The sequence below is a fragment of the Oncorhynchus clarkii genome, chromosome 13 (genome assembly GCF_045791955.1).
Source record: "Oncorhynchus clarkii lewisi isolate Uvic-CL-2024 chromosome 13, UVic_Ocla_1.0, whole genome shotgun sequence".
Lineage (NCBI taxonomy): Eukaryota > Metazoa > Chordata > Actinopteri > Salmoniformes > Salmonidae > Oncorhynchus > Oncorhynchus clarkii.
The window spans coordinates 60,846,458-60,990,636 of NC_092159.1; the positions used below are offsets into that span (position 1 = coordinate 60,846,458).

The 144,179-nt window shown below is 44.6% G+C and overlaps 4 protein-coding genes, 1 long non-coding RNA gene and 1 other non-coding gene across 11 annotated transcripts in view; 4 read left to right on the forward strand and 2 right to left on the reverse strand.

The window, feature by feature from the left end:
• Positions 1-300: 300 nt before the first annotated feature.
• Positions 301-36,517, forward strand: LOC139365193 (testis-expressed protein 2-like). Its single transcript, XM_071102650.1, is given in 14 exon segments — positions 301-450; positions 1,870-1,985; positions 15,393-15,662; positions 15,664-17,056; positions 19,822-20,022; positions 21,428-21,782; positions 21,991-22,217; positions 23,985-24,140; positions 24,380-24,479; positions 28,897-29,017; positions 31,810-31,923; positions 32,417-32,626; positions 33,062-33,182; positions 34,116-36,517. Coding segments are annotated over 12 exon segments (3,399 nt in total). The 5' UTR covers positions 301-450; positions 1,870-1,985; positions 15,393-15,417; the 3' UTR covers positions 34,272-36,517.
• Positions 36,518-37,063: 546 nt separating this feature from the next.
• On the reverse strand, positions 37,064-38,372 carry LOC139424094 (uncharacterized). Its single transcript, XR_011635904.1, has 4 exons — positions 38,142-38,372; positions 37,942-38,055; positions 37,624-37,738; positions 37,064-37,438 (listed from the first exon to the last, which is right to left on the reverse strand). It is a non-coding gene; the product is annotated as an uncharacterized lncRNA (long non-coding RNA).
• Positions 37,145-37,286, reverse strand: LOC139365353 (small nucleolar RNA SNORA50). The gene has a single exon (XR_011626639.1). It is a non-coding gene; the product is annotated as a small nucleolar RNA SNORA50 (small nucleolar RNA).
• A 55-nt stretch (positions 38,373-38,427) lies between the features above and the next one.
• Positions 38,428-66,758, forward strand: LOC139365194 (serine/threonine-protein kinase/endoribonuclease IRE1-like). The gene is made up of 22 exons (XM_071102651.1): positions 38,428-38,794; positions 45,047-45,167; positions 48,782-48,815; positions 49,151-49,223; positions 49,667-49,739; positions 51,253-51,375; positions 52,827-52,928; positions 55,148-55,409; positions 56,662-56,740; positions 58,141-58,300; positions 58,594-58,709; positions 58,807-59,010; positions 60,462-60,705; positions 60,909-60,999; positions 61,301-61,490; positions 61,716-61,815; positions 62,199-62,398; positions 62,625-62,772; positions 63,453-63,580; positions 63,725-63,848; positions 64,569-64,636; positions 64,726-66,758. The coding sequence occupies exons 1-22, from the start codon at positions 38,714-38,716 to the stop codon at positions 65,341-65,343; spliced, it is 3,339 nt and encodes a 1,112-aa protein (XP_070958752.1). The 5' UTR covers positions 38,428-38,713; the 3' UTR covers positions 65,344-66,758.
• A 2,435-nt stretch (positions 66,759-69,193) lies between these two features.
• LOC139365197 (sterile alpha motif domain-containing protein 9-like) lies at positions 69,194-87,970 on the forward strand. Its single transcript, XM_071102660.1, has 4 exons — positions 69,194-69,378; positions 69,552-69,598; positions 82,496-82,552; positions 82,657-87,970. The coding sequence occupies exons 3-4, from the start codon at positions 82,549-82,551 to the stop codon at positions 87,282-87,284; spliced, it is 4,632 nt and encodes a 1,543-aa protein (XP_070958761.1). The 5' UTR covers positions 69,194-69,378; positions 69,552-69,598; positions 82,496-82,548; the 3' UTR covers positions 87,285-87,970.
• A 41,237-nt stretch (positions 87,971-129,207) lies between these two features.
• Positions 129,208-144,179, forward strand: part of LOC139365195 (serine/threonine-protein kinase/endoribonuclease IRE1-like) — a 20,018-nt gene continuing 5,046 nt past the window's right edge. Inside the window, exons 1-10 of one of the 6 annotated variants that reach the window (XM_071102652.1) lie at positions 129,208-129,257; positions 130,013-130,166; positions 133,621-133,891; positions 134,272-134,352; positions 138,075-138,137; positions 139,193-139,274; positions 139,399-139,603; positions 140,395-140,497; positions 140,866-141,059; positions 142,390-142,537. In XM_071102652.1, the coding sequence (XP_070958753.1) occupies positions 133,630-133,891; positions 134,272-134,352; positions 138,075-138,137; positions 139,193-139,274; positions 139,399-139,603; positions 140,395-140,497; positions 140,866-141,059; positions 142,390-142,537 (1,138 nt within the window). In that variant the 5' untranslated portion in view covers positions 129,208-129,257; positions 130,013-130,166; positions 133,621-133,629. Of the gene's footprint in view, positions 129,258-130,012; positions 130,167-133,620; positions 133,892-134,271; positions 134,353-138,074; positions 138,138-139,192; positions 139,275-139,398; positions 139,604-140,394; positions 140,498-140,865; positions 141,060-142,389; positions 142,538-144,179 lie in introns of those variants that run through there. The other 5 variants (XM_071102654.1, XM_071102656.1, XM_071102658.1 and 2 more) reach the window with 5 other exon arrangements.

Sequence of the window (144,179 nt, forward strand, 5' to 3'; positions counted from 1 at the left end):
CTATTCTGCTGCAATATCATTAAATATGCATATTATTTGATGTATGGGTTGTAATGACTTCAGTAATGTAAGGTAGGCCATATGGTGCTACCCATGGTCGTATAAAGACAGCGTTATACAATGTGGGTGTGTCATATGATCACCTATAATACCAAATACCTAGTCTCTAACATTTTAATCAATCCCAGAGCGTAGAGATCAGATGCCCGTTAGGCGTTCTGCCATCGGATCCGATTTGATTATTCTGCCCTTGGAAAACGGAGAATACTTTTTCTCGCTGTTTCTCACTGTATTGGCCTGTCACTGGGATTCACATTCAGCGCTCATCATCACGTATGTAGGCAGCTATACTATACGCAGATTGATTGTGGGAAATCCAGGATTAGTTACAGTGTGCATCAGCGGCAGCATCAAACACACCCGATGTGGATGAAATGAACCGTCAATACGGTAATATTGATATCGCCTATGATATTAGCCTAGATTCTAATATGCCTTTGCTTTCTCTTTCGGAGAGCATTTTTTTGTCAATGGCTGTATCCTCCAGTCCATTTAGCTGAGTGGGTCTACTATATTCGACACGGAAGAGAGCAGATAGAAGAAGCCTTTTACAGATGTGGACAGACAAAGGCAAAGTAGCGATGTGACTCCGACCTGTTTATAATGTCCGCTACAGAAGTTAACCTACAATGTTACAATGTAACGGTGCTGATACATTAAAACCATCTGAAATGGGAGCGGTAGGATATTGTAGCCTAGGCTGTAACGTTGCACATACAGTAGCGTATAGCCTAGCCTGTGTATCTGCATATGTATCCGCATGTCTTTGTTTATGCTACAGTGTTTATGTCATGGTTTCTTGTTATTAACAGACATATCATTTGCAGCATGCAGACCGCCTAGAGGTCGTTGTCTATATGCTCTGAGCTGTGAAGCAGTGATCGCAGGTCTCCATTTAGTAATATTCTGAAGTATTATTGGCTAGGTATCACAGAGATAGATGGTGAATCAGCTAGGTATCACAGAGATAGATGGTAAATCAGCTAGGTATCACAGAGATAGATGGTGAATCAGCTAGGTATCACAGAGATAGATGATGAATCAGCTAGGTATCACAGAGATAGATGATGAATCAGCTAGGTATCACAGAGATAGATGGTGAATCAGCTAGGTATCACAGAGATAGATGGTGAATCAGCTCGGTATCACAGAGATAGATGATGCATCAGCTAGGTATTACAGAGATAGATGATGAATCAGCTAGGTATCACAGAGGTATCACAGTTTCAATAATGAATAGGGAGACAGAGGAATTGAGGGACAGTGTGGGCTCATGTCTGCTGTATCTCATTGACATCAATTGTGCTATAATCCTGTCATTACACATACATCTGTATGTGTTTTTGTGGTAAAAGCATTGACATTGTAGCTACACTGGTAACTAGCTGAACACAGAGTTCAGTCACCATTCAATCTCTCCTTACCTGAACACCTCAGTCTCTGTTCTCTCTGCTCACACACTCTCGCTCTCTCTTTCTGGTGAACGGGGTTACTGAGGTATCAGGGGAGTTTGTCATTCATCCATGCGTTTGTGTTGGAAACAAGTTTGGCACATTAATATCTTATGAGTCCCAGTTCATTCACAGAACTGCAGTCTGTCTGCTGATTGAGAGAGTGAAGTGGCATTCAGGGTTTATCTGCTAATCAGAGTGCTACCGCTGTGCTGTGCTGTGCTATGCTGTGCTGTGCTGTGCTGTGCTGTGCTGTGCTGTGCTGTGTGTGTGTGTGTGTGTGACAGTAAGATAATGATATACCTTCTAGTGCTCCCCCTCACCACAACCGATGTCTCTCTCTCTCTCTCCCTTGCAGACCTCTAAAGCAGCAGCATGATCCATGGCCTGGCTGTGTGTGTGACTGTCAGTGAGGACAGACAGTGTTGCAGCCCAGGCCAGAGGCAGCAGATTGAATGCCACTGAAGTCTCAAGGTAAGCCTGAATATGAGCTCCTATTGATCGGGACCCTGCATGGGGACTGTATGGCCTGACCTCACAGAGAGGGAGGAGGGGGGATTGATCTAGCCTTGAACAGCCTCTCTCTGTCTCTTTATTTCTGTCTATCTCTTGTTTCCTCTGTTTCTTTTCTCTCTCTATTTATCACTCTCTCTGTCTTTTTCTCTGTCCATCAGTCCAAACCCTTTAAACCACTGTGCCTTTTCCTGGCATACATTAACCATGCTAAGAGGTTTGCATTATCTCACCGAATTACATAGAGGACACACTTTTATACTGTCACCTGGGAAGAGACATGGGTCTGTGTGTGTGTTCTGTGTGTGTGTGTGTTCTGTGTTCTGTGTGTGTGTTCTGTGTGTGTGTGTTCTGTGTGTGTGTTCTGCATGATCTGTGTTCTTTGTGTGTGTTCTGTGTGTGCATGTGTGTGTGAGCCTGCCTTAGAGAGACTGAAGCAGTATACTTTATAAAGGGCAGCACAGCATCTTGAATTCAGCATTACCAAACTCAATAAGAGCAATAAAAACTGACAGTATAAATCTCCTCTGGCTTTTAGTGTTTCTGTCAAACACTGAAGAGGATCCATTACTGCTGTCACTAGACATTTTACTGTAACTACACTGGTGTGTTGGTTAGCAGGTATAGTTTGCTAATAGAAACACATATCAACTCTCTCTGAGTGGGAGAGATGGTGTGTGTGTGGGGGATAGGGGGTGATGGTGTGGGGGATAGGGGGTGATGGTGTGTGGGATAGGGGGTGATGGTGTCAGGGATAGCGGGTGATGGTATGTGGGTTAGGGGGTGCTGGTGTGTGTGGGGGGGATAGGGGTGATGGTGTGTGGGACAGGGGTTAATGGTGTGTGGGATAGGGGGTGATGGTGTGGGGGATAGCGGGTGATGGTGTGTGTGTGGGGAATTGGGGATGAAGGTGTGGGGGATAGGGGGTGATGGTGTGTGGGATAGGGGGTGATGGTGTGTGGGATAGGGGGTGATGGTGTGAGGGATAGCGGGTGATGGTGTGTGTGTTTGGGGGATAGGGGGTGATGGTGTGTGGGATTGGGGGTGATGGTGTGGGATAGGGGGTGATGGTGTGTGGGGGGGATAGGGGTGATGGTTTGTGTGTGGGGGGGTATAGGGGGTGATGGTGTGTGTGGGCGGATAGGGGGTGATGGTGTGGGTGATAGGGGGTGATGGTGTTGGATAGGGGTGATTGTGTGATGGGGGGGGGGTAGGGGTGATGGTGATGGTGTGGGGGATAGGGGTTGATGGTGTGTGGGGGGGATAGGGGGTGATGGTGTGTGTATTGGGATAGGGGGTGATGGTGTGTGGGGGGGATAGGGGGTGATGGTGTGGGGGATATCTTGTGATGGTGGGGGCATAGGGGTGATGGTCTATGGGATAGGGGGTGATGGTGTGGGGGATAGGGGGGGGGGTGTGGGGGGCATAGGGGGTGATGGTCTGTGGGATAGGGGGTGATGGTGTGGGGGATAGGGGGTGGTGGTGTGTCTGGTGGGGATAGGGGGTGCTGGTGTGTGATGGTGTGTGGGGGGATAGGGGGTGATGGTGTGTGTGGGGGGGATAGGGGGTGATGTTGTGTGTGGGAGGGATGGGGGTGATGGTCTGTGGGGGGGATAGGAGGTGATGGTCTGTGGGGGGGATAGGGAGTGATGATGTGTGGGATAGGGGGTGATGGTGTGTGTGTGGGGGATAGGGGGTGATGGTGTGGGGGATAGAGGGTGGTGGTGTGTCTGGTGGGGATAGGGGGTGATGGTGTGTGGGGGGGAAAGGGGGTGATGGTGTGTGTGAGGGGGATTGGGGTGATGATGGTGTGTGTGTGTGGGGGATAGGGGGTGATGGTGATGGTGTGGGGGATAGCGGGTGATGGTGTGTGTGTGTAGGGATTGGGGGTTATGGTGTGGGGGATAGGGGATGATGGTGATGGTGTGGGGGATAGGGGGTGATGGTGATGGTGTGGGGGATGAGCGTGTGTTTGTGTGTGTGTGTGTGTGTGGGGTGTCTCTGTGTGTCTGTGTGTTTGCATGTACCTATGTTAATGCCCAATGCCTGGGGATGAGGTTAGCATCATGGCTACTTCTATCAACTATGTGCATTGAGATTTTCCGCTTTTCAGGTTGAGCTGTAGGGCTGTAGGTTCTCTCCAAGTCTGAATACATTCAGCTTGAGGCTGTCTGGCCAGCCATGTCTGACTGACTGTCTCAGCATTCAGCCTTAAAGAAACAAGTCACGACTGCTTCTTTTAACAACCAGTGTGTAGGATGGTATCTGGGTTCAGTACGCACATGGAGTCCTCTCCTGTGTGATTGATTGTGTGTGTGTGTGTGTGTGTGTGTGTGTGTGTGTGTGTGTGTGTGTGTGCGTTTGCTTATCGACTGGTTCTGTTAGCCTTACTGTGAGGCAGACTAATTTCAGCTACTTTCAATCTACAGAGGCCAGTGTTTCAATAACTACATAACATGATCCTGTCTTGTGTTGACTTCTGATTTGGTCCCTCATTGCTTTTGGAAGAATTGTTAAGTTAAATATTTAGTTACTTGTGTTTGACCAGGGTGGTACGTCCCTTTCTGTTGAGGCTCTCTCAGAGCAGGAAGTGTTCTCTTCCTGTTAGCAGATTCTGGAGATTCGCTCAAACACATACGCATACGTACACAGACTAAGTGTGGGTGGAGTCCTACTGACACACACACACACACACACACACAGACACACACACACAGACACACAGACACACACACACACACACACAGACACACAGACACACACACACACACACACACACAGACACAGACACAGACACACACACACTAGAGATACATTCACTATACACACACTATAGCTGCTACTAGGCCAGATGGAATTCAGGTCAGTTAATTGCAAGGTGAATTTGCTAGTCAGATAAAGCTATTTACCATGTTCCCTGTAATGTTTATGTGAATGCATTATATGTGTGTATGTGTATGTACAGTGCCTTGCGAAAGTATTCGGCCCCCTTGAACAAAACTTTTTTTTTGTGAAGAATCAACAACAAGTGGGACACAATCATGAAGTGGAACGACATTTATTGGATATTTCAAACTTTTTTAACAAATCAAAAACTGAAAAATTGGGCGTGCAAAATTATTCAGCCCCTTTACTTTCAGTGCAGCAAACTCTCTCCAGAAGTTCAGTGAGGATCTCTGAATGATCCAATGTTGACCTAAATGACTAATGATGATAAATACAATCCACCTGTGTGTAATCAAGTCTCCATATAAATGCACCTGCACTGTGATAGTCTCAGAGGTCCGTTAAGCGAGGGGAAATTACACAACCAGCTATGAGAGAACCCACACAGGGTTATGGTTGGGGATTATGGACTGTCCAGTGCACGCAGGTAGAGTATGCACCAGCATCAGGACCACAGCTGTGGTAAAGGGCTGTGGTCCTGATGCTGGTGCATACTCTACTTGCGTGCACTGGACAGTCCATAATCCCCAACCATAACCCTGTGTGGGTTCTCTCATAGCTGGTTGTGTAATTTCCCCTCGCTCAGTCAGCTCACCTCAACCTGGGCGGATGGGGACTGGAGGCTAGGGGAGACAGACGTGGTTGGGGTCGACAGATGTGGGGGCGGTGACAGACCCAGGAGGCATAGGATGGACTTTTTGGATTTAATAGGACCCTCTGAGAGATCTATAACTATTTATCTCCCCATTTATACATCTCTCCCCCAATTTCTCACCCTCTCCTTTTCCTGTATCCCTACTCCCTTGATATCCCTCTATCCATCCCTCTCTCTTGACATGCCTTCTTTCTAGGTGAAAGTATAAACTCTCGTCATTAAAATTTGAAGCAATATCCATTTGGTGAGATTACTTATTAAGAGTCTTGATTCTGTCTAGCTGATTGGTAGATATTATAATTTATATTTTCCTTATAAAGTGTGTCTGCAGTGGAGCGATTAAATTACTGAACAAAGGCTCAGTACTGGAGGAGCGGACTGGGCTGGGTCTATCAGTACTGGAGGAGCTGACTGGGCTGGGTCTATCAGTACTGGAGGAGCTGACTGGACTGGGGCTATCAGTACTGGAGGAGCTGACTGGGCTGGGTCTATCAGTACTGGAGGAGCTGACTGGGCTGGGTCTATCAGTACTGGAGGAGCTGACTGGGCTGGGGCTATCAGTACTGGAGGAGCTGACTGGGCTGGGGCTATCAGTATTGGGGGAGCTGACTGGGCTGGGTCTATCAGTACTGGAGGAGCTGACTGGAATGGGGCTATCAGTACTGGAGGAGCTGACTGGGTTGGGTCTATCAGTACTGGAGGAGCTGACTGGGCTGGGTATATCAGTACTGGAGGAGCTGACTGGGCTGGGTCTATCAGTACTGGAGGAGCTGACTGGGCTGGGTCTATCAGTACTGGAGGAGCTGACTGGGCTGGGGCTATCAGTACTGGAGGAGCTGACTGGGCTGGGGCTATCAGTACTGGAGGAGCTGACTGGGCTGGGGCTATCAGTACTGGAGGAGCTGACTGGGCTGGGGCTATCAGTACTGGAGGAACTGACTGGGCTGGGGCTATCAGTACTGGAGGAGCTGACTGGGCTGGGGCTATTAGTACTGGAGGAGCTGACTGGGCTGGGGCTATCAGTACTGGAGGAGCTGACTGGGCTGGGTCTATCAGTACTGGAGGAGCTGACTGGGCTGGGGCTATCAGTACTGGAGGAGCTGACTGGGCTGGTCTGGGGCTATCAGTATTGGAGGAGCTGACTGGGCTGGGTCTATCAGTACTGGAGGAACTGACTGGGCTGGGTCTATCAGTACTGGAGGAGCTGACTGGGCTGGGGCTATCAGTACTGGAGGAACTGACTGGGCTGGGTCTATCAGTACTGGAGGAGCTGACTGGGCTGGGGCTATCAGTAATGCTGGTTTTGTTTGAGAAAGAGGGAGGGATGCAGTCTGTGGTGTCTAATGCACCAGAGCTGAGGAAAGGGGAAGGGAAATACTATAACATCCACTCAGTAGAATTGAATCCCAACAGTCTTTGTTTGACCCTAGATTTCAGTTAGGTTTTAGCATGGCTAAACAAATCCCTCAAAGTGACATTCTTGCTTGTCGTAAATGTAGATATATATTCATATTAAGTGACAGTTATAGAAGAACGATGCCCTCATTCCAGATGTTGTATTTTACCTTCTCATCCGTCTCTCTGCCTTTCAATCTCTCTCTTTCTCTCGCCGTCACCTTCTCCCTCCATCAGCCACAGAGCATCTCTTCCATCTTCTGTTTTCTTCCCTCCCCCTCTCCCTCAGACCTATGGATTGTGTATATGTAAGGCTTACACACAGTGACTGCTGAAACTCCACAGGTAGCCCTCCTAGTATTCTTCAACACACTAATCCTCCAGTACATTCTATACTCCCTGAGGTGTATCTGTCAATGACATTACCACTTTCATATTTCTATGCATGCTAAAAGGCAAAGATGAAAACCAGTTGATCCCAGGTTGATACCGCTCAGCCATACACACCAAATCCACTATATCCCCAGCTTAGTCTAATGTCATCACATATGACTAAACAGCCATTCCACAACATTAGTATTACTTAAGTGAGGTTATGTGTGGATTTCTTCAGCTCCCTCTCAGAGACTGTCACAGGACTCTCCTCTCCTCTCCTCTCCTCTCCTCATTACCACTCCATAAGGAACTTGAAAATACTCCCCACAGAACTGTCTGTTTCTAACCAACAGTTGTTGCTAACAAACACTTGTTGAAGGTCAGATTCTGAGGAGGAGGAACCTGAGGATAATAGTAGAGATATAGATGGTAGAGTGGAGCTCTCTCACAGTTGACATGGCAACAGCTTGTCTTGATCCTGGAGAGGCTGGAGACGTTGACAGTAAGTTCTGCCTGTGAGATGGCAATGATGATGAATGGGAGACAGAACCGGATTGATCCGGCATGGCTGAGTGCTCTGTTCTGAGCAAGAGAGAGAGAGAGAGGGAGAAAGGTGGGGCAAGGGAGAGAAATATATATAGACAGAGAGTGGGGATGCAGTGAAATACACACCACTGACTCTCTAATTAGAGAAATAGAGGTTTTCTGGTGATTCATTTCACTTAGCAGGTGGCAGCAGAATGCACACTGTCTGTAGGCTGTTATGGGTTTTGAGTTCCACAGAGACTTACAGTAGTGAATGCATACATTTTCATTCACACACACACACACACACACACACACACACACACACACACACACACACACACACACACACACACACACACACACACGTATGTATGTGCCCGCTTGGCTACATACCTGCATGTGTCACCTTTTTACCTAGCCCTGTCATGGTAATGTACACCAGCATATTGAGCTGTGTGTTTGTGGATGATGTGTAACTCTGTGTCTTTGTGACAGAACAGACAGGCTCACTGGTGTGGAGCTCAATGCTAAGTAGTAATGGGTGGACTCAACAAACTCTCTCTCTCTCTCTTTATCTACCTCTCACTCTCTCTTAGTTTAATCTAGACTTCTTTACCTCAGACTAACCATACATACTGAATCTGCCTCTCTCTCTCCCTCTCTCTCTCCCTCTCATTATCTCACTCTCTCCTAGTTTAATCTAGCCTTCTTTACCTCAGACTAACCATACATACTGAATCTGTCTCTCTCTCTTAGTCTTAATCTAGCTTCCTCAATGTCTCAGACTAACCAGATTTCTCTCCTGTTTCCTCACTCTCTCGTCTGATCGTTTATTGGTTAAGAACGTTGGGCCATTAACCGAAAGGTTGCTGGTTTGAAACTCAGAGCCGACCACCCGCACCTTTCTGAGGGTTAAATATGGAAGACACATTTTGGTTGAATGCATCAATTGAATAGGTATCCCCTTTCCCCTAATCTAATGGAGTCTACCCTTCAAACTGTCTCAGAACAATCTAACATGTTGCTCACTAGAAAACACGACCGTAAACTATTTTCAGTAGCATGGTAACTTTTCTTTGGCAATGTATGTAAGTAGGCAATTATTTAACTGCCCCATCTCACCCCTGTTTCTCCTTCCATCTCTCTCCCCCATCTCTGTTCCCTCTCACTCCCCTCTCACTCCCCTCTCACTCCCGTCTGTCTGTCTGTCTGTCTGTCTGTCTGTCTGTCTGTCTGTCTGTCTGTCTGTCTGTCTGTCTGTGAGATGCAGAGGGCAAATCAGGTTTTAGCTCATTAAAGGGGCCTTGCTTTGATTAATTGGATGAGTGTGTTGTCTCCACCAGGTTTGCAGCTCTGAGCCCCTCTTATAGCCTAGCTGTCACAACCAAGAGCTTAGGGCTGCGTTTACAATCTCAACTTTGGAGTGTTTTCTCTCTCAACAGTTTTCAACCATTTTACATGAACATTTGAGTCGTTTAGCAGACGCTCTTATCCAGAGCAACTTACAGGAGCAATTAAGGTTACGTGCCTTGCTCATATTGCAACAAAAAAATATTTGATTGCTCCTATTCCATTGTAGCATTATAGCTGCTAAAGATCCCTGTAACCTGCATGGAACGTCCTCTGTTTTAGGATGTTTTCAATGTTGTCAATCGTTTTCCACAATGCCACTGTAGTGATAATAAGCAACAGTAGACCTGTGTGTTGTCAGATGCTCAGCACTAAGGCTCTGTATGGATCCTCTTCCTCTCCTGGTTGAGTTTCTGGCTGTCCTCCTATAGCTGTTGAATCCAGAAATCTGGTTCAATGGTTCAATGGGATCTTTCTGTATCCTGACGACTCACACTGAATTGCCCTGTTGCTCTGTCGTTCGCTACATACTTTAGTCTGAGACTGCCGTCATTGAAGTCGTTTGTGGTGACCAGGGGCACAAGGGGCGTTGTACAAAACAAAGTAATCAGCGACTGGATCGTCTCTAACCAATCAGAGTATCAAAAACAATGACAAATTTTCACCTCGCCACTTTACCCCTCGTGTGTTCTGGCCCAACCCATCGGTTTCTGGACCAATCATCAGACGGCCCCGAATGTGTTTACATTCGGTGAAGGGTCAGGGAGGTACTCATTGCGGAGAAGAAACTAACATCCGTGGGTGTGGCGTAGCGTTTGGTCGGAGCAAGGAGTCTGGGTAGCCCGGCAAATCGTTCTGCCCTTTTACCTCTCATCTTTCTGTAGTTTAACCTTTGATCACCAGGATGTCATCCTCACCCTCCCTCTCAGCCCTGATCTGTGGCCTGTACTCTCACTTCAAAAGCATTTGATTTCCTCTTCAAAGACTAGTCTCTGAAGGTCCCCTGTTTCCACTACAGGCCCTTGTGGCTCTCTATTTCCATATTTTTGATCCAACGTTTTATCGCCCTCTCGCTCCCTCCATCTCTTGTGCCTGCATTGCCATGACTTAAATATCACACACACACACACACACACACGCGCGCGCGCACACACACACACACACACACACACACACACACACACACACACACACACACACACACACACACACACACGTATGTATGTGCCCGCTTGGCTACATACCTGCATGTGTCACCTTTTTTTTTTTTGTGTGTGTGTGTGTGTGTGTGTGTGTGTGTGTGTGTGTCTAATATGGCTACCCAGATAATTATAGAATGGGCAAGAATAAAAAGCTAGAATAACTCAATATCAACGCCAGGCCTAAGTTAGGAAATCACTCACTGATTATTGTCTGTGGTTCAGCCGTGTTGGGAAAAACAATGACTGGCTTGTTACTGTATGATCTACCAGCCGGGGCTCACAGCACGACCCATTTTGCATTAATTACAGTGTGTTTGTGTGCAGTGTTTGTTTTCTGTAATATCCCTTCTGAATTCCTTTTTTGTTGAGGGATTTATTTATGTATTTATTTGCACGAAAGAAAACAAGTGATAGGCAACAACAACAACAACAACAATACAGATGAAAAACAGTGTGCGGATGTGCTTGGATGAAAACCACACCACAAAATAACTATTCAATGCATAAGTACACAAATAACATTAGTTTGTTACAACAGAACCTAGTAAACCTACTAATTATATATGTATAAATGAATTGATCAGTAATGTCAAAAAACAAAGCAACTGTTTTGTTTAAATGTGTGTGTGCATGTGAATGTGTGAGAGTTAGGCTTTATGGAGGAGATTACTGAGTAGTTTGGTTCATCAGACTGACCCCCAGTCTTTGAGGGATGGGGATATTTTGGCAATGTGAAGATGAGTGTGATATCTCTGTATCTGATAGAGAATTGACTATGTGAGGTGTGGCAGTGGAGGGGGGGTGAAGGTTATCACAGTGTCTTGTGTTGTATAGATGGATTTCAGAATGAACCTGGAAGAATCCATTGAAAGGTAAACTGTCTGGGAGTATTTGTTTATGAAAGTGCATAATTGCTGTACATTAATGTTGTAAATAGACAAGATATTGAGTTTCTTAAACAAAGGTGCAGATGGAGCCGGGGAATTAGAGGAGGTGGCTATTCTTGCAAATGTATTTTGTATAATGAGTAATTTGTCTAGTTAGGAGGCATATTTACTGGCCCAGACAATATTACAGTAAATGAGATATGGGTCATTTAAGCTATAGAGTTAGGAAGCAAGCCTGATGAACCAAACCACTAGTCTTTCTGATGAAAGCAGATTTCACTTCGCTACGGACATTTTGAATATGATCTTTACAGGACAACTTTTCATCAACTAGAACTCAGAAGAATCTAGTGGATGTGACTTGATCCATTTAATTCCCACCATTTGAGTTTCTGGCTTCTTTTTTATTTTATTTTGTATTTTTTTACAATATTTGTTATTCTTACTAGTGAACATAATAAAGTTAGATTGTTTAACATTTAAAGATAATTTGTTTATCTGGAACCATTCAGAAAATGTGTCCATGCCTAGGTTGGCTTCATTAATCAAAACTCTTATGTGATAAAAATCTACTTGGTATCCTCAGCAAAGAGAATGGGAGGTATGGTAGAAGACACAGCAGCAAGGTCATTGATATAGATTAGGAATAACAAAGGTCCAATTATCCAACCCTGTGTCACACCACAGGATATCTTGCCCCTGGTTGATGCACAGCCGTTTGCATGAACAAATTGTTCTCTATCATAAACAGGACTATAAAGCCAATTATGTATAATCCTGAAAACCGTAATAATGCAATTTAGAAAGTAACATTTCATGATCAACCGTGTCAAAATCTTTGGATGAATCTAAAAAGATGCAGAGAGCGTGTTCATTGTTGTCCAGGGCTGTACAGATTTTATCCACAAGTTACAAAGGAACTATATCTGTGGGGTAGTTTTTCAAAAACCATATTGATGCTCATGTAGAATATAGTGTTGATTTAAGTGCTTCAACATTCTCTTACACACCAATTTTTCTAGGATTTTAGAAAAACATGGTAGTACAGATATTGGCCAATAATTTGTGAAAGATATTGGATACCCAGATTTATAGAGGGTGGGATAACTTTGGCAATATTTAAATCTATAGGAACAAAACTAGTTTGCATAGATTTGGTGAAGATATGCATTAGAGGCTGAGTAATCAAGGAAGACACTGATTTCACCAAGAAGGCACCAATCTCATCATGACCTTCTACTGATATCTTTACCATTTAACTCCATCACCTCCATCACATCAGGAGGATCAAACTGAAGTGTCACGGTTGTCATAAGTATCGGACCAAGGCGCAGCATGGAATGCGTACATTTTCTTTTTAATGAATGAACAAAAACAAACAAACAAACAAACGAACCGCTATACAAACTAGTGCTGACAGGCAACTAAACATAGACAAGATCCCACAACTAACAATGGGGGAAATGGCTACCTAAATATGATCCCCAATCAGAGACAACGATAAACAGCTGTCTCTGATTGGGAACCATATCAGGCCAACATAGACATACAAAAACGCTAGATGACAAAAACCCTAGACATACAACAACTAGAGTACCCACCCTAGTCACACCCTGACCTAACCAAAATATATAGAAAAACAGACAATCTAAGGTCAGGGCGCGACATGAAGCAGAGAAGGGAAATGTCTCTTAATCAGTTTTCTCAATATTCTTTTACAGAGAGGAACCCACATACACAAAAAAGTTATTCAATTCTTATTTCCAACAATAAATTGAGATGGGATGGTTCTAGATGCCCTTTTCTCATTTAACAGTTGATTGATGATTTTCCCATTTGACTTTGTATTATTTAAGGATTCTTGGAATTAGTCAAATATATTTTGGGGGATATCCGAAGTAGGTGAGTAAATTAGTTCTTATACTTCTTGTAATTTGTCCATCGGGGAAGAAAGTGCCATTCCTATGAGCCCTTTTCATCTCCATGAGTTTAGGGTCCGGTTTGACTTGATCTGTCAGGAGTGTCTTGGCCTTGACTTCTGTGTCATGCCAAGTTTCAGTCTTTACGTCCTCAATTCCATCAATTCAAATGTTATTGTGCCTCGATTGGTTTTTGAGGTAGTATCCTTTGGAAGAGTGCTTGTCAAGTGTTATTTGTAAAATGGTGAGATCCTCAGACATGGTTTTGAATGCGGTCTGGCTGGGGACATTCACCTCCGACTGCGTAAATTCCAAACGGTGTATAAATTCCGTTACATCCTTAAACAGATCATTAACCCTTCTGTTGGTAGAATCCATAAAGAGTTGCAGGAAGGACTTCAAGTTATTGTCCTGCAGATGTGTTAGATCTTTCTAGAAGTATTTTTGTTGATCCAGTAGTTCATGGAGAGTAGTGCTTGATACGTACTCGTCTTCCGCATTGAGCTTTGCGGCGTTTTTCTGTATAGTATCAGCCATGCCACAAGCTTGTTGTGAGCTAAAAATGAGTTCGCAAACACAACCCACAACCCGCCTCCCGAAAACAAGCTCCGCCAATGAAATGACCTACACGCAACAGCAACTCACACTTGATCACACATGGACCAGTAGGATAAACAGAGAGAAAGAGGAGGACTTGATCACACATGCACCAGTAGGATAAACAGAGAGAAAGAGGAGGACTTGATCACACATGCACCAGTAGGATAAACAGAGAGAAAGAGGAGGACTTGATCACACATGCACCAGTAGGATAAACAGAGAGAAAGAGGAGGACTTGATCACACATGCACCAGTAGGATAAACAGAGAGAAAGAGGAGGACTTGATCACACATGGACCAGTAGAATAAACAGAGAGAAAGAGAAGGACTTGATCACACATGCACCAGTAGGATAAACAGAGAGAAAGAGGAGGACTTGATCACACATGCACCAGTAGGATAAACAGAGAGAAAGAGGAGGACTTGATCACACATGCACCAGTAGGATAAACAGAGAGAAAGAGGAGGACTTGATCACACATGGACCAGTAGGATAAACAGAGAGAAAGAGGAGGACATGATCACACATGGACCAGTAGGATAAACAGAGAGAAAGAGGAGGACTTGATCACTGAATGGATCCTGGCTGCACTTTACTCATCAAGTCAGTTAGTGCTGTGGATACAAGCAGTATGTGAAAACACCGGTCAGAGATGCTTGGGAGAGACAGCGGTAGGAGCATTCGTTTATCCACGGAGCGAGCAGTATGTGAAAACCCCGGTCAGAGATGCTTGGGAGAGACAGCGCTAGGAGCATTCGTTTATCCACGGAGCGAGCAGCGGGAACCAGCAAGCTTGGTGCCTCAATTAAAGCTGGAATCCTTAATTGAAACAATGACAAAGTGGACACCATAGCCTCTGTTTTGGTAAAAGAAAAATGAGGGATGAGCCTGGAGAAATGTAACCACTCTCAAATTCAAAGACAGAGCTGTGGATGCAAGGACAGTTGTTACCATGTTTTGAGGCTATATAGTTTTTGTTTACATATATATTGTTTACATATGATATATTGTTATATATATTGTTTACCCCTATGATGTAACTGGAATGATGAGATAGATGTTCTTCTTCTATGTTTCTGTTTTATTGTTTCACTGCCAAACTGTGTTGGATCTTGTCTATCCATCTTGTCTCATGAGGACCACAATAGAAATAAGTCCCAGACTTTATTATGTTATCCTCAATGATTTTATTCATGTGCAAGTATGGCTTTAAGTTTTATGTGTGCTTGTTTTTTAAAATGGTCGAATTAATAAACTAAACTACAAACTTCAGAGTAAAAAAAACATATATTTTTGGTTCTGATGGGGTACGACAGTTGAACTAAGCTCATGAGGCACTTATAAGTTATATTCCTCAAGAATCAATGGTCAAAAATTGATGTAGCAGCTAAGGATTCTAGCTTTAAACCAATATTTTTCTCTCTTTCTTTCTCACTCTCTCTCTCTGTCCCTGCCTCTTCCACACCACTCGTTCTCTCTCCCTCATCTCTCTCTCTCTCCCCCTCTCCAGGCTGTGAGCCCTGTGGAGTGTGGTCATGACCAGCCAGGGCAGCAACAGTAGCAGGAAGGACGGCCATGCTGCTGACAGTACCCCCTCCTCCTCCACGCCCCCCCGCCAGCCCCCAGGCCCCAAGCTGCAGGTGCAGCGCTCTCTCTCCCGGGACACCATCACCATCCACTTCTCCGCCCTGGGACAAGAGGAGGACGAGGAGCTGTATGGGTTTGGGGCGTCTGTGTCATCGTCCTCCGCAGGAGAGGAGTCAGAAGGGCTGGGTGGGATGGGGGGGGACTGAGGACCAGGGCATCGTGACGGCCTTGGAAGCCAGCGAGGAGCTACTGTTTGAGGCTGGAGGGATTGGGACCACCACTACCATTGCTGTGTCCTCTACCACTCTACCCCACAGCCCAGCCCTGCCCATCCTCCCCCCCTCCACGAACACCCCCCTCCAGTCCCCCCTCGCTTGCTCCTCCTGGCCCTCTGATCACACAAGACCCATGATCCCTCCCACCTCCTCCTCCACCACCTCCTCCCCGTCTCGCTCAGCAGCCCTGCCCTCCAAGCCTTTCCTCAGCCTCAGGTCCCTGTCCAATGAAATGATGGTTGCCCCTCCTTCTTCTGCCGGACGCCACCGCCACCACCTGATGAAGACGTTCGTCAAGTCTCTCTCCACGGACAACACCAGGCCCGACCACCAGGAGGCGCCATCACCACCATCTCTCTCCCAGCAGCGCCCACCTCCAGACTCCCGCGTCAACAATCTGCAGCTCTTCAAGCAGTTGGGCCAGCCGATGGGCTCCACCACGTCTGGGGGTGGTGACTCCAAGACGGCCCCCTCCTCACCCCTCACCTCCCCGGCCGACGGGAGGTGTTTCTTCAAGGTGCAAGAGATGGAGGCCAGGATCGAGGATACTAGGAGGCGTTTGTCGGAGGTCATGTGTGAGCCAATGCAGCTGTTCAGTAAGTTCATGGGCGACGAGGCCTCTGCTACCCACCGCTCCCTCTCCCTCAGCGCCACGGAGCTCACCAACCTGGCAGGCCTCAATGGGCACGCAGAGAGCAACAACAACTACAGCATCAAAGAGGAGGGGGGCAACTCTGAAGGAGAGGAGGAGGAAGAGGAGACCCCTACTGGTGAAGCCTCAGCAGACACTATCTTCTCCTCTCCTCCAGCCAAGTCCTCCAGGACCTCCAGGGTCTCCTCCCCTCCTCCTCTCCCCAGGTCCTCCTCCCTCGCCCTGGGTCACTGCTCCATGTCGGCCCTAGTCCGCCTGGAGGACGAGGAGTTCTGTGAGCTCTACAGTGAAGGCTTTGAGCTCTGTACTGACACTGAGACACCGGACGGGGAGCGGCCCGGGTCCCTGCAGATCCAAACGGGAAGCACGGGCATCTGCAGTGAAGCCGAGTCCGACGAAGAGGAGGAAGACTTACCAAACGTCCCCATCACTGGCCTCCTCTTCTTCACGTGTCTAGTCTACAGTTACCTGGTATTCCCCCTGCCACCCTATTTGTGTGCGGTGGTGCAGGGGGTGGCAGCAGGGTTCATGCTGGCTATACTGGTGGTGTGGCTGTCGGCTCCGGAGGTCTCCAGCTGCAGTGGGACCAGGCAGGGCAGACGAAGGGGGGAGCAGTGGAATGTGGCCCAGCTGGATATCAAAGAACCTGGAATCTTTAAGGTAGGTCACTGTGTTAGCAGTTTAGTACTAAGTATTTAGAAATTGAAATTAGTGCCAAAACAATTGGGAAAAAACTGTAAAGGGTGCATTAGTATAAGACTGGAACAAAAGCCTGCTCTACTCTCCAGAACCAGAGTTTGTGACTGAACACTGTCCTATGTTTCACAGCCTATCCCTGTATTTTTTTGTGTAAGGTTATGACAAAGAAAGCTTTCTACCCAAGAGGATAGATAATAGATTTATAAATGCAACAATAAAGATATTGTCATGGATAGGAATACTTTTCTGTTGTGCAACGACCAAGGTATATTTAAGGCAGATCACATAGAAAGGAGCCTGACATCTTAGATAGGCTGTGTCCTTCCCCCTAGTAGTACCTGTCACCACTGTGGACAGACAGCCTAACATCTTAGATAGGCTGTGTCCTTCCCCTAGTAGTACCTGTCACCACTGTGGACAGACAGCCTGACATCTTAGATAGGCTGTGTCCTTCCCCTAGTAGTACCTGTCACCACTGTGGACAGACAGCCTGACATCTTACATAGGCTGTGTCCTTCCCCTAGTAGTGCCTGTCATCACTGTGGACAGACAGCCTGACATCTTAGATAGGCTGTGTCCTTCCCCTAGTAGTACCTGTCATCACTGTGGACAGACAGCCTGACATCTTAGATAGGCTGTGTCCTTCCCCTAGTAGTGCCTGTCATCACTGTGGACAGACAGCCTGACATCTTAGATAGGCTGTGTCCTTCCCCTAGTAGTACCTGTCATCACTGTGGACAGACAGCCTGACATCTTAGATAGGCTGTGTCCTTCCCCTAGTAGTACCTGTCATCACTGTGGACAGACAGCCTGACATCTTAGATAGGCTGTGTCCTTCCCCTAGTAGTACCTGTCACCACTGTGGACAGACAGCCTGACATCTTAGATAGGCTGTGTCCTTCCCCTAGTAGTACCTGTCACCACTGTGGACAGACAGCCTGACATCTTAGATAGGCTGTGTCCTTCCCCTAGTAGTACCTGTCATCACTGTGGACAGACAGCCTGACATCTTAGATAGGCTGTGTCCTTCCCCTAGTAGTACCTGTCACCACTGTGGACAGACAGCCTGACATCTTAGATAGGCTGTGTCCTTCCCCTAGTAGTACCTGTCACCACTGTGGACAGACAGCCTGCAGCTTCTATTGAGTTAGCAAGCTGAGCACATGTTGCTGATAGCATCTACAAGATAAACAGCTGATACACGGCTGACTTTTCCCCAGTGGGACTCGGAGAGAGTAGGGAGGATCTACAAGGCTGCGTCCCACATGGCACCCTATTCCCTATGTATTGCACTACTTTTGACCAAGGCCCATAGGGTTCTTGGTTAAAAGTAGTGCACCATATAGGGATTAGGTTGCCATTTGAGATGCAAACCAATTATCCATATCGCGTCTCTGTTTGTCGTTAAAGTTCAGGAATAAAACCTGATGGCTGCTCACTTTATCAGATAGGACAGGAAGCCATTCAGTATATGTCTGTAGATATCCATCTTCTTCCCTCTCTTGAATGGCTAAACAGCATGGTTGCCAAGGTAACAATTCTCCTCCCTCCATGAATCCTATTATCCACACCAGTACTTTTCAGTAGGCTTGGGTTATTACACCATTAAACATTACACTGGCTTAAATATTGAGATGTACAACCTCTCCTGAATGCTCATGCAGGATTCACAATGGTGGCTTCCCAGTGGGATAGAGAAACATTGTCTGGATAAGAAACGTATCAAAGTCCGGTGTGGCACAGCATGGTGCTTGCAACACCAGGGTTGTGGGTTTGATTCCCATGGGGGACCAGTATGAAAATGTATGCCCTCACTACTGTAATAAGACTCTGGATAAAAGTGTCTGCTAAATGACGGATCTAACATCCTCATTGGGCTATCCAACAACATACTGAGGCTATATAGCGTTCCCTCCAGCTGCATTGGGGTTTGCCCTGAAACAACCTCACAGATTAAATGGTCTGTTGATTTGTCAAACGTTCTCCTTTTAGCCCAGTCAATGTGCTGGAAACTGAAGCAGAGGAGACACGCTTAGCGGTTGGCTAGCGGTTATGTAAGCGTGTGTTTGTGTGTACTTGTGCGTGTGTGTTTGAACCCGTGTGGGCACATGAGCTCCATATCCTCAGGCTACAGCTGTACTGGAGAGAGGCTCTCTGGTCACGTGGAACACAGCCCAACATAGCACCTGTGGAACCACATAATACAGCCAGCTAAAGGAGGGGTCATACGGGTCAGCTCTCACCCACAGTCACGCTATGATGTCATCATGCCCATGATGTAACTCATGATGTAACGTCTCCCCGTCTCTGAAGAGAACTGAACAGACCGTTGTTGTTGTTTAGATGAAGCCATGTTGTGATAATATCTCCACATATCAACATGATGTAACGTCTCCTCGTCTCTGAAGAGAACTGAACAGACCGTTGTTGTTGTTTAGATGAAGCCATGTTGTGATAATATCTCCACATATCAACATGCTCTGGATGATTCTCTCACTATGATGTTAGTATGGACCAGGACTGCTAAAAGTTGGAGACCGTGTGGTTATATGGTTGTATTGCAGCCGATCACACTCCCCAATTAGTGTGTGTGTTTGTGTGTGTGTGTGTGTGTGTGTGTGTGTGTGTGTGTGTGTGTGTGTGTGTGTGTGCGCGTGTCATTCGTGCATATTGTTGTTCCATGCGTCGGTCTGAGAGTTAACAGTGTGTATTGTTACCATTAACAGGGCTGGATGAACCAGATGTCCAGCTATGACCTAGAGATGTACCATGCCACTCTGACCCACTCTGTGTATGTACGTCTGGAGGGCTCCACCCTGCGCCTGTCCAAACCCAACCGCAACATCGCCCGGCGGGCCACGCACAACGAGCCCAAACCTGACGTCACCTACATCAGCCAGAAGATCTACGACCTCACCGACAGCAAGGTGTGTGTGTGTGTCTGTGTGTCTGTATATCTGACTGTCTGTCCGTCTGTCTGTGGAACGTGTTGTATGGTCGTTTGCGGATGGATGCCCCATTTTGTTTGTGTATGTCTAAGACAGAGAGAGGAAGGGAAAGGGAAATGCAAGGTGCAAGTGACGTCGTCCTACGTCATACTTCCGGGTCCTGTCCCCTAATCTCTGGAATGGGCTCGACGTTTATATCATCAAATCCGTGAAAACGCGGTCATTTAAGATACAGTTGAAGTCGGAAGTTTACATACACTTAGCTTGGAGTCATTAAAACTCGTTTTTCAATCACTCCACTAATTTCTTGTTAACAAACTATAGTTTTGGCAAGTCAGTTAGGATATCTAATTGTTTACAATTGTTTACAGACAGAATATTTCACTTATAATTCACTGTATCACAATTCCAGTGGGTCAGAAGTTTACATACACTAAGTTGACTGTGCCTTTAAACAGCTTGGAAAATTCCAGAAAATGATGTCATGGCTTTAGAAGCTTCTGATAGGCTAATTGACATCATTTGAGTCAATTAGAGGTGTACCTGTGGATGTATTTAAAGGTCTACCTTCAAACTCAGGACCTTGTGAAGATGCTGAAGGAAACAGCTACAAAAGTATCTATATCCACAGTGAAACGAGTCCTATATCGACAGCAAGGAAGAAGCCACTGCTCCAAAACCGCCATAAAAAAGCCAGACTATGGTTTGCAACTGCACATGGGGACAAAGATTGTACTTTTTGGAGAAATGTCCTCTGGTCTTATGAAACAAAAATAGAACTGTTTGGCCATAGTGACCATAGTTATGTTTGGAGGAAAAGGGGGAGGCTTGCAAGCAGAAGAACACCATCCCAACCGTGAAGCACGGGGGTGGCAGCATCATGTTGTGGGGGTGCTTTGCTGCAGGAGGGACTGGTGCACTTCACAAAATAGATGGCATTTCTAACATTTCACATTCTTAAAAAATGATCCTAACTGACCTAAGACAGGGCATTTTTACTAGGATTAAACGTCAGGAATTGTGAAAAACGTAGTTTAAATGTATTTGGCTGAGGTGTATGTAAACTTCCGACTGCATATAAAATTATATTTGTGTTTGTGGATGAATTTACCTTTTTAAGTTTGTGTGCTGAAGACCACTGTGATATGTTTTTTCCCATTCAAAACGCAAAACTACAAGGCTACTTCCTGAAAAACTACACGTCACTTTCGTACCATGTATGGTGCACATTTGTGTATGACTGCGTGTGTGTTTGGGCATACAGACATTGAAGTGGGCCTCCCTCACAAGTGATATAAATACCTGTATCTGTCCAGTCAGCCTAATATTTTTAGAACACCCCAAAAAGGTTCATGTAGCGTGTAACATCCAAATGTGTCCCCAGATCCACCTGGTGCCCCAGAGCCTGGCCAGGAAGCGCGTGTGGAACAAGAAGTACCCCATCTGTATTGAGCTGGCCAAGCAGGACGACTTCATGTCCAAGGTCCAGGCCCAGGGAGAGAGGGCTGAACCTGGGGAGGAGAAGCCGGCCGGGGTGGGGGAGAAGGGGGAGAAGCTGGAGGGTCCAGTTGGAGCTGGGGGTGGAGAGGAGCCTAGGAAACCCTCAGGGGAGCGGGATCTGACCCTGTTCCTGTTTGGAAGGACGGGTCGGGAGAAAGAAGAATGGTTCAGAAAGATTTTGGTGGCATCCAGACTTAAGTCTGAGGCTAATAAAACGTCCAGTGAGCATCCAGTGAGCGGTGAGGGAACATTCAGATGAACACACAGACAGCTGTACTTTTTGGGGACCAACAATTGATTCCCATTCAAAATCCTATTCTCCCTAACCTTAACCCTTACCCTAATTCTAAGAGGATTACAGACAGGGAGACGTTAGCTAGACATTAACGTATGTGAAATGATTTCCAATAGAATTTGAACCCAGGTGTGGTTGTCGTTGCCTAACAGACTGGCCTCACAGATTGGAGGCAGAGAGCAGGAGTAGCAGCCGTGGCAGCCTCATGGATGAGCCCAGTCAGAAGGACCCTTCCCTGGCCGGAGGGGTCAGGCAGAAGATGCTGCTGGACTACAACGTCTACATGGCCAAGTACATCACCCCCCTGCCCCCGCTGGACAGCCCCCCGGCCAGCAGCCCCTCCGACAGCCCAGAGGGCAGCCCTGGAGCCACCAAGAAGGTAGGGTTGATGGGGGAGACCACAGAGATCTTATTCATTCTATATGTAATTCTATGGAGGGGATCATGTTGACACAGGCTGATCAGATAGCCATGTAGACATGTAGTTAGTGTGGCCATGTAATAGCATGTAACTATACTGAACAATAAACAACTATACTAAGCAACATGCAACAATTTCAAAGAGTTACAGCTCAAATAAGGAAATTAGTCAATTGAAATAAATTCATTAGATCCTAATCTATGGATTTCACATGACTGGGAATACAGAACAGCAGGGGTTCAAACTTTAGAACCCAGTTCCTACATTTGAATAAAAAATGGATTTTATTTAACAAAACTATGCTACATTTTATCTCTGGGACCCTCAGGATGACAAATCAGAGCAAGATACTGAATGTAAGTACATTATTTACCTTCAGAGGTGAATGTATCAAACCAAGTGCCTTGATAGTTTTTTGTTGTTGTGCACTCTCCTCAAACAGTAGCATGGTATTTTGTTACTGTAATAGCTACTGTAAATTGGACAGTGCAGTTAGATTAACAAGAATTTAAGCTTTCTGGAAAGTTTGCTGTTACTTACAACGTCATTCTAGTCACATTCGCGCACATTAGTGAAGTTGTTGGATATTTAGCGGGAACTGGAACACACTACCGTGCACGTCGATCCAGAGCATCCCAAACATGCTCAATGGGTGAAATGAGTATGCAGACCATGGAAGAACTGGAACATTTTCAGCTTCAAGGAATTGTGTACAGAACCTTGCGACATGGGCAGTGCATTATCATGCTGAAACATGAGGTTATGGAGGCGGATGAATGGCACGACAATAGGCCTCAGGATTTCATCACATTATCTCTGTTCATTCAAATTGCCATCAATAAAATGAAATTGTTTGTTGTCCGTGGCTTATGCCTGCCCATACCATAACCCCACCGCCACCACGGGGTACCGCTTGCCCACACAACGCCATACACTGTCTGACATCTGCCCGGTACAGTTGATACCAAGATATATCCGTGAAGAGCACACTTCTCCAACATGCCAGTGACCATCGAAGGTGAGCATTTGCCCATTGAAGTCGGTGATGTAGTCAGACTGCAGTCAGGTCAAGACCCTGGTGAGGATGACTAGCATGCAGATGAGCTTCCCTGAGACGCTTTCTGACAGTTAGTGCAGAAATTCTTTGGTTGTGCAAACCCACAGTTTCATCAGCTGCGGTTGTGAGGCTGGTTGGACATACTGCCAAATTCTATAAAACGACGTTGGTAAAGAAATTAACATTCAATTTTCTGGTAACAGCTCTGGTGGATATTCCTGCAGTCAGCATGCCAATTGCACGCTCCCTGAAAACTTGAGACATCTGTGGCATTGTGTTGTGTGACAAAACTGCACATTTTAGAGCTGCCTTTTATTGTCCCCATTACAAGGTGCACCTGTGTAATGATCATGCTGTTTATCTTGGCAAAGGAGAAATACTCACTAACAAAGATGTAAACAAATTTGTGCACAACATTTGAGAGAAACAATCTTTCTGTGCATATGGAAAATTTCAGCTCATGAAACATAGGACCAACACTTTACATGTTGCATTTATATTTTTGTTCAGTATACATACAAACTTTAAGCAATGAGCAAGTATTCTCAATTCGTTTCACATATAATTGTATATACCCTGGACCTGACCTCTAAAATCAGTTGGATATAGAATATGTATGTTTACTACCTTTGTCTCACTACCTGTTACTCCCACGTTGTTCCTGTCAGTTACCCAGCAGCCCGTGCGAGCGGCCGGGGCGAGGGGCGGTGCCAGAGGCGTGGGTGAACGCCTTGATAGGCCGGGTGTTCTGGGACTTCCTGGGGGAGAAGTACTGGGCTGACATGGTCTCCAAAAAGATCCAGATGAAGCTCAGTAAGATCAGGGTGAGTACTGGCATCCTGTCTCCTCTGCCTCCACATACAGTCAGCGTGTATATTCTTCTTATCTGTCTTTGTCCCAGAGAGCTCTTTGTCGATAGTCCTTTTTTAATTACAAGCGTCTTGTCCTCCCGTCTTCCCCTCACTTACTTCTCAACACACCAGAGGGACATGAGATGTAACTCAGAGAAAACATGTGTAAGAAAGGAGACTGTCCTGAGGTGTAAATGTCCTGTGTTTTACAGCTGCCATACTTTATGAATGAGCTGGCTCTGACAGCGCTGGACATGGGCTTCTCCATTCCCAAGATCCTCCATGCCTCCAAGCCCTCTGTGGACCACCAAGGTAGGACACTCTCTCTCTCTCTCTCCCTGCTTTCTCTTCTCCCTCTCTCTTTTCTCCTCTCCCTCCTATCTCCTCTCTTCCCCCCTCCCTTCTGCCTTTTGTTTCAGTCTCCCCATACCCCTGCCTCTATTAACCAGAGGAATTAAACATTTGTCTCACTCTTCCATGCAGAACTGGTTTATCTTGGTGATATTTGTGGGTTTTCAAACATGAACTGTTCGTTTCAAGTCCTGCCACATCTCAATTGGGATTAGGTCTGAACTTTGACTAGGCCATTCCAAAACTTCAAATGTGTTGCTTTTTAGCCATTTTTATGTAGACTTGATTGTGTGTTTTGGATCATTGTCTTGCTGCATGACCCAGCTGCGCTTCAGCTCACAGACGGATGGCCTAACATTGTCCTGTAGAATTCTCTGATACAGAGCAGAATTCATGGTACCATCCCAGTACCACCACCATGCTCAACCGTTGGCATAAGGTTCTTACTGTGGAATGCAGTGTTTGGTTTTCGACAGGTATAATGGGACCCATGTCGTCCAACATGTTATACGTTTGACTCATCTGTCCTTAAAACAAAAACAATTAAATAAAAAGGATCATCCAGGTGCTTTTTGGCAAACTTGAGTCAACTTTTTGGATGAGATGTGTCCCATTATGTCTTGGCATTTGGTGTTGCATAACTTTGTTTATGAAATAAATCTATTAAGTAATTGTTGTGTTATTTGTTCACTCAGGTTTCCTTTATCTAATATCAGGTTTGGTTGAAGATCTGATAACATTCAGTATGAAAAATATGCAAAAGTAGAGAAAGTTAGAAAGGGGGGCAGATACTTTTTCACAACACTGTAGATGTTATTGATTAGGATCTAAAAGGCCAGACTAGATCAGCACTCCAACTGAGAATGTGAATACAGCCTCGTGAGGCTCGTGAGGAGAGTGGGAGGTCATATTTGTCACGCCCTGACCTTAGTTATCTTTGTTTTCTTTATTATTTGGTTAGGTCAGGGTGTGACGAGGGTGGTTTGTTTAGTTTTTGTATGTCTAGGGGTTTTTGTATGTCTAGGGGTTTTTGTATGTCTAGGGGTTTTTGTATGTCTAGGGGTTTTTGTATGTCTAGGGGTTTTTGTATGTCTAGGGGTTTTTGTATGTCTAGGGGTTTTTGTATGTCTAGGGGTTTTTGTATGTCTAGGGGTTTTTGTATGTCTAGGGGTTTTTGTATGTCTAGGGGTTTTTGTATGTCTAGGGGTTTTTGTATGTCTAGGGGTGTAGTCTAGGTGTTTTATATGTCTATGGTTGCCTAGATTGGTTCTCAATCAGAGGCAGCTGTTTATCGTTGTCTCTGATTGGGGACCGTATTTAAGTAGCCATATTCCTTGGGGATTTTGGTGGGATGTTTCTATGTGTAGTTTCCTGTCAGCACTCGGTTTATATAGCGTCATGGTCGGGTTGTTAGTTTAAGTGTTCTTCGTTTATTAAAAGAAGTATGTATTCGTATCACGCTGCGCCTTGGTCTCCTCGTTATGACGAACGTGACAATATTGATCCAGTCATTTAACTATATTCTGATGTAGGGGATACAGTTGGGAGTGTGTGGTTAAGTCTGTTTTCCATGTTTTACCTGAAAAACCTTTCATTGCTAAGCTTGAATGTCTCACTGTCTCGCTTAACGGTCCACTTCTCCGTAAAGGCCCAGTGAAGTCAAAATGTTTCCTTGGTTTTGTGTCATATTGTACAACAGCTGATGAAACTAACACTTTAATGGAGTTTTGGCTTACCTGGTGAAATCAACAGGCGGTATAAGTTTTAATAGACCAAAAACAAAGAGTTCTAAACCTCCCTGAGAATACCAGCTAGTTTTCAGTTTTCCCTCCCCATTCAGACCACTCCCAGACAGTCCTAGTAAAATGATTTCTTTTTTTGACAAAAAGCATTTATTTTTTGTGGACCATTTTAATTCTAAACAGTCACAGTAAGGTACTTGATATTTACCCAGAAATGATTTGATATTGAGATTTTAAAAAAGGCTGCATTGGGCCTTTAAAGGATTTGGGAAGCTTTCCATATTCAAGGTTAAGGGTTAAACTCCTAAGGCTCTACTGCAGCGTTACCCAAACTCATTCCTGGGGACCACAAGGGGTGCCTAGCACTACACAGCTGATTTCAAATCATCAAAGCTTGATGATGAGTTGATTATTTGAATCAGCTGTGTAGTGTTAGTGCAAAAACCAAAACGTGCACCCCTTCGGGTCCCCATGACTGAGTTTGGAAACACTGCTCTGCTGTCTTGCTACAGTAGAAGCATCCGGTAGCCTAGTGGTTAGGCAGTTAACCCGCCAACAACAACTGCTCCCTGGGCGCCGATGATGTCGATTAAGGTAGACCCCTACACCGCTCTGATTCAAAGGGGTATGATGATGTCGATTAAGGTAGACCCCTACACCGCTCTGATTCAAAGGGGTTGGGTTAAATGCGGAAGACACATTTCGGTTGAATGCATTCAGTTATACAACTGAATAGGTATCTCCTTTCTCATAAGCTCATCAGTCCAGAGAGTGATTTATTGCACACTGTCCTACACAACACAGTTCCCATGGGCTTTCCCCCCAGGCATTATCAGCTAAATGCTTGCACATAATGAGCCCTATGGGGATTACTGCTCAGCAGCCCTGTGCTCCTCTATTCCAGGAGGATGATGAAGCTGATATAAGTTAAGGGCTTTATAACCGTTATCATCTGAAGAGTTTCCAGAGATTTAGTCACAGAAATCCCTCCCCACTTTCATTGTGTGGCATAGAGTGTTTGGAGAGAGAGAGAGAGAGTCTGGAGAGAGAGAGAGATTAAGAGTAAACGTGTTGATATTTCCTCCCCGTATAGAGACGTGATATGACTGAAGAGCTTCATTTCACTAGTGCACACACACACACACACGTATACACCAAAAAACGCTGCTGGGTTCTGACCTTTCCCACCCAAAACCAGGAAGAAGCCTGGTGAGTTAGCCAGCTTCTGAGCCAATCAGAGGTGAGGCTGCCCTAGTGTTGACCTGTTGGTGTGTTTACTAGAGTATCCTTCCTCTCCCTACCAGTCAGACACAGCATGTGGCTTCACTGCAATTCGGAGTCCGACGAGTAACTTCTGGTTAGTCTACAAAAACAAATGCTAAGGTTGTACTTTAGAGACATGCAATGTTTAACTGAGTTTTACAATAGTACTAACACAGGGCCGAAGCAAACAATGCTGAATGAATTATCTTGAAATTGCATCAAACACTGGGTAGGTAACATAAGAAGTTAGTATTCAAGTTGTTGTTCATGTGTGCTCCCACCAGGGGCTGCTAGCGACCAGAGTGCCCCAAAGGCAGATGTGATGCTACTTAAGGCCGCTACAAACTTCACGCAAACAGAGCGACGGAGCTTCGCATACGTTACAACATTTTACCAGAGTGAGAGAGAGATCAGCAGCTACTCTTCCTGGGGTCTAAACAGTGTTAAAACAATTACATCACAGCAAAACACAACAGCCTACATCATCAATAACACAATACATCATACATTATTACTCTATTATACAACATTTACAATATAAAATACACTATACCACAATATGACAATATTGCATTGTGTGTGTGCGTAAGTGTCTCTTCACAGTCCACGTTGTGCTGTGAGTTGTTTTATCTGTTTTTTTTCAATCTGATTTTACGGCTCGATTGAGTTACTTGATGTGGAAGAGTTCCATGTTGTCATGGCTCTATGTAGTACTGTGCATTTCCCAGAGTCTGTTCTGTACTTGGGGACTGTGAAGAGACCCCTGGTGGCATTCCTTGTGGGGTATGCATGGGTGTCTGAGCTGTGTGTTAGCCGTTTGAACAGACAGTTTGGTGCATTCAACACACCTCTCCCAAAGAAAAGTAGGGATGCAGTCAATCTCTCCTCTACTTTGAGCCAGGAGAGACTGACATACAGGTTATTGATATTGTCCCTCCGTCTACATTTAAGGGCCAGCCGTGCTGCTCTATTCTGGGCCAACTGTAATTTGCCTATATTCTTCTTTGCTTTACTTGACCATATAACTGGGCAGAAGTCCAGGTGGGATAAAACTAAGGGAGCTCTTACTGCTCTTTGCCTCAGGCTCACAGTGGATGAGTGACTTATCCACTTACACATAGGACCAAGAGCTTTTATATACCGTCAGCATTAGCTATACATTTTTGTGCTTTTGTAGTACCTAACCGATATGGCTATGTAGTTTGTTGGCTGCATCCTCAACGGTGGAGAACGTTTTCATTGCAGGGAAGTGTGAAAACAGTTCTGCCTCATTATTCCACTATTGCCGTCCAATGTGCCATCGATGGTATGTTAGTAATGATTTACCATCCCTCTTTTATCTCTTTCCCTCTCTCACTCCCTACACTTTCTAGGTCTGTGGTTTGATCTGGAGGTATCCTACACTGGTTCCTTCATCATGACCCTGGAGACCAAGATGAACTTGGCCCGTCTGGGGAAGGAAGGAGAGGGGCTGGGGGAGCAGGGGAAAGAGGGGTGAGTATGGAGGAGGGAGAGGGGCTGGGGGAGCAGGGGAAAGAGGGGTGAGTATGGAGGAGGGAGAGGGGCTGGGGGAGCAGGGGAAAGATGGGTGAGTATGGAGGAGGGACTGGGGGAGCAGAGGAGAGAGGGGTGAGTATGGAGGAGGGACTGGGGGAGCAGAGGAGAGAGGGGTGAGTAGGAGGGACTGGGGGAGCAGAGGAGAGAGGGGTGAGTATGGAGGAGGGACTGGGGGAGCAGAGGAGAGAGGGGTGAGTATGGAGGAGGGACTGGGGGAGCAGAGGAGAGAGGGGTGAGTATGGAGGAGGGACTGGGGGAGCAGAGGAGAGAGGGGTGAGTATGGAGGAGGGAGAGGGGCTGGAGGAGCAGGGGAGAGAGGGGTGAGTATGAATGAGGGAGAGGGGCTGGGGGAGCAGGGGAGAGAGGGGTGAGTAGGAAGGAGGGAGATGGGGCTGGGGGAGCAGGGGAGAGAGGGGTGAGTAGGAAGGAGGGAGATGGGGCTGGGGGAGCAGGGGAGAGAGGGGTGAGTAGGAAGGAGGGAGAGGGGCTGGGGGAGCAGGGGAGAGAGGGGTGAGTAGGAAGGAGGGAGATGGGGCTGGGGGAGCGAGGGGTGAGTAGGAAGGAGGGAGATGGGGCTGGGGGATCGAGGGGTAAGGACATAGAGATATGTGGTATTTAAAATGTTCTATTTACATATGTGGTTAAAAAAGAGCACTCGGAGATATTATAAATCTTAAAATCAAGTACTTACTTATATAGTACTTTAAAGTATGTGCACCTCTTTGGTTATGTAGGCAATCACATGTGAGGAATTAGTGGCATTCAGGATGTATGATACTGAACAGAGTGACTTAGCAACACCTTTTCTAAATACTTATTGGCTCCATTCACTGCCTGACTTCATCTGGAACTGTCAACGTGTTTTGTTTGACTTCCAACAAAAATGCTATTAGTCAATTAGTGGATGCTGGGAGGGGATAATGAGAAGTAATTTATTTTGCTGTAAATCTAGGATCAACAGCATGGCTTTGAGCATGTGCTAATGGCTGAATTGATAGGGTTTGTTCTGTGTTGTTCTACGCTCATAGGATTTGCAGGCTTTTGTTCCAGCCCACATCAACACACATGATCAAGAACAGGTGTGTTAGTGCTGGGCTGGACCAAAAACCTGCACCACATGAGCAGGATTGAAAACACTGCGTTTGAATGAGAGGCATTGTTAACTGTCACATTTGCATATTTTTTTATCCTTTCTTCTTTCATTCCTTTATTCCCTCTCTCTCTGGATTCTACCTCTGACCTCGGTGGATGTGTCTTATTGCTGGTGAGTTTGGGAAAGATTTCTTTCTGCCTGGTATACTGAAATCATCCCTCTTTTCATATTTCACCCTCTTTTGTCTCATGGAATCAGCTTCCCTGCAAGCCAGTCGATCCTTTAAAAGCCCCGGCAAGGAATGAGTCTGGTACCAGATCTGTTTGTGCTGTCTTGCCATCTTCTATGGCAGTGGTCACCAACCTTTTCTGAGTCGAGATCACTTTCTGAGTCAAAATGCAAGCCGATATCTACAGCTCAGGTTTGTTTTAAACATGACTGAAACGTAAGCCCATTGCAAACAGTTCTGTAACAATGAGGTTTGTGCAGTAGGCTATAGGCCCAACACATTATCATTGCATATTGCTATGCTTGAATTGCCCTGCCAATGTTGTTCTTCTCAGACCATTTTGAAATGATATTTAAAACCTTTAGGTATATGATCACACTGGTAATAGCAATGCAAGCTTATCGGAGCGCTCTGCTATCGACTACTCCTTCAATGCAGCTGCAGTGCTAGTTTTAGTGGAAGTAGGGAGAACGCACATTTTATTGGTTAAAGTGTTGACGGTGCTGAATGACAACTTAAACATAAACTTGCTCACAAAAACAGCAGCTCTTGGCTGTATTCGTAAACTTTTTGAAATCTCACAGTATCAACTTTACTGTGCATTCGAGGCTTCTTTTTACCATCTATGGCTCGAGGAAACTGTGCACACACGTTGATCTGAGCTACCTGATTGGCCAGTGGTAGGCCTATAGGTGCACTTGATTTGCTCTTTGGGCCTGCTGTGTTGTCGGAGTTCTACCTTCAGACACATGAAATTGTAAAAGAATGGGAACACTGCCTTCCTGGTGCAACTAATGATGCTGAATCAAGTGCACCTACCACCAACAGTGAAACGAAAAAAAAGGAACACAAGGCTTAATTATTATTTTTTTTACAGAAATGTTTGGTAATCTACTAGGAATGCCTTGGAGATCGACCAGTCGATCGTGATCAACCGGTTGGTGACCACTGACCAGGCTATTTCCCAGCCGAGGCCTCTGAGGGATCAATGGTTCTGGGAATGTTTAATAGGGGATTTGATGATAGTCTTTGAGCTGCTCAGCGAATCCTCTTCGGAGTGTACTTGGTTTGACGAAAAGGGAAGAAACTCCCTCTGCAAACAGTGGGGATGGCCTTGTGAGCAGAAACATAACTTCTCATGCTGTACCACATGGGAGTCCTTTAGGCTTTAGTCTAGGGTAAATGTTATTCCCCGTTCAGGACTGAAGGAGTGTCAGCTTTGACCGTTGGAACGAACTGCTGTGTCCAGACTGGATTTGCTGAGGGCTTCCTAGGCACAAATGCTGCCAACACCGCTCCCCAATAACAACAGACAATTGCTCATACTAATTTTCATCTGTTTTCCACTTCCATTTCTTAAAGCTGACTAATACTCATCCCCTTTGTTCTCATGTTTTGTGTGTAAAGGCCCAGACCTCGGGCCTACTGCCTGGCAGACAGTGACGAAGAGTCCTCCAGTGCTGGATCGTCTGACGAAGAGGATCCCCCAGAAATCCCCATGGACATGCTGGGGGCGGAGGGGTGAGAACATCATTAGCATCAGGCCGTGTCTGTCTCTGTTTCCATTCGTGTGTTTTTATAGACTTCAGAGACTCTTTCTAGCACTAATTGGTGAATTGCAGCTCATTTTAGCTGTTAGAATATTACAATGAAGAAGATACAGAGAACACAGTCAATTATGCAGGCTAATAATCGTGCAGCAATTGTTGGTTATACTTTTTCTTACAGCCCGGTTTAAGGTATTGTCCTAAGTGCCACAAACAGATACAGGCAGGAACTGCTTTCCGGCCCAGAGTGACAGAATGTACCCACTCACTGCCCTGTATAGTGGGTGGAGGGAGAGACTAATGAATATCTGATGATGCTGACTCACTCCCTCCTCTTCCTTTTCCGACACCTCTTTCACCTCCTTCACTTCCCCTCCTCTCCCTCATTCTCCATCTCCTCTTTCTGCTCTTTGTCCTCTCTCCTTCTTCTTCCTCCTATTACTTCATCTCCTCCTCTTCCCTCACAGTTTCGTCGGAGGCCACCGGCCCAGTAAGATCATGAGGTTTGTGGACAAGATCGCCAAGTCTAAGTACTTCCAGAAGGCCACGGAGACAGAGTTTATCAAGAAGAAGATCGAGGAGGTGTCCAACACGCCACTGCTTCTCACCGTGGAGGTGCTGGAGTGCCGCGGGATGCTGGCTGTCAACATACCACCCCCACCCACCGACAGGATATGGTACGTTCCATCCATCCCACCTCCCCTCACTGACAGGATAATGGTACGTCCCAATACCTTCATACAGTTACATACCACCTCCCCCCACCATTAGGATATAGAACGCCCCATCACCCTCATACAGTATACTTAGCACCTACCCCCGCAGACAGAATTTGGTACATTCCGCTCCAGGGGTAAGGTCTGAATTATTGAATATCCAGTGTGAATATGCATGTTATTCAGCTATAGAGATACAGAAGGGCTTAGCCTGGCTTGTTGACACAGTAGCCCACATGTCCTCTGCTGGTAATATGAAGTAGAGGAGTCAAAGCATTATAAAAAGGAAGACTAGACTAGTAGCTTACTAGTTCAACGGGTGTAAGAGAAACCTTCCCCAGGATATTAGGATACAGTAAGCCAATGGGTGTAACATAGGGAACCTTCCCCGTCCAGGTATGGCTTCAGGAGTCCCCCCCACTTGGAGCTGAAAGCCCGGCCCAAGCTGGGTGAGAGGGAGGTCACGCTGGCCCACGTCACCGACTGGATCGAGAAGAAACTGGATCAGGAGTTTCAGGTACGCTGAGACCAGGGAGAGTAGAGCATTAACAGGTCTCTACTTGGATTATGTAATAACTGTATTGTGTGATCTGAAATCCAGGAGCTTTTCCTGAACATGGGATCTGCCTGGGAACATCTCTGGGCTCTATAGTCCCCCTAACTATTTGTTAAAACAATTTGATGAATCATATCATCACATGAATGTATATTTTGTTCAATATGTATCGCAAGCTTTCCATTTCTCTTAGCTTTGCATCTCTTCCCTTGTCAACAAAGTGAATGTCTTCCCAGTGTTAGACAATGATGGGACTGGGACAACAGAAGAGTGGTGTGTGATGTATTTACAGCAGCCCACCAAGCTGTACTTCAAAGACAGTATGCTTGTGGCTCTCTGTCTTCATATAATGATCAGGCTGCTCCTAGAACTCTGCCCTGAGGCACACCTGTTGACAACTCAGTTATTCTGCCAGGCTACAAAGTAGAACTACATGTATCCCTGTTTGAGACTTCGCTACATTATTATTATCCTTACCACACACACTCAGGCACAGAAGTACGCACACATCAGTTGTGAGTGACTATGTATGGCTTCCCAAAAATACCAGACTCCAGACAATCCCCAAATCCAATCACACAGAATAAGATTGACTGCAGTCTCCTGGGTTTTTGTCCAAAATCTGCCTTTCTGCTGTAACTGGTGTTGAGGCCTGTTTGTTGTTTTCACAGAAACATATACTGTATAACTACTATAAATTGCTATTTTGTGATACCAGCTAGACCAAAGCACCTCGTTCAGCATTCAAGTGATAAACTAAGATTTGTGTTCTTGTCAAACATGCACAGACAAAAGGCTTATCATAAATGTAATAAATATTCGTGGCACACCTTTAGCTTGAAGTGTTTTCTGTTTTACTCCTAGTTACTCAAGTTCTCGTTTTTGTTCTCACAGAAAATATTTGTGATGCCAAACATGGACGACCTCTGGCTACCCATCATGCACTCTGCCATGGACACCCGTTCTAACGCCAACCTGGCTACTGTGACAACATCGACCGATGCCTTGAGGGACCCAGACCTCTCGGAGCCTGAACTATTTGACGTGTGAAGACAACAAGACTCTCCGTTTCTGGGGTGTTGCTAAGGATAAGTCACTGGCGACCTGACATCCCAGTAACCACTGGTGCCAGCGTCGCAGTGGGCGGGGCTTACTGTCCTCCCCTCAGGACAGTGGGCCAATCCCACAGCCACTCCAGACTGTGGATCCTCTACCAGGAAGTGAAGAAAGGCAGAGAGATGGAGAGAGACAGCCTGCTTACTTCTCACTTGGCTGGGAAATACTGCATAATTGGTTTGAGGGAATATTAATCCGAGGACGGTGTCAGTCAGACAGGTCATGGATTCACCTGGATACACAGACCATTTGGATTGTAAGTGTGTGTGTGGTCAGACAAATTGCCTTGCAGTGTAAACTGAAGAACCACACTACCTGTGATATACAGCAGCTACACCAAACATCAGAGATGAACATGAAACGTGTGTGTACTAATCGGAGTCCATGATATGCCCTGCATTTCTTTTTCCATTGACTTTCAGACCCGAAACCCATGAAAAAAGAATGGGTGTAGATGGTCATAGAGAGAAGGCTGTGTGTGTGTGTGATTTGTCACATGCTTCATCATCTAATGCACATATGGGCATTGTGAGACAATGTCTATCCCTCTCTCCGCCCCCTCCCCTTCCATTGCGTGGCATTCCTTATGCAAACAGGTCAACGCAACTGTGCATCGATCAACAATACCATCCTACCCCCAAAACAACTCAAACTGCATGTGGTAGTTACTGAATAGCCTGGGATGAATACCCTTGCCTGAGACCTGAAAATGTGTGTTGGATCCTCAAGATGTCTATGCTTTAGCTCAGCGTGCTCACACACTCTTGTGGCATGGGTATGACACCCGAGTAAGTCACAGATGAAGGCTATATATAGTAGTTACTGACTGTATAGCTTGGGAGCTTTCATCAAATGCATAGGGCCTTCAGTGTCTTCTGTCCACCAATGCCTCAGCCATTCTGAAGTCAAACCACATTGTTGATGAGGTGTACAAATACCAACCATAAATCTATGTATTGTCACAAGTCTTACAGCTATGATGTCAAAAGAGGTGTGTAGAGTGTAGACAGAAGGCCTAATGAATGTACCTGTACATGTAAAGCAGGCAGTTCCCTAACTGGGTCAAATATAAAGGACCCTAATAGACTGCTGACTTAGGGCTCGATTCAATCAGATCCGCTTTAGGCGACATCTGCATAATGGTTGTTTTGCCGGTGGAACTGCATTAGAGCAATCAAATCCACAAGAGGCTTCAGGAATTATACCTAAAGCAGACATTGCCATTGTGTTTTGAGTCGCATTAAGAGAAATCCTATGCAGACCCGTTTACAAGTTCGAACATTGGAATGTGAGATATTTTCTACACCTTAATTAGGCTGATAGAAATTATATATTTTTTGTTGAATGATTTTCAATTTGAGTGTCATTATTTCTATATAGACTATACTTTCTCATTCTGAACTTCTGTGTGGGCCGGTGTGGCTTTGTGACAATGATCACAAGAGCAGCTGCTCACCGATTTCACAGCTTCAACAGTTACACCTCCAAAACATTCGCTTTGTGGGTATCGTCTATCCCTGGTAAATGCTTGATCTGATTGAATCTAGGCATTACTTTGGCAGTGGTAGGAGATATTTCCGGAGTTAATTTTCTATCAACAGTTTTAAAACGCAGAGGTCAAATGCATTTGTCTCGTCTTATAGGCCAAGCAGCACTTTCACACACACCTCTTTTTAAAACTGTTTCTCAACCTTTTTTGTACCAGCAACTGGCAAATCTGGTGTCTTATTCAGGGGGTGAACTTGTACAGGAAGTCTCACACTACAGAAACAGGATAGGCTCCTGCCCTGTGGTCCATTGTGGTTCAGACAAGGCATGCTTAGTTACTGCCAAAGCTATGCGTTTCCTCTTTGGAGCACCACTGCGCTACATTACTTCATTGTCAGACACCCATCGGAGGGACTGATCAGCAACATCCCAGGGCCCGGCGGTTGAGCACCACGATCTTAGACCACGTTCACCAGCTAGGATACGTTACAGCTTTCACACACACTCAGTCTGAACATGGTTAGATGCCTGCAGCTGGTGATTCAAACAGCCATAACTTATGTTAGCCATACCGCTCAACCAATGGAAACATGAGCCATTCAGTAAATATGACTACTTTTCTTTATCAATTTTCTGTCTTGAAATACCTGACTTCATGCTATGTACATATGAAAAATAAACCATTTCAAATATGACTGGCGTAGATGGTTTTGAAACCTTTCAGATTCATGAAATTTGCCAAGAATAACTTTACCTGTGACATTTGGGTTGTTTGCCACAACTTTGTTCAAATGTTTGTGTATGAGGCAGAAGTGCCACTTGAATAACAAGAAATTCTAGTCAAATGTTTACAGCTAAGTCAAGTCATGTGTGCGTGTGAGGTCATGTCAGATTCTTTCCTCATACGCTACCGATCATTACATTTGCTGTGACAGGAAAGGTTAATCTGGAATGTTGCATTGAGCGATGTCACTACAGTTCTGATCAATAAAACATTGCTTGCATGTAACTAATCGTGCTTTGACAACAGTACCTCACCCTAGGCTCATTCAAACTAATGAGTGGTTGTTTGGGCCATAGTGACTGTGCTTTTGAGTTATAGGGACATTTGCCCATGTGCACAGATCACACAACAGGTTAAAATGTCAGAATAAATAATATGCAGAACTAAAAAAAAAAAGTTGATTTAATCTGCCTATAACAATATATACACTACTGGTTTATTCCTTGTAGCTCTAAAATTAGGGAATGGTACTTCAAAATCATCAAGTATTCAGATTAAAGATCAGAACACACACACACGACAAATATTAGTGAGTAGATGTGAGTTGCATTTAAAAGAGAAACTTGGGATGAAATGCCAAGTAACCCCAGTTATAACAAGCCTTTGATTTGTTCTTGCAGCTGTAGCTTGGCCTACAGAGCCATGGAGAGGGCTCTGCTGGTTCAAAGACAGTGCATACAGTTACGATATAAATGAAAACACAAAACATTCCACTACAAATATGACTTTATTGGACAACTTAATAATAATGTTCAATAAATTGAGTTGTATCAGTTGAAGTCTCTCCCTGGTATTCATTTTGCGCCACATTGGACTCCCATGACTGCACCTAGATCCATGGGGAAAAAGGCACAAATAAGCCTACTATTTCAAACAGACAGTCAGTTTGATATGAGAATGGGTTATGTCAGAATACAAAAGGTAACTTCACCATCAATCAGAAGTCTAACGCATTAATCATCATTCATAAACCCCCCGCCATTGCACTACAAATGTCGAGATCACAGTATTCACCTTCGTCTTTGAGGGAAACCTGAATGATGCAGGGTTCCTTCGTAGAAAGGAGCCACGCTGTTAATGGCTTACACGTCTCCTGCTCCAAGACAAGCCACATTAACTCTACGATTCCCTGAAGTCGCAAAGGCAAAAATAAGCACAAAAAAAGTTATTCACCAAGACTGGAGACAACCACATTGATGTCCATGCCTGGGTTATGAGTCAGAACAACAAAAGTCAACTTCACTGTCAATCAGAAGTCTAACGCGTTAAAACATCATTCATACAACAATGGATATTTTCTATGGTTATTGGATTGCCATTGCATGCAACTACCTCAAGAGAACACAAGGGGTTCCATGGTCCCAACGTGGACTCGAGGGCCATGCTGCGGACCACGTGCGCAGTCTCCGCACATGATTGTGGTGCTCGTAATGGCCTCCGACTTTCCTGGGGAATAGAATCAAAACATTAACGAAATGATTTAGCATCAAGGATGTTTAAAGTCAATCCAGATGTCAATAAATTAACCTTACCTTGAACGAGTCGTAAGTAGCTAGTTAGCCATTAGCTACTGGCCTTTTTACTGAGTTCCTTGCAAAATTACATAATAGGGATTAATTGACATTCACTCACTACAGTTTTCAATGTATAATCTTATAGCGTCCATCAAACAATATGGGTAAACACATTTCGCGTTTAGTCTGCACAGACTGAGCCATGCGTCTGTAATCAGACATACGCTCCATGTTCCTCTTGCTTGATGTAATGTGACCGGAAGACCCCCGACGAATTTATACTTGCTTGCAAAGCATATCCGGTAGCTAGCTGTGTACTTATTGGTGGAGAGACATCCTAGAATTTCCCCCCCTCCTCCACTGTTTCGGACTTCGCAATCTAAGTCCAACACCCACATATTCATTTCAGGAAGATGCAAGTTGGACCGGCACAGAGCCAGAGACACTTGATTACCGAAGCAAGAAGAGTAGCAACGCCACAGACAAACTGAAATGTTTTGATATCGTAACTCTTTGGGAATGCCTCTTTAAAACTTGGTTGTATCGACGCATTGCATTCTATGTAACTCGTACTACCCCGTGTGGACTGTATGATGGACTGGACGGTTAGCAGTCGGGCCCTATTGTGGTGCATTTTCACGTTACTGTGTAGTATTGACCCACTTCAAATGGTAAGTAGCTAACCTAACTTACGATACTGAACCTTAGTGGGAGGAATTGGCATATTGGCTAACTAGTTAGCTAATGGGTTTAGGGGTTAACACCTAGCTAATATTTACAACTAGTTAGCTAGCTGATATTTTTGGCTAAATGGTTATTAGCTAGCTAACGTTAGCTAGTATACTTGGCTGGTTGGCTAGCTAACAACCAGTCATATATTTTATGCCTAGTTAACTAGTGTCGACTCCAACTAAGCTAAGGCCAATATAGTATGTTGTTAAATTGCTTGAAGTAGTAGTATTAGCTAGTCTCCTGTTTTTGTAGTAGGGGTAAAATTACAGATAATGTATTCTACAGCATTTATTCAACAAACTACCCATTAAGTCACACTAGTTGGCTAATCTAACCATGCCATAAGATGAAGCCAAGGCATTAGAGCCAGGCTGGGGACCCTAGCTAAATTGATACGATTAGACTTTAGACCCCCATGTAACGAGTCTGTCAGTAAAGACCAATCAGGTGAAGTTCCACCACCTCACTGGTTGCTGGAGCAAGCCCATTGCTCTGTGTTAAATGTTTCTTTCTAAAACATAAAATAAAAATATTGTGATAGTGCTTTCAAAATGTAGCTATCCAACATGTAGCTTTATGAATAGCAGTGCAGGGATGTTTGTTTAACACACTCAGTGCCCTAGTAATTCAGCATGCTTGTTCTGGTTGTGCTCATACTCTTGCAGTCAGACTTGTAGGTAGAGCTGGGCAAAAATCCATATAGCGATAAATTTACTATTGTCATGATAACAATACATTGAACTATAAGTTTAACATTAATGTGGGCCAGTTTTTTATTTTCATTTATTACCCTTAATAATAATACTTTAAATGTTGTAGCTATCAGTTTCCCATCAACAATCACCCATATTAGAAAACGTATTTAAATTAAAATGTCACATTTCTCTAGTAGGCCCTTATAGGGTATTTAATGTATGATATCAGCAAAATGTCCATGATAAGTGGTCGGTTTGGTTGGTGTTGATAATTTTCAGTTTATTGTCCCAGTTATACTTGCAGGCCGTGCTACCATGTGCGTATAGACAGAGTTCAGTCTGTGTATGTTCTGTTTGACTGTGTGTGCGTCCTATCTTATCACAAGGCCAATGTCTGTGCAGGCACTTTGTGCGGGTGTATTAGGGTCTACGTGCAGCCGCGGCAGAGACGGTGCCACTGGTTTTTGACAAGTGGAAGGGAGCTCAAATGGCCATGCACAGAGAAATCACAAAACAAACATGCTTGATGTTTTAAGTCTCTGCACACACTAATATCTGGCCATCCGACCTGCCTACGTGTGCATTGCATGTGGGCAAAACAAGTAGACAATTAAAATAAAACCACAGTGAAATTTAATGCAAGGTGGTGTTGAGGGCAAGATGCTCAAGAAGGGACACGCAGGTTGTTCAACACAAAATATACATAACCTGGTCATGCATGGCCATTTGTACACCATGTAGGTTTAATTTCCTCACCTTTTCAAAAAAAACATTTCCTCTTCGATTTTGATCTGTGGTCACCAGATAATGAGCGTCATCAGTTCCTGTCTTAATTCATGCCTGCACACAAACTGTGAGCGCTACAGCGAGTCTACAAATGGGAGGAAACATTCAGACTGTTTTGGAAATGTTCCATTGAAGGTGAATTAATGGAGGCAAGGTTGATAAAGCACTTGCTAGAGTCGAGCATTAATTACCTTGTGCAAATTGTCAATTTTGCTGTCAATAACACCTCTTCAAGGCAATGGTCTGTTCTGATATAATAGGTCAGTTAACAGGGATCCTGCAGATTTAGGTTGGAAGGTCATTTCTACATTCAGTTCCACTAAGTATTTCTGAGTATTTCGGTTTCTGTTCTCCATGTCCCTTCTGGAGGGTGCATCTATTGTCAATGTTTTTCACTCTCTTTTTGATTGGGCCTATGAATTCTGTAGGCTAGTGCCTCCTCTCTTAGTGGTTCCAGTAGTGGTTGAGAACATTTAGGCCTAAGCCTAGATGCAATGTAAAAAAAAATAATAATACACTTTCTCACCGGTCTCTACCAGTGAGACCTTTAGCTCTAAGCATCAGTAGCATTACATTACTCTGAAAGACTACTTGTTTGCCCCTCCTTTGTGTTCCCTCTTCCCTGGAAGGCTTTGATTCCTATTGACTGATGGTGGGAAACCTGCCAATCACATGTACCTGATACCACTGCCTGAGAACTCTTAGGCATGTTCATTCTGTCTCTCTAATGGAACATGGCCTCATTGCAGAGGCAGAGTGAAAGCTCGGAACCTGCCAAGAATTGTTTCGCCAGGTTTGGGTATATTATGTAACCCTAGCAGTGTTACGCAATGTCTGACTTCTTTCCCTGGTAAAAAGCATTATGACATGTAAACCAAACGGGGCCTGCTCCAATGACCTTTTCTCTCTACTCCCGCTCCCAGATACAGACCAGTATAGAACTCCTCTATACTATCAATCATACCGTATAGCCTAACAACCGCATACAGATGTCCCAAGGATGTACTTTTAGGCCTGAAGGTGTTAAACGTTGTTTCGAACAGAGTGCTGCTTCTCACAAACTCCAACCGTCCGACAGATGTTCCAGAGATGTTGATTTTGAAACTGAGAGCAGGCTGGAGGTTTGTGGGGATGAATAATAATACATTGACATTGATGGTTATTGTTTTACTGTTCCTGGTACTGTTCTTATGAGGTGATAAGCCAGTGGGAACAACCACAGGTGTCCAGTATTGACACAAGCTCTCTCCGGTGTGTAGACTGTAAGATTACAGCAGGGTTAACTGAACAAACAAACCCAGAAACACACACGCTTCCTTCTACCATAGACATTTTTAGATAAACTGCTAAATAAATGAGCTGTAGCTAGCAAACAGCACCTAAGTCACGTGGTTAGGTTATAATTGCTTTGATTTCATCAGATAGGCCTAGCTTCATACAGTAACCTTGGGTTTCTTTCGTTACTCCAGCAGGCCGAGTGTGTTTGGTCTGGTCAATTTCGTAGACTGTAGATGGCTGGGAGGAAGACAACATAACAAGGCTGTCTGATTCATAGAAGGCCAGGGGTGATTCACTGAAGTGTACTCTGTTTGTTCTGGATGCCATGTGCTCCTCAGGCCCTGGCTTGCTGGTTGTGATGTGGGGGGGGGGGGCACATTGGTTTCTGGCCTAACAGCACTTAGGCCTAGTTCTCCCTTGTAAGTGTCTGAGTGCTGGGTAGGGCCTGGAGTAATTATAGATCAGTGATCTGCCTTTAACAGAAACAGCAGGGACTAGTTATACTATCCTGAGTGCCCTTTGGAGGGGAAGTTTCATCCCATTGAATTAAGACATTCAATTCTATGTTCTACTGTTCTAACTTTGGTTTGGCTGGAGGAGTGGGGGTGGGGTTAGTGGAGTAGGTTTGTACACACACAAGTCATGCACGGTATTAAAATCCCTCTGGCCCTAGCTGCCTCCTTTAGCTGGGTCATGGCTATAAGAGATGTATAGCTTTTGTGAAATGAATGTCAAAATATGTTTTTATGTTTTTGGTGTATTTTAGCTATCCCTAACCCTTCCTAACCTTAACCTGCTATGCAAATTATCCTAACCTGCTAGGGAAAGTTTTTTTTAAATTTTTTTTTTTACAAAAGCTGTATCCCATCTAGTCAAAACCCTTGAGCAGCCAGAGCACTCTACAGTACAGACACTCCCACCCGGCCTCTTCCTGTGCCAAAATCAAAATGAAGACTACGTATCGCATATCAGTGTGATGTTTTTTTTTTTTTAAAGATCCCTTGCACTCACTGACCACAGAGACTTCTAAGGAAAGAAACACCCCCTTGGCTTGACCGGGCCTCTGTTAGAGCTTAAAGTGTGGTCAGTGATTCAGGCGCGGCATACACCCACTTACGCCTGCATACATTTTTGGTTGTGTCATTCCTTCTCTCCAAAATTGCTGTCCATGTTTTTCTACTGAACCCAGTCAGTCTGCCCATGTGGGCTTGTGTCCCTCTCCCAGAGAGAGTGATATGAGAAGGACTGGAGAGAAACACATTCGCATGTCCATCTCAGCCCACTCTTTGTCTGTGCGGTGACTGAGAAACACATTTCTCCCTGAGTTCCACAGTAAAGCAAGCCGACCATGCTTGCTTTATCAGCCCAATATTTTTTTATGTAACCTTTATTTAACTAGGCAAGTCAGTTAAGAACAAATAATTATTTACAATGACTGCCTACCCTGGACGACACTGGGCAAATTGTGAGCCGCCCTATGGGACTCCCAATCACGGCCAGTTGTGATACAGCCTAGCATCGAACCAGGATCTGTAATGACACCTCTTGCACTGAGATGCAGTGCCTTAGACCGCTGTGCCACTCGGGAGCCAAAATGTTGATATTGGTGACTCTGCAGACAGCAGCATGTGGCTCTTTTGCAGAGGTTCTTAAATCTTGGCACACGTGTTCCTCCTCACACCCTTTGTGCACTAGCTGCACTCTTCAGTCTCCCAGTCCTGACCCTTACCTAGCCTTCCTCCCCACTCTTCAGTCTCACAGTCCTGACCCTTACCTAGCCTTCCTCCCCACTCTTCAGTCTCACAGTCCTGACCCTTACCTAGCCTTCCTCCCCACTCTTCAGTCTCCCCTGCCCCTTAGTCCTGACCCTTACCTAGCCTTCCTCCCCACTCTTCAGTCTCCCAGTCCTGACCCTTACCTAGCCTTCCTCCCCACTCTTCAGTCTCACAGTCCTGACCCTTACCTAGTCCTGACCCCCTTACCTAGCCTTCCTCCCCACTCTTCAGTCTCACAGTCCTGCCCCTTAGTCCTGACCCTTACCTAGCCTTCCTCCCCACTCTTCAGTCTCACAGTCCTGCCCCTTACCTAGCCTTCCTCCCCACTCTTCAGTCTCCCAGTCCTGACCCTTACCTAGCCTTCCTCCCCACTCTTCAGTCTCCCAGTCCTGACCCCCAGACCCTTACCTAGCCTTCCTCCCCACTCTTCAGTCTCCCAGTCCTGACCCTTACCTAGCCTTCCTCCCCACTCTTCAGTCTCCCAGTCCTGACCCTTACCTAGCCTTCCTCCCCACTCTTCAGTCTCCCAGTCCTGACCCTTACCTAGCCTTCCTCCCCACTCTTCAGTCTCCCAGTCCTAACCCCAGACCCTTACCTAGCCTTCCTCCCCACTCTTCAGTCTCCCAGTCCTGACCCTTACCTAGCCTTCCCGCCCACTCTTATCACAGACTCCCTTTTGAAAACAACAAATAAAAGCTCTGCATGGTCAATCTGACGTCTGAAGTGGCCGTACAGCATTTACTGCAAAGCAGCCTCCAGTCTTCAGAGCTTTCATGCTTATTGTTCTTAGCGGAGCAGAGCTATTGTGAAGGAGGTTGTCAAAGGAGTGAGTTTGTTTTATACAGGACGTACTGCCCCAACCTACTGTCAACTAATTATGTAAAAAAAAAAGAGGCACAGAGCTTGATTTGGCCTCTGCGTGCCTCCTTTTCTCATTTTTCAAGTGAAGTGAAGGTCTTGTTAGGGACTATGCGAGCACAGACGAACTGAAGCATGCAGAAGCCTTAACTCCCCCGCGGGCAGGTAGCGAGATCTAACCCCTCATCTGTTCCTAAGTGTTTTACACAGCCAGTTTGGGGAGAAGGTAATGTTTGGCGATATGGGGCAGCAGTTAATCCTTGCAACCTTTCGGTTACTAGTCCAACACTCTAACCACTAGGCTACCCTGCCGCCCCGGCAGTCCTTGAGGGAAACAGTCCTTCTCAGTATTGGCATTCCTCTGGGGCCTTATAAACTGCAGGAGGTTCTCTGTTATGGCAGCACATTGCCTGTATTCCTATGTAGTGTAGACTATTTTATAGTTGGGTATGATCAAACTGATTATGAATCAGTGTTCAAAAATACCACCATTTAATTAGTTGAAACCGTTCATTATTCATCACGTATACAATACAACGGCACACATGCGTCCTTGGCTCTATGGCTATATTTTCCATTATTATAGTGTCTAGCCATAGAGGCCATGGTCATATCAGGGCTGATATGGCCAGAGTTCTTTGGTCAACAGAAGGTACTTGCATTGGCTGTAGATTAAACTCTTTTTGAAAGAGGTGAATACTAAGATTAGGCCCTTGGCTTATGTTGAATACCACTAAGAAGACTATCTTCTGTTCCCCTATAGATGTGCTTTTACAGTATTTTGTGTTCTGTCTTGCAGAGTTTCTGCCGCGCCAGCACCGTCTCCCTCCCCGAAAGCCTGCTCTTTGTGTCCACCCTGGATGGAAACCTACACGCCGTCAGCAAGAAATCAGGCTCTATCAAATGGACGCTGAAAGAGGGTAAGGAAGAAGAGGAGAGTCCTGAGTAATTCACTAGCGCCTTTGTTTGTCTCTATCAATCTTTAGCTGCTGTTTGAGTTACACCTGTGAAACAAAGTGCCATTGTTGTTCCACAAGGATCACAATCGAGACCCCTTTAGTTTGTGAAAGTGAAGACGAGCTCTATTTCGTCTTTTGTTGAATGGTGGAAACCAGATTCAGAGCAGAAACATTATTTTCAGAACTAATCACACAGTGTACGAGGCAGTGGGAAGAATGCACGTGTCGGCCTACTTTTTTTTACCTCAGCTGCGTATCATTGCATGTACTAATACTGTAATTACAGCTATTGAGGTACTGAATGGTTAGAGAAATCAACACTGCTCTAGTGAGCGTGGGAGTAGGCTGTCGATCATAAACTATGGTAACTGTGTTATTCTCAGGCCTACCTCTCATAAAGGGATGTATTGACAGATTATTTTTCACTGTGTAAATGGCATTTTTGAGGCATTTCTGGGTTTAGATAATGGTGGGTGTTTTCACTGTATTTTCTGCTCTCCCGGCGAATGAGTAAATGCAGTGAACTCTTTGCTCACGCATGCTAACCTGGTAATCATTAACCTGGAGAGAGTGGGACAGATATAGCCTTTAATCGTGGTCAGCCATAATAGGCAGGGGTGAACTGCTCTGCTGTATTTATATTTCTCTTGTTTTTGTTCTACTTTATTTTATAGTACTACTGATAATGATTACTGCGTTGTTGGAAAAGAGCTTGCAAGAAAGGCGTTTCATTGTACTTGCTTGTGCACATGACAATAAAAAAAAACACATCTAAACACCCTGTCTGAGGTTACATGGTCAGAATGAGCATTGGTATGATTAGCATACTAATGCAGGGTCCATTTACTAGAAGTCATGTAGCTAGGCTAGTAACGTTACTGAAACTCCATGTTGGATTCAAGGTGAACAACACATGCAAACCGTATCAGATGGGCTGAATAACAGGGAAACGGTGGATCACAAATGGTTGACCTTTCATGTCAAACCAGCGAGTCACACCTGATACTGTATAACATCATTAATAAACATGAGAATATGGAATTGGTCCCATCTGAGCCCTGTGTTTCCTTAAAAGGCCATTTTAATATGAACATGGACAGGGATAGCACCAGGTCGCCTTTCTCAAACATCTGCTGTCTTCCCTGAAGCCTAACTAACTAAAGCCCACATCCAGGAGATAGGCAGGTCTTCCCTGAGGCCTAACTGACTAATGCCCACAGAAGGAGCCTGGAGGGAGGTAGGAACCTGTCACTCAGGCCCAGCAGGTAGGATCCAACCCAGGGTTGGCATGGGTCCCATCCCTGGCATGTCCTTTTTATGGGGCCAAACCACGCCCACAAGCAACCTAGCAACATTCAAAGCCGTGCTGATTGGTCAGAGTTCGGAGATACTGATTAAGTAAATACGCGGAAGATAGCTGAAGAGGTATCCCGGCGAACTGGGAGTTCGTAGTTTGCTCGTGCGTGCCATGCCACGAACCGCGGGAGTTCCGCGGCTTCGTTTTGAAATTATCCTAACTAAAGGCAAGCAACAAGTTACTGTAGATGGCTAACATTACATTATTGTCAGTAATGGTGAATGAATAGAGCTAGCATCTCTTTTAGTTGCGTACCAGCACAAATGTAATGTAGCTAAGTATCTCAATAGTCATTTTGTAAACACTTCGAACTCCTAGTGTGGTCAACGCATTACTAGACAGCTTCAACCCAATCGGTGATGTAAGCTAGCGATAACACTTGATATAAGTCACATCTTACTTATCTCCAAAAACAATTAAACTATCCATGATGTCAATGCTATCCATCTGGTCAATCAAGCTGGTTGCAGTCACAAACTAAAAAGCTTCATAGTTAAATGCAACTTCATATCCAAATTCAGGGGAAATGCAAAGTAAGGATGGCAATGTTTTGGAGGCGATTCTGTCTGTAGCGTTTGTTCTTTTAAAACGCAGGAACAACTGAACTCTGACCAATCAGCGCAGCTTTGAATGTTGCTAGGATAAATGGTAGGCGTGGATAAAACGATGCATCGCTGTCTTGACCCTGCTGCACCTACCAGTGACATTTATGACACGCCGGGCAAGTATACTCGTTCATACAACAACACACACATCAATAGTCAGTGTGTCCTCCCAAACAGTTACGCTATCAGGTGAGGTGCATATTCAGTGAAGGGAAAGAACATTGAGGTCGGAACACGGCTCTCTGTCGTTACAAATGGAGAAAACACAGATCCACAAATAATTTGAAAACAAACTCAATTTTGATAAACTCCCATATCTACTTGGTGAAATTCCACAGTGTGCCATCACAGCAGCAAGATGTGTGACCTGTTGCCACAAGAAAAGGGCAACCAGTGAAAAACAAACACCATTGTAAATACAACCCACATTTATGTTTATTTATTTTCCCTTCTGTACTTTAACCATTTGTACATTGTTACAACACTGTATATATACATAATATGACATTTGAAATGTCTTTTCTTTTGAAACTTCTGTATGTGTATTGTTTACTGTTAATTTTTATTGTTTATTTCACTTTTGTATATTATCTACCTCACTTGCTTTGGCAATGTTAACACATGTTTCCCATGCCAATAAAGCCCCTTGAATTGAATTGAAAACGTTCTACTAAAAAATATATACATCTCCTGCATGGTCGTCCGTAAAAGATGTCATCACACAATTGGCCTACCTGTGTAAACGCAGTTCCAGGTAAACCACCCAGCACAGACCTCTGCCAGTCAGAGCAGAGGTTCCATCTGGCTGACCTTGTGGACTCCACTGCCACTGTGTGTGTTTGTCTAGTAGTAATGTCATTACGCCCTGGTCCCTGTGTGTGCCAGTTTGGCAGGGTGGCCTGGGTGCTGTATCACATTCAGTGAGGTGCGACATTACAGGACATTCAGATAGTAATATATGATGTAGAACAGACCTGCTTCTCTATCATGTAGAATAGGGAATCATGTCCGCTCTATACAATACATTTCTAGCTGCGAAGTTCAGAATACGACCTGGGCCTTTACAGTGAGTATTAATGTGTCCCCTGTGGGCTACTGGCCACTGTTTATTTAGGCTATACTGTTGTCATTAGCTAAATAAGGGGCGTTGGCCTCTTATCAGTTAGGACAAGTGTGGTTTAAGGAGCCGCTTAACCTGAGACCAACAATGCAGGGGTGTATGCTGACAATTTTTACAAGGAGCATGTGTGGCGTAAGTTGAAAAATATAGGCGCGCACAAAGATTAATTTAGGAGCAAAATTTAAAATATTTGCGATATTAAAGCTGGATTCTTAATTCTTCCTTTCACAAGATCAGAGAGTAAAAGATCCCTGACCTTAAAGTTTTCAGTAAACCTTCTGAGTTAATTCTGTGTTTGGGAGTAATCGTTTATGAACTGAAGAACTATGGGGTTTATATTCAAACAGGAAAGACAGCAGTGTAGTGGTTCATATTGTGTACTGTATACATGCTGCTGATTCTTGATCAACCGGTACTGTCATCATTTGTAGTGTACTATTCATGGCACTGATGACTGAAAGGCACATTTTCTTCCGTTTTCTTCTGTGGACAGATCCTGTTCTGCAGGTTCCAACACATGTGGCGGAGTAAGTATCCTGAAGACTGTGTGTTTGTCAGTTTTTGTGTGCGAGTCTGTCAGTTTGGGTGTCATAGTGTATTGAGTGCAACAGGAAATTAACACAATGTGCTGAGCATGCATAACTGTTTTTTGTCCTGTTCTGCTTGAGCAATAAGACTACTCTATTCAAAATACAACCGGGTTCATTGATGACTGATCTGACAATGTGTAAGCCCTGTCCAACAATCAAATCCAACTTTATTTAGGCCTATAGTGCACAGGTGTCATAGCACACTTCACCTTGAATTATGTATGATCTGTCGGAGTGTTAACATTCTCTACCCCATCTCTCTCTCGCCGTAGGCCAGCTTTTCTGCCTGACCCTAACGATGGCAGCCTGTACTCTCTAGGAGGGAAGAACAACGAGGGACTGACTGTAAGAGGAACCACTGAACCCCCTTATTAGACTAACAGGGTCACCCCTCACTAGAGAGGAACCACTGAACCCCCTTATTAGACTAACAGGGTCACCCCTCACTAGAGAGGAACCACTGAACCCCCTTATTAGACTAACAGGGTCACCCCTCACTAGAGAGGAACTGACAGTTTCCTCTTTCTCTAGAAGGCCTCTACATATCTGCCAACCACAGGTGATAAGCAAGTCACGCAAAACATGTAGTGCACATAGGTGTGTGTGTGTGCGCGCACATCATATATTTCTGTTTGGCGTGGTTGTAGTAGCAGAGTCTGTGTGAGATTGTGAGTGAGTATGTGGTTTGTGATGAAATGGCATTGCTCAACATTGACCCCTTGATATTGATACACTAACAGTAAACATGCTTATGAGTGGGCCAATGGACATTTCCCTGTTTTCCACAGAAACTGCCTTTCACCATACCTGAGCTGGTCCAGGCGTCGCCCTGCCGCAGCTCTGACGGGATCATCTACATGGGTAACTCTTCCAGCTCTCAGACCTGGAGTATATGACGACACACACACACTGACATGACATGTAGACATTTCGAACAGACCAGGAACAGTTTGGACTACGTTGTCATGGTTATCTACTCTACCAAGCGGGACTACTGTTCAATTTCCCGATCAGGCTGACCTCTAATGAATGAATAGAATCTTGTTAGAACTAAAAGACGTTATACTACATTTCCATTCCTTTCACCTCACGGTCATCATAACTCCTGCTCCTTTGAATATACTGCGGCACGAAGGCGTGACCGTAATCTAACCTATCTACCGTGCCATTGTTCAGCGGAGAAAATGGATGTCATGTTTCTTAGTCCTGTAGAAGTTTTCACACCCATTCACTGAAGCCACTGCGAGCACAAAGGGAGAATTTTCTGTGTTAATTGTCAAACCTGTTGGCCAATGGCAATTTTCACCTTACATTGTGCTAGACAGACAACCGTAATCTTCAGTCTAAAGCCGTCCTGCAAAGTCAGTTTGAGGAGCAGCTCAGCCAACAACATCTTACTCACGGGTGGGGCCACCAGCACTGCAGATGGGACACTGTTTCGTAATCCATCAGGCGTTGTTATTACAGTCCAGCCAGAATAACGATTAATGTCACTCCCTTCACCAACACAATAGGGAGACAGTGCACTACCAGGGCATGGGGTGTTTTTAATAAGACTATAGGTAGGTTAACACCCATTACCCCCTGGGAGAATGCTGGGTGCTAGCCCACCTTTACTTAACTGAGGTTGCCCGCCCTCTGTCCCTCCCATTAACTCAAAGTATAATGAGCATAATAAACAACTCAGATTGAATGTGGTTCAACTGCATGTATGGCTCTTCTTTCAGACCAGAGACAAGTAGGTTTTTACAATGTTATTAGGCTGACTGCTCTGTGTTTCCTAGGGCTGGGCGATGTGGCCTAAAAAGAACCATGCATAATAAGGATTCACTTCTTGTAGCAGGCATTATAGAGCATTAACACGGGTCTCATACACATTCTCTCAATTACAAGCCCACGTGTTAGTGAGTATCCAGTTAATATTTATATTTCAAGTTTAGCTAACTTGGATCTATTTGGTAGTTGACTAGATAGAACAGTTGAATTGTTATGAACACACCCTTCTGTCCGTCTCCAACTGTTTGAACAGCATGCTAGCCAGATGTTGAAATCAAGTGGCCTACCGAGAATGAGAATGAGTTGCCAATTCCTTATATATTTGTGTTTTTATACTTATTGCATATTTATTAAAACACAGACTAGACAGCTTGAATAATAGGCTTTGGCTAAAATGCTCCTAGTGGTACGCAATGCCACGTGCGACTGAAACTGAGCATGAAAAGGAGACGAGACCAAAAAGACACGAGAAGTGGACATAAACTCCCATACAAACAAATGAATTCAATATATATCACCCAGCCCTATTGTGTCCATGTGTTTGTGTCCTCATGATGTCCTTATGTCTGTTTTTGTATCACTTTGTGTGTATGCGCAGGTAAGAAGCAGGACCTGTGGTACGTGGTGGACCTGTTGACAGGGGAGAAGCAGCAGACCCTCACTTCCTCCTTTGCTGAGATGCTGTGTCCCTCCTCCTCCCTGCTCTACCTGGGACGCACCGGTAGGCACCTGTAGCCCAGCCTACACCTGGCTGGCTTGGGGTCTAAACATCTCTATGGGATATTCATTATTCACTTCTCCCCCTTAAGCCACTGGGCCTCCCGGGTGGCGCAGTAGTTAAGGGCGCTGTACTGCAGCGCCAGCTGTGCCAGGCTCTGGAGGTCTGTGGGGCGATGCACAATAGGCCTAGCGTCGTTCGGGTTAGGGAGGGCTTGGACGGTAGGGATATCCTTGTCTCATCGCGCACCAGCGACTCCTGTGGCGGGCCCGGCGCAGTGCACGCTAACCAAGGTTGCCAGGTGCACGGTGTTTCCTCCGACACATTGGTGCGGCTGGCTTTCAGGTTGGATGTGCACTGTGTTAAGAAGCAGTGCGGCTTTGTTGGGTTGTGTATCGGAGGACGCATGACTTTCAACCTTAGTCTCTCCCGAGCCTGTACGGAAGTTGTAGCGATGAGACAAGATAGTAGCTACTAAAACAATTGGGTACCATGAAATTGGGGAGAAAAGGGGGTAAAATAAAAAAAGCCACTGGGCAATCCCTATGAGGTTCAGTTAGGCCCAGGCCTAGACGGTACAAACAAATTAGCTGGGATAGGCTGGAGATAAGGTACCTATGGAGATTAAGTAAGTAGATTTGGGACTGTGGGGAAAGGATAGTTAGGGCTGAACAGGTGAAGCCAGGAAGAGGCAGGGATGTAGAGGGGACAGGGGTTGGGGACAAACGGGTCTATCCATAGAAACGAATAGACAGAACACATCTCTATGAGCCTGGGCCTAACTGAACCTCATAGGGATTGCCCAGTGGCTTTTTTATTTTACCCCCTTTTCTCCCCAATTTCATGGTATCCAATTGTTTTAGTAGCTACTATCTTGTCTCATCGCTACAACTTCTGTACAGGCTCGGGAAAGACTAAGGTTGACATTTTCCACATCCTCATTCACATCCCCTTTACAGACCTGGGATCAGCTCCCCTCCCCCAATCCTAACCTTAACCATTAGAGGGGAAAATGTGAATCTGACCCAAGGTCAGCGATTAGGGGCAACTTTACTGCCTTGGAAAGGCTACTCTACTTCCATGTCCATTTGTACTCCCAGTTATTACTGCGGTGATCTGTCATACCCTGTGTCCTATGGCATCCGCTTAATTTTGATGTCACTTTAGATGACTTGTGTGTGGCTTGTTGTAGATATTTATGGCGGTTGTAAAGGTCAGGCTGCCAGGGCAGCAGTCCAAGAAGTATAAATGCTTTGAGACATGGAGACCTCTGTCAGGGGAACATGAATTTGGCCAGTGTTGTCACCATAGCTGTATAGTTGTAATGAGCGCTCTCACCATTTCTTCCCAAAGCACAATATCACCATGGGTTGAGTCCTGCTGAGTTTAGTTTCACTACTCTGGCATATCCTACATGTTCTAGGCTACAGTATATGATGTTGTCCCTTCCCCAGAGTACACTATCACCATGTACGACACCAAGAGTAGAGAGCTCCGCTGGAATGCCACCTACTTCGACTACGCCTCCACGCTGCCTGACGACGACACCAGATACAGTAAGACATGCGTTTATATCTCTCGATAGCGACAGTGAATGTAGGCTATGTATGTGAGAGACTGAGTTGTTTGAGACCTGCTGTCTGGTAGGGCTGTGATGATGCCAGTATCACAATATATTTTCCATGGCAAAAATGAAAACAGGAAGCAGATGTAACTCTTTGGTCCTGTAAAAACCTGCTGGATGTAACATATTGTGTGCTATAGCTTGGAAAATAAATACGTGTGAATCTGGATGACAACAATGATGTTTGTTTCCAACATCAGGGCTGTTTTCCTAAAGAAGTTAAATCCGCTTCGTGTTTTTGTTTCCTTGCCATGATACTAACGAGTATTGTGTTACTGATATCGTCCTGCTCTCTGGTTGAAAGCATATCTCATAGAACATAGATCCAGGGAGATGATTTTCTACTGTCATTATCCTCACAACATATTACTATTGAACATCATCCAATATCAAAGGAAACTAATATTAAATACACTGCTCAAAAAAATGGGGAACACTAAAATAACACATCCTAGATCTGAATGAATGAAATATTCTTATTAAATACTTTTTTCTTTACATAGTTGAAACTGCTGACAACAAAATCACACAAAAATTATCAATGGAAATGAAATTTATCAACCCATGGAGGTCTGGATTTGGAGTCACACTCCAAATTAAAGTGGAAAACCACACTACAGGCTGATCCAACTTTGATGTAATGTCCTTAAAACAAGTCAAAATGAGGCTCAGTAGTGTGTGTGGCCTCCACGTGCCTGTATGACCTCCCTACAACGCCTGGGCATGCTCCTGATGAGGTGGCGGATGGTCTCCTGAGGGATCTCCTCCCAGACCTGGACTAAAGCATCCGCCAACTCCTGGACAGTCTGTGGTGCAGTCTGTGGCGTTGGTGGATGGAGCGAGACATGATGTCCCAGATGTGCTCAATTGGATTCAGGTCTGGGGAACGGACGGGCCAGTCCATAGCATCAATGCCTTCCTCTTGCAGGAACTGCTGACACACTCCAGCCACATGAGGTCTAGCATTGTCTTGCATTATGAGGAACCCAGGGCCAACCGCACCAGCATATGGCCTCACAAGGGGTCTGAGGATCTCATCTCGGTACCTAATGGCAGTCAGGCTACCTCTGGCGAGCACATGGAGGGCTGTGCGGCCCCCCCAAAGAAATGCCACCCCACATCATGACTGACCCACCGCCAAACCGGTCATGCTGGAGGATGTTGCAGGCAGCAGAATGTTCTCCACGGCGTCTCCAGACTCTGTCATGTCTGTCACATGCTCAGTGTGAACCTGCTTTCATCTGTGAAGAGCACAGGGCGCCAGTGGCGAATTTGCCAATCTTGGTGTTCTCTGGCAAATGCCAAACGTCCTGCACGGTGTTGGGCTGTAAGCACAACCCCCACCTGTGGACGTCGGGCCCTCATACCACCCTCATGGAGTCTGTTTCTGACCGTTTGAGCAGACACATGCACATTTGTGGCCTGCTGGAGGTCATTTTGCAGGGCTCTGGCAGTGCTCCTCCTTGCACAAAGGCGGAGGTAGCGGTCCTGCTGCTGGGTTGTTGCCCTCCACGTCTCCTGATGTACTAGCCTGTCTCCTGGTAGTGCCTCCATGCTCTGGACACTACGCTGACAGACACAGCAAACCTTCTTGCCACAGCTCGCATTGATGTGTCATCCTGGATGAGCTGCACTACCTGAGCCACTTGTGTGGGTTGTAGACTCCATCTCATGCTACCACTAGAGTGGAAGCACCGCCAGCATTCAAAAGTGACCAAAACATCAGCCAAGAAGTATAGGAACTGAGAAGTGGTCTGTGGTCACCACCTGCAGAACCACTCCTTTATTGGGGGTGTCTTGCTAATTGCCTATAATTTCCACCTGTTGTCTATTCCATTTGCACAACAGCATGTGAAATGTATTGTCAATCAGTGTTGCTTCCTAAGTGGACAGTTTGATTTCACAGAAGTGTGATTGACTTGGAGTTACATTGTGTTGTTTAAGTGTTCCCTTTATTTTTTTGAGCAGTATATGATTCTCCTCTCTCTCCTCACGTTTCTCTCCCTCTCCTCACATCTCCATCTCTTTCCCTCTCTACCTCTTTCTATATATGTGTATTGTCCACCTCACGTCATCTTTCACATAGTTGCAATGATGCAATACGTACACACAGTTTACGTAACCCCCCCTCCTATCCCCCTCCCCTTATAGAAATGGCCCACTTTGTCTCCAATGGTGACGGGCTGGTGGTGACAGTGGACAGTGAGTCGGGTGACGTCCAGTGGATCCAGAATTACAACTCCCCCGTGGTGGCCATGTACATATGGCAGCGCGAGGGCCTGCGCAAGGTGCCGCTCACCAACGTCGCTGTGGAAACGCTGCGCTACCTCACCTTCATGTCAGGCGAGGTGGGCCGCATCACACAGTGGAAGTATCCCTTCCCCAAGGAGAAGAAGCCCAAGAACAAGCTCATGTAAGTAGACTGTGTGATCGTGGCTTCCCTTTAGTTACTCAGCTATGGAGGCACAACCCTGACTTAAGAAATGACTTTGTAGGTGTCTTATGCTTTCATAGAAAAACACAGACAATTGGATGAAACTTTTTCATTGTCACTTGTGTCCATTTTACCCTCATGTCATTGTTTGTCTATAGTAAATACCCCCAGGGGTGGGTATTTTAAAGTGTAGAGCTGACTACTGTTTTAGCTTGAACTTTCATGCAAATCTTCCCATAGCCATGGGCATTGAATGTGCATACACATATATTCTGCAATGTAGAAAATAGCAACAAATAAAGAACCCCTTGAATGAGCAGGTGTTTCCAAACTTTTGACTGGTACTGTATATATTTGCATATCTGGGTTGAGGATTCTGTCCTGATGGGTTAGGAATAGAAGCCCCACCCTTTTCTATAAACAATGTTGATTGGTTTCTACCAGCTCCAGTCTATGCTCAGCAAGACTCCAAGCAGAGCCTCTCCCCTTTAGCATTTGCCACAGCATTTCTGCCAAGACCATTCTCCTTTGACTTCTGTTGAATTAGTTTCACGCTTATTTAGCCACTTCCTTCTCTCTTATGATTAATTAAATAATTTACTCCGGATCTCTGTTTTCCTTCAAGGCATTTATTTTGTTAACAGGGGCCCCTTTGAAAATGCTTTAACTGAACTCTTGAAGTCTCACAAGTAATTTCTGATGGGTTGTGTAAGTTGATTTTGCAAGCAGCACGTGTTACGGTTGATCTCCCCATCCTGAGAACAGGGGTTGGCCCCATCTCGTGTTAGAGCTTTGATATGCATTCCAGGGCTCTGAATCATTGATGGGGTGTATTGAAGATCTCTTTATATCTATGTTTGATGATTGCATGAGCCAGTGGTGGTGTAGTCAGGACTTGTAGAGGTGTTTCATTTGTTCATAAAGTGATACATATCTAACCAACACAGATGGACTCTTTCAGTCATGGTTTCACAATACAGTTCTGTACTTCTATTTACACCAGATTTCAGAAGAAAGGAGAAATAAGAGTTTCAGTGGGTGATCTTGTAGTGTGTGTGTGTGAAATTGTCTGTTTGTAACAAATAGTGCAGTTTTCTGACTCAAGTCAAAGCGGTCTACAGTATAATAGAGAATCTCCCTATTCTAAATGTCCTGGTTGAGGTAGACTATTAGGCTTCTCTTCCTTGTTTAAAGCTAACATTAAGACTATCCTGTTCTGTTGTCTTCACAGGGCCACACTCTACGTAGGCAAGTACTCCACCAGCCTGTACGCATCGCCCTCCCTGGTGCATGATGGGGTCACGGTCGTGGTGAGTGGCACTAGGCTCTTCTGTGTTAGAACAAAATGTGACATTCCGTCTAGAATCTAGAACATCATCAAACAACTGGAAGCTTCTGGAAGCTGATCTCTTAGCCCAAGATCAAAGATGTGAGTTAAAAGTCACAGGGACCTGCACTAGTGTTGGTTTGATTGTTTACCTGACCACAACCCAGGTCACAATCCCCTCAGGCCTGGGTCCCTGCAGCACAGAGGAACATGAGATAGTATCAGCAAGACCTCTTATTTCTATCTATTTACAATAAGATGTTGAGATTAATTTGACGTAATCCGTTTGATATTGACATCCCACTTATTTCAGTTTCCTTCTAAGTAGTAAAGGATGTATTAGTTTCTGTCAACATTTAACAACATTAAACTACATGTGGACACCCCTTCAAATGAGTGGATTCAGCTTTTTGAGTGGTGAAGCGTGTAGCGCATAAAAACCACTTGCCCTCGGTTGCAACACTCTACCGAGTTCCACACTGCCTCTGGAAACAACATCAGCACAAGAACTGTTCATCAGGAGCTCCATGAAATAGGCACACAAGCCTAAGGTGCACACAAGCCATGTGCAATGCCAAGCGTCGCTGAAGTGGTGTAAATCTCGCCACCGTTGGACTCTGGAGCAGTGGAAACCCGTTCTCTGGAGAGATGAATCACGCTTCACCATCAGGCAGTACAACAGATGAATCTGGATTTGGTGGATGCCAGGAGAACACTACCTGCCCGACTGCATAGTGCCAACTGTAAAATTTGGTGAAGGAGGAATAATGGTCTAGGGCTGTTTTTCAAGGTTTGAGCTAGGCCCCTTAGTTCCAGTGAAGGGAAATCTTAACGCTACAGCATACAATGACATTGTAGACGATTCTGTGCTTCAAACTTTGTGGCAACAGTTTGGGGGAAGGTCCTTTCTTGTTTCAGCATGACAATGCCCCTGTGCACAAAGAGAGGTCCATACAGAAATGATTTGAGATCAGTGTGGAAGAATTTAACTGGGCTGCACAAAGCCCTGACCTCAAACCCATCGAACACCTTTAGGATGAATTGGAACGCAGACTGCGAGCATCAGTGCCTAATCGTCCAGCATCAGTGCATAATGCTCTTTTGGCCTAATGGAAACAAGTCCCTGCAGCAATGTTCCGACACCTAGTGGAAAGCCTTCCTAGAAGAGTGGAGGCCGTTATAGCAGCAAAAAGGGGACCAACTCCATATTAACGCCCATGATTTTGGAATGAGATGTTCGATGAGCAGGTGGCCACATATTTTGGGCCAGTTAGTGTATATTAACATTGAACTACTTAGTACTTGAAAAGGATGTCAATCACTAGGTGACTTCCCTAGTTTTAAAAAAGTTCCATAATCTAGTGGTTTGTGTGTCTCCTGTAGCCCCGCGGCAGCACCTTCCCCATGCTGGAGGGTCCTAACAGCCAGGAGGTAACAATGGAGGAGGAGTGTGTGATCACCCCCAGGACCAGCGTCAAATTCAACTCTGCCCTGAGGGAACGCAACCGCATCAACTTCATGAGGAACCACCTGCTCCTCATAGGTAGAGAACACTCCTCTTGTGCATTTTCCCCCCTCCCCAGTGTCTACCTTGTGTTATTATAGTGCCCTCTGCTGGATGCTCAGTTAGTTCTCAAATGTGGAACACAAGCATTGTCCAAGTCCATACACTTCAATGCAGTTGTGGCTGTAGAATAAGGATGGAAGTTGGTTTTCAGTGATGTCAGCATGATAATGATTTAAGAATATGTTATTGATGTTATAGATGTTATTACACACACTGTAATATCATCACAGTGATGATGCTGATGCTGGTTGGATGCGTTTCTCTCCCAGGTCATCATGAGACGCCTCCTGATGCCCATAACAAGATCCTGGAGAAGTTCCCTGACAGTATCCCACGCCAGCAGGGCAATGTCATCCCCCCCACCACAGAGAAGACCCTAGAGGAGGTGTGTGTTTCAGTCCTTCAGCATGCCAACTAACCTCTCCTCTTTGATTTGATTTTGTTGGGGTATAAAAAATATCTTCTCCCTCGTCCTCCCCTAGAAGGTGAATGAGAGTGACATGGGAGAAGGCCCCACTGTGGGCCCCAGCCCCCCGGCGGTCACCTCCATCCAGGAGCAGCCGGGGCGAACCTCACAGGTGAGGGTGGAGGCCCCTGTGGACTCTATGCTTAAAGACATGGCCACCATCATTTTCAGCACCTTCCTCCTGGCTGGCTGGGTAGCCTTCATCATCATCTACCCCAAGGTGAGGGAGCACTGACACCTAGTGGTGATCTGGTGTATGGCTGTTACTACCTGGCTGTACAAATTGTCAGTCAACAAGCTGAACATGAGTGACATAAATGTATGAAGTAAAGCCACAGTTTAGTTCCAATATGATGGTAGCCTCTGTGTTAAATGTAGGAAGCCACAGTTTAGTTCCAGTATGATGGTAGGCTCTGTGTTAAATGTAGGAAGCCACAGTTTAGTTCCAGTATGATGGTAGGCTCTGTGTTAAATGTATGAAGTAAGGCCACAGTTTAGTTCCAGTATGATGGTTGGCTCTGTGTTAAATGTAGGAAGTAAGGCCACAGTTTAGTTCCAGTATGGTGGTAGGCTCTGTGTTAAATGTATGAAGTAAAGCCACAGTTTAGTTCCAGTATGATGGTAGGCTCTGTGTTAAATGTAGGAATCCACAGTTTAGTTCCAGTATGATGGTAGGCTCTGTGTTAAATGTATGAAGTAAAGCCACAGTTTAGTTCCAGTATGATGGTAGGCTCTGTGTTAAATGTATGAAGTAAGGCCACAGTTTAGTTCCAGTATGATGGTAGGCTCTGTGTTAAATGTAGGAAGCCACAGTTTAGTTCCAGTATGATGGTAGGCTCTGTGTTAAATGTATGAAGTAAGGCCACAGTTTAGTTCCAGTATGATGGTAGGCTCTGTGTTAAATGTAGGAAGCCACAGTTTAGTTCCAGTAATATGGTAGGCTCTGTGTTAAATGTAGGAAGCCACAGTTTAGTTCCAGTATGATGGTAGGCTCTGTGTTAAATGTATGAAGTAAGGCCACAGTTTAGTTCCAGTATGATGGTAGGCTCTGTGTTAAATGTATGAAGTAAGGCCACAGTTTAGTTCCAGTATGATGGTAGGCTCTGTGTTAAATGTAGGAAGCCACAGTTTAGTTCCAGTATGATGGTTGGCTCTGTGTTAAATGTAGGAAGTAAGGCCACAGTTTAGTTCCAGTATGATGGTAGGCTCTGTGTTAAATGTAGGAAGCCACAGTTTAGTTCCAGTATGATGGTAGGCTCTGTGTTAAATGTATGAAGTAAGGCCACAGTTTAGTTCCAGTATGATGGTAGGCTCTGTGTTAAATGTAGGAAGCCACAGTTTAGTTCCAGTATGATGGTAGGCTCTGTGTTAAATGTATGAAGTAAGGCCACAGTTTAGTTCCAGTATGATGGTAGGCTCTGTGTTAAATGTATGAAGTAAGGCCACAGTTTAGTTCCAGTATGATGGTAGGCTCTGTTAAATGTAGGAAGTAAGGCCACAGTTTAGTTCCAGTATGGTGGTAGGCTCTGTGTTAAATGTATGAAGTAAAGCCACAGTTTAGTTGAAATGCTGAGTTATGGATATAACACAAACCTGACTTGAACACTATAGCTCACTTATACATGTACTTCTGGTTTACACACACCCTCTTCTCCATCTCTCCTCTCCCAGAGTGTTCACAAACAGCAGCAGCTACAGCATGAACAGTTCCAGAGGCAGTTGGATGAGCGGCTGGATCTCCTGAGGAGACAGCCGTTCTCTCCCCCAGGGACCGACCTGCCCCTGCTGACCCCGGACGCTGACTCAGACCACAGCAGTCCCAACGGCACCCCCAACATCACCCCCCGTGCATCCAACCACTCCAACCTGTCTGTGCCCGAGCTGGGCAGCTCCGCCAACGAGCACGAGGACGGAGGTATGGAGGACACAAGTGGATACACACATTGATAAAGACAACACACATTGATGCGCACACAATTACTCACACATACTCACTCACACACTTACAGTAGGTCTAGCACTGCTCTGTTCATCTTGATGCCTGGCAATTGTTTTGAAAAGGAGAGAAGATACTCTTCTGATTCCAATATCTGATGTGCTTTTTTTATGGTTCATCAGATGAGGACTCCAACATAGTCAGAGTTGGAAAGATAATGTTCCGTCCCAAAAATGTTTTGGGACACGGTGCAGAGGGAACCATCGTGTATAAGTAAGTCTCACCCCAGGCTAATGTATCTACATTTTGTAACAAAGTGAAATGAAAGTCAAGTGCCTTTTTGAGACTGCTCAGTTGTTCAATCATCTCTACTCGTCATATAGACTCTCCAGAGTCTTTGGCCGCATCCCCATTATTTCTGTGCAAGTGGGAAGAGAATTGGGACACAACCTTCGTTTTTCATTTACTTTGATGAATGTTCAGTTTTACAAACATACAGACAAGAACTCAACCTTTCTTTGTAAAGTGTCTGTTTAGGAATGTTCTACTAACCTTCCCTTGCTCTGTCCACCAGGGGTCAGTTTGACAACCGTGCCGTGGCAGTCAAGAGGATCCTCCCAGAATGCTTCAGCTTTGCTGACCGTGAGGTGGACCTGCTGCGCGAGTCGGACGAGCACCCCAACGTCATCCGTTACTTCTGCACAGAGAGGGACCGCCAGTTCCAGTACATCGCCATAGAGCTGTGTGCCGCCTCACTGCAAGAGGTACTGCAGCCTCACTGACCACCAAACCAATGGGTCTGCAACACCCGGCCCACGAGCCAAATGTATCTGGCCCTCCAAAGTTGTCTTAAGCCCTACAACACCCTCTCTCTTCCTGACCTTTCAGCTTACGCTCTCATTCATGTATTAATTAATTCATCCTCTTAAACTTGCTTCTTGTTACTTTTACTCACTCACTGGATGCAGACTCTTTGTTTCCTCTTTCAGTATGTGGAGAGACAGGATTTTGATCGACATGGACTGGAGCCTGTGATGCTGCTGCAGCAGACCATGTCAGGACTGGCACACCTGCACTCCCTCAATATAGGTAATAATCACAAGATGTTTTTTTATTTTACCTTTAGTCAGTTAAGAACAAATTCTTATTTTCAATGACGGCCTAGGAACAGTGGGTTAACTGCCTGTTCAGGGGCAGAACGACAGATTTGTACCTTGTCAGCTCTGGGGTTTGAACTTGCAACCTTCCGGTCACTAGTCCAACGCTCTAACTACTAGGCTACCCTGCCGCCCCACTAGGTTTTAATATAGGTTTTCATGAAGAACAAAAAGGTTCTTACCATACAGTAATATTTTCAATAAGATTCACAAGACTACTGCAGCTGGACTAGGTACAGTAAACATCTAAGATCTCCTAGGTTACATGTTATTCTTCCAGTCTGATCTGATCTTCTCCACTCTTCCCGTCCCCAGTGCACAGAGACCTGAAGCCCCACAACATCCTGGTGTCCATGCCCAACGCCCACGGTCGGGCGCGGGCCATGATCTCCGACTTTGGCCTGTGTAAGAAGCTGGCGGTGGGCCGACACAGCTTCAGCAGGAGGTCCGGGGTGCCTGGCACCGAGGGGTGGATCGCCCCAGAGGTCCTCAGTGAGGACTGCAAGGACAACCCTGTGAGTGGTCCCTCTCGCTACTGGACACAAGACTGGTCCTGATTTTACAGATAGCAGCTGTCATGAAACAAAAGCCTGTGACTGTCGCTGTCTGATACTAATTTAAATTGATGTGAATGCAGTTCACTGTTACACACTTATCTTGCCTTTATCAAAGACATTGATTGCTAACCATCAACAGAACGCCATTATTGAACGCCCAACCTCTCTCTCTCTTCCTCTGTAGACGTGCACGGTGGACATCTTCTCTGCAGGCTGTGTGTTCTACTATGTGGTGTCCTGGGGATGTCATCCCTTTGGCAAGTCCCTGCAGAGGCAAGCCAACATACTGCTGGGAGCCTACAGCCTGGACCAGCTACAGCCCCACAAACATGGTGAGGACATCACTTCCTGTTCTCAGACCCACAGGAAGGCGGTGAGGGGAAGTTGGTGTAGGATTGGTTTGGAAGTGATTTGATTTAAACCAGGATGTTGACTGTCTAAGAAACAGTAGTTCCTTGCTAGTGAGAATCAGTTCAGCCTTTGAAAGTACAAAGAGAGCAATAAGTTTACATTGGACAGTTTTGGTAAAGGCAGTATTAGAGTTATTATAGACAGATAATGTCCTGATGTTATTGCAATTTTGTTTAATGCAAACCCAAACATTGACAATCAGTTGTTTCACATCAGAGACCGCTGTTGTGGAAAATTTGATCCAAAGATTAGGCAGAGACTAATTTATAATAGTGAATCTTTAATGCAGACGAGAAGCTGCTAGGTAGATCCCTCTCTGATCTCAGTCAGGGAAGGAGCTCCAAGAGTAAATGGCTACATGTCCCTTATATAGTGGAAGGTAATAATACAATCATATTGTTACAAGTTATTTTATACAAGCAACAGTTCCAGAACACAATGGCCTTGTTTTAGGGTGCAGACATAACAGGAGTTATGAAATGCATAACATCACAGTCCAACACAGAACAATAACATAACCCTTGAGAAGTGACAATAGCTCACCCCAATTCTGCCACACTGCCCCATAGTGACTGAGAGTGTTTGGTCTTGTCTTTCCCAGAGGACATCGTGGCCACAGACCTGATAGAACAGATGCTGAACATGGAGCCCCAGAGGAGACCTTCTGCTGAGAGCGTGCTCAAACACCCCTTCTTCTGGAGCCTGGAGAAACAGCTGCAGTTCTTCCAGGTCACAATCAAATCCAATACTTTTCTAATTAAACTGTTCCACATAAATCAGTATAGAGATGCAACTGTGAACGGAACATTTTCCAATAACGACATTTTCTTTAAAAAAAATAAAAACCCATATTTCATCTTGTTTCCCCTGTAGGACTTGAGTGACAGGATAGAGAAGGAGCCGCTGGACGGACCAATCGTAAGGCAGTTGGAGCGAGGGGGGCGGGCCGTGGTGAAGTTGGACTGGAGGGAACACATCACAGTGCCTCTACAGACCGGTAAGAGACTGGACTGAGATCAGTTGTAGCTACAACCACATACCAGTCTTACAAGACTTTGTCCATGTCATGAGTGTAGACTGGTAAAGAGACTGGTCTGAGTTCAGTTTTAACCCTACTACTATGCTAGTGCCTTTAATAAATTAAAGGGTATATATTTCATTAAGAAATGATGACCTACTACAGTTTTAGTTGCCCAGTTAGGGTTAATGTTTCTCAAGTGCAGAAGAGATGTGAGTGTAGTCATTGATATAAAATGCAGTGACTGTGGATGTGGTTTGCGTTTCCTGTCAATCCAGACTGCAGCATTTAGCTGAGCTCTTCTCAACCTGAAAGGCTGCTTTGCTTCCTGTTGAGTGTTCATCTGAATAGGGTTGTTTCATAGGGTTGTTCTAATCTTAATATGCCACTGTATGTGAAAGAAATGGTAAGAGAAGGTTTGCTGTGACTGTTGCATTCATGAGTTTTTAATTTGCATGTCAGTCATTTGTCTATTTAGCTTGTTGTTATGTTTTAGTTTTCATGCCTTGTGGAGAACTAGTCGGCTGAAGATTTCCTGACAGGTAGACTATATTTATAGGATATCTAACTTTAAACCAGGACATTGAGGTATTTCAATCTTGCTGTATTATGAGACTTTTATGATAAATGATACATTTTAGGATAAATTATTAGAATGTACTGTGTGGATTACTCATTGCATGTATTTTCTCTTGTCAGACCTACGCAAATTCCGGTCGTATAAAGGAGGGTCTGTCAGAGATCTTCTCCGTGCCATGAGAAACAAGGTATGGGTGTCTTTCCAGCTAAATGATGCGTGTTTACCTGATTTAGATGTCTGTGTATATGAATCCTTCTTCTTTTATCCCTCCTTTAGAAGCACCATTACAGGGAGTTACCAGCAGAGGTCCAGGAGACTCTGGGCTCCATCCCTGATGACTTTGTCTCCTACTTCACCTCCCGCTTCCCCCACCTGCTGCGCCACACCTACCTGGCCATGCGCACCTGTGCCCACGAGAGGTCATTCCTTCCCTACTACTCCAGCTCAGAGCAGCTCTCCTGGATACGGACTCCCTACACACACCCCGAGACCACCCCCCCGCTGCAGACACACACGTCGCAGCCAGAGGAACCCACACCGTCAAACACAGTACCCTCACAGCCTGAGGTGTCAAACACAATTCCATCCACAGCACCCATACAGTCAGTGACCGTATCAGACTCCACACCCATACAGTCACTGTCAATCACAACAACCCCCCCACAGTCAGTGCCAACCACATTACCAGCAGAGCCAGTATCATCCACATCATTACCAGTTCAACCAGTACAGCCTACATCACCCTCATCCACACTGCCAGACCTGCCTCCACAGACAGTGTTGCCCTCAGAACCCCCCACACAGTCAGAAACCCCCCTTACAGATCCCATCCCACCTGAGCCACACATACTGCCTGTGCCACATCCAGCCACACCGGACACGGAGCCTGCCTGAGAGCCGGCGAGGGGTGGTGGATGAGTGCTGCACAGAGGAGCATTGCCTTACAAGTGGACACATACTGTTGCTCTGTTGCTCTGTCCTGTGCTGGTGAGGACCAGGCCTGCAGTGCCTGGGAGCTGCCGACAGGGGGGAGCAGCAGCCCAAACCAAGTGCCTTTCCTGCTCGACTGAGACAAAATGGCTCCGAATGGAATCGTCCCAATGTCCCTCGAAGCATCAAGAAGCCAGGGCTGAAATGAACTAGTGGGAACTGTAATGTGTAGTACAGAGAGAATCTGTTTTATTTGCAATGGAGTCCCTCCTAATGTCAAGTATTGTGAGGTATTCAAGTATTGTTGGGCACAAAATACTTGGCAAAGCAAGGGAGGAATTCTTCTGTTGATGTTGTTGAAAGACAGGTCGACAATGGTAGTTTTACTGTGGAATCGTATTTCTCTTAATGAGCCTATTCACTGTAAAGAGGTGTATATTATTGTATAGGTGACGACTTGATAATGACTATCGTTGAAAATCATGAGATGTGGCCATTATGCCTTTTTTAAATATCACTGTGTTATGTAAGTGAGCTCTGTGAGGGTAGATGTGTCTGGAATAGTTTTGCTTCCTGCTGCAGATGCTGCTTTTCTCTCTTGAATCAATACTATTTCAGTGCCTGTCTTCCTGTGCAGGCGAGGACAGATAGTCCAAAGGGTGTTTGAACTGAACACTGGTAAAAGCATAATGTGTTTATCATTTCTACTTTTATCTCTGATAGCTTTGTGCTGTACATAAGGCACAAGGCAATATGTGATCTGTTTGTGTTTTTATTGCAGGACATCACCCAAAGTCTTGTTTGCTTGACCTCTGACTCACAAGGCCTTTACTAAAACTGGTTCAGCTATAAGTCATGACAGGATGATTTACAGAAAGCATTCACTTCACATTCTGGGTTTTGCTGTCAGAATGGTGTTTTCTCTCATCATAACTTTGATGAATGATGATCCAATGCAACATGTTTTATTCAATCATATTGTCTGTATAATGATTGGCAGTTAAATAGGTCTTCATTTATTACATGAATTAACTGTTATAGTTTGTTCATATTTTATTTTTTAAGTGAAATACGTTTACTTCAGGTTTATTTTGTACTGTTCATTGTACATCAAAACCCCCAAGAATGTACAGTATTTTGTCTAATGCAAGCTGTTTAAAATTAAGTGAAGAGGGTTTTGTGCAAAAGTGAACAGATTATTTTGCAGTCTCGCCTGACGATGGCTTTTACTGTTACGATTTCATTTCTAACATGCCATCCTGAATGCAAGAATAGTTTGTTTTATGATATTCCATTTTCAGTTTTGCAATTGTCTCCTTTTGCCAACATGTCTGCCATTGTTGGAGTGAAAATGCCAAATTAAATCAGCATTAATATCTGTTACTGTGTTAGTTTGCAGATATTTTGAGCTTGTGGGACTAATGCTGCATTCATAACCAAGTGGGAAGGTGGTATTTACCATATACCGACTGGGAAAAATCCACTTGAACGCACCTACAACTTCTAATTACTAGTGGGAAACTCATCGATCATCCCTGATCTCGACTTCTCCCACATGCTGACCTCTAACAACACCTACGAAGGAAGAGACTTCACCAACAGCAGTTTCGGCAGTTAAATGTTGTGCTACATTTATAAAAAGCAATCTATTAACGTTTTTTAACTTGAATTTGTTACCAACCATGAAAGCTGTACTTTTAGTTGGTGAATTATGATTTGGTGTAACAATGTATGCAGACCCTTTTCTATGCAACAGCCTCCTATGTGTGTTTACCTGATTTAGATGTCTGTGTATATGAATCCTTTTTCTTTTGTCCCTCCTATAGAAACACCATTACAGGGAGTTACCAGCTGAGGTCCAGGAGACTCTGGGCTCCATCCCTGATGACTTTGTCACCTACTTCACCTCCCGCGCCACACTTACCTGGCCATGCACACATGTGAACAGGAGGCACTTCCTTCCCAACGGACTCCCTACACACACCATAAGGCCCCCCCCCCCCGCTGCAGACACACACGCGTCACAGCCAGAGGAACCCACATCGTCAAACACAGTACCCTCACAGCCTGTGATGGTGTCGAGCACAATTCCATCCACAGACCCCATACATTCAGTGACCGTATCAGACTCTACACCCATACAGTCACTATCAATCTCAACAACACAACCATATTGCCAGTATCATCCACATCATTACCAGTCAAACCAGTGCTGCCTACATCACCCTCATCCACACTGCCAGACCTGCCTCCACGGACAGTTGCCCACCCAGCCCTCAGAACCCTCCACACCCTCAGAAATCCCCCCACAAATCCTGAACCACCAGTGCCACACAGGACACAGAGCCTGCCTGAAAGCCAGGTGATGGGTATGGCACAGAGGAGCGTTGCCTTGGGGGTTTAGGCTGGGTTTCTGTATAGCACTTTGTGACACCTGCGGTTGTAAAAAGGGTGTTTTATAAATACATTTGATTGATTGATTGATAGCCTTACGAGTGGACACATACTGGGGCCCTGTGGCTCTTTCCTGTGCTGGTGAGGACCAGGCCTGCATTGCCTGGGACCTGCCGACGGGGCAGCAGCAGCCCAAACCAAGTGCCTTTCCTACTCTACTGAGACAAAATGGCTCAGAATGGAACCGTCCCAATGTCCCCCGATGCATCAAGAAGCCAGGGTGGAAATGAACTAGTGTGGGCAGAGAGAACCTGTTTTATTTGCAATGGAGTCCCGCCTTATGTCAAGTATTGTTGAGTACAAAATACTTGGCAATACAAGGGAGGAATCCTTCTGTTGATGTTGGAAGATTTAAGTCAACAATGGTAGTTTTACTGTACAACGTTCCCTCAGTGAGCCTTTTCACTGTAAAGAGGTGTATATTTTCGTATATGTGACTACTTGATAATGACTTGATCAATGAAAATCATATGTGGCCATTATGCCTTTTTTTATATAATACTGTGTTATGTATGTGAGCTCTGTAAGGGTAGATGTGTCTGGAATAGTTTTGCTTGCTGCTGCAGATGCTGCTTGACTCAGTACTATTTCAGTGCCTGTCTTCCTGTGCAGTCAAGGAGAGATATTCCAAAGGGTGTTTGAATTGAACACTGGTAGAAGCATGTGTTTCTTTTCTACTTTATCTTATCTCTGTTAGCATTGTGCTGTGCTGTACATCGGGCACAAATAAATAGTGTTTTTTAAATTATTTTTATTGCAGGGCGTCAGCCGAAGTCTTGTTTGCTTGATCTCTTGACACACTAGGCATAACTAAAACTTGTTCAGCTACAAGTCATGATAGGATGATTACAATGTATTCCCTTTACATTCTGGGTTATGGGCTTGAGTTTCTTTGTCCATTCTTTGATGGAGGAATTATATTTAATTTCTCTCATCTCATATTCCTTAACGATGATCCAATGCAACATGTTTTATTCAATCATATCCATTGTCAGTGAATAACATATTAATAGGTATTTAATGTATTACATTTAACTGTAATATTCTAATATTTTATTTATTTTGTAAGCTGTTTTTATGTACTGTCCATACTACACAGTTTCAGAATTTTCTCATTTTGCATTGCCAACGAATATGCAGCTGTTTTAAGTGAAAAAGCCAAATAAATCAGCGTTATATTTGTGCCTTTTGAACTTTACATTTTTGTCAGTTATTTTTGGGACTAAGCAAACATAATATATTCATTATTGCCTGTTATGTAACGGACTTCCACTGCAAGCCTGAGGGGGTCCATGCCAAGTTGCCAGTGTCATAACTCTCCTTTTCTCCTAAACGAAACTTACGGGATCTGACGTAGTTCGGGTCCATGGTTTTAGGGAGTGACTGAGCGTTTTAGCATTCGACACCAGCTATCTAGTACAGCAGCAGAAATCTACCAGTTGAAAAGAGTCGTCTTCTATCACACTGACAATTCTAAAGCATGAAAGACGTGCGGCGAATTAAGAACTAAACATATTTATGTCGGCAATGGAACAATTTAAAGAGGTGAGAACTATATCAATTATAGTCTACGCTTGTCGAGAGTGCTCTCCAACAAAGGAAAGACACATTCTTAGCCCTTTATTTCTGTTTGGTGTAAAGTGTATCTGCTGAATGGAAAAAAACTATATTGAAGTCTTATCTCTGCAATCTAAAACTGGAGTATATTTTTTTTCCAGAGGACAACATCCCCGCCAACGTCTGGTTCATCTTCGCCCGCTCATTGGTAAACCCAATATTTGTTTTTTTTGGAGACTACAGATTAAACTGAATTTTTATTAAAACGATGTATGTTTTTTAATTTTTTTAATTTCACCTTTATTTAACCAGGTAGGCTAGTTGAGAACAAGTTCTCATTTGCAACTGCGACCTGGCCAAGATAAAGCATAATAGCAGTGTGAACAGGCTATGTAGCTAATGTGGGCTATGTAGCTATGTAGTTACTTAAAGAGTTTCTTGAACATCTAAAAATACTAACTGTAGCCAACGTTAATAGGCTTGAGCCATTTTATTTGAAACCGTGCATTGGCCTGCATTCCCTTGTGATTTTATAATCAACTAAACTTTTTAGCAGCTTCGTTGTCTTGAAATAGGTTATATTTCAAATATTCGTTTCAATGTCTAGCTATGGGCATGTCCACAATCTTCCAAAGTAACCAATCAAACATCATCTGTTGGAGATGTAATATTTGTGTTGTGGAGAAATGACCAGGCAGGAGACGGGAGTACAGTTAGTTTTCGTTTAGTCAAAACCCCTTGTGCTCTACAGTTCCCGGCACCCCAGTGCGCATGTGCATTTCCTATTAGGTGTAGTAACGTAACACTGCCGTAATGCATTACTGCTTAGTAACAGCATAGTAACTAATATAAACAGATGTAGATCCCAGATACCACAGGAGACACAGGTGAAGTGGTGAATGAGGTGAGCTTTTTTTTTAAAAAAAAATATTTTTTTTTATTAATTTCAAATCAATACATAAATCACATGAGGGAACACAAGCATACATAGATTACAAACAATAGACAATCGAGCTAGGGGGTACAATATCACATTACAATTACACAAGGACCTTAAGGGACATGCATATACTTACAATTCTAACAGCTTTTTTGTTAGTAGAGCATTTAACTGTCTTCAATTTCTTTTTGTAGGGTATGAAAATGTGGTTTTCTGTTTGTAAATTTACATTTGCGTATATGAAATTTGGCCAAAAGAATAATGAAATTAATTACATAAAAATGATTCCGCTTATTTCTATTGTATGTAAAGAATCCAAACAGTACATCTCTCCACAATAGTGTAAAATCTTCATAAATGTGTTCAATTATAAACCTACTGATGTCTTGCCAGAGTTTTCTTACATGAACACAATGCCAAAAAAGATGCACAACTGTTTCTGGGTGGTCATTACAAAAGGAGCAATTTGAGTTGATGTTTTCCTTAAACTTCTTCATATAGTGGTTGGCAGGATAATATTTATGAATAATTTTAAAGGAAACTTCCTTAATTTTGTTAACAAGTAGGTATGTGTTTGGCAACATCCAAACTTTTTTCCAACAGATATTATCAATAAATCCATTCCAATAAGGCATGACATAAAGTATAGATACAACATCCTGCTGAAACAAGGATCGTAATCGCTCTGTTGTTGAATGGACCAAAAGAGAAACAAATCTTTCCTACTGATGAGTCAACAGGGTCAACAGAAGGTAGGTTCTGAGGGTCAGGTCTTGACATGTTCCTGAATAACATAGCAACACCTGAGGGAATGGCATCTAAAACAATTGCAAAATCTTTAGGTGTTACAGGGACCTTGTAAAGTGATAAGAATTCTTTATAACTGAGTAAAAGACCCTCTGCATTTACCAGTTGGCTCACCAATAGGATATTATTTCGGAACCAATATTCTAAAAACAGAGAGGTATTTTTATACAATATATCCCGATTATTCCATATATAATATCTGTGTGGAGAAAAATTGTGTTTATAAATTAAGGACCATGACAAGAAAACCTGCCGATGAAAAGCAGAAAGTTTCACTGAAACTTTGTCAATATTATAATTGCAAACCAACATGAAGTTAAGGCCTCCAAAAGTAGAGAAGACATGATGAGGAATACAATTCCAGATAGAAGTGGGTCTTCTTAGGAATTGTTTTATCCAATTGATCTTAAAAGTATTATTTAAAGTAGTAAAATCCAGAAAATTCAGTCCTCCATTCTCATAAGTGTTCATTACAACAGTTTTCCTAATGTAATGGGTACGGTTTCTCCATAGAAAGTTGAAAAGCATCTGGTCTATCTCCTTGCTTATTTTACGGTCAAGATATAAAGATAGCGCACCATATGTTAGTCTAGAGATACCTTCAGCCTTGGTTATTAGGACTCTACCTTTTAAAGATAAGTCCCTCTGTAGCCATTGATTTAGTTTCTTCTGGGGTTTTTTAATAAGAAGGTTAAAATTTAGTAAGCCTCTAGACTTCTGATCCTTTGTAATGGATAAATATGTAAGTTCTTCTTTTACTGGAATACCATAATATGAAGGTGTCACACAATCTTTGACGGCCATGAGTTCACATTTATTAATGTTAAGATATAGACCAGACGCTTTGGAAAAGGATTGTATCACATTGATCGATATGGGAATTTGGTTAGCGTCTTTCAGAAAAAGTGTAGTATCGTCAGCCAGCTGGCTTATAATAATTTCTTTACCAGCTATGGAGATACCTTGTACAGGACTATTATTTAAAGAATTTGCAAGAAGTTGGGTGATTAATAAAAACAGGTACGGAGAGATAGGACAACCTTGCCTAATTCCTCTCTTTAACTCAAATCTAGGTGAGGTGCCATATTTCAATTTGATAGAGCTGTTACCATTTGCATAGAGAGTCTTAATAGCCTTACAGAAAAAATCCCCAAAGCCAAGTCTCTCAAGGGAGTGGAAGAGAAACTGATGTTCTACTGTGTCAAATGCTTTATAAAAATCTAAAAATAGTATGAAGCTATCCTCAGTTATTAGGTCTGAGTAGTCAAGTACGTCTAATACTAGTCTGACATTGTTAGAAATATGTCTGTTCCTCATGAAGCCAGACTGTGTTTCATCAATGATTGCATCCAGGACTTCTTTAATTCTTTTTGCAAGTAGTGAGGCTAATATCTTATAGTCATTATTAAGAAGACAAATTGGACGCCAGTTATCGATGAGCAGCACTTCTTTTTGGGGTTTAGATATCAATGTTATTAACCCATGACTCATTGTAGGAGGGAGAACATTGTTTTTAATACTCTCTAAAAAGACTTCAAATAGGAAGGACTTGTTCAGACAATAATTTGTAAAATTCTGATGTAATTCCATCAACACCTGGTGATTTATTGTTCTTTAGATGTTTGATAGACTCTATAATCTCTTCAACTTTGATGGGTTCATCACACTGTTTAGATTCTATATCACTGATAGAGTGAACATTATTCAGTGAGTTAAAAAACACATCTGTGGATTCCTGACAGTACGTAGAGCTATACAATTTTCTGTAAAAATTGCTGCAGTATTTAGCAATTCATTTTTGGTCATCTGTAATAACACCATCAATGTTTAACTTATGGATAGTGTTATTTTTAGAGTGAAATTTCTCAAGTCTAAAGAAATAGGATGAATTCTGTTCTCCCTCCTCAATCCATTTTTTCCGAGATCTAATAAAGGCTCCTTCTGCTTTTAATTTATATATGTTATCCAGTTTATTTTGTAACTCAATTAGTTCCATCTTCTCCTCCCCCGAGAGGTCAGCTGGGGACCTCTGAGAAAGGGAAGTTATCTTAATGATCACCTTTTCCTCCTCGGCTCTTCTGGTCTTAGCAAGATTACTGCCATATTTTCTAAGATATTTAGACACCTCAAATTTAAAGAGCTCCCAGTTCTTGCAATAAGATTTTTCTTCACAAGCCCTTTCCCAAAAGTGTGAGAGCAGATCTTTAACCTCAAATGTAACTATATCATTATTTAATAATGAGCTATTTAGCTTCCAGTAGGATGCTCTACCAAGGTTCGTATCAGGGGTAAATATTTTGATATCAATGTAAATAGCCTTATGGTCTGTGAGGGGAGTAGTACAAATATTTGTAGTAATACACTCACTATCAATACATTTGGATATAAGCCAAAAATCTATTCTGGATTGTCTGGAGCCTGTTTTGTTACTCCAAGTGAATGATCTTTCGGCCGGAAACCTCTCTCTCCATATATCAGTAAGATCAAACTTTTCCATAAAAAGTATTAAACCCAAATTCTGATTGGTTGGCCTACCTGGGGCCATCTATCAGTTGAATTATCTATTGTAATGTTAAAGTCCCCTCCTATCAGTAATAACGAATTGGGAAATTTAGATAACCAATGAAGTATATGTTTCTCTATAGATTCAAGCAACTCATCATTCTCATGTTTGGTGTTGTACCCGTAGAAGTTTACAGTAATGAGTGTAATGTCATTGTAACTGATCACAAGACAAATAAAGTGACCAAAGGGGTCACATTCCGAGTGTAGAATATTACCACCAAAGGTATTTTTCATTGTAGTGACACCAGCAGAGCGTTCAGATCCATGGGAAAGCCAAATATCGTTGCCCCACTGTGACCTCCAGAAGTTGGCATCAGCCAAAATTGAGTGAGACTCTTGAAAAAAGCAAAAATCTGTTCGAAATTGTTTAGCAAATAAAAATAAGGCCTTGCGCTTCACACTGTTTCGTAACCCCCTAGCATTAAGAGATAATATAGACAAAGACAAAACAACAAAGATTATATAAAAGTACAAACTGTAGTTGGATGAGTCAAAGACGTAGGAGCAGTGAACGTAAACGATAAGGAACCGAGATCTGCACCATTTAAGTCAATTTAAAGTGAAAATAGCTTATTCCATAACCTTTGAAATTCAACTCAACTGGAAATTATGTTCAAGACCAAACCATGGGTTCTTGTAGTAAGAGAGACTAAAAACCCTCTTTAGTGTAATCAGGAACTATTCTGAGAAATAAAACAACAAATAATAATTTAAATAAAAGGGTACCTACTATTTTAAGTACATATGAAAACTGATCATAAAATAATTGAATAACAAAATGTTTTACATATAAACGTTCTTAAGACCTTTTTTGGAAATAAGTATTAATAACTAAATAGAATAATAACCGTGTAAAGTCAGAGCAGACCTGTATGCCATTTAAAACAGTATCTTGGTTACTGTATACATAAAACATAAATTCAGCTTTCAATCTTCTTCGTAATTTTGTAAACAAAATAGGTCTTCTGGTCATACAAGAACAAACTAATGAATTTAAATTCCTGAGTATTCCTGTAAAATAGTCACCTGATGCTTGTTAGGTAAACCACATAAGGAAAATGAGAATACCATGGCTGAAACCATCAACCTGTTCTTTCTGGTGATATTTTAGGGAGGAACATGGATTTCTGAACCGTTGATGAAACCTCGTCCTCCGACGAAGTAAGCAGCCTTCCCCTCACTTCGTGCTATCTTGATCGTTGGCCACAACTTGTTCCTTCTTTCTATGTCTTCCGGGCTGAGATGCTCGGCGAAACGCATACCATGGCTCTGAAGGAAGGCGTTCTTCCTAGCAGCTTTCCAGACAGCATCCCTGTAGAATCTGGTAGTGAATAGGATGATGATACCCCTGGGTCTTGAATCGTTTTGCTGTTGCTTCTTTCCGAGGCGATGTACAACGTCGATGGTATCACCAACTTTGTTTTTCTCTGCAGGCAAAACTTCTTGGCAGATACGGATAGCCTCTCCTCGCACATCTTCATTCTCCACCTCTGGCAAGCCGTAGAGTCTCAGGTTCCATTTTCTTGTGTATTGTTCCAGATCAGTGAGACGTCTATGGTAGACATTATTATTCTTTTCCACCCTTTCCACATTTTTTTCAACTTTTGCCACTCTCGTTTTCACATCATTAATTTCACCACATGCAAACTCCACAGTCTTTTTCAAGCCTTCGATAACCATGGTGTTCGCGCTTACCATTTTCTCAATGGCGTCACACCTGGAGTTGATGAGTAAGGAGAGGGTAGCCACGATGTCAGAGTTCATGTTGGGTTTTTTGGAGGGTGGAGGTTTGCACGGAGTAACCGGTGAAGAGGAGAATTCGTCATCTTCAGCATTCGAAAGCATGCTATTATCCATAGGCGAAGCGTAGTTATGGCAGTTGTCTATAAGCACGTTTCTCTCTTGTTGATTAGCAATAGAACGGCTAACTTCTTCCTTTCTTTTTTTGTCACAACTTTGCTTGGGCATGCTGAAATAAATGATCCAATTATCATTCCAGTCACAGGAAAGGTCTTATATCTTGAACAAATAAAAAATAATAATGACTAAACTTTTTTTTTTTTTTTTTCACAATCTTTCTGAAGTTTGGTGCGGAGCTCGGTAAAAAAGCGTCTGTTCAAGCAGCCATCTTGGCACCTCCCCGCGAATGAGGTGAGCTTCTCCTCCAAAGAGTACCACAATATGAGTCATACCCATAAAACCTAGCGGTCAAACGGAAATGGTTCAAATCGTTTTTAAACCATTCATTTTTCCCAAAGGGGATTTTAGACTCTTATGTGTAAATTTACCCTGGTGTAACGTTTTGATAACTGTAAATCTCTCTCGGACAAGGTGACTTATTAATATATTCGCTGGTATAAAAAAACTGAAATGCTAATTAGCTGCCAATGAGGCTATCCGACAGAACTACAAATACTATCTGAACGAGACTGCTGAATCTAGGCAAAGGTAAGAATCTCTGAATTAACTATCTAATGTTAGCAAAATGTAGTAATGCATAAATTGGTCACATTTATAAAAATAAAAAACTGTTTTGGTCATGTTTTAAAATAAAACAATACCTGTTAGCAAAGGTGTCAGCTAGAGAGACATGCATGTATTTGTAGTCTTGCATGATGTCATTAATTATCATTTTTCGAATCTGAGAGTAAATAGAGCTGAATGTATTGATTTAAAAGTCACCTTGTCTGAGAGAGATTTACACAAATATCAAAACGTCACACCAGGGTAAGCCTACACAAAACACGGCCCTTGTTTTAAGTATTTCTAAAATGGGGAAAACGAATGGTGAGAAAATCATTTAAACCATTTCCCTTGTTTGACCGCTAGGTTTTATGGGTATTATGACACATCCACTGTGGGGATCTATAAAGGGAGCCACTCACCTGTAAACTGAGGTTCGTTCAGTTTGCTTGAACATTTGCTACGTTGTGAAACGGTTTGTACTGAAGGACACGTGTTCCCTAAACGTTCTTGAATGTTCTTGAACAGACTGAGGTACGTTTGCTCCGGTTTGTTGGGTGTAGCGAGGTGTGGCTTGAAGCAACAGGTGACGTGAACTCAGCAAAAAAAGAAACGTCCTCTCACTGTCAACTGCGTTTTATTTTCAGCAAACTTAACATGTGTAAATATTTGTATGAACATAACAAGATTCCACAACTGAGACATAAACTGAACAAGTTCCACAGACATGTAACTAACAGAAATTGAATAATGTCTCCCTGAACAAAGGGGGGTCAAAATCAAAAGTAACAGTCAGTATCTGGTGTGGCCACCAGCTGCATTAAGTACTGCAGTGCATCTCCTCCTCATGGACTGCACCAGATTTGCCCGTTCTTGCTGTGAGATGTTACCCCACTCTTCCACCAAGGCACCTGCAAGTTTCTGGACATTTCTAGGGGGAATTGCCCTGGCCCTCACCCTCCGATCAAACAGGTCCCAGGCGTGCTCAATGGGATTGAGATCCGGGCTCAATGGCCATGGCAGAACACTGGCATTCCTGTCTTGCAGGAAATCACGCACAGAACGAGCAGTATGGCTGGTGGCATTGTCATGCTGGAGGGTCATGTCAGGATGAGCCTGCAGGAAGGGTACCACATGAGGGAGGAGGATGTCTTCCCTGTAACGCACAGCGTTGAGATTGCCTGCAATGACAACAAGCTCAGTCCGATGATGCTGTGACACACTGCCCCAGACCATGACAGACCCTACATTTACAAATCGATCTTGCTCCAGAGTACAGGCCTCGCTGTAACGCTAATTCCTTTGATGTTAAACGCGAATCCAACCATCAACCCTGGTGAAACAAAACCGCGACTCGTCAGTGAAGAGCACCTTTGCCAGTCCTGTCTAGTCCAGAGATGGTGGGTTTGTGCCCATAGGCGACGTTGTTGCCGGTGATGTCTGGTGAGGACCTGCCTTACAACAGGCCTACAAGCCCTCAGTCCAGCCTCTTTCAGCCTATTGCAGACAGTCTGAGCACTGATGGAGGGATTGTGCGTTCCTGGTGTAACTCGGGTAGTTGTTGCCATCCTGTACCTGTCCCGCAGGTGTGATGTTCAGATGTACCGATCCTGTGCAGGTGTTGTTACACATGGTCTGCCACTGCGATGATGATCAGCTGTCCATCCTGTCTCCCTGTAGCGCCATCTTAGGCGTCTCACAGTACGGACTAGAGGTCGACCGATTAATCGGAATGGCCAATTAATTAGGGCCAATCAAGATTTCATAACAATCGGAAATCTGTATTTTTGGGCGCTGATTTTGCAGATAAAAAAAAGCACATTTTTGTTTTTTATACCTTTATTTAACTGGGCAAGTCAGTTAAGAACACATTCTTATTTTAAATGACGGCCTAGGAACAGTGGGTTAACCGTTCCTAGTTCAGGGGCAGAGCGACAGATTTTCACCTTGTCAGCTCGGGGAACTATTCTTGCAACCTTACAGTTAACTAGTCCAACGCTATAACCACCCGCCTCTCGTTGCACTCCACAAGGAGACTGCCTGTTACGCAAATGCAGTAGAAGCCAAGGTAAGTTGCTAGCTAGCATTAAACTTATCTTATAAAAAACAATCAATCAATCATAATCACTAGTTATAACTACACATGGTTGATGATATTACTAGTTTATCTAGCGTGTCCTGCATTGCATATAATCAATGCTACGCTGGGGGATGATTTAACAAAAGCGCATTTGCGAAAAAAGCACAATCGTTGGACAACTGTACCTAACCATAAACACCAATGCCTTTCTTAAAATCAATACACAGAAGTATATATTTTTAAACCTGCATATTTAGCTAAAAGAAATCCAGGTTAGCAGGCAATATTAACCAGGTGAAATTGTGTCACTTCTCTTGCATTCATTGCACGCAGAGTCCAGGTATATGCAACAGTTTGGTCAGCCTGGCTCATTGCGAACTAATTTGCCAGAATTTTACGTAATTATGACATAACATTGAAGGTTATGCAATGTAACAAGAATATTTAGACTTAGGGATTCCACCCGTTAGATAAAATACCGAACGGTTACGTATTTCACTGAAATAATAAACGTTTTGTTTTCTAAATGATAGTTTCCGGATTTGACCATATTAATGACCAAAAGCTTGTATTTCTGTGTGTTATGTTATAATTAAGTCTATGATTTGATAGAGCAGTCTGACTGAGCGATAGTAGGCAGCAGCAGGCTCGTAAGCATTCATTCAAACAGCACCTTCGTGCGTTTTGCCCGCAACTCTTCGCAAGCACAGTGCTGTTTATGACTTCAAGCCTATCAGCCTAATGGCTGGTGTAACCGATGTGAAATGGCTAGCTAGTTAGCGGGGTGCGCGCTAATAGCGTTTCAAACGTCACTCGCTCTGAGACTTGGAGTAGTTGTTCCCCTTGCTCTGCAAGGGCTGCGGCTTTTGTGGAGCAATGGGTAACGCTGCTTCGAGGCTGGCTGTTGTCGTGTTCCTGGTGTTCCTGGTTCGAGCCCTGGTAGGGGCGAGGAGAGGGACGGAAGCTATACGGTTACACTGGAAATACTAAAGTGACTATAAGAACATCCAATAGTCAAAGGTATATGAAATACAAATGGTATAGAGAGAGAGAGTCCTATAAATACTATATTAACTACAACCTAAAACCTCTTACCTTGGAATATTGAAGTCTCATGTTAAAAGGAACCACCAACTTTCTTATGTTCTGAGCAAGGAACTCAAACGTTAGCTTTTTTACATGGCACATATTGCACTTTTACTTCTCCAACACTTTGTTTTTGCATTATTTAAACCAAATTGAACAAGTTTCGTTATTTATTTGAGGCTAAATGTATTTTTATTTATGTATATTAAATTAAAATAAGTGTTCATTCAGTATTATTGTAATTGTCATTATTACAAATAAATAAATACAAATTGGCCGATTTAATCGGTATCGGCTTTTTTTGGTCCTCCAATAATCGGTATCTGCATTGAAAAATCATAGTCGGTTGACCTCTAGTACGGACATTGCAATTTATTGCCCTGGCCACATCTGCAGTCCTCATGCCTCGTTGCAGCATGCCTACGGTTCACGCAGATGAGCAGAGACCCTGGACATCTTTCTTTTGGTGTTTTTCAGAGTTAGTAGAAAGGCCTCTTTTGTCTCCTGTTTTCATAACTGTGACCTTAATTGCCTACCGTCTGTAAGCTGTTAGTGTCTTAACGACCATTCCACAGGTGCATGTTCATTAATTGTTTATGGTTAATTGAAAAAGCATGGGAAACGGTGTTTAAACCCTTTATAATGAAGATCTGTGAAGTTATTTGGATTTTTATGAATTGTCTTTGAAAGACGGGGTCCTGAAGAATGGACGTTTCTTATTTTGGTGAGTTTATTTTACGGGCAGTGGCAATGCTGAAATTGTTCCACAACCCAACCGCTCCCCATTTTTAACTGGTCATTCAGTAAAGCGCCATTTCCGTTCAATTGAACATTCCAGGTTTTAAAAACGTACTGAACACATTCCTGGTCATTCTTGCTTCTCTTCCTTGTGGATGTGACTGCATCCATTAAAGCTCTCCTCAGCATGACTAGATTTCTAGCTTCCTACTGAGCCATTCTCTCGTTTGGTTAAAACCTATGTTTACTCGTTTGTGAATAACCCACACTCCGACCAGCAATATGCTGATTACCTTAGCCGTAAGGCAGTTGCTAGCTATATAATGCATTACTAGCTTCATGGCCGTGGCATTCACACTGTGCTAGCCCTAACTAGCATTACCTGTGAGGCTTCTAACTAGCAAGCTAGCCACACTAGCAGTCCTACATGCACATAGTGGCATACACCTGGCTAGATAACTTGGAGTTCCCTACCTGCTCAGGTAGTGTTGCTATCACGCATGAAGGCTAATTCACAACAATGCTGAAAAGCCTACTAGCTACTGGCCAGCTTGCTTCTCTCGTTTAGTACACCTCACAATGCTATGGTGATATGAGACTCAAGACCGGAGAAACACCAATATTCACGCAGTTGTCTTTGGCTAAGGTGGTACTAGCTAGCTAAGCTATTAGCCAAATAGGTGAACCCTAGCTAGCTAACATTGCTAAAGGCCCTCTCACCAAGTACATAAAATAAATAATATGAGAACGTCTTGTTTAATGACACCGTTCACACCAATTTGCAAATATCGTCCTACTGCAACCCGACAGTAATTTATTCGGAACAGGTTAGATATTGTTGTCTGGGACACTGCCACTGACAGGTCTGTGGGTTCCTTGTGTGAATGAATTTATCTTTGTCTACATTTTTTATATTTGCAATGCAGCAATGTATCTATTTAGCCAATGCATGTGTTTCTGTTTTGAAATGGTTGTCAATTTCATCTTCATGTAGCATATCACCGCTGTCTCTAGCCTATTTTCCGCCCTCTAGGAAACTATGGCGCGCTGTGCATGGCTTGTGAGGAGGAGAATCTGAATGCGATTTGCCTCTGTCTTCTAGACTACCCAGAGTGCCCAGAGTGCAGGAGCCCCTTCAACACTCTCACTGTAAAGTGGCTGGTTTGCGGGAAGTGGTGTGACCAAAACAGTTCACTGTTTAGATCCATTTAGCAGCTTTCTCGGCCTGTCATCTAGGCTTTGACAACTAGAGTAGAGTAACACCCGCAGTTGTGTTTCATGAAGGAAGCATGTCGCTTACGTCTAATGTCGCTTACGTCTAGCCGTTTCACATCCGTTACACAGTCACGTTAATTTTCAGTTCTAAGTTAAAGTTTAAAAGATGTAATTTACGGACGTTGAAAATGTCTATTCTTTCGGGTTGTCAAACGATTAAAATAGTTAATTGCGTTAGTTAATTGAGATTAATCACGATTATTGAAAAAATGTGAATTTGCTCTAATTTGGCCCTGAAAGTTTAGTTGTTTTTTTTTTAAAGCAGTGGCAGAATGAAAAAATCATAGCTCCTGTGACATTGGGCATAACTTTTACATGATTTTGGCTAGAGTCATCAGCGACGTCAGCAAGCATTGACTGTAGCTGTGTTCTGTGCTTAACAGCTTCCGTGCGGAAATGCGTGTGTTTAAAAGGATCCGTGCAGTGAAGAAAATGGAGATGCGATTAACGCCGACGGACCAACTCAATTTGGCCTTGTTTGGGGTGGACCTCATTAGAATAATACCCAGTGTTATTTGCAAGTGTATATTTTAAAACATTATGTCGATAGAGAATATTGTTGTAGTTAGTGTTCGGTTGGTTGTGTCTATAAACTTTGAACATGATCACTGCCAGTTCTTCAGCTTTTGAAATGGCTAATATAAGTGCAAGTGACAGATGAGAGCAATAATAAATCAATCAGAAACAAATATTTTTGGGATTGAGACATAATACTTTCATCATTGACATGAGATGTCAGTGAAATTGGTTATGGTTACAATTTGACCTTATGAAACTACAGCAAAAAATACAGATTTTTATCTTTCACTTAGAACTGAAAATGAACATGGCTTTAATGTCAGACACCATTTCAACACCCAGAGGAGTCGTCTTTTCAACGTCCCTAAAATATGTATTTTAAACTTTCACAACTGAAAATTAACATGGTTCCAATGTCAGATGTTTTTTCAACATCATTTAAGGTCATTTTGCTTACTGGGCTACCAAGAAAGAAGACATTTTTTAAAATATATTCACAGCCTACTAAAGGATGTACTTCTTTGTAGTTTGTTAATTTCAAATATGTTTCACTGAGCAACACACAGTAGAAAAACAAGCAGTGCTATTTCAGATGATGTAGTTGATTGATTAATAGTTACTATTTTCCTCAGACTGATTATGCAAGACCCTACACAGCAGTGAGCTCGTAGACTGAAGTGCAATAATGGGTAAGAAATAGTTTGAGATATTGGTGTAATGATGTTTTTATATTCTACTAATACTTCATATAGGTAATAAATCAGTTATTTGATTTTTCTATTATATTCTACAGCAGAGGAACCTGATGAACTGCCTGTTGAAAAATGGACTGACTCCAACGTGAGCTCTTGGTTAAGAACTATTGGAGTGAAGGAGCAATACATCAAGAAGCTTTATGAGGAAGAGGTAGATGGGATAATTCTCCTTGTACTGACTGAGGACTATCTGAGAAAAGAGATTGGAATGAAATCAGGACCAGCTCTGTTGATCATCAGAAAGAGAAATGAGCTTGTAGACACCAAACAGACAACTCAGGGCAAGGAAAAGCCTCAAAGTAGCAACAATAGTGAACAGGAAAGTAAAAAGAAGAAGCAGGGATCAGCTCCCCAGATTCCAGAGACAGATCAAGGCCTTTCAGAGGAAGAGAAACAAACTCATCAAGGACAATCTGTTGAGGACAATGTGTTAACCACGAAGAAAGACTGCAAGCCACGGCCATTTGGCAAAGAAGGCATTGATTTCACATATGTCAAACATAGTGTTCTGCAACCTGAATCTGGTGTATTTGATCTGATATCTCCCTGTCATGAGTACAAGTCACTTGACAATGCTGCCAAATTGGACCGCACAAGACTACAGGCAAAATTTGCCAAAGAGGTTCTCAAATTCGGTAGTGGCTGCATGAATATCAGATCAAATGGCACAATACACTTTGGTGTGATGGACAGTAGGGATGATGCCGGCTATGTGCATGGTGAGATAATTGGTGTTCTGGTTTCTGAGAAAGATATATATGTTGATGCATTGGATCACATTGAGAGGAGTTTCTCTCGCTCTGACAGCGAGCATGTGCGACAGTGCATACGTCCACCTCGGTTTATAGAGGTTATGGACATAAATAGCACAGAAAAAAGGTATGTGGTGGAGGTTGATATTGTTCCCTCCATAAGCATTGTTAAGAACCGAGTGTACTCTGTTCGCCTGCCAAACTTCAAAGAGTCCTCTAACAAGATTGAGCATGAAAAGGAAACAATCTATCGCAGGGTAGGATCAAAAACCGAGCCAGTGAGTGATCAAAATGACTTCTACCAGCGAGTCAGAGACAGAGATGCCCAAAGAGAAGAGGCTGAGCATTGTCGATACGTTAACACCCCGGACATCTGCCAAGACCTCGGAAGGAAACTCACCATGCTGATAACCAGTGGCAAGAAATTCATTGAAAAGGAGAAATGGTACATTCTTGTCACTAACAAGTTCAAACCAGATGATTTGAGCAGCATTGACTTCTTGCTCAACATGAATATTTTTTGTGTGTTTGACTTTGACACAGATTCCAAGCTGTCAGGACTGTGCAGTAAATATATTCAGCACCATGCTGCAAATATGCATTTCATGCAGAACTACAAAATATCAAGTGGTATGAGCATTGGAGAATTTGTGAGCCATTTGCATTTGTTTGAGCAAACCAGCTGGATATTTTGCAACGGACGAAGCGATTACAAAGGGAATGAAAACCCCTGTGATGAGATGACATGGATCAAAACAAAAATTACACTCCTGAGGGAATCTGTGTCATTGATCTGCAAACAGGTCTTGCCAAAAGGAGCATTCCTGGTGGTCTTCCTTCTCACATCCCCTGTTGAGAAACCACTTTTGCACACCTTCTATGAGTTCTTCACAGATATGGAAGGCCATGAAGACATCATTTGCATCTCAGAATCTGAGGATAACTATCAAAAATGGCAAAGTTTTGCAGAGGGTTCATGTGGAACAGAAACTGTGAACCGTTCCAGTGTTGTCGGGATGAAAATGAGCCATGTTGATGCGACACTGCAGCGAATCCAACCTGTAACATCTCGAGACACCAAACACTTGCCTATCTACCTGAAAGGACAGTGCCTTCTTGAAACTCGTGACGAGGAAAGGATGTATTCCTTGGAAATCCTGAGTGTCAATCATTGTGATGAAACAAGCGATGATTACATCAAAGCAGAAAAAGAAAACATTGAAAGACAGTTCTACCACGGGGGAAGAGTGACCTGGTTGAATTTCTGGCTTGCAGAGAAGAGGTTTGTTGGAGAAGTAATTCAAAGGGATGCATACAGGGAGGTCTCCGAACTTCTCACAGACACTATGAAATGGGGTGTAGACAGACCTGTGAACAGTATCAACATCTACCATCACCCAGGAAGCGGTGGAAGCACAGTGGGAAGGCAAGTGTTATGGAACAAGAGGACAGACCTAAGATGTGCTGTTGTGAAGCCGTCATACTCCGCAGCCACTGTATCTGAACATGCTGTCCAGCTCAGAGAGTATGAGGAAAAAGATCCTGAGAAATGTCTCCCAGTGCTCCTGCTGATTGAGGACTGTGACAAAGAATACCTTGATGAGCTGAGGAATGAATTAGAGTTTGCCATCAACACTAAGAAAATCAAACAAGGTACACCTTGCTTCATTATGTTGAGCTGCAGGCGATCACATAACCCAGAGAAGATGTGCAAAGACTCACCATTGCAGAATGTAGCTGTCACTCACAAACTATCAAAAGAAGAGAAGAGACAGTTTGCTGGGAAACGACAGAAGCTTGAAGAACAGTACCAGCCAGAATTTATTTTGACATTCGTCTTGATGAGTGAAGAATTTGAACACCAGAAGATTGTTGAGTATGTTGCGCAATTTGTGAAACATCTGCTGCAAGACATTGATCATGAAGCGGTTGTCACTCGGCTCATTCGGTATGTGGCATTGCTCAACACTTATGTTCAGAACTCATTCATTTCCCAGTCCCATTGCGAAGCTCTGCTAGTATTCACCATTCATATGGATCGATTCCGCCAGCATGCTTTTGAGAGATCACTGAGTGAGCAGGCCAAACTTGTCTTTATACATCTGAGAGATGACAAGACGCACATTGAATCAGTTCGAATCATTCATCCACTTGTTGCAAAGGAAATCCTTCAGCAGCTCCTTGGTGACCAAAAACTGCAAAGTGGGTTGGCCATGGATCTTCTCCACGAGGATGTGCTTTTTGAGCACAGATTTGGAAAAGAAGATTATGGGAAGTTCCTGCGAGCCCTGTTCATGAGACGCTGCAGAGTAAGTAAAGGTGATGAATCAAACAGCTTTTTCTCTCCTCTCATTGAACATGTGAGTGAAAAGGAAACCCCTGACAAGGCAATCGAGCTCCTCAAGGAGGCATACAAACGCTTCAACAAAGATGCATTCTTTGCTCAGCAACTTGCTCGCCTGAATTACTCCCATGAGAAGTTTGAAGAGGCAAAAGATTGGGCGGAGATAGCAGCAAAACAAATGCCTAACAACTCTTACATTCTTGACACGAAAGGCCAGGTATACAGAAGATGGTTCAATGCCAAGTGTAAAGCAATTGAGAAAGTACCAAAAACGGCAGAAAATACAGCAGACGCTGTTGAAACTGCATTGAAAGCAATGGAGTGTTTCAGAGAATGTGAGAAATCTGCTATCTCGGACCTTGAAAACATGAACAACAGTGGCTTTTTTGCTGCAGTTGAAGTTGGCTGCAGTCTGTTGAAGCTCGTATTCTCATTGCGTGTTTTCTCAAGCAAAACGTATGGTCATTCAGAATGTATGAAGTACCTTCTCACTGATTACATTCCTGAGGAAGTGAAGAAGCCCTGGGAGAATTTTCACATCAATTTGAAAGGCCTTCAAATGACACTGCATGAAGCCCTGGAGTGGATCTCGGAGGACCTGAGTTACTTCCAGACAGACATCAGTGCAGATGAGGAGGAGACAATTGAAAGCTCTGAGATGAAAATAAGCCATCCAATGACATGGTTGGTAAGAAAATCCTCTGAGTATGGTAAATATTTCAGTGATGCCTCTATTGGCATTGCCCCAAAGCTGTGCCAGTTGAACCCTGGCAGTTTAACTCCTTTCATGAAACGCATGATCATTTACCGGCTTGGTGGGGGGAATATAACTTCAATCTTCTCCCTTCTGACTGACCAGAAAGAAAGAGACCAAGTCAAAGTCCTAGAGAATATCATATCGCTCTACCCCAGCAACCCTCTGATGGCCAGGCTGGATCAAATGGATCTTGTCAATTACATAGCAGCTCATATTGCTCTGAGTTGCCTTACAACCCAATCTCCAAAGTTGGCTGCTCTGAAAGACCTTCAGAAACTCAGTCAGCAGTTCCCAAAAGAGAAACGGAAGTGCCTGTCCAGTGCTCTGTTCCTGCTCATCTTGCTCTTCTGGCCAGAAGATCATGACACAGACCCTGAAAAAGAGACCAAATACAACATTGTTCTATCAGCTGTTGAGTACCTCAAAAGGAGCTACTGGACCAAAATGAAGGATATACCACAAAGGAAGAAAAGGATTTACACCCACTTTTTCCTTAGTAATGGAAGTGGGTGGGATAAGATTGTTCACAAAAGCAAGGTTGAAACGATTACAAAGGTCCTCTCCATCTCAGAAAAGAGAATGAAGTGGTTCAGTGGGGAGGTGTGGAAAATGCCAGAGATGGCAAAACTTCTCAGGACTGTGTCTGGGTGGACAGAAGATGGGATAGTGTACCTTGAGGGCCCAAAAGAGAAGAAGTTCACTATTCCTCATCTGAAAGCAGCCTCTGTGCCCTATGGCAATGAAAACATCACATTCTACTTGGGGTTCACATTTAGAGGACCTGTTGCGTACAACGTCACTGTGAAAAAGTAGGGTCGCCACTTAGACAAATCCTGCCAGAAAAGGAGTCTTATGGAATATCTCCTGAACATTTTGGACCAACATACCAATGAATGAGTATGTTTTAGAGCGCATTGTCAGAGGAAGACTGTGTGTGTGTGTGTGTGTGTGTGTGTGTGTGTGTGTGTGTGTGTGTGTGTGTGTGTGTGTGTGTGTGTGTGTGTGTGTGTGTGTGTGTACAAAATTCAGTTTAGTGTCTTAAGAATGAATTAAATTCTGCCTGTAAAAAAATATTTCACAAGGCAAATTGTATGGATATTTTGCATACCGTAAGTGTAAAGTTATTTCTGTTTGAATGCTTTGTTGCAAGTTTTCAACCATTATGTTGACTGAAAATATTAAGGAATGTGTTGTCAAGTTATGAAGTCATGATCTGTTTTTGTTTGTTGAATACTGTATATATTTTTTATATTAAATCTTGTCTTATGCAGGAAGCCTGTGTAATATTATATGTTGTGCCCAAAATGTGGTATTTGATAACCAACTACTTTGTACTTCTCTTATTCATTTTAATGATAGTTTTCCCAGTCAAATGGCCCCTTTATATAGGATTTTCACATTTGATGTATTTTTTTCTAACCAGTCTTAATATTGTCTTTTTGTATGAAGAATGACTAGTTCAAAAATGGAGTTATGCCTAATAAAGTTGCCTTAACTTTTTTGTTTGTTTTGAATGGTTGTGTGACTGTTTCTTTTAGCAAATGTGTGAACAATGCTAAAATAGTAACATGAAATTCACTCGTAGAAAAAATAGATTTAAAAAAAAAAAATTTAATGGTTGTCCCATGAATCCATAGGACCACATAATGAAAACAGTTGAGTTCAAACTACCCACCAGCAGGTATGTAGGCTGAAGTGCAATGCTTCTGACACTTAGAACTGTGATGGACAGTGTCCATTGTGTAAAGTCTACGGAAATGAACTCTGGTTTGTCAACATAACTTCAGTGGTCAACATCAACTAGATGTCCCATTCCTTCTCTGAATACCAAAATGGCATGAAGCCAAGGTGTATCCACGACATCAACAACACATAAGTGAGCATCTCGTCATAGAATCATAGCTGGATATTTTACCCTCTTGTTGCAAACTCAAGTGTATTCAATAGTAGTCAAATATTTTCCTCAATATGAGGCATGCAGATCAAATATAGTAGATGTATGACCAATCAGATCAAATATAGTAGATGTATGACCAATCATTGTTGTGCATTATTAATGGCACATCTTTGTTAATTTCAGCACAAAAGTGTGTTGTGTTTTTGTCCTACATTCATTTACTGTAATTGCACAATTACATTGATTGAGGATCTCTATGTAATTGAATGTGATTGTTTTTATTAGATGTTTTTATTTATTGTGCTGAATGTTATTGTTTTATACGTGTATGTTGTTTTAATATTCTGTTTTTATTGTAATGTGTACAAGGCTCTCTTGTAAAATATATTTTAATCTCAATGTGACTCCCTGTTTAAATAAAAAACGGTATGCAGTTGAAAACAATGAACATTTTGTCAGGAGTCAACTGTATTTCACAATTGATATGACCAACGCTAACATTCACAATCCACTGCATTGTTGTCAGGATGTGCAGTAACAGTCACAGATCACTACATAGTGAAGCGCAGTGTTCACCTTTGACCTTCAACATTTCAGGGACCTTTGTTAAGGAGAAAGACTTCTAACAGCTGCTTCCAACTCTTATAAGTAAATGATTCCACTAGAGGACATGGAAGACCTTCCTCATCCTGGTAAGAGAGGTCTCATCACAAGCCTCAGTAAGGTTTATGGATCAAATGTGTTCTTATTATGCCAACAACTCGCTGTAGTAAGGGATGATTGATTTTGACTATCTGTTGTGGTAAGGAATAATTAATATCTAACATTTATGTTCAGAATACAAACTAATTACATAGATGATTAATGTCTGCACTGTCCTGTCATGGGATCCATCTGGGTCGAGTTCGACTTTACAGAATGTTCAGATGGAAATACTGTGCATAAATATTGTGTAGGAAAGACATGGTTCTCTGTCATTGCCTTAGCTTATGATGTTTTGTGTTATTATTCCTAGTTTTGCTTAGCCCTGTTGTTTAATTTTCAATACCCAACATATATTATAAAGTAATGGTGGTATATCAATTACACCTACTGTAGTTGAAAAAAGCTTGTCCAGTTTTCCAGTTGTTGTTTGCTGGTTTTACTTCTGTTTTTCATCAATAGGTGGAGACATTGACCACAGCACACCACACCCTGAGTAACAACCTGTATGGTCTACCACACTGTCTCTCATTAGCACCACACCCTGAGTAACAACCTGTATGGTCTACCACACTGTCTCTCATTAGCACCACACCCTGAGTAACAAGCTGTATGGTCTACCACACTGTCTCTCATTAGCACCACACCCTGAGTAACAACCTGTATGGTCTACCACACTGTCTCTCATTAGCACCACACCCTGAGTAACAACCTGTATGGTCTACCACACTGTCTCTCATTAGCACCACACCCTGAGTAACAACCTGTATGGTCTACCACACTGTCTCTCATTAGCACCACACCCTGAGTAACAACCTGTATGGTCTACCACACTGTCTCTCATTAGCACCACACCCTGAGTAACAACCTGTATGGTCTACCACACTGTCTCTCATTAGCACCACACCCCGAGTAACAACCTGTATGGTCTACCACACTGTCTCTCATTAGCACCACACCCATAGTAACAACCTGTATGGTCTACCACACTGTCTCTCATTAGCACCACACCCCGAGTAACAACCTGTATGGTCTACCACACTGTCTCTCATTAGCACCACACCCCGAGTAAGAACCTGTATGGTCTACCACACTGTCTCTCATTAGCACCACACCCCGAGTAACAACCTGTATGGTCTACCACACTGTCTCTCATTAGCACCACACCCTGAGTAACAACCTGTATGGTCTACCACACTGTCTCTCATTAGCACCACACCCTGAGTAACAACCTGTATGGTCTACCACACTGTCTCTCATTAGCACCACACCCTGAGAACAACCTGTATGGTCTACCACACTGTCTCTCATTAGCACCACACCCTGTATGGTCTACCACACTGTCTCTCATTAGCACCACACCCCGAGTAACAACCTGTATGGTCTACCACACTGTCTCTCATTAGCACCACACCCTGAGTAACAACCTGTATGGTCTACCACACTGTCTCTCATTAGCACCACACCCTGAGTAACAAGCTGTATGGTCTACCACACTGTCTCTCATTAGCACCACACCCTGAGTAACAACCTGTATGGTCTACCACACTGTCTCTCATTAGCACCACACCCTGAGTAACAACCTGTATGGTCTACCACACTGTCTCTCATTAGCACCACACCCTGAGTAACAACCTGTATGGTCTACCACACTGTCTCTCATTAGCACCACACCCTGAGTAACAACCTGTATGGTCTACCACACTGTCTCTCATTAGCACCACACCCTGAGTAACAACTGTATGGTCTACCACACTGTCTCTCATTAGCACCACACCCTGAGTAACAACCTGTATGGTCTACCACACTGTCTCTCATTAGCACCACACCCTGAGTAACAACCTGTATGGTCTACCACACTGACTCTCATTAGCACCACACCCTGAGTAACAAGCTGTATGGTCTACCACACTGTCTCTCATTAGCACCACACCCTGAGTAACAACCTGTATGGTCTACCACACTGTCTCTCATTAGCACCACACCCTGAGTAACAACCTGTACGGTCTACCACACTGTCTCTCATTAGCACCACACCCTGAGTAACAACCTGTACGGTCTACCACACTGTCTCTCATTAGCACCACACCCTGAGTAACAACCTGTACGGTCTACCACACTGTCTCTCATTAGCACCACACCCTGAGTAACAAGCTGTATGGTCTACCACACTGTCTCTCATTAGCACCACACCCTGAGTAACAAGCTGTATGGTCTACCACACTGTCTCTCATTAGCACCACACCCTGAGTAACAACCTGTATGGTCTACCACACTGTCTCTCATTAGCACCACACCCTGAGTAACAACCTGTATGGTCTACCACACTGTCTCTCATTAGCACCACACCCTGAGTAACAACCTGTATGGTCTACCACACTGTCTCTCATTAGCACCACACCCTGAGTAACAACCTGTATGGTCTACCACACTGTCTCTCATTAGCACCACACCCTGAGTAAGAACCTGTATGGTCTACCACACTGTCTCTCATTAGCACCACACCCCGAGTAACAACCTGTATGGTCTACCACACTGTCTCTCAATAGCACCACACCCTGAGTAACAACCTGTATGGTCTACCACACTGTCTCTCATTAGCACCACACCCCGAGTAACAACCTGTATGGTCTACCACACTGTCTCTCATTAGCACCACACCCCAAGTAAGAACCTGTATGGTCTACCACACTGTCTCTCATTAGCACCACACCCCGAGTAACAACCTGTATGGTCTACCACACTGTCTCTCATTAGCACCACACCCTGAGTAACAAGCTGTATGGTCTACCACACTGTCTCTCATTAGCACCACACCCTGAGTAACAACCTGTATGGTCTACCACACTGACTCTCATTAGCACCACACCATGAGAACCTGTATGGTCTACCACACTGTCTCTCATTAGCACCACACCCTGAGTAACAAGCTGTATGGTCTACCACACTGTCTCTCATTAGCACCACACCCTGAGTAACAACCTGTATGGTCTACCACACTGTCTCTCATTAGCACCACACCCTGAGTAACAACCTGTATGGTCTACCACACTGTCTCTCATTAGCACCACACCCTGAGTAACAACCTGTATGGTCTACCACACTGTCTCTCATTAGCACCACACCCTGAGTAACAACCTGTATGGTCTACCACACTGTCTCTCATTAGCACCACACCCTGAGTAACAACCTGTATGGTCTACCACACTGTCTCTCATTAGCACCACACCCTGAGTAACAACCTGTATGGTCTACCACACTGTCTCTCATTAGCACCACACCCTGAGTAACAACCTGTATGGTCTACCACACTGTCTCTCATTAGCACCACACCCCGAGTAACAACCTGTATGGTCTACCACACTGTCTCTCATTAGCACCACACCCCGAGTAACAACCTGTATGGTCTACCACACTGTCTCTCATTAGCACCACACCCCGAGTAACAACCTGTATGGTCTACCACACTGTCTCTCATTAGCACCACACCCTGAGTAACAACCTGTATGGTCTACCACACTGTCTCTCATTAGCACCACACCCCGAGTAACAACCTGTATGGTCTACCACACTGTCTCTCATTAGCACCACACCCCGAGTAAGAACCTGTATGGTCTACCACACTGTCTCTCATTAGCACCACACCCCGAGTAACAACCTGTATGGTCTACCACACTGTCTCTCATTAGCACCACACCCTGAGTAACAAGCTGTATGGTCTACCACACTGTCTCTCATTAGCACCACACCCTGAGTAACAACCTGTATGGTCTACCACACTGACTCTCATTAGCACCACACCATGAGTAACAAGCTGTATGGTCTACCACACTGTCTCTCATTAGCACCACACCCCGAGTAAGAACCTGTATGGTCTACCACACTGTCTCTCATTAGCACCACACCCCGAGTAACAACCTGTATGGTCTACCACACTGTCTCTCATTAGCACCACACCCTGAGTAACAACCTGTATGGTCTACCACACTGTCTCTCATTAGCACCACACCCTGAGTAACAACCTGTATGGTCTACCACACTGTCTCTCATTAGCACCACACCCTGAGTAACAACCTGTATGGTCTACCACACTGTCTCTCATTAGCACCACACCCTGAGTAACAACCTGTATGGTCTACCACACTGTCTCTCATTAGCACCACACCCTGAGTAACAACCTGTATGGTCTACCACACTGTCTCTCATTAGCACCACACCCTGAGTAACAACCTGTATGGTCTACCACACTGTCTCTCATTAGCACCACACCCCGAGTAACAACCTGTATGGTCTACCACACTGTCTCTCATTAGCACCACACCCCGAGTAACAACCTGTATGGTCTACCACACTGTCTCTCATTAGCACCACACCCCGAGTAACAACCTGTATGGTCTACCACACTGTCTCTCATTAGCACCACACCCCGAGTAAGAACCTGTATGGTCTACCACACTGTCTCTCATTAGCACCACACCCTGAGTAACAACCTGTATGGTCTACCACACTGTCTCTCATTAGCACCACACCCTGAGTAACAACCTGTATGGTCTACCACACTGTCTCTCATTAGCACCACACCCTGAGTAACAAGCTGTATGGTCTACCACACTGTCTCTCATTAGCACCACACCCTGAGTAACAACCTGTATGGTCTACCACACTGTCTCTCATTAGCACCACACCCTGAGTAACAACCTGTATGGTCTACCACACTGTCTCTCATTAGCACCACACCCTGAGTAACAACCTGTATGGTCTACCACACTGTCTCTCATTAGCACCACACCCTGAGTAACAACCTGTATGGTCTACCACACTGTCTCTCATTAGCACCACACCCTGAGTAACAACCTGTATGGTCTACCACACTGTCTCTCATTAGCACCACACCCTGAGAACAAGCTGTATGGTCTACCACACTGTCTCTCATTAGCACCACACCCTGAGTAACAAGCTGTATGGTCTACCACACTGTCTCTCATTAGCACCACACCCTGAGTAACAACCTGTATGGTCTACCACACTGTCTCTCATTAGCACCACACCCTGAGAACAACTGTATGGTCTACCACACTGTCTCTCATTAGCACCACACCCTGAGTAACAACCTGTATGGTCTACCACACTGTCTCTCATTAGCACCACACCCTGAGTAACAACCTGTATGGTCTACCACACTGTCTCTCATTAGCACCACACCCTGAGTAACAACCTGTATGGTCTACCACACTGTCTCTCATTAGCACCACACCCCGAGTAACAACTGTATGGTCTACCACACTGTCTCTCATTAGCACCACACCCTGAGTAACAACCTGTATGGTCTACCACACTGTCTCTCATTAGCACCACACCCCGAGTAACAACCTGTATGGTCTACCACACTGTCTCTCATTAGCACCACACCCCGAGTAACAACCTGTATGGTCTACCACACTGTCTCTCATTAGCACCACACCCCGAGTAACAACCTGTATGGTCTACCACACTGTCTCTCATTAGCACCACACCCTGAGTAACAACCTGTATGGTCTACCACACTGTCTCTCATTAGCACCACACCCTGAGTAACAAGCTGTATGGTCTACCACACTGTCTCTCATTAGCACCACACCCTGAGTAACAACCTGTATGGTCTACCACACTGTCTCTCATTAGCACCACACCCTGAGTAACAACCTGTATGGTCTACCACACTGTCTCTCATTAGCACCACACCCTGAGTAACAACCTGTATGGTCTACCACACTGTCTCTCATTAGCACCACACCCTGAGTAACACTGTCTCTCATTAGCACCACACCCTGAACCTGTATGGTCTACCACACTGTCTCTCATTAGCACCACACCCTGAGTAACAACCTGTATGGTCTACCACACTGTCTCTCATTAGCACCACACCCTGAGTAACAACCTGTATGGTCTACCACACTGTCTCTCATTAGCACCACACCCCGAGTAACAACCTGTATGGTCTACCACACTGTCTCTCATTAGCACCACACCCCGAGTAACAACCTGTATGGTCTACCACACTGTCTCTCATTAGCACCACACCCCGAGTAACAACCTGTATGGTCTACCACACTGTCTCTCATTAGCACCACACCCCGAGTAACAACCTGTATGGTCTACCACACTGTCTCTCATTAGCACCACACCCTGAGTAACAACCTGTATGGTCTACCACACTGTCTCTCATTAGCACCACACCCTGAGTAACAACCTGTATGGTCTACCACACTGTCTCTCATTAGCACCACACCCTGAGTAACAACCTGTATGGTCTACCACACTGTCTCTCATTAGCACCACACCCTGAGTAACAACCTGTATGGTCTACCACACTGTCTCTCATTAGCACCACACCCTGAGTAACAACCTGTATGGTCTACCACACTGTCTCTCATTAGCACCACACCCTGAGTAACAACCTGTATGGTCTACCACACTGACTCTCATTAGCACCACACCATGAGAACCTGTATGGTCTACCACACTGTCTCTCATTAGCACCACACCCTGAGTAACAAGCTGTATGGTCTACCACACTGTCTCTCATTAGCACCACACCCTGAGTAACAACCTGTATGGTCTACCACACTGACTCTCATTAGCACCACACCATGAGAACCTGTATGGTCTACCACACTGTCTCTCATTAGCACCACACCCTGAGTAACAAGCTGTATGGTCTACCACACTGTCTCTCATTAGCACCACACCCTGAGTAACAACCTGTATGGTCTACCACACTGTCTCTCATTAGCACCACACCCTGAGTAACAACCTGTATGGTCTACCACACTGACTCTCATTAGCACCACACCCTGAGTAACAAGCTGTACGGTCTACCACACTGTCTCTCATTAGCACCACACCCTGAGTAACAACCTGTACGGTCTACCACACTGTCTCTCATTAGCACCACACCCTGAGTAACAACCTGTACGGTCTACCACACTGTCTCTCATTAGCACCACACCCTGAGTAACAACCTGTACGGTCTACCACACTGTCTCTCATTAGCACCACACCCTGAGTAACAACCTGTACGGTCTACCACACTGTCTCTCATTAGCACCACACCCTGAGTAACAAGCTGTATGGTCTACCACACTGTCTCTCATTAGCACCACACCCTGAGTAACAATCTGTATGGTCTACCACACTGTCTCTCATTAGCACCACACCCTGAGTAACAACCTGTATGGTCTACCACACTGTCTCTCATTAGCACCACACCCTGAGTAACAACCTGTATGGTCTACCACACTGTCTCTCATTAGCACCACACCCTGAGTAACAACCTGTATGGTCTACCACACTGTCTCTCATTAGCACCACACCCTGAGTAACAACCTGTATGGTCTACCACACTGTCTCTCATTAGCACCACACCCTGAGTAACAACCTGTATGGTCTACCACACTGTCTCTCATTAGCACCACACCCCGAGTAACAACCTGTATGGTCTACCACACTGTCTCTCATTAGCACCACACCCTGAGTAACAACCTGTATGGTCTACCACACTGTCTCTCATTAGCACCACACCCCGAGTAACAACCTGTATGGTCTACCACACTGTCTCTCATTAGCACCACACCCCAAGTAAGAACCTGTATGGTCTACCACACTGTCTCTCATTAGCACCACACCCCGAGTAACAACCTGTATGGTCTACCACACTGTCTCTCATTAGCACCACACCCTGAGTAACAACCTGTATGGTCTACCACACTGTCTCTCATTAGCACCACACCCTGAGTAACAACCTGTATGGTCTACCACACTGTCTCTCATTAGCACCACACCCTGAGTAACAACCTGTATGGTCTACCACACTGTCTCTCATTAGCACCACACCCTGAGTAACAACCTGTATGGTCTACCACACTGTCTCTCATTAGCACCACACCCTGAGTAACAACCTGTATGGTCTACCACACTGTCTCTCATTAGCACCACACCCTGAGTAACAACCTGTATGGTCTACCACACTGACTCTCATTAGCACCACACCCTGAGTAACAACCTGTATGGTCTACCACACTGTCTCTCATTAGCACCACACCCTGAGTAACAACCTGTATGGTCTACCACACTGTCTCTCATTAGCACCACACCCTGAGTAACAACCTGTATGGTCTACCACACTGTCTCTCATTAGCACCACACCCTGAGTAACAACCTGTATGGTCTACCACACTGTCTCTCATTAGCACCACACCCCGAGTAACAACCTGTATGGTCTACCACACTGTCTCTCATTAGCACCACACCCCGAGTAACAACCTGTATGGTCTACCACACTGTCTCTCATTAGCACCACACCCCGAGTAACAACCTGTATGGTCTACCACACTGTCTCTCATTAGCACCACACCCCGAGTAACAACCTGTATGGTCTACCACACTGTCTCTCATTAGCACCACACCCCGAGTAACAACCTGTATGGTCTACCACACTGTCTCTCATTAGCACCACACCCTGAGTAACAACCTGTATGGTCTACCACACTGTCTCTCATTAGCACCACACCCTGAGTAACAACCTGTATGGTCTACCACACTGTCTCTCATTAGCACCACACCCTGAGTAACAAGCTGTATGGTCTACCACACTGTCTCTCATTAGCACCACACCCTGAGTAACAACCTGTATGGTCTACCACACTGTCTCTCATTAGCACCACACCCTGAGTAACAACCTGTATGGTCTACCACACTGTCTCTCATTAGCACCACACCCTGAGTAACAACCTGTATGGTCTACCACACTGTCTCTCATTAGCACCACACCCTGAGTAACAACCTGTATGGTCTACCACACTGTCTCTCATTAGCACCACACCCTGAGTAACAACCTGTATGGTCTACCACACTGACTCTCATTAGCACCACACCATGAGAACCTGTATGGTCTACCACACTGTCTCTCATTAGCACCACACCCTGAGTAACAACCTGTATGGTCTACCACACTGTCTCTCATTAGCACCACACCCTGAGTAACAACCTGTATGGTCTACCACACTGTCTCTCATTAGCACCACACCCTGAGTAACAACCTGTATGGTCTACCACACTGACTCTCATTAGCACCACACCCTGAGTAACAACCTGTATGGTCTACCACACTGTCTCTCATTAGCACCACACCCTGAGTAACAACCTGTATGGTCTACCACACTGTCTCTCATTAGCACCACACCCTGAGTAACAACCTGTATGGTCTACCACACTGTCTCTCATTAGCACCACACCCTGAGTAACAACCTGTATGGTCTACCACACTGTCTCTCATTAGCACCACACCCTGAGTAACAACCTGTATGGTCTACCACACTGTCTCTCATTAGCACCACACCCTGAGTAACAACCTGTATGGTCTACCACACTGTCTCTCATTAGCACCACACCCTGAGTAACAACCTGTATGGTCTACCACACTGTCTCTCATTAGCACCACACCCTGAGTAACAACCTGTATGGTCTACCACACTGTCTCTCATTAGCACCACACCCCGAGTAAGAACCTGTATGGTCTACCACACTGTCTCTCATTAGCACCACACCCCGAGTAACAACCTGTATGGTCTACCACACTGTCTCTCATTAGCACCACACCCCGAGTAACAACCTGTATGGTCTACCACACTGTCTCTCATTAGCACCACACCCCGAGTAACAACCTGTATGGTCTACCACACTGTCTCTCATTAGCACCACACCCCGAGTAACAACCTGTATGGTCTACCACACTGTCTCTCATTAGCACCACACCCCGAGTAACAACCTGTATGGTCTACCACACTGTCTCTCATTAGCACCACACCCTGAGTAACAACCTGTATGGTCTACCACACTGTCTCTCATTAGCACCACACCCTGAGTAACAACCTGTATGGTCTACCACACTGTCTCTCATTAGCACCACACCCTGAGTAACAACCTGTATGGTCTACCACACTGTCTCTCATTAGCACCACACCCTGAGTAACAACCTGTATGGTCTACCACACTGTCTCTCATTAGCACCACACCCTGAGTAACAACCTGTATGGTCTACCACACTGTCTCTCATTAGCACCACACCCTGAGTAACAACCTGTATGGTCTACCACACTGTCTCTCATTAGCACCACACCCTGAGTAACAACCTGTATGGTCTACCACACTGACTCTCATTAGCACCACACCATGAGAACCTGTATGGTCTACCACACTGTCTCTCATTAGCACCACACCCTGAGTAACAAGCTGTATGGTCTACCACACTGTCTCTCATTAGCACCACACCCTGAGTAACAACCTGTATGGTCTACCACACTGTCTCTCATTAGCACCACACCCTGAGTAACAACCTGTATGGTCTACCACACTGTCTCTCATTAGCACCACACCCTGAGTAACAACCTGTATGGTCTACCACACTGTCTCTCATTAGCACCACACCCTGAGTAACAACCTGTATGGTCTACCACACTGTCTCTCATTAGCACCACACCCTGAGTAACAACCTGTATGGTCTACCACACTGTCTCTCATTAGCACCACACCCTGAGTAACAACCTGTATGGTCTACCACACTGTCTCTCATTAGCACCACACCCTGAGTAACAACCTGTATGGTCTACCACACTGTCTCTCATTAGCACCACACCCTGAGTAACAACCTGTATGGTCTACCACACTGTCTCTCATTAGCACCACACCCTGAGTAACAACCTGTATGGTCTACCACACTGTCTCTCATTAGCACCACACCCTGAGTAACAACCTGTATGGTCTACCACACTGTCTCTCATTAGCACCACACCCTGAGTAACAACCTGTATGGTCTACCACACTGTCTCTCATTAGCACCACACCCTGAGTAACAACCTGTATGGTCTACCACACTGTCTCTCATTAGCACCACACCCTGAGTAACAACCTGTATGGTCTACCACACTGTCTCTCATTAGCACCACACCCTGAGTAACAACCTGTATGGTCTACCACACTGTCTCTCATTAGCACCACACCCCGAGTAAGCAACCTGTATGGTCTACCACACTGTCTCTCATTAGCACCACACCCCGAGTAACAACCTGTATGGTCTACCACACTGTCTCTCATTAGCACCACACCCTGAGTAACAACCTGTATGGTCTACCACACTGTCTCTCATTAGCACCACACCCCGAGTAACAACCTGTATGGTCTACCACACTGTCTCTCATTAGCACCACACCCTGAGTAACAACCTGTATGGTCTACCACACTGTCTCTCATTAGCACCACACCCTGAGTAACAACCTGTATGGTCTACCACACTGTCTCTCATTAGCACCACACCCTGAGTAACAACCTGTATGGTCTACCACACTGTCTCTCATTAGCACCACACCCTGAGTAACAACCTGTATGGTCTACCACACTGTCTCTCATTAGCACCACACCCTGAGTAACAACCTGTATGGTCTACCACACTGTCTCTCATTAGCACCACACCCTGAGTAACAACCTGTATGGTCTACCACACTGTCTCTCATTAGCACCACACCCTGAGTAACAACCTGTATGGTCTACCACACTGTCTCTCATTAGCACCACACCCTGTATGTATGGTCTACCACACTGTCTCTCATTAGCACCACACCCTGAGTAACAACCTGTATGGTCTACCACACTGTCTCTCATTAGCACCACACCCCTGAGTAACAACCTGTATGGTCTACCACACTGTCTCTCATTAGCACCACACCCTGAGTAACAACCTGTATGGTCTACCACACTGTCTCTCATTAGCACCACACCCTGAGTAACAACCTGTATGGTCTACCACACTGTCTCTCATTAGCACCACACCCTGAGTAACAAGCTGTATGGTCTACCACACTGTCTCTCATTAGCACCACACCCTGAGTAACAACCTGTATGGTCTACCACACTGTCTCTCATTAGCACCACACCCTGAGTAACAACCTGTATGGTCTACCACACTGTCTCTCATTAGCACCACACCCTGAGTAACAACCTGTATGGTCTACCACACTGTCTCTCATTAGCACCACACCCCAAGTAAGAACCTATATGGTCTACCACACTGTCTCTCATTAGCACCACACCCCGAGTAACAACCTGTATGGTCTACCACACTGTCTCTCATTAGCACCACACCCTGAGTAACAACCTGTATGGTCTACCACACTGTCTCTCATTAGCACCACACCCTGAGTAACAACCTGTATGGTCTACCACACTGTCTCTCATTAGCACCACACCCTGAGTAACAACCTGTATGGTCTACCACACTGTCTCTCATTAGCACCACACCCTGAGTAACAACCTGTATGGTCTACCACACTGTCTCTCATTAGCACCACACCCTGAGTAACAACCTGTATGGTCTACCACACTGTCTCTCATTAGCACCACACCCTGAGTAACAACCTGTATGGTCTACCACACTGTCTCTCATTAGCACCACACCCTGAGTAACAACCTGTATGGTCTACCACACTGTCTCTCATTAGCACCACACCATGAGTAACCTGTATGGTCTACCACACTGTCTCTCATTAGCACCACACCCTGAGTAACAACCTGTATGGTCTACCACACTGTCTCTCATTAGCACCACACCCTGAGTAACAACCTGTATGGTCTACCACACTGTCTCTCATTAGCACCACACCCTGAGTAACAACCTGTATGGTCTACCACACTGTCTCTCATTAGCACCACACCCTGAGTAACAACCTGTATGGTCTACCACACTGTCTCTCATTAGCACCACACCCTGAGTAACAACCTGTATGGTCTACCACACTGTCTCTCATTAGCACCACACCCTGAGTAACAACCTGTATGGTCTACCACACTGTCTCTCATTAGCACCACACCCTGAGTAACAACCTGTATGGTCTACCACACTGTCTCTCATTAGCACCACACCCTGAGTAACAACCTGTATGGTCTACCACACTGTCTCTCATTAGCACCACACCCTGAGTAACAAGCTGTATGGTCTACCACACTGTCTCTCATTAGCACCACACCCTGAGTAACAACCTGTATGGTCTACCACACTGTCTCTCATTAGCACCACACCCTGAGTAACAACCTGTATGGTCTACCACACTGTCTCTCATTAGCACCACACCCTGAGTAACAACCTGTATGGTCTACCACACTGTCTCTCATTAGCACCACACCCTGAGTAACAACCTGTATGGTCTACCACACTGTCTCTCATTAGCACCACACCCTGAGTAACAACCTGTATGGTCTACCACACTGTCTCTCATTAGCACCACACCCTGAGTAACAACCTGTATGGTCTACCACACTGTCTCTCATTAGCACCACACCCTGAGTAACAACCTGTATGGTCTACCACACTGTCTCTCATTAGCACCACACCCTGAGTAACAACCTGTATGGTCTACCACACTGTCTCTCATTAGCACCACACCCCAAGTAACAACCTGTATGGTCTACCACACTGTCTCTCATTAGCACCACACCCTGAGTAACAACCTGTATGGTCTACCACACTGTCTCTCATTAGCACCACACCCTGAGTAACAAGCTGTATGGTCTACCACACTGTCTCTCATTAGCACCACACCCTGAGTAACAACCTGTATGGTCTACCACACTGACTCTCATTAGCACCACACCCTGAGAGAACCTGTATGGTCTACCACACTGTCTCTCATTAGCACCACACCCTGAGTAACCTGTATGGTCTACCACACTGTCTCTCATTAGCACCACACCCTGAGTAACAACCTGTATGGTCTACCACACTGTCTCTCATTAGCACCACACCCTGAGTAACAACCTGTATGGTCTACCACACTGTCTCTCATTAGCACCACACCCTGAGTAACAACCTGTATGGTCTACCACACTGTCTCTCATTAGCACCACACCCTGAGTAACAACCTGTATGGTCTACCACACTGTCTCTCATTAGCACCACACCCTGAGTAACAACCTGTATGGTCTACCACACTGTCTCTCATTAGCACCACACCCTGAGTAACAACCTGTATGGTCTACCACACTGTCTCTCATTAGCACCACACCCTGAGTAACAACCTGTATGGTCTACCACACTGTCTCTCATTAGCACCACACCCCGAGTAACAACCTGTATGGTCTACCACACTGTCTCTCATTAGCACCACACCCCGAGTAACAACCTGTATGGTCTACCACACTGTCTCTCATTAGCACCACACCCCGAGTAACAACCTGTATGGTCTACCACACTGTCTCTCATTAGCACCACACCCTGAGTAACAACCTGTATGGTCTACCACACTGTCTCTCATTAGCACCACACCCCGAGTAACAACCTGTATGGTCTACCACACTGTCTCTCATTAGCACCACACCCCGAGTAAGAACCTGTATGGTCTACCACACTGTCTCTCATTAGCACCACACCCTGAGTAACAACCTGTATGGTCTACCACACTGTCTCTCATTAGCACCACACCCTGAGTAACAACCTGTATGGTCTACCACACTGTCTCTCATTAGCACCACACCCTGAGTAACAACCTGTATGGTCTACCACACTGTCTCTCATTAGCACCACACCCTGAGTAACAACCTGTATGGTCTACCACACTGTCTCTCATTAGCACCACACCCTGAGTAACAACCTGTATGGTCTACCACACTGTCTCTCATTAGCACCACACCCTGAGTAACAACCTGTATGGTCTACCACACTGTCTCTCATTAGCACCACACCCTGAGTAACAACCTGTATGGTCTACCACACTGACTCTCATTAGCACCACACCCTGAGTAACAACCTGTATGGTCTACCACACTGTCTCTCATTAGCACCACACCCTGAGTAACAACCTGTATGGTCTACCACACTGTCTCTCATTAGCACCACACCCTGAGTAACAACCTGTATGGTCTACCACACTGTCTCTCATTAGCACCACACCCTGAGTAACAACCTGTATGGTCTACCACACTGTCTCTCATTAGCACCACACCCTGAGTAACAACCTGTATGGTCTACCACACTGTCTCTCATTAGCACCACACCCCGAGTAACAACCTGTATGGTCTACCACACTGTCTCTCATTAGCACCACACCCTGAGTAACAACCTGTATGGTCTACCACACTGTCTCTCATTAGCACCACACCCCGAGTAACAACCTGTATGGTCTACCACACTGTCTCTCATTAGCACCACACCCCGAGTAAGAACCTGTATGGTCTACCACACTGTCTCTCATTAGCACCACACCCTGAGTAACAACCTGTATGGTCTACCACACTGTCTCTCATTAGCACCACACCCTGAGTAACAACCTGTATGGTCTACCACACTGTCTCTCATTAGCACCACACCCTGAGTAACAACCTGTATGGTCTACCACACTGTCTCTCATTAGCACCACACCCTGAGTAACAACCTGTATGGTCTACCACACTGTCTCTCATTAGCACCACACCCTGAGTAACAACCTGTATGGTCTACCACACTGTCTCTCATTAGCACCACACCCTGAGTAACAACCTGTATGGTCTACCACACTGTCTCTCATTAGCACCACACCCTGAGTAACAACCTGTATGGTCTACCACACTGTCTCTCATTAGCACCACACCCTGAGTAACAACCTGTATGGTCTACCACACTGTCTCTCATTAGCACCACACCCTGAGTAACAACTGTATGGTCTACCACACTGTCTCTCATTAGCACCACACCCTGAGTAACAAGCTGTATGGTCTACCACACTGTCTCTCATTAGCACCACACCCTGAGTAACAACCTGTATGGTCTACCACACTGTCTCTCATTAGCACCACACCCTGAGTAACAACCTGTATGGTCTACCACACTGTCTCTCATTAGCACCACACCCTGAGTAACAAGCCTGTATGGTCTACCACACTGTCTCTCATTAGCACCACACCCTGAGTAACAACCTGTATGGTCTACCACACTGTCTCTCATTAGCACCACACCCTGAGTAACAACCTGTATGGTCTACCACACTGACTCTCATTAGCACCACACCCTGAGTAACAACTGTATGGTCTACCACACTGTCTCTCATTAGCACCACACCCTGAGTAACAACCTGTATGGTCTACCACACTGTCTCTCATTAGCACCACACCCCGAGTAACAACCTGTATGGTCTACCACACTGTCTCTCATTAGCACCACACCCCGAGTAACAACCTGTATGGTCTACCACACTGTCTCTCATTAGCACCACACCCTGAGTAACAACCTGTATGGTCTACCACACTGTCTCTCATTAGCACCACACCCTGAGTAACAACCTGTATGGTCTACCACACTGTCTCTCATTAGCACCACACCCTGAGTAACAACCTGTATGGTCTACCACACTGTCTCTCATTAGCACCACACCCTGAGTAACAACCTGTATGGTCTACCACACTGTCTCTCATTAGCACCACACCCTGAGTAACAACCTGTATGGTCTACCACACTGTCTCTCATTAGCACCACACCCTGAGTAACAACCTGTATGGTCTACCACACTGTCTCTCATTAGCACCACACCCTGAGTAACAACCTGTATGGTCTACCACACTGTCTCTCATTAGCACCACACCCCGAGTAACAACCTGTATGGTCTACCACACTGTCTCTCATTAGCACCACACCCCGAGTAACAACCTGTATGGTCTACCACACTGTCTCTCATTAGCACCACACCCCGAGTAAGAACCTGTATGGTCTACCACACTGTCTCTCATTAGCACCACACCCCGAGTAACAACCTGTATGGTCTACCACACTGTCTCTCATTAGCACCACACCCTGAGTAACAACCTGTATGGTCTACCACACTGTCTCTCATTAGCACCACACCCTGAGTAACAAGCTGTATGGTCTACCACACTGTCTCTCATTAGCACCACACCCTGAGTAACAACCTGTATGGTCTACCACACTGTCTCTCATTAGCACCACACCCTGAGTAACAACCTGTATGGTCTACCACACTGTCTCTCATTAGCACCACACCCTGAGTAACAACCTGTATGGTCTACCACACTGTCTCTCATTAGCACCACACCCTGAGTAACAACCTGTATGGTCTACCACACTGTCTCTCATTAGCACCACACCCTGAGTAACAACCTGTATGGTCTACCACACTGACTCTCATTAGCACCACACCATGAGAACCTGTATGGTCTACCACACTGTCTCTCATTAGCACCACACCCTGAGTAACAAGCTGTATGGTCTACCACACTGTCTCTCATTAGCACCACACCCTGAGTAACAACCTGTATGGTCTACCACACTGACTCTCATTAGCACCACACCATGAGAACCTGTATGGTCTACCACACTGTCTCTCATTAGCACCACACCCTGAGTAACAAGCTGTATGGTCTACCACACTGTCTCTCATTAGCACCACACCCTGAGTAACAACCTGTATGGTCTACCACACTGTCTCTCATTAGCACCACACCCTGAGTAACAACCTGTATGGTCTACCACACTGACTCTCATTAGCACCACACCCTGAGTAACAAGCTGTACGGTCTACCACACTGTCTCTCATTAGCACCACACCCTGAGTAACAACCTGTATGGTCTACCACACTGTCTCTCATTAGCACCACACCCTGAGTAACAACCTGTACGGTCTACCACACTGTCTCTCATTAGCACCACACCCTGAGTAACAACCTGTATGGTCTACCACACTGTCTCTCATTAGCACCACACCCTGAGTAACAACCTGTATGGTCTACCACACTGTCTCTCATTAGCACCACACCCTGAGTAACAAGCTGTATGGTCTACCACACTGTCTCTCATTAGCACCACACCCTGAGTAACAACCTGTATGGTCTACCACACTGTCTCTCATTAGCACCACACCCTGAGTAACAACCTGTATGGTCTACCACACTGTCTCTCATTAGCACCACACCCTGAGTAACAACCTGTATGGTCTACCACACTGTCTCTCATTAGCACCACACCCTGAGTAACAACCTGTATGGTCTACCACACTGTCTCTCATTAGCACCACACCCCGAGTAACAACCTGTATGGTCTACCACACTGTCTCTCATTAGCACCACACCCCGAGTAACAACCTGTATGGTCTACCACACTGTCTCTCATTAGCACCACACCCCGAGTAACAACCTGTATGGTCTACCACACTGTCTCTCATTAGCACCACACCCCGAGTAACAACCTGTATGGTCTACCACACTGTCTCTCATTAGCACCACACCCCAAGTAAGAACCTGTATGGTCTACCACACTGTCTCTCATTAGCACCACACCCCGAGTAACAACCTGTATGGTCTACCACACTGTCTCTCATTAGCACCACACCCTGAGTAACAAGCTGTATGGTCTACCACACTGTCTCTCATTAGCACCACACCCTGAGTAACAACCTGTATGGTCTACCACACTGACTCTCATTAGCACCACACCCTGAGAACAACTGTATGGTCTACCACACTGTCTCTCATTAGCACCACACCCTGAGTAACAAGCTGTATGGTCTACCACACTGTCTCTCATTAGCACCACACCCTGAGTAACAACCTGTATGGTCTACCACACTGTCTCTCATTAGCACCACACCCTGAGTAACAACCTGTATGGTCTACCACACTGACTCTCATTAGCACCACACCCTGAGTAACAACCTGTATGGTCTACCACACTGTCTCTCATTAGCACCACACCCTGAGTAACAACCTGTATGGTCTACCACACTGTCTCTCATTAGCACCACACCCTGAGTAACAACCTGTATGGTCTACCACACTGTCTCTCATTAGCACCACACCCTGAGTAACAACCTGTATGGTCTACCACACTGTCTCTCATTAGCACCACACCCCGAGTAAGAACCTGTATGGTCTACCACACTGTCTCTCATTAGCACCACACCCCGAGTAACAACCTGTATGGTCTACCACACTGTCTCTCATTAGCACCACACCCCGAGTAACAACCTGTATGGTCTACCACACTGTCTCTCATTAGCACCACACCCCGAGTAACAACCTGTATGGTCTACCACACTGTCTCTCATTAGCACCACACCCCGAGTAAGAACCTGTATGGTCTACCACACTGTCTCTCATTAGCACCACACCCCGAGTAACAACCTGTATGGTCTACCACACTGTCTCTCATTAGCACCACACCCTGAGTAACAACCTGTATGGTCTACCACACTGTCTCTCATTAGCACCACACCCTGAGTAACAAGCTGTATGGTCTACCACACTGTCTCTCATTAGCACCACACCCTGAGTAACAACCTGTATGTATGGTCTACCACACTGTCTCTCATTAGCACCACACCCTGAGTAACAACCTGTATGGTCTACCACACTGTCTCTCATTAGCACCACACCCTGAGTAACAACCTGTATGGTCTACCACACTGTCTCTCATTAGCACCACACCCTGAGTAACAACCTGTATGGTCTACCACACTGTCTCTCATTAGCACCACACCCTGAGTAACAACCTGTATGGTCTACCACACTGACTCTCATTAGCACCACACCATGAGAACCTGTATGGTCTACCACACTGTCTCTCATTAGCACCACACCCTGAGTAACAAGCTGTATGGTCTACCACACTGTCTCTCATTAGCACCACACCCTGAGTAACAACCTGTATGGTCTACCACACTGTCTCTCATTAGCACCACACCCTGAGTAACAACCTGTATGGTCTACCACACTGACTCTCATTAGCACCACACCATGAGAACCTGTATGGTCTACCACACTGTCTCTCATTAGCACCACACCCTGAGTAACAAGCTGTATGGTCTACCAACACTGTCTCTCATTAGCACCACACCCTGAGTAACAACCTGTATGGTCTACCACACTGTCTCTCATTAGCACCACACCCTGAGTAACAACCTGTATGGTCTACCACACTGTCTCTCATTAGCACCACACCCTGAGTAACAACCTGTATGGTCTACCACACTGTCTCTCATTAGCACCACACCCTGAGTAACAACCTGTATGGTCTACCACACTGTCTCTCATTAGCACCACACCCTGAGTAACAACCTGTATGGTCTACCACACTGTCTCTCATTAGCACCACACCCTGAGTAACAACCTGTATGGTCTACCACACTGTCTCTCATTAGCACCACACCCCGAGTAAGAACCTGTATGGTCTACCACACTGTCTCTCATTAGCACCACACCCCGAGTAACAACCTGTATGGTCTACCACACTGTCTCTCATTAGCACCACACCCCGAGTAACAACCTGTATGGTCTACCACACTGTCTCTCATTAGCACCACACCCCGAGTAACAACCTGTATGGTCTACCACACTGTCTCTCATTAGCACCACACCCCGAGTAAGAACCTGTATGGTCTACCACACTGTCTCTCATTAGCACCACACCCCGAGTAACAACCTGTATGGTCTACCACACTGTCTCTCATTAGCACCACACCCTGAGTAACAACCTGTATGGTCTACCACACTGTCTCTCATTAGCACCACACCCTGAGTAACAAGCTGTATGGTCTACCACACTGTCTCTCATTAGCACCACACCCTGAGTAACAACCTGTATGGTCTACCACACTGTCTCTCATTAGCACCACACCCTGAGTAACAACCTGTATGGTCTACCACACTGTCTCTCATTAGCACCACACCCTGAGTAACAACCTGTATGGTCTACCACACTGTCTCTCATTAGCACCACACCCTGAGTAACAACCTGTATGGTCTACCACACTGTCTCTCATTAGCACCACACCCTGAGTAACAACCTGTATGGTCTACCACACTGACTCTCATTAGCACCACACCATGAGAACCTGTATGGTCTACCACACTGTCTCTCATTAGCACCACACCCTGAGTAACAAGCTGTATGGTCTACCACACTGTCTCTCATTAGCACCACACCCTGAGTAACAACCTGTATGGTCTACCACACTGTCTCTCATTAGCACCACACCCTGAGTAACAACCTGTATGGTCTACCACACTGACTCTCATTAGCACCACACCATGAGAACCTGTATGGTCTACCACACTGTCTCTCATTAGCACCACACCCTGAGTAACAAGCTGTATGGTCTACCACACTGTCTCTCATTAGCACCACACCCTGAGTAACAACCTGTATGGTCTACCACACTGTCTCTCATTAGCACCACACCCTGAGTAACAACCTGTATGGTCTACCACACTGTCTCTCATTAGCACCACACCCTGAGTAACAACCTGTATGGTCTACCACACTGTCTCTCATTAGCACCACACCCTGAGTAACAACCTGTATGGTCTACCACACTGTCTCTCATTAGCACCACACCCTGAGTAACAACCTGTATGGTCTACCACACTGTCTCTCATTAGCACCACACCCTGAGTAACAACCTGTATGGTCTACCACACTGTCTCTCATTAGCACCACACCCCGAGTAAGAACCTGTATGGTCTACCACACTGTCTCTCATTAGCACCACACCCCGAGTAACAACCTGTATGGTCTACCACACTGTCTCTCATTAGCACCACACCCCGAGTAACAACCTGTATGGTCTACCACACTGTCTCTCATTAGCACCACACCCCGAGTAACAACCTGTATGGTCTACCACACTGTCTCTCATTAGCACCACACCCCGAGTAAGAACCTGTATGGTCTACCACACTGTCTCTCATTAGCACCACACCCCGAGTAACAACCTGTATGGTCTACCACACTGTCTCTCATTAGCACCACACCCTGAGTAACAACCTGTATGGTCTACCACACTGTCTCTCATTAGCACCACACCATGAGTAACAAGCTGTATGGTCTACCACACTGTCTCTCATTAGCACCACACCCTGAGTAACAACCTGTATGGTCTACCACACTGTCTCTCATTAGCACCACACCCTGAGTAACAACCTGTATGGTCTACCACACTGTCTCTCATTAGCACCACACCCTGAGTAACAACCTGTATGGTCTACCACACTGTCTCTCATTAGCACCACACCCTGAGTAACAACCTGTATGGTCTACCACACTGTCTCTCATTAGCACCACACCCTGAGTAACAACCTGTATGGTCTACCACACTGACTCTCATTAGCACCACACCATGAGAACCTGTATGGTCTACCACACTGTCTCTCATTAGCACCACACCCTGAGTAACAAGCTGTATGGTCTACCACACTGTCTCTCATTAGCACCACACCCTGAGTAACAACCTGTATGGTCTACCACACTGTCTCTCATTAGCACCACACCCTGAGTAACAACCTGTATGGTCTACCACACTGACTCTCATTAGCACCACACCCTGAGTAACAACCTGTATGGTCTACCACACTGTCTCTCATTAGCACCACACCCTGAGTAACAACCTGTATGGTCTACCACACTGTCTCTCATTAGCACCACACCCTGAGTAACAACCTGTATGGTCTACCACACTGTCTCTCATTAGCACCACACCCTGAGTAACAACCTGTATGGTCTACCACACTGTCTCTCATTAGCACCACACCCTGAGTAACAACCTGTATGGTCTACCACACTGTCTCTCATTAGCACCACACCCTGAGTAACAACCTGTACGGTCTACCACACTGTCTCTCATTAGCACCACACCCTGAGTAACAACCTGTATGGTCTACCACACTGTCTCTCATTAGCACCACACCCTGAGTAACAAGCTGTATGGTCTACCACACTGTCTCTCATTAGCACCACACCCTGAGTAACAACCTGTATGGTCTACCACACTGTCTCTCATTAGCACCACACCCTGAGTAACAACCTGTATGGTCTACCACACTGTCTCTCATTAGCACCACACCCTGAGTAACAACCTGTATGGTCTACCACACTGTCTCTCATTAGCACCACACCCTGAGTAACAACCTGTATGGTCTACCACACTGTCTCTCATTAGCACCACACCCTGAGTAACAACCTGTATGGTCTACCACACTGTCTCTCATTAGCACCACACCCCGAGTAAGAACCTGTATGGTCTACCACACTGTCTCTCATTAGCACCACACCCCGAGTAACAACCTGTATGGTCTACCACACTGTCTCTCATTAGCACCACACCCCGAGTAACAACCTGTATGGTCTACCACACTGTCTCTCATTAGCACCACACCCCGAGTAACAACCTGTATGGTCTACCACACTGTCTCTCATTAGCACCACACCCTGAGTAACAACCTGTATGGTCTACCACACTGTCTCTCATTAGCACCACACCCTGAGTAACAACCTGTATGGTCTACCACACTGACTCTCATTAGCACCACACCCTGAGTAACAACCTGTATGGTCTACCACACTGTCTCTCATTAGCACCACACCCTGAGTAACAACCTGTATGGTCTACCACACTGTCTCTCATTAGCACCACACCCTGAGTAACAACCTGTATGGTCTACCACACTGACTCTCATTAGCACCACACCATGAGAACCTGTATGGTCTACCACACTGTCTCTCATTAGCACCACACCCTGTATGTATGGTCTACCACACTGTCTCTCATTAGCACCACACCCTGAGTAACAACCTGTATGGTCTACCACACTGACTCTCATTAGCACCACACCCTGAGAACCCTGTATGGTCTACCACACTGTCTCTCATTAGCACCACACCCTGAGTGTACACCACACTGTATGGTCTACCACACTGTCTCTCATTAGCACCACACCCTGAGTAACAACCTGTATGGTCTACCACACTGTCTCTCATTAGCACCACACCCTGAGTAACAACCTGTATGGTCTACCACACTGTCTCTCATTAGCACCACACCCTGAGTAACAACCTGTATGGTCTACCACACTGTCTCTCATTAGCACCACACCCTGAGTAACAACCTGTATGGTCTACCACACTGTCTCTCATTAGCACCACACCCCAAGTAAGAACCTGTATGGTCTACCACACTGTCTCTCATTAGCACCACACCCCGAGTAACAACCTGTATGGTCTACCACACTGTCTCTCATTAGCACCACACCCTGAGTAACAAGCTGTATGGTCTACCACACTGTCTCTCATTAGCACCACACCCTGAGTAACAACCTGTATGGTCTACCACACTGACTCTCATTAGCACCACACCATGAGAACCTGTATGGTCTACCACACTGTCTCTCATTAGCACCACACCCTGAGTAACAAGCTGTATGGTCTACCACACTGTCTCTCATTAGCACCACACCCTGAGTAACAACCTGTATGGTCTACCACACTGTCTCTCATTAGCACCACACCCTGAGTAACAACCTGTATGGTCTACCACACTGTCTCTCATTAGCACCACACCCTGAGTAACAACCTGTATGGTCTACCACACTGACTCTCATTAGCACCACACCATGAGAACCTGTATGGTCTACCACACTGTCTCTCATTAGCACCACACCCTGAGGAACAAGCTGTATGGTCTACCACACACTGTCTCTCATTAGCACCACACCCTGAGTAACAACCTGTATGGTCTACCACACTGTCTCTCATTAGCACCACACCCTGAGTAAACCTGTATGGTCTACCACACTGTCTCTCATTAGCACCACACCCTGAGTAACAACCTGTATGGTCTACCACACTGTCTCTCATTAGCACCACACCCCGAGTAACAACCTGTATGGTCTACCACACTGTCTCTCATTAGCACCACACCCCGAGTAACAACCTGTATGGTCTACCACACTGTCTCTCATTAGCACCACACCCCGAGTAACAACCTGTATGGTCTACCACACTGTCTCTCATTAGCACCACACCCCGAGTAACAACCTGTATGGTCTACCACACTGTCTCTCATTAGCACCACACCCCGAGTAACAACCTGTATGGTCTACCACACTGTCTCTCATTAGCACCACACCCCGAGTAACAACCTGTATGGTCTACCACACTGTCTCTCATTAGCACCACACCCCGAGTAACAACCTGTATGGTCTACCACACTGTCTCTCATTAGCACCACACCCTGAGTAACAACCTGTATGGTCTACCACACTGTCTCTCATTAGCACCACACCCTGAGTAACAACTGTATGGTCTACCACACTGTCTCTCATTAGCACCACACCCTGAGTAACAACCTGTATGGTCTACCACACTGTCTCTCATTAGCACCACACCCCGAGTAACAACCTGTATGGTCTACCACACTGTCTCTCATTAGCACCACACCCCGAGTAACAACCTGTATGGTCTACCACACTGTCTCTCATTAGCACCACACCCCGAGTAACAACCTGTATGGTCTACCACACTGTCTCTCATTAGCACCACACCCCAAGTAACAACCTGTATGGTCTACCACACTGTCTCTCATTAGCACCACACCCCGAGTAACAAGCTGTATGGTCTACCACACTGTCTCTCATTAGCACCACACCCTGAGTAACAACCTGTATGGTCTACCACACTGTCTCTCATTAGCACCACACCATGAGAACCTGTATGGTCTACCACACTGTCTCTCATTAGCACCACACCCTGAGTAACAAGCTGTATGGTCTACCACACTGTCTCTCATTAGCACCACACCCTGAGTAACAACCTGTATGGTCTACCACACTGTCTCTCATTAGCACCACACCCCGAGTAACAACCTGTATGGTCTACCACACTGTCTCTCATTAGCACCACACCCTGAGTAACAACCTGTATGGTCTACCACACTGTCTCTCATTAGCACCACACCCTGAGTAACAACCTGTATGGTCTACCACACTGTCTCTCATTAGCACCACACCCTGAGTAACAACCTGTATGGTCTACCACACTGTCTCTCATTAGCACCACACCCTGAGTAACAACCTGTATGGTCTACCACACTGTCTCTCATTAGCACCACACCCTGAGTAACAACCTGTATGGTCTACCACACTGTCTCTCATTAGCACCACACCCCGAGTAACAACCTGTATGGTCTACCACACTGTCTCTCATTAGCACCACACCCCAAGTAAGAACCTGTATGGTCTACCACACTGTCTCTCATTAGCACCACACCCCGAGTAACAACCTGTATGGTCTACCACACTGTCTCTCATTAGCACCACACCCTGAGTAACAACCTGTATGGTCTACCACACTGTCTCTCATTAGCACCACACCCTGAGAACCTGTATGGTCTACCACACTGTCTCTCATTAGCACCACACCATGAGAACCTGTATGGTCTACCACACTGTCTCTCATTAGCACCACACCCTGAGTAACAACCTGTATGGTCTACCAACACTGTCTCTCATTAGCACCACACCCTGAGTAACAACCTGTATGGTCTACCACACTGTCTCTCATTAGCACCACACCCTGAGTAACAACCTGTATGGTCTACCACACTGACTCTCATTAGCACCACACCCTGAGTAACAACCTGTATGGTCTACCACACTGACTCTCATTAGCACCACACCATGAGAACCTGTATGGTCTACCACACTGTCTCTCATTAGCACCACACCCTGAGTAACAAGCTGTATGGTCTACCAACACTGTCTCTCATTAGCACCACACCCTGAGTAACAACCTGTATGGTCTACCACACTGTCTCTCATTAGCACCACACCCTGAGTAACAACCTGTATGGTCTACCACACTGTCTCTCATTAGCACCACACCCTGAGTAACAACCTGTATGGTCTACCACACTGTCTCTCATTAGCACCACACCCTGAGTAACAACCTGTATGGTCTACCACACTGTCTCTCATTAGCACCACACCCTGAGTAACAAGCTGTATGGTCTACCACACTGTCTCTCATTAGCACCACACCCTGAGTAACAACCTGTATGGTCTACCACACTGTCTCTCATTAGCACCACACCCTGAGTAACAAGCTGTATGGTCTACCACACTGTCTCTCATTAGCACCACACCCTGAGTAACAACCTGTATGGTCTACCACACTGTCTCTCATTAGCACCACACCCCGAGTAACAACCTGTATGGTCTACCACACTGTCTCTCATTAGCACCACACCCCGAGTAACAACCTGTATGGTCTACCACACTGTCTCTCATTAGCACCACACCCCGAGTAACAACCTGTATGGTCTACCACACTGTCTCTCATTAGCACCACACCCCGAGTAACAACCTGTATGGTCTACCACACTGTCTCTCATTAGCACCACACCCCGAGTAACAACCTGTATGGTCTACCACACTGTCTCTCATTAGCACCACACCCCGAGTAACAACCTGTATGGTCTACCACACTGTCTCTCATTAGCACCACACCCCGAGTAACAACCTGTATGGTCTACCACACTGTCTCTCATTAGCACCACACCCCGAGTAACAACCTGTATGGTCTACCACACTGTCTCTCATTAGCACCACACCCCAAGTAAGAACCTGTATGGTCTACCACACTGTCTCTCATTAGCACCACACCCCGAGTAACAAGCTGTATGGTCTACCACACTGTCTCTCATTAGCACCACACCCTGAGTAACAACCTGTATGGTCTACCACACTGACTCTCATTAGCACCACACCATGAGAACCTGTATGGTCTACCACACTGTCTCTCATTAGCACCACACCCTGAGTAACAAGCTGTATGGTCTACCAACACTGTCTCTCATTAGCACCACACCCTGAGTAACAACCTGTATGGTCTACCACACTGTCTCTCATTAGCACCACACCCCGAGTAACAACCTGTATGGTCTACCACACTGACTCTCATTAGCACCACACCCTGAGTAACAACCTGTATGGTCTACCACACTGTCTCTCATTAGCACCACACCCTGAGTAACAACCTGTATGGTCTACCACAATGTCTCTCATTAGCACCACACCCTGAGTAACAACCTGTATGGTCTACCACACTGTCTCTCATTAGCACCACACCCTGAGTAACAACCTGTATGGTCTACCACACTGTCTCTCATTAGCACCACACCCTGAGTAAGAACCTGTATGGTCTACCACACTGTCTCTCATTAGCACCACACCCCGAGTAACAACCTGTATGGTCTACCACACTGTCTCTCATTAGCACCACACCCCAAGTAAGAACCTATATGGTCTACCACACTGTCTCTCATTAGCACCACACCCCGAGTAACAACCTGTATGGTCTACCACACTGTCTCTCATTAGCACCACACCCTGAGTAACAAGCTGTATGGTCTACCACACTGTCTCTCATTAGCACCACACCCTGAGTAACAACCTGTATGGTCTACCACACTGACTCTCATTAGCACCACACCATGAGAACCTGTATGGTCTACCACACTGTCTCTCATTAGCACCACACCCTGAGTAACAAGCTGTATGGTCTACCAACACTGTCTCTCATTAGCACCACACCCTGAGTAACAACCTGTATGGTCTACCACACTGTCTCTCATTAGCACCACACCCTGAGTAACAACCTGTATGGTCTACCACACTGACTCTCATTAGCACCACACCCTGAGTAACAACCTGTATGGTCTACCACACTGACTCTCATTAGCACCACACCATGAGAACCTGTATGGTCTACCACACTGTCTCTCATTAGCACCACACCCTGAGAAACAAGCTGTATGGTCTACCAACACTGTCTCTCATTAGCACCACACCCTGAGGAACAAGCTGTATGGTCTACCAACACTGTCTCTCATTAGCACCACACCCTGAGTAACAACCTGTATGGTCTACCACACTGTCTCTCATTAGCACCACACCCTGAGTAACAACCTGTATGGTCTACCACACTGACTCTCATTAGCACCACACCATGAGAACCTGTATGGTCTACCACACTGTCTCTCATTAGCACCACACCCTGAGTAACAAGCTGTATGGTCTACCAACACTGTCTCTCATTAGCACCACACCCTGAGTAACAAGCTGTATGGTCTACCAACACTGTCTCTCATTAGCACCACACCCTGAGTAACAACCTGTATGGTCTACCACACTGTCTCTCATTAGCACCACACCCTGAGTAACAACCTGTATGGTCTACCACACTGTCTCTCATTAGCACCACACCCTGAGTAACAACCTGTATGGTCTACCACACTGACTCTCATTAGCACCACACCATGAGAACCTGTATGGTCTACCACACTGTCTCTCATTAGCACCACACCCTGAGGAACAAGCTGTATGGTCTACCACACTGTCTCTCATTAGCACCACACCCTGAGTAACAACCTGTATGGTCTACCACACTGTCTCTCATTAGCACCACACCCCGAGTAACAACCTGTATGGTCTACCACACTGACTCTCATTAGCACCACACCATGAGAACCTGTATGGTCTACCACACTGTCTCTCATTAGCACCACACCCTGAGTAACAACCTGTATGGTCTACCACACTGTCTCTCATTAGCACCACACCCCGAGTAACAACCTGTATGGTCTACCACACTGTCTCTCATTAGCACCACACCCCGAGTAACAACCTGTATGGTCTACCACACTGTCTCTCATTAGCACCACACCCCGAGTAACAACCTGTATGGTCTACCACACTGTCTCTCATTAGCACCACACCCCGAGTAACAACCTGTATGGTCTACCACACTGTCTCTCATTAGCACCACACCCCGAGTAACAACCTGTATGGTCTACCACACTGTCTCTCATTAGCACCACACCCCGAGTAACAACCTGTATGGTCTACCACACTGTCTCTCATTAGCACCACACCCCGAGTAACAACCTGTATGGTCTACCACACTGTCTCTCATTAGCACCACACCCCGAGTAACAACCTGTATGGTCTACCACACTGTCTCTCATTAGCACCACACCCCAAGTAAGAACCTGTATGGTCTACCACACTGTCTCTCATTAGCACCACACCCCGAGTAACAAGCTGTATGGTCTACCACACTGTCTCTCATTAGCACCACACCCTGAGTAACAACCTGTATGGTCTACCACACTGACTCTCATTAGCACCACACCATGAGAACCTGTATGGTCTACCACACTGTCTCTCATTAGCACCACACCCTGAGTAACAAGCTGTATGGTCTACCAACACTGTCTCTCATTAGCACCACACCCTGAGTAACAACCTGTATGGTCTACCACACTGTCTCTCATTAGCACCACACCCTGAGTAACAACCTGTATGGTCTACCACACTGACTCTCATTAGCACCACACCCTGAGTAACAACCTGTATGGTCTACCACACTGTCTCTCATTAGCACCACACCCTGAGTAACAACCTGTATGGTCTACCACACTGTCTCTCATTAGCACCACACCCTGAGTAACAACCTGTATGGTCTACCACACTGTCTCTCATTAGCACCACACCCTGAGTAACAACCTGTATGGTCTACCACACTGTCTCTCATTAGCACCACACCCTGAGTAAGAACCTGTATGGTCTACCACACTGTCTCTCATTAGCACCACACCCCGAGTAACAACCTGTATGGTCTACCACACTGTCTCTCATTAGCACCACACCCCAAGTAAGAACCTATATGGTCTACCACACTGTCTCTCATTAGCACCACACCCCGAGTAACAACCTGTATGGTCTACCACACTGTCTCTCATTAGCACCACACCCTGAGTAACAAGCTGTATGGTCTACCACACTGTCTCTCATTAGCACCACACCCTGAGTAACAACCTGTATGGTCTACCACACTGACTCTCATTAGCACCACACCATGAGAACCTGTATGGTCTACCACACTGTCTCTCATTAGCACCACACCCTGAGTAACAAGCTGTATGGTCTACCAACACTGTCTCTCATTAGCACCACACCCTGAGTAACAACCTGTATGGTCTACCACACTGTCTCTCATTAGCACCACACCCTGAGTAACAACCTGTATGGTCTACCACACTGACTCTCATTAGCACCACACCCTGAGTAACAACCTGTATGGTCTACCACACTGACTCTCATTAGCACCACACCATGAGAACCTGTATGGTCTACCACACTGTCTCTCATTAGCACCACACCCTGAGAAACAAGCTGTATGGTCTACCAACACTGTCTCTCATTAGCACCACACCCTGAGGAACAAGCTGTATGGTCTACCAACACTGTCTCTCATTAGCACCACACCCTGAGTAACAACCTGTATGGTCTACCACACTGTCTCTCATTAGCACCACACCCTGAGTAACAACCTGTATGGTCTACCACACTGACTCTCATTAGCACCACACCATGAGAACCTGTATGGTCTACCACACTGTCTCTCATTAGCACCACACCCTGAGTAACAAGCTGTATGGTCTACCAACACTGTCTCTCATTAGCACCACACCCTGAGTAACAAGCTGTATGGTCTACCAACACTGTCTCTCATTAGCACCACACCCTGAGTAACAACCTGTATGGTCTACCACACTGTCTCTCATTAGCACCACACCCTGAGTAACAACCTGTATGGTCTACCACACTCTCTCTCATTAGCACCACACCCTGAGTAACAACCTGTATGGTCTACCACACTGTCTCTCATTAGCACCACACCCCGAGTAACAACCTGTATGGTCTACCACACTGTCTCTCATTAGCACCACACCCCGAGTAACAACCTGTATGGTCTACCACACTGTCTCTCATTAGCACCACACCCCGAGTAACAACCTGTATGGTCTACCACACTGTCTCTCATTAGCACCACACCCCGAGTAACAACCTGTATGGTCTACCACACTGTCTCTCATTAGCACCACACCCCAAGTAACAACCTGTATGGTCTACCACACTGTCTCTCATTAGCACCACACCCCGAGTAACAACCTGTATGGTCTACCACACTGTCTCTCATTAGCACCACACCCTGAGTAACAACCTGTATGGTCTACCACACTGTCTCTCATTAGCACCACACCCCGAGTAACAACCTGTATGGTCTACCACACTGTCTCTCATTAGCACCACACCCCAAGTAAGAACCTGTATGGTCTACCACACTGTCTCTCATTAGCACCACACCCCGAGTAACAACCTGTATGGTCTACCACACTGTCTCTCATTAGCACCACACCCTGAGTAACAAGCTGTATGGTCTACCACACTGTCTCTCATTAGCACCACACCCTGAGTAACAACCTGTATAGTCTACCACACTGACTCTCATTAGCACCACACCATGAGAACCTGTATGGTCTACCACACTGTCTCTCATTAGCACCACACCCTGAGTAACAAGCTGTATGGTCTACCAACACTGTCTCTCATTAGCACCACACCCTGAGTAACAACCTGTATGGTCTACCACACTGTCTCTCATTAGCACCACACCCTGAGTAACAACCTGTATGGTCTACCACACTGACTCTCATTAGCACCACACCCTGAGTAACAACCTGTATGGTCTACCACACTGTCTCTCATTAGCACCACACCCTGAGTAACAACCTGTATGGTCTACCACACTGTCTCTCATTGGCACCACACCCTGAGTAACAACCTGTATGGTCTACCACACTGTCTCTCATTAGCACCACACCCTGAGTAACAACCTGTATGGTCTACCACACTGTCTCTCATTAGCACCACACCCTGAGTAAGAACCTGTATGGTCTACCACACTGTCTCTCATTAGCACCACACCCCGAGTAACAACCTGTATGGTCTACCACACTGTCTCTCATTAGCACCACACCCCGAGTAACAACCTGTATGGTCTACCACACTGTCTCTCATTAGCACCACACCCCGAGTAACAACCTGTATGGTCTACCACACTGTCTCTCATTAGCACCACACCCCGAGTAAGAACCTGTATGGTCTACCACACTGTCTCTCATTAGCACCACACCCCGAGTAACAACCTGTATGGTCTACCACACTGTCTCTCATTAGCACCACACCCTGAGTAACAACCTGTATGGTCTACCACACTGTCTCTCATTAGCACCACACCCTGAGTAACAAGCTGTATGGTCTACCACACTGTCTCTCATTAGCACCACACCCTGAGTAACAACCTGTATGGTCTACCACACTGTCTCTCATTAGCACCACACCCTGAGTAACAACCTGTATGGTCTACCACACTGTCTCTCATTAGCACCACACCCTGAGTAACAACCTGTATGGTCTACCACACTGTCTCTCATTAGCACCACACCCTGAGTAACAACCTGTATGGTCTACCACACTGTCTCTCATTAGCACCACACCCTGAGTAACAACCTGTATGGTCTACCACACTGACTCTCATTAGCACCACACCATGAGAACCTGTATGGTCTACCACACTGTCTCTCATTAGCACCACACCCTGAGTAACAACCTGTATGGTCTACCACACTGTCTCTCATTAGCACCACACCCTGAGTAACAAGCTGTATGGTCTACCACACTGTCTCTCATTAGCACCACACCCTGAGTAACAACCTGTATGGTCTACCACACTGTCTCTCATTAGCACCACACCCTGAGTAACAACCTGTATGGTCTACCACACTGTCTCTCATTAGCACCACACCCTGAGTAACAACCTGTATGGTCTACCACACTGTCTCTCATTAGCACCACACCCTGAGTAACAACCTGTATGGTCTACCACACTGTCTCTCATTAGCACCACACCCCGAGTAAGAACCTGTATGGTCTACCACACTGTCTCTCATTAGCACCACACCCCGAGTAACAACCTGTATGGTCTACCACACTGTCTCTCATTAGCACCACACCCTGAGTAACAACCTGTATGGTCTACCACACTGTCTCTCATTAGCACCACACCCTGAGTAACAAGCTGTATGGTCTACCACACTGTCTCTCATTAGCACCACACCCTGAGTAACAACCTGTATGGTCTACCACACTGTCTCTCATTAGCACCACACCCTGAGTAACAAGCTGTATGGTCTACCAACACTGTCTCTCATTAGCACCACACCCTGAGTAACAACCTGTATGGTCTACCACACTGTCTCTCATTAGCACCACACCCTGAGTAACAAGCTGTATGGTCTACCACACTGACTCTCATTAGCACCACACCCTGAGTAACAACCTGTATGGTCTACCACACTGTCTCTCATTAGCACCACACCCTGAGTAACAACCTGTATGGTCTACCACACTGTCTCTCATTAGCACCACACCCCGAGTAAGAACCTGTATGGTCTACCACACTGTCTCTCATTAGCACCACACCCCGAGTAACAACCTGTATGGTCTACCACACTGTCTCTCATTAGCACCACACCCTGAGTAACAACCTGTATGGTCTACCACACTGTCTCTCATTAGCACCACACCCTGAGTAACAAGCTGTATGGTCTACCAACACTGTCTCTCATTAGCACCACACCCTGAGTAACAAGCTGTATGGTCTACCAACACTGTCTCTCATTAGCAGCACACCCTGAGTAACAACCTGTATGGTCTACCACACTGTCTCTCATTAGCACCACACCCTGAGTAACAACCTGTATGGTCTACCACACTGTCTCTCATTAGCACCACACCCTGAGTAACAAGCTGTATGGTCTACCAACACTGTCTCTCATTAGCACCACACCCTGAGTAACAACCTGTATGGTCTACCACACTGTCTCTCATTAGCACCACACCCTGAGTAACAACCTGTATGGTCTACCACACTGACTCTCATTAGCACCACACCCTGAGTAACAACCTGTATGGTCTACCACACTGTCTCTCATTAGCACCACACCCTGAGTAACAACCTGTATGGTCTACCACACTGTCTCTCATTAGCACCACACCCTGAGTAACAACCTGTATGGTCTACCACACTGTCTCTCATTAGCACCACACCCTGAGTAACAACCTGTATGGTCTACCACACTGTCTCTCATTAGCACCACACCCCGAGTAACAACCTGTATGGTCTACCACACTGTCTCTCATTAGCACCACACCCCGAGTAACAACCTGTATGGTCTACCACACTGTCTCTCATTAGCACCACACCCCGAGTAACAACCTGTATGGTCTACCACACTGTCTCTCATTAGCACCACACCCCGAGTAACAACCTGTATGGTCTACCACACTGTCTCTCATTAGCACCACACCCCGAGTAAGAACCTGTATGGTCTACCACACTGTCTCTCATTAGCACCACACCCCGAGTAACAACCTGTATGGTCTACCACACTGTCTCTCATTAGCACCACACCCTGAGTAACAACCTGTATGGTCTACCACACTGTCTCTCATTAGCACCACACCCTGAGTAACAAGCTGTATGGTCTACCACACTGTCTCTCATTAGCACCACACCCTGAGTAACAACCTGTATGGTCTACCACACTGTCTCTCATTAGCACCACACCCTGAGTAACAACCTGTATGGTCTACCACACTGTCTCTCATTAGCACCACACCCTGAGTAACAACCTGTATGGTCTACCACACTGTCTCTCATTAGCACCACACCCTGAGTAACAACCTGTATGGTCTACCACACTGTCTCTCATTAGCACCACACCCTGAGTAACAACCTGTATGGTCTACCACACTGACTCTCATTAGCACCACACCATGAGAACCTGTATGGTCTACCACACTGTCTCTCATTAGCACCACACCCTGAGTAACAAGCTGTATGGTCTACCACACTGTCTCTCATTAGCACCACACCCTGAGTAACAACCTGTATGGTCTACCACACTGTCTCTCATTAGCACCACACCCTGAGTAACAACCTGTATGGTCTACCACACTGACTCTCATTAGCACCACACCCTGAGTAACAACCTGTATGGTCTACCACACTGTCTCTCATTAGCACCACACTGAGTAAGAACCTGTTTGGTCTACCACACTGTCTCTCATTAGCACCACACCCTGAGTAACAACCTGTATGGTCTTCCACACTGTCTCTCATTAGCACCACACCCTGAGTAACAAGCTGTATGGTCTACCACACTGTCTCTCATTAGCACCACACCCTGAGTAACAACCTGTACGGTCTACCACACTGTCTCTCATTAGCACCACACCCTGAGTAACAACCTGTACGGTCTACCACACTGTCTCTCATTAGCACCACACCCTGAGTAACAACCTGTACGGTCTACCACACTGTCTCTCATTAGCACCACACCCTGAGTAACAAGCTGTATGGTCTACCACACTGTCTCTCATTAGCACCACACCCTGAGTAACAAGCTGTATGGTCTACCACACTGTCTCTCATTAGCACCACACCCTGAGTAACAACCTGTATGGTCTACCACACTGTCTCTCATTAGCACCACACCCTGAGCAACAACCTGTATGGTCTACCACACTGTCTCTCATTAGCACCACACCCTGAGTAACAACCTGTATGGTCTACCACACTGTCTCTCATTAGCACCACACCCTGAGTAACAACCTGTATGGTCTACCACACTGTCTCTCATTAGCACCACACCCCGAGTAACAACCTGTATGGTCTACCACACTGTCTCTCATTAGCACCACACCCCGAGTAACAACCTGTATGGTCTACCACACTGTCTCTCATTAGCACCACACCCCGAGTAACAACCTGTATGGTCTACCACACTGTCTCTCATTAGCACCACACCCCGAGTAACAACCTGTATGGTCTACCACACTGTCTCTCATTAGCACCACACCCCGAGTAAGAACCTGTATGGTCTACCACACTGTCTCTCATTAGCACCACACCCCGAGTAACAACCTGTATGGTCTACCACACTGTCTCTCATTAGCACCACACCCTGAGTAACAACCTGTATGGTCTACCACACTGTCTCTCATTAGCACCACACCCTGAGTAACAAGCTGTATGGTCTACCACACTGTCTCTCATTAGCACCACACCCTGAGTAACAACCTGTATGGTCTACCACACTGTCTCTCATTAGCACCACACCCTGAGTAACAACCTGTATGGTCTACCACACTGTCTCTCATTAGCACCACACCCTGAGTAACAACCTGTATGGTCTACCACACTGTCTCTCATTAGCACCACACCCTGAGTAACAACCTGTATGGTCTACCACACTGACTCTCATTAGCACCACACCATGAGAACCTGTATGGTCTACCACACTGTCTCTCATTAGCACCACACCCTGAGTATCAACCTGTATGGTCTACCACACTGTCTCTCATTAGCACCACACCCTGAGTAACAACCTGTATGGTCTACCACACTGACTCTCATTAGCACCACACCATGAGAACCTGTATGGTCTACCACACTGTCTCTCATTAGCACCACACCCTGAGTAACAAGCTGTATGGTCTACCACACTGTCTCTCATTAGCACCACACCCTGAGTAACAACCTGTATGGTCTACCACACTGTCTCTCATTAGCACCACACCCTGAGTAACAACCTGTATGGTCTACCACACTGACTCTCATTAGCACCACACACTGAGTAACAACCTGTATGGTCTACCACACTGTCTCTCATTAGCACCACACTGAGTAAGAACCTGTATGGTCTACCACACTGTCTCTCATTAGCACCACACCCTGAGTAACAACCTGTATGGTCTACCACACTGTCTCTCATTAGAACCACACCCTGAGTAACAAGCTGTATGGTCTACCACACTGTCTCTCATTAGCACCACACCCTGAGTAACAACCTGTATGGTCTACCACACTGTCTCTCATTAGCACCACACCCTGAGTAACAACCTGTATGGTCTACCACACTGTCTCTCATTAGCACCACACCCTGAGTAACAACCTGTATGGTCTACCACACTGACTCTCATTAGCACCACACCATGAGAACCTGTATGGTCTACCACACTGTCTCTCATTAGCACCACACCCTGAGTAACAAGCTGTATGGTCTACCACACTGTCTCTCATTAGCACCACACCCTGAGTAACAACCTGTATGGTCTACCACACTGACTCTCATTAGCACCACACCCTGAGTAACAACCTGTATGGTCTACCACACTGTCTCTCATTAGCACCACACTGAGTAAGAACCTGTATGGTCTACCACACTGTCTCTCATTAGCACCACACCCTGAGTAACAACCTGTATGGTCTTCCACACTGTCTCTCATTAGCACCACACCCTGAGTAACAACCTGTATGGTCTACCACACTGTCTCTCATTAGCACCACACCCTGAGTAACAAGCTGTATGGTCTACCACACTGTCTCTCATTAGCACCACACCCTGAGTAACAACCTGTATGGTCTACCACACTGTCTCTCATTAGCACCACACCCTGAGTAACAACCTGTATGGTCTACCACACTGTCTCTCATTAGCACCACACCCTGAGTAACAACCTGTATGGTCTACCACACTGTCTCTCATTAGCACCACACGCTGAGGAGAGTTTTCTCACAAGTCGTCTTCCCTATGCCCTATATGAACTTGTCCATTCACGTTGTGATTATTCTGAAGAAGGCCATTGAAGGCTGAAACGTCAATCTTTAAACTTGTCTAATAAAACAATTATTTTTTTATAGTGAGCGAGCGTTGCAAATTTTCCTGTCCAATGATGTATACTGAACAAAAATATAAATGCAACATGTAAGGTGTTGGTCCAATATTTTATGAGCTGAAATAAAAGATCCCAGGAATTTCCCATACGCACTAAATTCTTATTCCTCTCAAATTCTGTGCTCGAATGTGTTTACATCACTGTTAGTGAGCATTTCTCCTTTGCAAATATAATCCATCTACCTGACTGGTGTGGCATATCAAGAAGCTGATTAAAGAGCATGATCATTACACAGGGGGCAATAAAAGGCCACTCTAAAATGTGTCGTTTTGTCACACAACACAATGCCACAGATGTCTCAAGTTTTGAGGGAGCGTGCTGACTGCAGGAATGTCCACCAGAGCTGTTGACAGAGAATTTAACGTAACAATTTCTACCATAAGCCACCTCCAACGTTGTTTGAGAGAATTTGTCCAACAGGCCTCACAACCGCAGACCATGTGGAACCACACCAGCCCAGGACCTCCACATCCGGCTTCTTCACCTGCGGGATCGTCTGAGACCAGCCACCCAGATAGGTGATGAAACTGAGGAATATTTCTCTGTAATAAAGCCCTTTTGTGGGGAAAAACTAAGTCTGACTGTGACTTGCTCCAAAGTGGCTACGCCTCTGCCCAGTGGAATGTGAAGTCCATAGATTAGGGCCAAATTAATTTATTTCCTTGTATGAACTTTAACTCAGTAAAATCTTTGAAATTGTTGCATGTTGCGTTTATATATTTTTGTTCAGTGTAGAATGGGGAATGATGCCAGCTCTACGCAAAACAGGATCATTCCACTCTCCTGAGGCCCTAGAGACCTCAGCAAAGGGGTGGCTCTCCCACAGACAAAAATTCATTAGCAGCCTGGTCTGGTCTGCTTAGTTCATTGACTGTATATGAACCAGAAAAAAAGGAGACAGTGAGTTCTCTCGCTTCCTCTTCCATCTCTGACCTTAAGGCCATGACAGCAAAGCAAGACTCGTCTCTTGGCAGTACAGTATCATCCTCCTAAGGCCAGCAGATGTCGATTCAGGACAGGCAGTGATCCATGGCAGCACTGGAGTGAGTACTCTAATACTATCTGAACCGGTAGTTATCCTTTCATGAAGGGGTTGCTGAAATGAGTATTCATCAGCAGAATAGTGGACTAGAGACAGTTGGCCTCTTCATGAAACCCAGATATTGGTTTTGTGTCAAAATCATCATCAATCTCCCGGTCCTGCAGGAATACAGGTTTGGACTCATGTTATTCACGCAACAATACAAACATCAGGCCTATTGAGTGAAATAAAGAAACTAAATTGTATCATAATTTCAAACATGCTTTTCTCAATGTCTATAGACACTCGTTGACTTATTCTGGGTTATCGATTTTCATTGAATAGGGCCTTATGGTCTGCTGTTTTATGTACAGTAGCTACTCTACAGCACACTGTACATCTGTAGTGTACATCTGTTTTCTCTCTCATACTGTTTCTACCTTTCTTATCTACATTCTACATTCCCTACAACAGTAAATCACACCCTGCGTTGTTAGTGGTACTGGTAGACCTGAACATCTCAGCCACACCTCTAACCCATCCCACTTTCAGAGGAAGTATATCCTCATTCGGTCTCACAAGCTATCAACATCAGCGGGAGCAGAATAAGTTATCTGGTACCGTAAGTAGTATCCCATTATTCTATTAATACTGTATACATTGTGATTTTGACAAGGTTTATCAGACTTTTAGAAGGGTCAAGGATATGGTTATATGTGAAATGGGATAGAATACCACTCTTATAGGACAGGATTAAACTGGATGTTTCATGGGTGTAGTTAGGAAGTTAGATGCTTCAAGTAGGAGACCCTCATGAGGCCGTAAACATAACTCAAACACAGAAATCTGGAGACAAAAAGTAAACATTTTCGTGAGAAGATTAGTGAGAGGAAAGAGGAAGTGTAGAAAAATAATGACAGAAAGTTGCATATATACAGAGTGTGTGACTTTCTGTATTTTTATACAGTTTACTCTCCGCTGGTCAGCACCGCTACATAAATTGGGTGTGCGTCAGCTCATGCTTTTTTACAGAAAACAGGAAGTAAACATAAAGAACAGACAGTATATCGCTTCTGTGTGATAAATAAAAATCATCAATCTTCTGGTCCTGCAGGAATGCAGGTTTGGACTCATGTTATTCACTCAACAAAACAGTGTAGGTCTACTGACTGAAATAAAGGAACTCAACTGTATAATAATTGACAAACTTTTTACATTGTCCATTTAAACTTTTGTTATTGTCTTATTCTGGTTCGTTTTTTTTCCATTTAATTAGGGGCCTGCTGTTTATTGTACAGTAGCTACTCTAAAACGTACTGTACATCTATAGTGTACATCTGTTTTCTCTCATACTGTGTTTCTACCTTCCTTGTTTAGATTAAGGGCTTATGACTTCTCTACATTCCCTACTACAGTAAATCACACCCTGCATGGTACTGGTAGACCTGAACTTATCAGACACGCCTCTAACCCATCCCACTTGGGTATAAGCTGACTCAACATCAGCAAGAGCAGAAGACTATTAGATCCCGTAAGTAGTATGGCTTTGGTTTGTATAAATACAGCATATGTTGTGATTTTGAAAAGATTGAAACTTTTAGAAGGGTTAAGGTCAAGAATGATATGTTGTGTGTAATGAAATAACAATATGAAATGATGAGAAAACCACTCTTAGGACAGGATTCAACTTGATGTTTCATGGGTGTAGTCAGGAAATGAGTAGTTTTGAGCAGGAAACCTCAAGGGAGCTAATAACATGACCCAAAAATAGATATCTGGAGACAAAATGTAAAAATGTATGAAAGTAGTTTAGTGAGAGGATAAAAGAAGGAGGCACTAAGTACATTTTGGTTAGTGTATTGTAGACTTCCTTATCAGTTGTGCTTGTGAAGTTTAATGCATTGTATTATTTTCAGTGTGAACATTGTTTTCTGGGGATTGAAATAAATAAGTACATTGTCTTTATAGGGAGTACAACAAACTATTATAGTCAATGTACAGTAAATATAAATACAGCTCTGGCAAGAGTGAAAGTGAAACATCAAGTCCGTGCTTCCTAGCAAAGCTTCCAAAAGCACACATAGCAAGCCCAGGTCTACCACAGTCTGTTCTGCTGTGTGATGTCCGAAAACAATTTGATCTTGTTCACTGCCCAAAAAATACTTAAATAAGTGCATGTGACATATGAGAAACGTAACAGTTTTTCTTGTAAAAAATATATATGATAGTAACAAGTTGGTGGGCATGTTTGCTGCGGTGTATCTAAAGTATATTACAGATAACTTTCTCCATGTCTTATCCTCAATGATCTACAAAGCTGTGTTCACACTGCACTTAGCCGAGGGCTAACAGCCTCCATGTCTTATCCTCAATGATCTACAAAGCTGTGTTCACACTGCACTTAGCCGAGGGCTAACAGCCTCCATGTCTTATCCTCAATGATCTACCAAGCTGTGTTCACACTGCACCTAGCCGAGGGCTAACAGCATCCATGTCTTATCCTCAATGATCTACAAAGCTGTGTTCACACTGCATGTAGCCGTGGGCTAACAGCCTCCATGTCTTATCCTCAATTATCTACAAAGATGTGGTCACACTGCACTTAGCCGAGGGCTAAAAGCCTCCATGTCTTATCCTCAATGATCTACAAAGCTGTGTTCACACTGCATGTAGCCGTGGGCTAACAGCCTCCATGTCTTATCCTCAATGATCTACAAAGCTGTGTTCACACTGCATGTAGCCGTGGGCTAACAGCCTCCATGTCTTATCCTCAATGATCTACAAAACTGTGTTCACACTGCATGTAGCCGTGAGCTAACAGCCTCCATGTCTTATCCTCAATGATCTACAAAGCTGTATTCACACTGCATGTAGCCGTGGGCTAACAGCCTCCATGTCTTATCCTCAATGATCTACAAAGCTGTGTTCCCACTGCACTTAGCCGAGGGCTAACAGCCTCCATGTCTTATCCTCAATGATCTACAAAGCTGTGTTCACACTGCATGTAGCCGTGGGCTAACAGCCTCCATGTCTTATCCTCAATGATCTACAAAGCTGTGTTCACACTGCACTTAGCCGAGGGCTAACAGCCTCCATGTCTTATCCTCAATTATCTACAAAGCTGTGTTCACACTGCATGTAGCCGTGGGCTAACAGCCTCCATGTCTTATCCTCAATGATCTACAAAGCTGTGTTCACACTGCACTTAGCCGAGGGCTAACAGCCTCCATGTCTTATCCTCAATTATCTACAAAGCTGTGTTCACACTGCATGTAGCCGTGGGCTAACAGCCTCATGTCTTATCCTCAATGATCTACAAAGCTGTGTTCACACTGCACTTAGCCGAGGGCTAACAGCATCCATGTCTTATCCTCAATGATCTACAAAGCTGTGTTCACACTGCACTTAGCCGTGGGCTAACAGCCTCCATGTCTTATCCTCAATGATCTACAAAGCTGTGTTCACACTGCACTTAGCCGAGGGCTAACAGCCTCCATGTCTTATCCTCAATGATCTACAAAGCTGTGTTCACACTGCATGTAGCCGTGGGCTAACAGCCTCCATGTCTTATCCTCAATGATCTTCAAAGCTGTGTTCACACTGCACTTAGCCGAGGGCTAACAGCCTCCATGTCTTATCCTCAATGATCTACAAAGCTGTGTTCACACTGCATGTAGCCGAGGGCTAACAGCATCCATGTCTTATCCTCAATGATCTACAAAGCTGTGTTCACACTGCACTTAGCCGAGGGCTAACAGCCTCCATGTCTTATCCTCAATGATCTACAAAGCTGTGTTCACACTGCATGTAGCCGTGGGCTAACAGCCTCCATGTCTTATCCTCAATGATCTACAAAGCTGTGTTCACACTGCACTTAGCCGAGGGCTAACAGCCTCCATGTCTTATCCTCAATTATCTACAAAGCTGTGTTCACACTGCATGTAGCCGTGGGCTAACAGCCTCCATGTCTTATCCTCAATGATCTACAAAGCTGTGTTCACACTGCACTTAGCCGAGGGCTAACAGCCTCCATGTCTTATCCTCAATGATCTACAAAGCTGTGTTCACACTGCATGTAGCCGTGGGCTAACAGCCTCCATGTCTTATCCTCAATGATCTACAAAGCTGTGTTCACACTGCACTTAGCCGAGGGCTAACAGCCTCCATGTCTTATCCTCAATGATCTACAAAGCTGTGTTCACACTGCATGTAGCCGTGGGCTAACAGCCTCCATGTCTTATCCTCAATGATCTACAAAGCTGTGTTCACACTGCACTTAGCCGAGGGCTAACAGCCTCCATGTCTTATCCTCAATGATCTACAAAGCTGTGTTCACACTGCATGTAGCCGTGGGCTAACAGCCTCCATGTCTTATCCTCAATGATCTACAAAGCTGTGTTCACACTGCACTTAGCCGAGGGCTAACAGCCTCCATGTCTTATCCTCAATTATCTACAAAGCTGTGTTCACACTGCATGTAGCCGTGGGCTAACAGCCTCCATGTCTTATCTTCAATGATCTACAAAGCTGTGTTCACACTGCATGTAGCCGTGGGCTAACAGCCTCCATGTCTTATCCTCAATTATCTACAAAGCTGTCTTCACACTGCATGTAGCCGTGGGCTAACAGCCTCGCATGTTTTATCCTCAATGATCTACAAAGCTGTGTTCACACTGCACTTAGCCGAGGGCTAACAGCCTCCATGTCTTATCCTCAATGATCTACAAAGCTGTGTTCCCACTGCACTTAGCCGAGGGCTAACAGCCTCCATGTCTTATCCTCAATGATCTACAAAGCTGTGTTCACACTGCACTTAGCCGAGGGCTAACAGCCTCCATGTCTTATCCTCAATGATCTACAAAGCTGTGTTCACACTGCACTTAGCCGAGGGCTAACAGCCTCCATGTCTTATCCTCAATGATCTACAAAGCTGTCTTCACACTGCACTTAGCCGAGGGCTAACAGCCTCCATGTCTTATTCTCAGTGACCAGCAATGGCTGCCGTTCCTGAGCTGCTGCTGGCCACTCTGGATGATTTGGGTAAAGCAGAGATGGACAAATTTAAATGGTATCTTCGTCAAGGCGTGGAAGGTTTCCCTCAACGCATCCCAGTGAGCCAGCTGGAGAACACTGACAGAGTTGATACTATCAGTAAGATAGTGGGGACCTACCAACCTGAGGACGCTGTGAAGATTACACTGGAGATCCTGAGGAAGATGAACCAGAACCAACTAGCTGAAACGTTAAAAAACAAATGTAAGTGTGTTGAGAAATACAGTCTTTGCTTACTATCTAACTTTTTAGCAGACACTCTTATCCAGAGCAACTAGGGTTAAGTTGCTTTGCTCAAGGGTACATTGACACATTTTTCACATAGTCAGCTTGGGGATTTAAACAAGCAAGCTTTTAATTATTGGCCTACCACTCTTAACCACTAGGCAACCTGCCACCTCTTTTTAAGGAATTTATGAAATATCATTATTTATCCTGTAGAATTAGAAAGATTATCTCAAAGTACATTTTTTAAGAGTTGTATTTACAGTAACTTGCTTTGAATCAACTTAATCTACCATATTTTCTATTGTAATTTGTTATCTACTGTCTCTATGTGTCTCCCTCGCTCTCTCTCCCCCTAGATGGCCCTGTTGGAGCTCTAGGAGATGGTTTTAACATGGAAGCATCTTCTTCAGGGAGATCTGCAGGACGTTTTCAGCCAGGTGTTGTATTTTATCATTTCTCGCTCAGGTCCTCTTTAGGCTTCTTATCTTTATTGACAATAATAAAATGTATGGTTTATATCCACCTTTGTGGATATGGTAGTTCTAAATGACATGATTTTGTTATATGCAGTCAGATTGATCATTATTAGCAATCTTGATAAAGATGAGCAAAAAAGACTCTATTAAATAAATAATATATACTGAGCTATATGGTAAGTAAAAAAAGGAGGGAGTTGTATTATTTTATACTAATACAATTGTTAAGAGAAATATATTTTTTTAACAAGTAATAAAAAAGATAGGGGTCAAAATGATTGGCACCCCTGTTTTCAAAACTCCAGAACCCTCCCTTTGAGAGGATAATTACACTGTTACACTGAGCCTTAATCTAAAATGTTTTATGAGATTGGAGAACACGTTCGGAGAGATCTTAGACCATTCCTCCATTCAGAATCTTTCCAGATCCTTGATATAATTTGCCTGCTCTTATGGACTACCCTCTTCAATTCCAACCACAGGAGATTGAGATGGCCATTGCACAATGTTGATTTTGTGGTCAATTGATTTTGATTGGTGCTTGGGGTTATTGTCTTGCTGGAAGTGTAAGCCTCCTGGCAGAGGCAGCCAGGTGTTTGTCTAACATGTCCTGGTACTTGGTAAAGTTCATGATGCCTTTGACCTTAAGGGCCCCAGGACCAGTGGAAGCAAATTAGGGCCATAACATCAAAGATCCACCACCATATTTTACCGCCAAACCAACCACTGGTGTGGTTAAGCTCTATTTTCATGTTATCTGACGATAGAACTAGTTCCCATCCAAGTGAAAATAGAGCTCTTTGGCCACACACACCAATGGTGGGTTTGGCATTGAAAAACAGAAGCATATGCAGAAAAGTACCTCATACCTACAGTAAAATATGGTGGTGGATCTTAGATGTTATGGGACTGTTTTGCTTCCGCTGATCCTGGGGCCCCAGCATAAGGAACTTTACCAAGGACCAGGACATTTTAGACAAAAACTTGGTTGCCTCTGCCAGGAGTCTGACACTTGGCTGCAAGTTGATCTTCCAGCAAGACAATTAACCCAAGCAATAATCCAACTCCACAAATAATTTATTAATTGACTACAAAAGCCACATTTTGAAATGGCCATTTCAGTCTCCGGACTTGAACCCCATTGAAAACCTGTGGTTTGAATTGAAGAGGGCAGTCCATAACAGCAAAATAAGGATATCAAGAATCTAGAAAGAAGACTCTGTATGGAGGAATGTGGGGTTATAGAATGTGGGGTTATAGAACATTATAGAAAAAGTAAGTTAAGAACAAATTCTTATTTTAAATGATAGCCTACCAAAAGGCAAAAGGCCTCCTGCGGGGACAGGGGCCTGGGATAAAAAATAAAATAATAATACAATATAAATATAGGACAAAACACACATCACAACAAGAGAGACAACACAATACTACATAAAGAGAGACCTAAAGACAACAACATAGCAAGACAGCAACACATGACAACACAGCATGGTAGCAACACAACATAACAACAACATGGTAGCAACACAACATGGTAGCAGCACAAAACATGGTACAAACGTTATTGGGCACAGGGTGGCCTCCCGAGTGGCGCAGTGGTCAAGGCACTGCATCGCAATGCTAGCTGTGCCACTAGAGATTCTGGGTTCGAGTCCAGACTATGTTACAGATAACCTCAATCAGGAGACCCATGGGGCGATGCACAATTGGCCCAGCGTCGTCCAGGTTAGGGGAGGGTTTGGCCGGCAGGGATGTCCTTGTCCCATTGCGCACAAGCGACTCCTGTGACGGGCCGGGCGCAGTGCACGTTGACACGGTCTCCAGGTGCACAGTGTTTCCTCCGACTCATTGGTGTGACTGGCTTCCGGGTTAAGTGGGCATTGTGTCAAGAAGCAGTGCGGCTTGGTTGGGTTGTGTTTCGGAGGATGCACGGCTCTCGACTTTCGCCTCTCCCGAGTCCGTATGGGAGTTGCAGCGATGAGACAAGACTGTAACTACCAATTGGATATCATGAAATTGGGGAGAAAAATGGGTAAAAGTAGCAATAAATAAATAAAACGGCACAAAGGGCAAGAAGGTAGAGAATAATAATAACAATACATCACACAAAGCAGCTACTGTCAGTAAGAGTGTCCATGAGGCACTCGAATGAAGAGATTGAGATAAAACTGCCCAGTTTGAGTGTTTGTTGCAGCGCATTCCAGTCGCTAGCTGCAGCGAACTGAAATGTGGAGTGACCCAGGGATGTGTGTGCTTTGGGGACTATTAACAGAATGTGACTGGCAGAACGGGTGTTGTATGTGGAGGATGAGGACTGCAGTAGATGTCTCAGATAGGGGGGTGTGAGGTCTAAGAGGGTTTTATAAATAAGCATCAACCAGTGGGTCTTGCGATGGGTATACAGAGAGGACCAGTTTACAGAGTACTATAGAGTCCAGTGATGTGTCCTATAAGGAGCATTGGTGGCAAATCACATAGCCGAATGGTAAAGAACATCTAGCCGCTCGAGAGCACCCTTACCTGCCGATCTATAAATTATGTCTCCGTAATTTAGCATGGGTAGGATGGTCATCTGAATAGTTTGGCAGCTGGGGTGAAAGAGGTGCTATTACGAGAGAGGAAACCAAGTCTAGATTTAACTTTAGCTTGCAGCTTTGATATGTGCTGAGAGAAGGACAGTGCACCGTCTAGCCATACTCCCAAGTACTTGTATGAGGTGACTACCTGAAGCTCTAAACCCTCAGAGGTAGTGATAACACCTGTGGGAAGAGGGGCATTCTTCTTACCAAACCACATGACCTTTGTTTTGGAGGTGTTCAGAACAAGTTTAAGGGTAGAGAAAGCTTGTTGGACACTAAGAAAGCTTTGTTGTAGAGTATTTACCACAAAACCCGGGGAGGGGTCAGCTGAGTATAAGACTGCATATACATGGATGAGAGAGCTTCCTACTGCCTGAGCTATGTTGTTGATGTATATTGAGAAGAGCTTGGGGCCTAGTATCGAGCCTTTGGTGCCTTTCCCTTGGTGACAGGCAGTGGCTGAGACAGCAGATTTTCTGACTTTAAACACTGCACTCTTTGAGAGAGGTAGTTAGCAAACCAGGCCAAAGACCCCTCAGAGACACCAGACACCAATACTCCTTAGCCGGCCCACAAGAATGGAATGGTCTACAGTATTAAAAGCTTTGGCCAACTCAATAAAAATAGCAGCACAATATTGCTTAGAATCAAGGGCAACGGGGGCATCATTGAGGATCTTTAAGGTTTCAGTGACACATCCATAACCTGAGCGGAAACCAGATTACATACCCGAGAGAATACTATAGACATCAAGAAAGCCAGTCAGTTGATTATTGACAAGTTTTTCCAACATTTTTGATAAACAGGGAAAAATAGAAACAGGCCTATAACAATTAGGATCAGCTTGATCTCCCCCTTTAAATAAAGGACGAACTGTGGCTGCCTTCCAAGCAATGGGAAGGCTATGTGTCATTTTTTTACTACTTGTTAAACAAAATATATGTCTCTGAGCAATTGTATTAGTAGATATTAAAACAAAACGTTTTTGCATACAATATTGCTCAGTATTTTAATTATTTATTTTAGATTTTTTTTGGCTTATCTTTATCAAGGGCTCCAATCATTTTTGGATTCCACTGTATGATTGATGTTATCCAATCTTAGGTCCTGCATTACCTCCTGCCTCCAATATATTGCCTGGGACTGGAGGAAAACCTGCTGTAGTTGGTGAGCTATCAACTATTTGACATTTTGAAACCATCCACCACACCTAAAGTTCCAATTGATCAGAGGCTATTCCCCCTTTTGGTTCCCGATTTACAACAGCATATTTGCTTTGGGATCAACTCAAAAATAATACTATTGTTTTGAGCAAACTGCATACATTTGTCATTTATTTTTTGAAAACCGGGGATCCAATACGTTTGACCCCCATCTTTTTTTTGATTTGTTTTAATTACTTCTCTTTCACTGAGCAATTGTATTAGTATAAAATAATATTATTTTATGAAAATATTTGAGCATACAATATAGCCCAGTATTGTATTATTTTGTTTATAGTATTTCTGCTCATCTTTATCAAGGGATCCAATAATTATGGAGCCCACTGTATGATTGATGTTATCCAATCTTAGGTCCTGCATTACCTCCTGCCTCCAATATATTGCCTGGGACTGTAAGATAATCAGTTGAACGTTGTGAGCTTTCAACCATTTTGACATGCTTGTTAAAACCACCCAAGAACCACACCGAAAGATCCAATTGACCAAAGAGTATTCCCCCCGTTTGGATCCAAATTTACAACAGCATGTATGCATTTCAATATTCCTTACAGATGATGTTAAATTCAACACAGCAATAGGTGCTAAACTAATAGAATGTGTAATTGTAGCTAGGCCTACTGTATATGTAGGATCTTAATTTCATCACCCTGTTGCAGGAGAACTTTCCTGCAATGCAGGACATTTAAAACCTGTAGTGTATTTGAGGTTTGAAAAGGCTTCTGAAGTTTGTTATTTTCACTTTACAATTTCAGATTTGATTTTCCGTTCTGAAAAAATGCATTAACACCTAAACAAATGTCCATTAATTATAATCTACATAATAATTAAAATGTTCAGTTGTTTATTTTGCTGTGGTAGCAAACTGGCTCAAATTTAAATCCTACATGTGTATAATTCTCATAAGCCTTTGATTTAACAGATAAGGTTCTGTGTCTTGACAATAAAGGTACAGTAGGGTGGTATGTTCTGTCTGAACACAGCGTTTTCATTTTGATACAGCATCAGATGAGGAATCGGTTGGAAAGATCACATACTACACCAATAACCATCTTGGAAAAGGTGCCGATGGAATTGTGTTCAGGTAAACCAGCTTAAACGTTATTGTGGAAATGTGTTTGTAACCCTAATCCCCTCTTTGCAGCAAAAATGTCTTTACGATCGGTTCATTGACTAAATGTTTATCTTTCTCTACCGCTATCCTCCAGGGGTTACTTCCATTGTGATGATGCCAACAAGCGTCCTGCGGCAGTGAAGAGAATTGAACTAGCAAAACAAAGCAATGCTGATAGAGAGGTCGCTTTGCTTCTTCAATTGGACGACAATCCCCACGTCGTCCGCTACTTCTGCACTGAGAAGGACGGGCAATTCCTATACATCGCCATCGAGCTGTGTGCCGTCTCTTTAGATAAGGTCTAAGTCAATGACTCACTATTTTATTCTCTGACTTATCCAAGGGGTTAACTTGATTATTATAACAGTCTCACATAATGATTATCTGTGTTAGAATATATACTGAACAAAAATATAAACACAACATACAACAATTTCAACGATTTTACTGAGTTACAGTTCATATAAGAAATCAGTTAATTGACATAAATTCATTAGACTCTAATCTATGGATTTTACGACTGGGACTACAGATATGAATCTGTTAGTCAAAGATACCTTAAAAAGGGTAGGGGCGTGGATCAGAAAACCAGTCAGTATCTGGTGTGACCACCATTTGCCTCATGCACTGCAACACAGGCTGTGGATTGTGGGCCGTGGAATGTTGTACCAGTCCTCTTCAATGGCTGTGCGAAGTTGCTGGACACCCCCTCAAAAGTTGAGACATCTGTGGCATTGTGTTGTGTAACAAAACTGCACGTTTTAGAGTGGCCTTTTCTTGTCCCCTGCACAACGTGCACCTGTGTAATGATCATGCTGTTTAATCAGTTTATTGATATGCCACACCTGTCAGTTGGATGGATTATCCTGGCAAAGGAGAAATTATCACTAATGGATGTATACAAATTTGTGCACAAAATTTGAGAGAAATACAACTTTTGTGTGTGTGTAACATTTCTTTTATTTTTTTCAGCTCATGGATCATAGGCCGAACACTTTACATGTTGCATTTATATTTTTGTTCAGTGTACATTCCAAGGTTAGAATGCTTGGTGTTCATCAGCGCACTAATACTTGGGTGTCTCTTCCAGTGTTTTACTAAAGAAAATCCTTTTGACCTTCGCGGACTGAACCCAGTGATGCTGCTGCAGCAGACCATGATGGGACTGGAACACCTGCACTCTCACAACATAGGTTCTAATTACATTTTTAAAACAGTTTAATTGAACCTTTATTTAACTAGGCAAGCCAGTTAAGAAACCACTTGGCAAAACCCTAATCCGGATGACGCTGGGCCAAGTGTGCACCGTCCTATGGGTCTCCCAATCACGGCCGGATGTGATACAGCCTGGCATCTAACCAGGGTCTGTAGTGACACCCATAGCACTGAGATGCAGTGCCTTAGACCGCTGCAACCCTCAGGAGCCCAGTAAATGCTGTAGACTGTAGATAATCCTAATGAAGTTACAGTATTGATGACTTTTCCTTATATTATCATTGATCAGATCTATGATCTTCCCACAACTCCAGTAGACTGATTCATCCTGATCTTTTCTCCCCAGTCCACCGTGATGTGAAGCCCCACAACATCCTGTTGAAAGACCATTCTGACTCAGTCACGGTCAAGATCTCAGACTTTGGGATGAGTAAGCAGTTAGCGGACAGCAGACAAAGCTACAGCATGAGGTCTGGAGCCCTTGGCACCATGGGCTGGAATGCCCCAGAGGTCCTGGATGAGAGCAGGAAAGTAAACCCTGTGAGTGGCTCCTGATCTTTACACTGGAACAGAGAACTGTTCAAGTCATTACAGATTCAGAGATAATCCAGAAAGAAATGTGATGAAATAGGCTAATTGGGATTTCCTTACAGGAGTTAAACCGGATTGTCCCATTGCTCAAAGGAACAGTTCACCCTAAAAAGTTGATCTTCTGTTGTGGAGATCAAGCTACAGTATATTACACATACATAAGAAAGATAGGCACCATCTACACAACCATGGTGTGGGATGTGGACCATCCTCGACATTAGACAATAACCCCTTTAATCCAAAATGTTTATGCCAGTAAAGTGTACCATTAAAAATGATGGAACCAGGAAGTTTCTGTACAATTTTATGATTGCCAATAGATAATTTGTTCGTTCGACATGGTGGGATCTTTTTGTGTCTGTAAAATGATTTATGTGAGAAATGGCAGTAAAAACGGCTTCATGCTCAAATATTGATATAATAACCATCATACTGAAGTAAACTTGGAGTCACACGATGATATGTTGTGTGGTCCTCCCACTACGACTTCGGAAACCAAGCCATTTATTAGGCTACAGGTTAAATAAATGATGAACTTGACAGGAGGGTGATTTTGAAAATATTTTGTACCTTTATTTAACTAGGCAAGTCAGTAAAGACACATTGTTATTCACAAATACGGTCTAGGAACAGTGGGTTAACAGTGGGTTAACAGTGGGTTAACAGCCGACCGATTTTTACCTTGTCAGCTCGGGAATTCAATCTAGCAACCTTTCGGTTACTTGCCCAACGCTCTAACCACTGCTGCTCCCAAAAAATGAAAGGTGATGAGCTTGATGCTCCTTTCCAATAAATATCGAGGGTCTTATTCTGGTGACATGATGATCGATGTTTGACTTCCATTTGACAAAAATATTCTGTCTCTTATCCATCATAGTCTCATCATGTCGACTAGCCTACCCTGACTGTATCTGCTAGCTAGAGAGCACGTGCCAAGACCAGAGTAGACACATTTCTATTGAATTCAACCGTTTTTGTGACAAAACTATGAGTAGAATTGAAAATGCAATGGAAACATTTTTGAGTTTGATTCCGTACATGACAAAAAAGGAAATGTGTGAACTACGTCATGACGCACTGATCGTTATCCTTAACAAGTCCGGTTGGTGGGAACACACTACAGGCAGGAAAACACAAATCTGTCGCCAATTGGATGGAATCCTAACTATAGTCTGACAAATTTGTGAACTATTCTTTAAGGTTGCCTGTAGATTAGAACTAGTAGTGATTGTGGTACTGTTCTGAAACAACTATTAAAGACACTCCTCTTCCTCTACAGACCAGTGCTGTGGACATCTTCTCTGCCGGCTGTGTGTTTTACTATGTGTTGACAGGAGGCAAACATCCCTTTGGAGAACCCTATCGGCAGACTGCTAATATCATGGATGGCAAATACAACCTTAACGGATTACAGAAAGACAAACATGGTAAGGTACAACTGAAAGGTTGTGTTAGCACAGGGGAACCCAAGAGCAGACTCAGACCAGGAAACAGGGATGAATGAACCAAGATATTTATTGTAACACAGGGAGAGATGAAGTGCAGATCCAGGGAAGCTCAGAGGAGTTGTAGGAAACCAGATGTGCAGGCTGAGATTGGAGTGAGCTGGGTTGGGACAGGGTAAACAGATCCGGAGTTGAATGCAGACAGAGTAGCACAGTGGTGAGATATGGAACAGGAGACAGGAACCAGAGTCAGAGCAGCGAAACAGCGTCAGGCAAGGAAACAGGCACAACAGGATCTTAAATAATAACAAATAGCTAGACGCATGACTGACTGAACAGAGATTACAATCTGGCAGAGTGGAAGTGGCAGGAAAATAAAGAAAATGTAGTCTGTGCTAATGATGGTTGTGGGTTTTTAAATGGCATATTGTTGATAAATATATGACCTCTCACTTATGATTAACCAAATCTAGTATTGTTCTCATTCCTGTAAATGGCCCATGTAAATGTGGGATCATAATTTGAGCTAGTTTGCTAAAGCAGGAAAATAATCTTGCAGCAACAGGAAATATGATTTATTATTTAGTTTATACTTAATTAACATTTTTTGTAGGGATTAACACATTTTTTGTTAGGGCAAATCAATTCAGAAATTTCAAAGAGGAATTTACACATTTTAGAAGACTTTTTAAACCACAAATACACTACAAGTTTGCATTTAATGCCAAGCAGGAAAATTCTCAACAACAAAAGAGTATTCAAATTAAGATCCTACATCTGTAGACACCAAGCCAGAATTTGACCCTATGGAATAGTGATCTGTAATGTTGTCTTTGACAGAGGCCTGATAAAATGTTATAATAAGCACTGCCATTGATTGCTTTTGTCATCATCTTTGTCTCAACTAAAATTCTGTGTCTTTCTTCATTATAATCATCACATTGGTTCAGATGAAATACCCACTGGGCACAAACTGGTTAAATCAACGTTGTTTGAATGTAATTTGCCAACGTATTGGGATGTAGAATCTATGTGTAAAATACATTGAATTTGCAAAAAGTCAAAAACGTAAACTGTTGTTTTGAGGGTGAAATTTCAACCACAGGATTATGCATCATGGTAACCAATGTTCAACAGAGACAAACCTTATATAAAATATGTTGAATTTGTTCCATTGAAACAATGTTAGATCCAGGGTTGCAAAGGGAGGGTATATTACTGGAAACTTTCAAAGTTTACTAGTAAACTACCAGAATCTACCAGAATCTTTAATTTATCTTTATATATTTTTTACACACTTATTTTGCTACAGTATGTGAATATGTATTTATTGTCAGTGTTTTGGAATCAAACTGGTGGCAGTTGAGAAAATAATTAATAGTTGGATGAGTTTCAGAGGTAATTGAAAATAATGCCATTGTTGATAAGATACTTTTTTCATTAATTTGGCTATTTTCTCTTGAAAAATAATGGTCTATCTACTAGAAACACAATGACAATATGGACACAGAAATATAAAATTAATACAATATATGAATATATTTTTCAAAAAAGTTGTTAAAGTATAAATTACCGAAGTTACATAGATTGACATAGATTTTTTGTTAATTACCAAAAGTACTGA

Coding starts and splice junctions, on each gene's coding strand:
- LOC139365194 (XM_071102651.1), top strand. CDS start 38,714: ATGATGGACTGGACGGTTAGCAGTCGGGCCCTATTGTGGTGCATTTTC. Junction 61,000..61,300: donor GAGGGAACCATCGTGTATAA/GTAAGTCTCACC, acceptor TCTGTCCACCAG/GGGTCAGTTTGACAACCGTG. Junction 61,491..61,715: donor GTGCCGCCTCACTGCAAGAG/GTACTGCAGCCT, acceptor TTCCTCTTTCAG/TATGTGGAGAGACAGGATTT.